General features: G+C 45.4%; 2 pseudogenes; both read left to right on the top strand.

Annotated features, from left to right (window-relative positions):
• Window positions 1–55,866: 55,866 nt before the first annotated feature.
• On the top strand, window positions 55,867–60,459 carry LOC136543898 (uncharacterized; annotated as a pseudogene).
• A 465-nt stretch (window positions 60,460–60,924) lies between these two features.
• LOC136541794 (uncharacterized) lies at window positions 60,925–87,920 on the top strand (annotated as a pseudogene).
• Window positions 87,921–144,179: the final 56,259 nt, after the last annotated feature.

Here is a 144,179-nt window from a genome sequence, read left to right as displayed (position 1 = left end):
CATATCTGATATTGAGAAAGTTTACTAGCTAGTTGAATCTGGTCTATAGCTTGCTATTATGGCTGTAATGATCCGGTCGATCCCCACTATTAGCACTTTAAATCGGAGTATGCTAGCTGGTAGATTTGCTTTCGACCAGGCGTGACCTTGACTGTTTGCTATGCCTACATCGGCTAAATAACCAATCGCCCATACTTTAACGCTTATAGTGTGTCTTTATGATTCTGTTAAATGTGAATATATATTTACTCTAAAGGTTTGATTTGTGTCTTTATCATGGCTGCCATCGATCCGGTCAAACCCCACTGTTAAGGATAACAGGTTAGGTCTGATGGGCTTATAGATCTGTTTATATTAAATAGTCGACTGTTCACATGCTATAATCCCTTTTCTGCCTGAATCGGCTGTTTTAGCTAATTTGCCTGTGCTTTCACAAATATGGCACGTTTTCATGAGTCTGTTGAAGTATGGTCGGTTTTATGGATTTTCTAGTTCTAGACAATCATCATCATCATAGCCGCATCGATCCAATCGAACCTCACTATTGGCGGTAATAGATTAGATCTAGATGGTTCGTAGATCTATCTATATCAAATAGTCAATTGTTTGCGTGGCATATCCCTTTTCACCGGATTCATTGGCACTACACCACGTATCGATCAAAATCTAATTTAGCCAGTGATGTATATTTGACGCATACATGCTAATAGCTTAAGGAAAAGGATCATTGAAACTAGGTGCATTGTATTTGTTACTATAAAATCGATCATGACCCATGAGCTTTATAGTCCTTAACAACCGATTTTTCTCATATCGGTTGTTTTAGTCGATTTTCCCATCTAGCTGCTCCCGAAGCGGCATACTTGAAACTGTCTGGGCAAAACCGGTATGTTCCACCCTAAACTACTGATAAACTTTCTCTCATTATTAATTGCAGGTCAAATTGACTGGCACGCCCTTGGAAAATTCGCAGAATCGACTGGTCCTGCATTGAAGCCAAGCAGATCTCCAGATCGTTCCGGCTTGCTGTGTGTCCACCCGATGCGGCCACCATGTTTTCGTGCCGACATGCGTTCTAGCACGCCCGATGGGACCCCACAATCATCATGGCAACTCACAATAATAGGGACATCCTTATGGTGCCTTATGAAGACCTACCTGATCAGGATAAAGATGTCATTAGCAAAGCTATAGAAGAATTCCAGAACAAGTGTTTATTGTTCTACACTAAGACACATGACAATAAAGTTATTCAGAAATATCCGCTACCAAGTGTTTTTATGCATGGATAGTCAAATACAGATGAAGTTGATGATAGGTGTTTCTTCATATATGTTGTAAACAAATCTGTTAATGATGCCATATTGAACCATAATACAACTTTCTTGAAACACCTTCCACAATACCATGAGAGAGGTGTTTCACGGATATTCAATTGATCAGGTTGGGCCGGCTTATTACAACATTCCACATCCGTCGACTTAGGGGACTAAACAAACTGGTACTAGCGATCAAGAAGCAGCACTAACTAGTAATGATGATGTCTAGCTAGTTCAGAGTTCATTTGAGCAAGTTCAAGGTACCACTACTAATCAAATATAAAATAATCATGGATCAACAGTGCAGTATGTGCAACAACCGACGGGGCAAGTTCAAAATCAAATGGTTAATTTTGGCACATCAGGCCAAATACCGTCGTTGGCTCAAAAAATAGCGCCATCAGCTCAAAGGATTCATAGAGATACAGATCTTAACATCTACATCCAGAGACTTCAAACAGCAAATCAGTAGAGGACCCAACAGATAGAGATTCCATAGAGATATCATTATGGAGCAGATTACATGTCACACCCCAAAAATTTTGATTTTGGGTTGTGCATAGAAAACACTAAATAAAATGAATTATTTTAATATTTGGATAAAATTTACCAAGTTTAGTTTGAGCTAGCACAAATTTAGTTATAGGAAAAATATGAATTTTCAAAGTTTTCTAATTTTGATGGGCTTTTGGATGATGTGATGTTGGCTTGTTGCTTCTTTGAGTGTTGAGAGTGAGCAAAGTCTTTAAAATGCGTTGGTAGGTCGATTTTCCTTCTCCGGCATGCCTTTATCTTTTTCTACAATCAAATTCTTTGTTTCTTGGCTCAAGTTTTTGTTGGGAGCTTCCTAAAATATTTTCTTTGTAATGCAAATCACTCCTTTTAGTTCCTCATCCGTTAATCAATCTCTACAAACTTTTGGGAATTTTTCTAGCTTTTTCTGGAACTTGTTCCTACTTCTCTATGAGCATAATTTAATTTTTAGATGCTCCAAATTATCTTATCATGGACTCCAAATACTTTATTTGGGTTTCTCATATTCCATAATGTCTCTGGGAATTTCCCCCCGAATTTACAGAGCTTTCGGAGTATTTATCGCGGCTTAAATAATAATTCTAGACTTTTCTAGAATTATTTTATCCACGAAATTAATTAATTCCAAAAATAATAACTCTCTTATTTTTCCTACCTCTCAAAGCTCATGTGCAATAATCCTAATAAATCCCAAAGGCCCATGCATTTATTTACTAATGGGCTTTAATGATTATTTAGGCTCATTAGTAAATGTGGAGGGTGCAACATCAATTAGTACCATATTGCTAGTTGATGTAGATATAGAGAGTTTTTCTCCCTATAAATATGTACCAACCTCTTGGGCAAAGCACACCAAAACTACCATAAAAGGAGCCCCTAGTTTGAGGAATCCCTCGTGTAGTAAATTAGATTCTTCTCCTCCTCTCATTGTCGCCATTGCGCTGCCCAGCCCGGCCATCCTCTCCTTCGTGCAATAAGTCGAGCCCACCCCTGCGCAGCTACTATTGCCATGGCCATGTGGTGGCTGTACGGGAGACAAAAGGATAAAGACAAGGTAATTATGAAATTACCACCAGTTCGTAATATCGTCATCGTATATTCGTTTTAAGTCCGTTTCGAGTCGTTCCAATTGTGTTAGATTCGTATCGATGCGATCTACATGCCAGTGTCGTTGTTTTTCATGTCAAGTGACTTATATATATATATATGCTTAAATATTAATTTGATTAATATGCATGCAACTAGTTTTTATAAATAAAAGCAACATAATTATATATAATGCTCTTTTGCAAATAAGTTTTGACATGACTAGTTGCTAAAATAAATATGTTTCTAAATTATAATATGTTTAGTCTAAACACACATATAAAATTTGATTAGATGTTCTCACATGTCAGTTTGTATTTGGAAGTTAAAGTTGAATTGGCATAAATGATATCAAAATATTTATAAATAAAATATGATAAGCTTCAACTCAGTTTTTAAGTATAAATATAATTTTTTTAATCTAAATTATTGCTACTCACATAGTTTTTCCTAATTAACATAAGTTAACCTTATAGTCTTCTCTTTTCTTTTATAATATAAAACCATGTAGTCATTTCTTTACAACCGTAGTTCCGATTAGCGTGCTTTTCGTGTTTGTGTGTTCGTAGCGACATGTAGAATATCTTTAAAACATTTTTACTTGTTGTTTCATATGTTTGGTGTACTATTCTAATTTAGTTTTATTGTTTGCTTCGTGTATGATTGCATGGATGCTTGTGTGGTGCTTTATGATTATATCCAGTCGGTGAGCTTTGCGTTGGTGATATAAAAGAAGTGGGTGATCCAGAAGAAGTCCTTTGGAGGTTACAATTCAATAGAAGAAGGATTTGAGTTTAAGGCAAGTATAGCATGGGATCTTCTTTGTTGTCCTATACACCTTTAATCATTTAATTCATACTGCATGTGTCTACCTTGACTACCACTAAGGATTTTCTAGTACTTTGTACCTTGTGACTTGATACCTATGGGGTACTGCATTGGGTAGTATGATGCTAGTGCTCAACTACAACCATGATCTTGTAACTTGACTAATGGTATATGCAATAAACACTAAAAGATGTTTTTTAGCAACATGGAACAAGAGGGCTAGAGCATTGGGTTGTTTTTATGGTACTCTAGATTCCTCTCCCTAAGGACTTATCTGTAAGCAAACATCTAAGACTTACAGTATAGCTATGAGGTCTACATGGCTCTAGCTTTAGCTCAGTATGAGGACCTTTTCTAGCTTGTTAGTGGTTACCTTTATTGGCGTAAGAATGGCTTGACAAATCAGTTATAGTGCGGCCTCTGTCCCCTTGTGTATAGGCTGTGCATCATTGTGCTATCGGGAAGTGGGGCTCTACATCTATTTGTTGAGTGAATCTAATAGCCCTAACTTGTTAGACAAACCTTTGAAAGGCTTTATAGTGAACCCTGCCGACCTTCCTTGGTAGTGGGTCGAGAGGCTGATCACCTCAGGCAAAAAGGTAAATCACGACTCACAATGAAAGTATACAACCTCTATAGTGTAAAACTGGTATATTAGACGTGCTCATGGTCATGAGCGGCCTTGGACCCTTATGGAATAGATGATGAACACTGATGATACTTATGATAAAGATGCTCACTAATGATTACTGTTTATGCTATTCATTATTCATGTTTACTTGATCATGTCTTTATATGAGCTTATGATAAACTTGTTGCTACTCAATTGCTAAAATCATGACTCATTAAAATCTAATCGCAGTTGAACTAGTGTTAGCCTTTTGAGCCTCATAAACCCCATATTATATTTATTGAGTATGACATGTACTTACACTTGCTTTACTTTTTAAATCTTAGGATAAAAATCCCGGATGGGTACCAGATTGCTAGAGTTTGGAGGAGTTAGGCTTGTGATCAACCAATCAGTTGTCCCTATGGAATTAGAGCCTTCACCTGAAGATCAGAGTTATCTTTCCACTGTTTGCTGTCTAAGGTTATATCCTTTATACTAAGTACGTTATATATTGAGCGTGGTGTTTCGATATTACCCTTATTTGTAGCTATATGTAAGATTTGAGTTCCTAGGCTCACATATGGTGTGTATCTGATTTTGTTCTTAAAACTAGGTGTGACATTATAATACCCTTCATATGATTCCAAATCTAGGGTATCAGGGTGCCCAAAATTTTAATCCACAGATGGATCAATAATTGCAAAGAAATCTAGATTCAAATGCTGACGAGTTGATGCTCAGAGTGACTGAGATGATAAAGAATCAATTCGGTTTGAAACCAAAGGGCAAACCTTTTTATACAAACGTCCATTTCCAAAGTTATATGATTTGGTCGCTCTTTCTACAAATTATAGGCTCCTGGAATTTGCTAAGTTCACTGATCAAGATTGCACAAGTATAATAGAACATGTCAGTCGGTATCTTACACAGTTGGGCGAAGCATCCATTAAAGAGGCTCATCGAGTTCGTTTCTTCTCCTTGTCCCTATCAGGACCAGCCTTCACTCGGTTTTCATCGTTGCCAGTTAATTCCATTGTCAATTGGATTGACCTAGAGAAGAAGTTTCATACATATTTCTATACTAGGGCAAAGGAAAAGAAAATCATAGATTTGATGACTATAAGGCAGAGAACTAATGAATCGGGTGCCGAGTTTCTTCAAAGGTTTTGAAAGACTATAAATTTGTGCTTCTCTTTGAATCTAACTGATGATCAGCTAGCTGCTTTAGCTATTCAAGGAATGTTGCCAACATGGAGAGAGAAACTGCTTGGGCAAGAGTTTGACAACTTAGGTCAGTTGGCTCAATGAGTGGCAGCACTCAATAGCCAATTCCAGAATATGCACAGAGACTACCCGATTCTAGAAGAGTGACGCAATTGCCGAAGCCTATAATCCATATTCAGTTGATGACGGTGATGAGGATGATGAAGAAGAAGAGATTGCTATGGCCGAATGGAATTAGGATAAGAAGACAGTGATAGTGCCAAATCCTTAGAGAAAAGGAGTTGAGGAGAGCTATGATTTCGACATCACAAAATTAGACAAGCTCTTTGATTTCTTGCTTGAGAGAGGACAGATCAAGTTGTCCGCCAATCATGTTATCTTACCTCCTGATCAGTTGAAGAATAAGAAGTTCTGCAAATTTCATAATGCTACTTCTCATTCTACTAACGAGTGCAGAATTTTCCGACAACATATACGAGGGCTATTCAGCAAGGAAAACATAAATTTGATACACCTCGAAAGATGAAAGTTGATGATAATCCTTTTCTAAGAGATCAGAATATGGTCAATGTGAAGTTGCTCAAAGGAAAGACTAAAGTCCTAACATCAACCAGGGCAAAAGAAACCAGAACCGTCGACCTGAAGATGCAAATATCGGCTAATAAATATAGAAAGATTAAAAGGTATCGTGACCAACAAAAGAGCCGATTTGAGCAGGGAGAGACGTCAAGGGACAAGGCGATAAGGCCACGTGTCACATCTTGAGTTTTGTTGAATAAATAACAATGACAAAAGGAAAATGATTATCAGCGTTGGTTAGAAGAGAAAGAATACTAGAGCCGACAAGAGAAAGAGAGGTATGAAAGAAAGGAAGCTGAATCACATTAGAATTGTCCTTTCTTCAGACATTGTTGGAATGAAGGTTTGAAATTGCCTACTAGAAATAATTGCCCAGAGTGTAGTGAGCAATATTGGGAGTTTAGGCAATCTCAAGCCAACCGTCGGTCTATCCATGCTCGAGATGAGTATCATCATAATAATATGGATCAGCGCTTAAAAAATAGGAGTGTTCATGATTGGCTCGGGAAGCAAGTTGTTGATCAAAACTGGGTTGATTATGAAGAAGAGAGTGATGAGTAAGAGTATGTTTGGTAGGAAGGGCAATGGTGTCCAGAAGGTTTGACAAGAAGCCAGAAAAGAAGGGTACAATGCCTAAGGAATAGAGAGCTAGAATAGACTTAGACATCTAGTAGACCTCAAGTGTGGCGTGCTAAACAAACAACCGATAGCGGTCAACCATCGGCTAATATTCATATGACTTTTTTGCTTGCCGTCAGAATTCAGAGCTCCAGCAGATCAAGAAGTCTATTCAGATTTTGATGAATTGGAGTATGAGGGGATAGTTGCCAAGTTGATAGTTATACAACAATCTATATTCGATAAGTCAGTCAAGCATCGGCACTTAAAAGCTTTATATGTAAAAGGTTTCGTTGATGGGAAGCCGATGAGCAAAATGTTGGTGGATAGAGGTGCTTCTATTAATCTTATGTCTTATACTACTTTTCACAAGCTTGGCAAGGGACCAGGAGATTTGATTAAGACCGATATGATACTTAAGGATTTTAGGGGTAATCCATCCAAGACCAGGGGGGCAATGAACGTCGAATTGACAATCGGAAGTTAAACTTTGCTCACCACATTCTTCGTCATTGATGGAAAAGGTTTATACAGTTTACTCCTTAGTCATGATTGGATTCATGCACATTGTTGTGTACCATTGACTATGCATCAATGCTTGATTCAGTAGCATGGAGATGATGTTGAGCTAGTTCATGCTGATGATTCTATGAGTATAGCAACAGTTGATCCAATGTATTGGGAACTAAAGACTTCAAGTGTTTTTTCTAGCAAACTATGGGAAGGACGCTTCATTAAGAACAACAATGAAAGCCAACAATCAATCCAAGCAGTTGGCTCTAAGAGTTTGTTTTAATGGATAATCCAATAGATAGTACAGATGGTAAACTAGGACATGGCTTTACGTCGGCCGATGAATTAGAAGAGATAGATATTGGTTCTAGAGATAGGCCTAGGCCGATGTATGTAAGTGCTAAGTTGGATCCTGAGTATAAGCAAGAGTTGGTGGATTTTTTGAAGGAATTTAGAGATTATTTTGCTTGGGAATACTATGAGATGCCTAGTCTAGATCGATCAATTATTGACCATCGGTTGCCAATCAAGCCTAGATATCAGCCATTTAAACAAGCTCCGAGGAGATTTAACCCAATTGTTCTTGATGATATCAAAAGGAGATTAAATGATTACTAGAAGCGAAATTTATCCGACCATGCTGATATGTAGAGTGGATATCGAATGTTGTTCCTGTGTATAAGAAAAATGGAAAGTTAAGAGTTTGCATTGATTTCAGAGATCTGAACAAGGCTACACCCATGGATGGTTATCCGATGCCGATAGCCGATATGTTGGTAGATGCAGCAGCCGAGCACAAGGTTATTAGTTTTATGGATGGCAATGCAGGATACAATCAAATTTTTATGGCTGAGGAAGACATAGCAAAAATAGCTTTTAGGTGCCCTGGCGCAATCGGTTTATTTGAATGGGTTGTGATGACCTTTGTTTTGAAAAATGTTAGTGCAACTTATCAGAGGGCGATGAATTATATTTTTCATAAGTTGATCGGTAGGGTTGTTGAAATCTACATTGATGATGTGATGGTAAAATTTAAAGGATACAAGGAACATCTAGCTGATTTGTGGGAGACTTTGGAGTGCACAAGAAAACATGGTTTAAAGATGAATCCCAATAAGTGTGCCCTTGGAGTATCAGCTGGACAATTTTTTAGTTTTATGGTCCACTAGAGAGGAATCAAAATTGGTCAAAAAAGTATGAAAGCAATTGATGAGGCAGTGCCCCTGACTACTAAAATAGAGTTACAATCTTTGCTTGGTAAGATTAATTTTATTAGGAGGTTTATTTCAAATTTGTCAGAAAAGGTTGTGACGTTTTCTCCCTTGTTGAAGTTGAAAAACGATCAAGAATTTAAATGGGGTGACATGCAATAAAATGCGTTTGAGGAGATAAAAGAATATATGAAATGTCCACCCGTGCTGGTCCCTCCTCAGCAAGGTAAGCCTTTTAAGTTGTACATGTCGGCCAATGACCAAACGATTGGATCGGCCTTAATGCAAGAGTTTGAAGGAAAAGAATGAGTTGTTTTCTATCAAAGCAGAAGGCTTTTGGATCCGAAAACAAGATATTCTCATATTGAAAAGTTGTGCTTGTGCTTATATTTCTCTTGCACTAAGTTACGATATTACTTGTTATCGGCTGAGTGTATAGTTGTTTCCAAGGCTGATGTGATCAAACACATGCTATAAATGCTGATATTAAATGAGAGAATGGGGAAGTGGATTCTTGCATTGTCAGAATTTGACTTGAGTTACAAATCGGCTAAAGTAGTCAAATGGCAAGTAATGGCTGATTTTGTCGCTCAGCATCATAAACCGAGTATTGACTATGTAGAGTTGATACCTTGGACGCTATTCTTTGATGGATCATCATGCAAGTAAGGTGGTGGCATTGGTATTGTTATTGTTTCACCTCGGGGGGCAAGTTTTGAGTTTGCTTTTCCAACTAAACCAATGACTACCAATAATCAAGCAAAATATGAAGCTATTCTTAAGGGACTTCAACTTCTTTAGGAAGTAAAGGCCGAGTCAATTGAAGTATTTAGAGATTCACAGTTAATTATTAATCAGTTGATCGGCCTATATAAATGTAAAGATGATGTTTTGAGGGGATACTATGATGAATGCCAAAGGTTACTCAAGGAGTGTCCTCATATTTCTCTTCAGCATATTTCGAGGGCACAAAATCAAGAGGCTAATTGGTTAGCTCAAAGTGCGTAAGGTTATCGAGTGTTTCAAGAGATCTTAAGTAGTGAAACCGTGACTAATGATTGAGAGTTGAAATAGCTTATTACCTTAAGAATCCATCACAGAAGTTTCCCAGGAAGCTAAGGTATAAATTAGCTAAGTATGTTTTGCTAGATGATCAGCTGTATTACAAGACAGTCGATGGGGTGTTGCTTAAATGCTTAAATCAAGAAGAAGCTAAAGTGTTGATGGGTGAAGTCCATGAACGGATATGTGGAGCTCATCAATCGGCTTATAAGATGAAACGCATTATTCGCAGGACTATATATTTCTGGCCAACAATACTAGAAGATTGTTTTGAATATTATAAGGGATGTTAGGATTGTCAATGTTTTGGTAATATTCAAAAATCACCCGCATCGGCTATGAATCCAATAATCAAACCATGGCCGTTTTGAGGTTGGGGAATTAATTTAATTGCCCTAGATTTTTCCGCCTTCAAGTAAAGGACATAAGTTTATATTGGTAGCAACAGATTACTTTACTAAAGTGGGTTGAGGCAATTCCTTTGAAGACGGTAACCTCAAAGAACAGTGGTTGATTTTGTCAAGCAGCATATTGTGTATCATTTTGGGAGTCCTCAAACCATCACTACTGATCAGGGGACAATGTTCACATCAGAAGAGTTCAAAGATTTTGCTACCAGTATGGGAATTAAGTTATAAAATTCTTCTCTTTACTATGCTCAGGCTAATGGCCTAGGCAGAGGCGTCCAATCAAATTATGATTAAGCTGATCAAGAAAAAGATCAAAGAATAGCCAAAGAAGTGGTATTCAACTCTTAATGAGGCATTATGGGCATATAGGATGGCCTGTCATGGATCGATTAAAGCGTCACCTTATGAACTTGTGTATGGTCATAATGCAATCCTTCCTTGGGAGATTCAAACCTGGATCAAGGCATGTCACATTACAAAATGATTTGTCAGCTAAAGTTTACAAAAATCTTATGATGGATGACTTAGAAGACTTAAGTTGCCATTAGGCTATGTGCTCTTGAGAATATCAAAGCCAATAATCTAAGGATTGTGAAGTATTACAATAACAAGGTCAAGAGCAAACAATTTTCTAAAGGTGACTTGGTCTGGAAGGTGAAATTACCGATCGGGTCAAGAGATAGCAAGTTTGGCAAGTGGTCCCCTAATTGGGAAGGACCTTATCGGATTAATTGTTGTGCGCCTAGCAATGCTTATATTTTGGAAACACTAGGAGGAGAGGAGGAGTTTGACAGAGCAATCAATGGAAAGTATCTGAAGAAATATTATCCTAGCATTTGGATTAATACTTGATAGCTGATTTGTTCAGTCATCGACTCTAATAGCCGGTACCAGAAGGGTATCGCCTCTAGTTCAAAAATAGACCCGAAGGGGGGGGTAAAAGCTGATATGATATGTATCGCCTATAGAGCAAAAACAAACATAGAGACAATCATGATGTATACAAAAAATGTTGTAGGAAGTTCACTAAGACGCGATCATAGAAAAATAGGGATTTCATTCATTGATCAGTTACAAGATAATCGAACACCCTGTTTACAACGTCCTAAGCTGACGTGATATCCACGATGGTCGCTGTAGCGTCTTCAAAGTCCTCGATTAGGTCCTCATGCACACTGAGGTCATCGCCCATTGGAAAGCCTAGCCCTATGGTATGGAGATCATGCCCGGTCTAGACCTACACCGCTGCTAGAGCCATTGCCGCATCGTGATGAATGCCGTGGAGGGTGATCTCCTGAATGCACGCTAGGACATCCTACAGACAGTTGTGGAGGAGAGGGCCCCAGGCATTGACAGCCATCGTAGCCGCGTTCGCCGCCAGTTGGACATTCTCCAACTACACCATCAAGGCTAGAAATCACAGAAGCAAAGGAGCCATCAAGATAAAGATAGTGGAAATTGAAACAAAGGTTTTCTTAGAGTTCCTCTTACCCACCACCATGGCGTTAGAGTCAGCCAACCATGCCCGAGCAGCATTGGCTTCTTCCTCGGTGGCAAGAGGGCGGCTTGAGAAGCCTCGAGGTGGCTATCAAGCTGATCGTTCTCCCAAGTTGCCTCGGAGTAACGGTCCTTGGCCACCCTCCACTCCTAGAGGAAACACCGGGCATCATCGCCGTTGTAAGAGTCAGAGGAGTCCAATGACGAGTCTAATGCGGTAGCAGCAGATGCGGTGGTAGAAGGTTTGTTGGTCCTGAGAGGAAGTGGCCAGAGGCTGTCATTAAGGATGAGCCTATAGATGCATTAGTAGATGATTCTCTCTATGGATGGGAGCATTCAGTCTTACCTCATGCGGCGGAGCCATTAGCTGACTAGGACCTCTTCCTCTAGGAGACCTCCCGCTGCGTGCTTGCCACAGTGATCTTCTCCTACCATGGATGCTGGCCTAGATTGTGGATGAAAAAGGAAACTGCTATGGAGTTCATGAAGGCAGAGAAGTACAGAGAGCAGAGGCAATTATAGGTGTAGATGTGCTTGAAGTCAGAGCCCTTAGCCAGTGTTTATAGCCATGGAGACGGGATGGTTGATATCTCAGAACGTGCATAGGCAAGCCCAATTAATGGAAGAGGGAGCATCGTTCTGCCAGTACCGAGGGAAAATGCGGTGATTAATGATCGGGGAGGAATTTGAAGAGTTTTACCATGAGAGCCGTTTTAGATTTAATCGAGTCAGATCGAATCACAAGTCGAAATCAGCTGATCCGAAATGGCTATTCTACTGAGCCTCGAGGAGACACACAATAGGCCAAACAACTACTTACAAATTGGTACATGGTACATGAGTACAGGGCAAAAGAGGAGTCATTTAAAATGAAGAAATTGTTTGCTAGCTTCTCCTATTACAAACTAAGGGTCAGAGGACACTTTGTTCACTATGTCTTCGGCCTAGGAAGCGAGGACTACAGAGTTGGTGGTGTTGAAGAAGTCCCTAACCAGACGCTCATGGTTCTCAGGGTGTTCGATGGCTAGGAAACCATGGGGAAGAAGTTGAAGCTTGTGGCCAAAGCAAGCTTGCGCAATAGCCAATGCCATGGCAGCACCATGACGAACACCGTGAAGGGCAACCTCTCTGATGTGGTTTGGGATGTCGTACAGGCGAACCACCAGCACAGCACCCCTAGTGTTGACGAATCCTGCCTTCCAGCTGGGCCAATAGGTCTAGAAAGATTCAAGGAAGGAATAATCAAGATCTTGAAGACAGCATTAAAAGAAATAGAGAATTATGGTAGATATCTCACCCATAATTCTGTCCTTCGGCTAGTAGCCCGCGTAGGCGCGAGCTCTCTTCTCCCCGCTTGGGCTGAAATGTCAAACCCCACTCCTCCGTAGCAGGATAGCCTAGTCCAGCCAAGCCCATGCCCTTTCCTTCTCCCTCATTGTTTTGCTAACAGTCCAGGCCTACTCGTTGGGGGCGTCTTCTTCCCCTTCATTGTGTCCAAGCCGGACATCACCGGCCGGGAGTCCACACCACCCACGTCCCCTCCGTGCCTTGTGCCCCAAGCCACCTTGCCTCATAAAAGTTGAGCCCCTACGTTGCGTTGCCTTCATCTAACCTGAAAGAGCCATCTATAGCCTCGCTAAGATGCCGAGACGCCACAGACCTAGCACCGTTGCCATTGTCAGTCTGCCTCGCTATGCGCCCCGGCGCCTCTGTCCGCTCCACGCCTTGGTAAGGTACCTGGACGAGCTTGATATGGCCCAATGAGATGAGAGTACGATCCTACCCGCTATGGGATGGGATCCACAATGAGGGCCTTGACTTATAGGCCATCCAGGCTAGTGAGAACCATGTACCCCAACAATAGGGATTGTGCCCCCCCCCCGCTCCTCAAGACAACAAGGCCATCCATGACCTAGGGGGCGGCCACCAACTCCTGTATGATGCCCTAGGAAACCAGGAGATGATGACGAAGACCACGATAGAGACCACATCCCATAGGATGGCTGGTGAACTACCATCGTGCTCATAGTGCCACCACGCTCGGCACAGTAGCACCATGCCACACCATGCCACAAGACCATTGTTGGCGATCACTAACGATCAAATTTGACCACCAAATAAAGTCCAAAATGGGAGAAATAAACAAACTTTTGACACATATGCCTTTACTATTGACCTAGTTCCACTTGTATTGGAGAAATATGTTTTGCAGGACTCATATTCAAATACAAGTGGAAAACCAAGCAAAAGGCACAAACAGAAAGCGTAAAGCATAAATGGAGAAGCCCACCTTCACGCAACAACCTGCGCCAAGCACCACCGTGGGAGGGGCCAGGCCCAGCCACCAGCCCACCTAACAAAGGTGGCGGCAAAGCGAGCCAGCCAGGGTGTGCCCGCACCCTAGGCAGTGTGGCTCGGGCCCAGTCTCCTATGACAGTTGCATGCCGCCATGCTAAGGCAGTTTTGGCCGGTTTCCAAAAATATCAGCGCCAAAACCGACCACTTAGCACTATAAGTAGAGGGGTAGTCTCACCTTTCAACACACCAACATTTAAAGCCTCTACCTCACTACCCTATTCTTATACTCTTTTAGCTTTTAGTAGTAGTTTCGTGTGCAAGGCAAGAGCTATCAAGGAGGGCTTGGCTCCTTAGAAGAAAGGATCCTTGGTATGAATAATACAATGAGTTCTTCCATAGTCATGCTCTCATACTTACAATATAGCAATGCATCTGAACTAGACTATAGTTCTCATGTTATAATCATGATATATGAACTAGCATATAGTTTTTGTGTTATGATATTAACATGTAGAACTTTATGCTTAATCATTCATATAACTTATATGAGTAGAATTAGAGCTAAGTTGAGGTGGCGGTTCATCATGCGTTTGGGTGTGCCCAATTTCTTTACCTGTTGATCTGTAGGGTCATGGACCTGGGGGAATTTGGGTAGTTTTTGTATATGCAAGCATGGTGCTAAGGTATGGAGAAATAGGTGAATACATTTCCTACTCTCCGGTTGAGGGGTAGGCGGCAGGTGGTGATAGCCCTGTCCGTCCCTTGTAATCCCCCATGTTTGGGTAGGGTGTAGGAGTCTAAATTGTTACACAAGGTTGCTGGTAGACCAGTACTCGGTGGCATCCCGACCTATCTTATGCTCAGTTCTAGCTCTAACCATGTAATTTGTTTGATTATCTCTTGTTCTTTGTACAACTATATTAGAACATGCCGGCTCCATGTAGAAACATTCTTTTATTCTTTGTTTTCATTTTATCCTTGAGGTTGGCTCAGATGTGTGTCCACTATCCTTGAAATACCATTTTTACCCCTTTCATGGCTATGGTCCACTATGCAAGTATGTAATCTTGTTCATGCTCATGCTAGACTCTTTACACCTTGCCCTCCTTTAGGAAAATATAAATAACGATACCCGGAATACTTTCAGGTGAAATGCTATAATGATAGATCAGTGCGCTTGTGGATATTTTCTGTAATCATTAAGAACTATCATAGTTGGTGTTTCTTGGCAGTGTCGCTAAGGTTTAAAACCTCCACACTTGGTGATTGTGCTAAGAAATGCCAACAACCATGATGACAGCCACGCCTAGACTTGCTCCACTAAGATGGCGTAGCTTATAAGCCTAGTTAACTAGGCCCTCCCTCAGGCTCATGATCCCTCGGCTAGGGGAACCTATTGCTTTTGTATGCTGCTCTAGCCCCAAACATTATATAAGGGCAGCCAGGGCACCCATCTCAACATCATTCTCATCCTCTACCATTTCATTCATTCTCCATAGTAGTAGAGCTCCTAGAGCTTCTCTTCAGGTAGTCCATCTCCTAGCTCTAGCTCTCCATCCTCTTCCACCATTCTTGCACCCCCCATTGTAAGAACTTCAGAGCATTCAAGCAACGAACACACACTCGATCATCTCTAAGACTAGACATAGGGCTCCTAGCCCAAACCAGTATAAATCCTCGTGTCTTTTGGATGTTACCATCGTCTTCCTAGAGCAGCGCGACAATCGTATAAATTTACTAGTCTGGTTTATGAAACACCTGACAGTTGGCACACCAGGTAGGGGACAGTTGCGCACTCTCGATTATTGAGAAGGAAGCGATGGCTCCTCATACCATCGCTAGATTCACCCATGGAATGGCCCACGGTGGCCACAACCACCACAAAAACTATGAGTTCATTGGTGCCAAAGGGTCAGTGCCCGCATCCACTTTCAGCCATGGTCCTAACCTCCGCTCTAGAGAACTAGATTCTACGGTCTATGGCGGACTCACTCTCAGAACTGCCCTCTATGGTAGCATCCTAGAGTTCACCTATGAAAGGGGGCCATTGCCGTCGCTCATCATCGGCCATGGCCAGGTCTTCCATCTAGGAAACCAGAGGTTCACGGCTTATGACAAACTCACCTAGGGAATGGCCTCGACCGGCCACATCCTTTTGGGAAACCACACGGTTAACCACACCAAAGGGCCAGTGCCCGCGTCCACCTTTAGCCATGGCCCGAACCTCCACCCTAGAGGTCTGGATCCCATGGTCCATGGTGGAAATACTCTTGGAACTTCCCTTGGGGCTCTATCCAGAGTTCACCAACATAGGAGCGCTAGCACCCTCTCTCGTCGCTGGCCATGACTAAGACTTCCACCTAGGAAGCCAGAGACCCATGGTTCATGGTGAGCTCGCCCGAGGAATAGCCTGAGGTAGCCACATCCTTCTAGGGAGTCATGAGATTGCTTGAACCAATGGAACGCACATCACTGACTTCTGCCTAGTTCAGACTCACCGTGCGGGAAGACTAGACCCTATGGTAGAGCCAACCCCCTGATAGTGTCTCTGCCGCCAATGAAACGCAACGAGCTAGGGCACATATGGGTGATGAAACTACCTACCATCGCATGGTGTCATCGCTAGTGATCAGGCAGCCAGCCGGCACCACGCCACGTAGGGCCAAGCCCAGAACCAATATCCAACCCTGCATGATGAACAAACCGCGCAACAAGTCTTCACGAATTGTTAGCTCTTACTCGAAGGCGCATGCATCTGAGGAAGTGGGCTCTCTAGCGCATCACGTGCCATGGCAAGCAGACCAAACCATGTGGCTTTCAGATCCCACTTCCATAGTGACAGGTCTCGCCAAAACCTCACCGGGAGCAGCAACCACACCCAGAGGTGGGGACACGATGGTCATGACATCATCATGCCACAAAGGCTCAAACATTAGAGTGCATAGGCCCTCTTGGCCAGAAGCAACAGTGGGATGGACACAAAGAGAGCACCCTTGGGGGCCCACTAGCCTGCCAAGGAAGTTAGGCCAGCAAGGACCGACCCAAAGCCAGCCGAGAGGTCAATCTGCATCGGCTATGTCCATTCCAAGCATTGAAGAAGCGCCCTTACCAGTTCATGACCCGAGGATTGCAAAGGCTCTGACATGAGTAGATGCTCGGGGGCTCGTCACACACCGAGCGACGACAATCAGCCCCACTATAGCTTCTGGTACATTAGTCAGTCACATCCACCTTGACCTCAGCCTCTCCACCTAAACACATCCACATACACATACAGGTCCACCAATAGTTGAAGAAACTTTGAGCTAACCCATAGAGCGAACCAGATAACATAGTGTCCATACATCTCACCCCAGTAGTACTTAACTCCTGAGTGACTCGATTCGACTCGCGCTCGCAACTAGACACGAATTACTCATGGGGACAACACGTGTAGGTACATACACATGGCCCATAGTGTAGCACTATTTGCCATCATCCCAGTGACTAATCCACTTTCAACACCTTCCGATCGCCTCAATTTCTCGCTCGCACGAGTCTGAAAGGAGATGGGGAACTCGTTCGAGCACGGCGAAAGGAGCGAAAGGAAAGAAATCTCATAATTTTGGCGCTCGATAGCCTTCTTTTCACATCATGCCAGATCTACAACCTACCCTCGACGCCTCATGGCTCCAAGGGATCTTGCCCCTATTAGCCCCATGGGCTAGCCCCTAGGTTAAAATGTGCACCTACGAGCATTGGGCGAGTGGGATGAAGCACATTCCAATTCAAATGAAAAGAAAAGCGAAAAGGTAGCACAATGGCAAAATGAATGCGCTGACCACACGCCATCCACATGAAATCCATAACACGTTCACCGCAACTAGGACACACATGCAACATAGGATCTTCACACACCGGAAGCCTAAAACCGGTGTCGTATGCAGATGACTGGCACCTCACCCACAAGAACTTCCACTCCATGAGCGGCAGCATAGCCCATGACACCACAACGTGCCATGAGCTCATATGCAACAAAGGACCTCACAAGGTCAAATCCTCATAGCCCGATCCAAGCAGGGCATCATGCCCACACGAAAGCAAGGAGAGGAAGGTGTCCGCACAATTCAAAGAAAAAGCGAGGAAAGGCATAATGCCGCCACACATATCATACAAATATTCAGGCTATGAAAATAGGGTCGTGTCAGGCCAAGCCCCATGGGACGATCCCCATGTAGGGCCACGTGGCCATGACATTCGAACGATCAGACCAACAGCGATCACGGCAAGACGGCGGCACACAAGAAAATCAAGGAACATGAGCTGAAAGGAAATGTTTTGTACTTAATATTGTTAAAGACCCCGAGAACACCTTAGGGCTCTTAGCCACTGCCGTAGAGGATCTCCTCCACATCCACGGCAGCGACAATGGCGTTCGCAGCGGTGGCAAAATCATTGACAAGCTCAGCCCGCTCTTTTGGCCGGACGCACTCTGGGAACCCAGGCACCACCCAACAGAGGTTCACGGTAACATCCTAGATGTTAAAAAGCAATTAAAAGTTTGATCATGAGCATCATGGAGCATAACCATCAAGTGTCATGCCATAAATGCATTTCATGTTGCAATAATAGTTTTTCATATGTTGTATTGTGGTGTTTCATATCTTTCTTATAATATGTTTCCCATGTTGCCTAAAATGATGTCCATGTTAGTAATTAGGGATCTTTGTGACTTTAAATATGAGAATTTGATTAAACAAATAAAATTTGGTAAATATTAACTTTATAGTTCAAAGCATGCTTTATGTTATGAAATCAAGGTTTGATAATATTTCTAAGTCAAATGTGTTCAAATTTGATCTCAAAGATTGAATTCAATAAAGGTTTCTTACACTTAGCCATTTTTTACTAAGTCTCTAAAATCAGTTATTGAGTTCAATTTTTGAGGAACTTCATAAATAAAAATTGTCCAATTTTTGCTCCATTGTTTGGTCCTATGTTTGAGCTTTGATAATGTGCAAATAGTTGAGATACTTGATTACTATTTTCTCTTAAATTAATTCCCAAAGATTGCTTAACAAATCTATTGTTGAAAACCTTAACTGAAAGCTGTCTTTCAGTTTCAAAGTGCCTCTATTCAAAATTAAAAAACTTCAAAACTAGCAATCTTTCGATATCGACCCTAAAAGCGAAGTTGGAGATCCTAGTTGGATGAGCAACTTTTGTTTTTAGAGCTGATCCAGTTTCTACACAAAATCATGAGAACAAGTGAATAGAAGTTAGGGTTTTAGTCGGTCTCTATAGGTTGGCAAGCAGCTGCCACGCAGCGGTGTGCTCAACGACGGCCGCCACCCCGTTTTTGCTGCTTCCTCGCTCATTAACATGTAGCTGCTTCCATGGATAGCTCCAAGCAGCTGTTGGCTCAACCAGGAGCTTCGCCCGTGTCATTTTAAGCCATGCCGGTCGCCATCTCCTTCTTCCCTTCTTCTGCTCTACCACCGAGCACCTCCACCTTGCAAGCCAAATTGGACAAGCCTACTCACCCTCCACCCAATTGCTCGCACGCATAGCATCATCTCATCCTTGCGCTTCGCCTAAGCCCGCTTGCACCACCTCTCTCCACCGCTACCAGTTGCACGCACCATTCTCGTTGTGATGAGCCACCATGATGGCCTGGGCACCTCACTGTGGCCAGCCCTATCCACTATAGCTCCCACCCTCATCCTTTGTGTTTTGAACTCCCTATGTTGTCAAGATGCTCACCGGCCCTTTTGTTTTATCTCTACCATGCAGATCACATCAGAACATGACCTCGCCGCCAGCCCACGCTGCCACGCAAACCATCACCACCGCCAGCCATCCCTGCTCCATCTTTGTTTCAACTGTCATGCTTGGCACGTTGAGGTGAGCACCACAAAGCCATCTCATGTAGTAGTTAGGCCGATTAGGGGCTAAAACGGCTGGTCGCCATCATGCTGCCGTGCCATGCGCCGCTAAGCCATCATGGCCACCGCTATGCATGAACCAAGGCCAATTTTGTTCAACCAATAGGGCGGATAGAAGCGTTAGGTCTTGGGGAACATGTGAGTGGTCTCCCTATTGATGGAGATCGTGTTGTGGCCATCTCCACGTGGCGGTGCGCCATCGGGCTACCATGGCCGGCATTGTACTCGCCAGGGTGCCCTTTTCAATCGATCAGTAGCATGGTTAGGTGTGGGGGTTGATGGAGATCACGTCGGTGGAGTCCGCGTCGCCGGAGATCTCACCGGTGACGAGCTCCGCCGCTTACCCGTCGGGCACTGCGCAGTCAAAGTTGGCCTAGGTCAGTTTGACCCTAGGCCCAGACTATTAGTGGCAGTGGCTTGAGGAGGGGTGGGTGAGAAAAGTTCTTGGTGCTGAAAATGCTTTTAACTTTTTCAGAAAATATAAGTATGTGTTTATTCTTGTTTAATTCACAATTAATTGCTGGAGTGTGATAAAAATGTGAAATTAATTGTGTAGCCTTGTAATGACATGTTCTACCATGGAAAATATGAACTAGTCATTTTTAGTACTTTTGGTATGCTTCAAAATTACCTCTTTTAATTAATAAATGGACCTTTCATGATTTTTGTAGACTAAAATATTAATCCTTTAATCATGAAACTTTTTGTGTATGCTTTATATGCTAATACCTACCTTCACAAAAAGTGTGGTACTATTTTGATAATTCTAAATTGGTTAATTAATTTAAGCATGTTTAAATGCCTTTTATGGATTAATAAAAATAACAAATGATTTCTATAAATCCCTAAATGACTTGGGTGTATTTTGAAGTTGATTGTGGACCTTGGAACACACAAACCCCTATTGTTAATATAATTAGCTGATTGTTATGCCTTGAATCAACTCACACATGCTAAACTTAGCATACAATTTGTGCTCTCTCAGCTTTTGTAACACAACTCTCAAGTGTTTCTCATGATCTTCTTCAGTTTTTGAATATACTAAGATATCATCCATGAAGATAATCACAAACGCATCCTATTCTTCAAAGAAGATGGAATTCAAGAGATACATGAAGTATGCCGGGGCATTAGTCAATCCAAAGGACATGATTGTGTACTCATAGGAACCGTACCACGTAGAAAATGTAGTCTTTGGTATATCCCCTTCTTGGATTCAAATTTGATGGTATCCTAACCTCAAATCGATCTTGGAGAAGAATTTGGCTTTGTTGAGTTGGTCAAACAAAATATCAATTCTCAAGAGTGGGTACTTGTTCTTAATGGTCCTCGCGTTGAGTGGCCAGTAGTCTATCACCATTCTTAGACTGTGGTCCTTCTTGGTCACAAACAAGAATGGACATCCCCACGGAAAAGAACTAGGTCTAATGTAACCCTTCTCCAGCAAACTCATCAATTGTTTCTTCATCCCTTCCAACTCAAGGGGTGCCATTTTGTAGGGAGGTTTAGACACTGGCGTGGTTCTAGGTTCTAATTGGATGAGGAACTCTACACCTCTCTTTGGGGGCATTCCCGTTAACTCTTCCGAAAACACACCAAGAAACTCACATACGACTACTACTAGCTCAACACCTTTAGACACATTGGTTTTGGTTCTCAAACTATTCAGAGCAACCTGTTGACTCTAAGAAGCATAAAGGGTAACTGACTTTACTAAAGGGTGGTGGATCTCTATGGATCTAGGTACACATCAAATGACACACTGATATTTAACCATCCACTTCATTCCCAAAATAACATCCACATCATTCCCTAGCTTAAGAACAATTAGGTTGGCTAGGAACTCCAAATCTCCTATCTTAATCCGAGCTTGGCTAACTATTTGATTAGACTCGTGCATGATTCCAGGGGCACTAATTTGAAATCCCCTCCCAAACTCCATAGTTGGAAACTTATTATTCTAGGCAAAACCCTCATGAATGAATGAATGAGATGCACTGGAATCAAACAACAGTCTAGCTGAAATGGAGTTGATGGATAACATACCAATTATCACACCATCATACACTTGAGCTTCTTCTGCGGTCACAAAGTGTAGCTGTGCATTCTTCTTGGGCACGTTGCTGGTGCACTTGGGAGCTATAGCTCGAGGTACGGCTTGTGGTTATTGCTTGGTTGGGCATTCATGAGCCACGTGGCCAAAACCACCACACTCGAAACATGCTCCGATTACTGTGGCCAATTGCTTGGCTGCCTGCTGCGGGCGCTGCTAGGGTGAACATGGTTGTATCCACATAGGATGTGATGCTACATAGCCTTGAATTCTTGGTGGGGTTTGGCCAGTCTTTTGCCTGATGGACGAACCATGTCCATAGCCGGTGTTGTACGGTCCTCTCTTGCGGCTATCCTTGTCCATTGCCTTCCTCTTGGTCTCCTCCTTGATAGCAGCATTCACCATCTCATTGAAAGTGGGAGTTGGTACATTGCATAACTTGTCCTGCATCATTGGGCAAAGACCGTGCTCATACCTCACTTTCTTAGCCTCATCAGTAGCATCCCCATTTGGAGCATATTGGGCTAGCTCATTAAACTTATGAGTGTACTCCACTACCGACATCTCTCCTTGAACCAAGTTGTGAAACTCGGTAGCATTGATGAGCATGGCTCCCTTGGGTATGAAGAACCCACGGAATGCCTCCTTGAACTGCTACCAAGTGATAGTTGTGCCACTAATTGCCAGCAACTTCCTGAAGCTAGTGTTTGGCAAAGTGGACCTTCTCATTATCATCACACTAGACAAGAGTGAACTTTTGATCCATAGTCGTCAGCTAATGATCAGCTGCCATCAGATCCTTAGCTCTAGAAAAGATGGGTGGGTTGGTCCGCACGAAACCATGATACCCACGAAGCAGTGGCAGTTGAGCTCCATGCTGATTGGCTTGCATGTTCTCCAAGAGATATGCCATTCTTCCCATCACTTCCTAAGTTGCCTGACGATGGTCTTCACCCCTTAGAAGTATATCCGCCTGTGTTGGCACTTGCCCTCCTGGTGGTGGTGGTGGATTGTGCTGGTTACCTCCACCCCCTCCTACTGTTGTTCAAGATGCGGAGCCTCGGGTGTCAACCATCCTACCCAAGACACATCGTTAGACATGTTTTAGGCAATATGAGACAAAAGGGGTTGGATAGGAAATATGCATTCATGGAGGAACAGAAATTCAACATGCTTAAATGGATCATCATATTCCACACATAGTGCATCATGACAAGGAGGGACATAGGCCAAAATTAAACACCAACTTAAGATTACCATCCAAGTCTCAACTTACACACAGACCACAAGGACATATGACATGAGTGCACATGCATATGCTTCAACATGTACTAGGAACAAGCGGTCAAAGCACACATGTTGTTTTTAGTTCTTACAAAAGTGCACTCTCAGGTCTCATAACATTACAACAAGCTAACAGTACATAAAAGTTCTGAAGATAGGGTGAGTCAAGCTCATGACAACTCATCATTACTTAGATCAAATGCTGCTCAGGTCTTCTAAAAGTGACATGTTCATTGATGGAATAGGCGAGTCATACAGTGGCCTCCAGAAGTCTATTGGGAAACAATTGGTCATGAGCTGGTATGTCGCTAGGTTACCATCACATCCTAGGGCTTTGGGGTGAAGGAGATGCACTAGGGTGTCTCCAAGTAAATCCTCTAGTGTACTAGTGGTGTGGGACATACGCTTGACTAGCAATCCCGCAGATATCCTTGAGGGTCGCATTAAGCTTTGAGGGGCCCTAACTCCTTGAGCTTCTGGGTAGCGGTAAAGATACTCAGTCACTTCATATACCATGGCATCATCCCATTGAGGATAATAAAGAATGGTAGATGGCACTATAGTCATCCTCACATACAGTTCCACTCGACGCTGCAAGTCGACAAACCTTGCGTGAGTAGTCCAAAGCTCAGCTTCCATACAATGGATCATGTGCGCCTGGCACATTACCAATTTTGTCATCCTCTTCTCATACAGAGTGTTGTTTTCAATCTACATAGAGAACTTGAAAACTCCATTCATTTCTATCCTTCCTGGGAAGTGTTGGAATGGCGGATCGCTTAGGGTAACAAGTGTCTCCCTCAACATAGCAATGCATGATAGGCTGCAACTTGAATTACCATGTCGATTGAAGTGCCCTTTCCCCAAGCAAGGTGATCAAACTCCTGTCCTAGGTCATAAAGGTGACTTGGTATACAGACCTTGCAGGTGTAGTTAATCATTCCATGACCAACTCCTAGGGCATACACTGTGTACTCTAGGCGATATGAGTAGTTGGCCCTTGTTGGTATTCTTAGCGTAAGCATAAGAATCCACAAGCGCACATATATACCATCGTAGCACTTCACCCAGAAGTATTCAAGGTATCATATTTTCCCAAAGGAATAGATGTGTAAAGCCTCGTAGCTAGTTCACCCAAGATAACAAGAAGAAGGATAGCTTGGGTCATGAGGTTTTTCTAAGGATAGAGATCCTAAGTTAAGATAGCTCTGCCACTATAGACTTGCTTTGGGCACTAGAGAACACCTGGTCTACCAGGCAATCTTGGCCTATAGCTCTATGCCAAACCCAAATGTGGGGGATTAGAAGGGACGGATAGGGCTGTCACCACCTGCCGCCTACCCCTCAACCATGGGGAACAAGGCAAATGAAGGCAGCCTCAAGCCTAGACACCATGTCTATGCTATTGACTACTACTCTAGCGCGCATGCAAGGGTTATCTGTCTTTATTAGTGTCCTTCTACTAGAGTATCCATCACAAGGATGGATGATGAACCCATAAGAAAATAATGATCCAAGATAACTTTTCTTAAGAACTCAACACCAAAGGTAAACATGAACCTTAAACTTCAAGTAGTATTCGGTACATTGAGGTACTAGTGTAGAGGGAGCCGACAACTCCAGCACTCCGTCCACTCAATGTACTAGGGTCGCCAAGCACAAGAAGTAGAGGTAGCCAACACTCCGGAACTCCTCCAACTTGTAGCTCACTCACTCAATATTCTAATTCTAGCTAAAGCCTAGATAGGAATGAAGCTCTTCTTCTCTCTTGTGTGTTGATGATGAAATGAGGAGCACCTCCCTCCCTTTTATAGTGAGTTGAGGTCGGTTTGCTTAGGTAATTTTGGAAAGCCCCACCACAACTAACCTCCCAGCCATATATGCACCGCCTCGGCGAAGGTGGGCCTGAGGGGTGCCAGTTGTGGCGCTGGCCACACCTAGTCGCACCCTAACTAGGCTACCTCAGCACCGCCTTCGCTAGGTGGTCTACTTGATGGTCCTGGATCATAGCCATGTAGGTGTTCGGCCCAAATTCATTAGGTGAGCAGGGCCTTCTCTTTATTTGTTTGTGAAGAGTCTGCATTTACACCTTATTGATTGTGCATTTTGGTATGTTTTCATGTGTTGCCCTATAGAATACTTAAACACCAAAACTTATGGAGAATGTGAGTTAAAAAAATCTATTTCTAAGTTTTGGTACTCATTATTTGTTTGTTTTGTTAAAATGTTGGTAGTAGGAATTATGAGTTAAGCACCGCCAATAAGCTCCCCCACACTTAGTCCTTTGCTCATCCTAGAGTAAAGCCTTCATGTGCTGATATGTTTTTTTTCAAAACCTTAGGACCTTCATGTGTCCCATTTTTTCTCTTTTCAATACTTTGGGACCTTCATGTGTCCCATTTTTTTCTCAATTCTCTTTTTTGCATAGCCTTTTGTCTCTTACTAGAAATACTGCTAGCGAGATCATATTTTTAGACCATGGAGTATTTATTTGTTGGTGATGGAAACATGTTTTAGCATATTCCCAGTGTAGGAATAGCTGTTTTATGTGGCGTGTACGTGAGTTTTGATCTTAGGAGCATGAAAAATCTCTCAACAAGGGTCACAAAACTTGACCAAACTCAACACAAAGTAAGAGGCATATGTGGAAGGTTTTTGTCATGTATGAACACATATGGCCTTGGTAGGTTTTTGTATATCATTCAAGGAATATGCTATTTTGAATTTTGTTTTGTAAAGATAAATCCCAAGTACTTTGCAAGAATGAGCAAGAATCATGTCATCTTACTATATCTCATTCATCAATTACTTAAATAGAATGGGGTCCCTATGATAATTGTTCACAAGTTTTTAGGAATATTAGCAAGGAATAAAGAGTATGCAAACTTTTTAATCATAGGAAGACATGGAGATGGAGCATTTCTTTTTATTTTAAAATTTGTTTAGTTGTAAATCTTTTTATTAAATATGGAGAGAGAGAGAGTGAGAGTTGCACAAACCAAGTTTTGAATTTGGCCATCTTTTGTGCAACTTGTTGGAGGTGAGTGTGGTGCCTCCCCCACACTTGTTTTCTTACCTGTCTTATTTGTAAACAAAAGAAAACACAAAAAACAAGTGTAGACAACAATTCTACTAAAATTTTTTATTGAATTTGAGATGTATCTATTTTGAGTTAGGGAATTTGTTAAAAGCAATTAATTTTATTACATCTATTTTTCCTTTGGGTTATATGAAGGCTCCAAGAAAACTTTAAATCATTGACCATTTACCTTAAAAGTATTACCTTCGCTATCCTGAATTGTGATAGCGCCATGTGATGAGGTGTTGACGACAGTGTATGGTCCTTTCCACTTACTCCAAAGTTTTCCTTCAGTGAATAGCTTGACTTTGGAATTGAATAGAAGGACTTTGTCTCCTTTGAACTCTTTTTGCTTGATTCGGTGATCGTGCCATCTTTTGGTTCTTTCTTTATAAAGCTTGGCACTATGGTAAGCCTTCTCCTTCCATTCTTCTAGATCGGCAATTTGCTTTTGTCAGTTTATGCCAGCTAGTTTTAAGTCCATGTTCTAGATCTTAATTGCCTAGTGAGCTCTATGCTCTAGCTCGACTAGTAAGTGGCAACTTTTTCCATAAACAAGCTAGTATGGTGACATGTCCGATGGGAGTTTTGTAAGCTGCCCTATATGCCCAAAGAGCATCAGGTAGCTTGTCCTTCCAGCCTTTCCCCATCTCATTGACTGTTTTTCTGTAGGATGTTTTTGATCTGCTTGTTAGATGTTTTTACCTAACCGCTTGTTTGAGGATGATAGGGTGTGGCTATGTTGTGCCTTGATCTAAGCTCCTTCAGGAAGTTTCGAAAGGTCTTATCAATGAAATGAGACCCTCCATCACTTATGACCATCTTGGGTGTTACAAAGCGAGGGAAGATCACTTCATGGAACATCCTTCGGGCATGCTTGGCATCAGCAGCTCTACATAGTCAATAGTTACTAGGATATACTCACTGTCATGGGATTTTGGGAATGGTCCCATGAAGTCAATGCCCCAAATGTCAAATATCTCTATTTGAAGGTTGTAATGTAGGGGCATTGCATTGTGAGCGGTGATGCTCCCATGCAGCTAGCATTTCTGACAGCCTTTGGATGAATTCTTTGGTGTCTTCGTACATCAGTAGGCCAGAAGAACCCGCACTGCTAGATCTTGGCTTGTGTGTGGAATACTCCATAATGGCCTCTAGTACGGTGCTGCATGGCATTTTTCTATGATTTGCATCCCTTCTGTCGTTGGTACGCACCTCCTCAATAGTCTGTCAGAACACACCCTGTACAGGTATGGGTCATCCCATGCAATGTTTTCTTGTTCTCCCTCAGTGGTACGTATCCTAGTGACCATGAAGTTCACTATGTCCGCATACCACGGGTTGGAGTCCATCACCTTTAGTAGCATGTCATCAGCGTAGGATGTCATTTATTGGTAGCTCCTGCATGTTAGTGACTTGCATACGTGACAAATGATCCGCAACAGTATTTTCTACTCTTTTTTATCTTTTATTTCAAGGTCAAATTCTTGGAGTAGAAGTACCCATCTTATTGATCTAGGTTTAGCGTCTTTCTTAGTGAGCAAGTATTTTAATGACAGCATGATTAGTGTAAATAATAACTTTTGCTCCTACTAAGTAAGACCTAAACTTATCTATAGCAAAAACAACTGCTAGCAGCTCTTTTTTGGTGGTGGCAAAGTTAAGCTTGTGCTCCAGCCAGTGTGTTGCTAGCGTAAGCGATCGCGTGATGCTTCTTATCTTTGGTTTGGCTAAGGACCACCCCGAACAACATAGTCACTAGCATCACACATGATCTCAAATGGCAGCAGCCAATCAGGGAGGTTGGATGATTGGCGCTTAGATGAGTGCTTTCTTGAGGGTATGGAAAGCATTTAAGCACTCATCGGTGAACTCGAAAGGCGCATCCTTAGCTAATAGGTTTGTGAGGGATCTAGAGATGTGCGAGAAGTCTTTGATAAAACATCTATAGAACCCTACATGACCTAGCAAGCTACGAATTCCTTTTACGTTCATAGGGGGTAGTAGTTGCTTGATAACCTCAATCTTGATCTTATCTACCTCAATTCCCCTTTCGAACATAAGGTGTCCAAGGATGAAGCCATCTTGAACCATGAAGTGGCACTTTTCCTAGTTAAGTACCAGGTCCTTCTCTTGGCATCGTTGCAAGACTTTGTCCAAGTTCACAAGACAATGATCAAAAGTTTTTCCATAGACCAAAAAATCATCCATGAAAACTTCCATGATTTCTTCAATCATGTCTAAGGAAATAGACATCATGCACCATTGGAATGATGTGGGTGCATTGCACAACCTGAACAACATTCTGCGATAGGCGTATGTTCCATATAGGCATGTAAATGTCATCTTGTTCTAATCACTGGGGTGGATGGGAATCTAATGATATCCCAAATATCCATCGAGGAAATAGAAGAAAGAATGCTTCACCAACCACTCTAACATTTCATTAATGAAAGGCAATGGGAAGTGGTCTTTCTTTGTTGACGTGTTGAGTTTCCGATAATCAATGCACATTCTCCACCCCATGATGATTCGTTGTGGGATCAATTCGTTTTTGCTATTTTCAACGACCGTCATTCCTCCTTTCTTGGGTACCACCTAGACAGCACTAACCCAATCACTATGTGGTATAGGATAAATAATCCTGGCATGAAGAAGTTTGAGGACTTCCTTCTTCACGACTTCCCTCATCACATTATTCATCCTTCGCTGAGGTTCTCTAGAGGGGTTGATTGGAATGTGATAGGTGCAAAGTGTTGGACTTATCCCCTTAAGATCCTAAAGGGAATACGTGAAAATAGACCTATGTTTCTCAAGAATAGCGATGAGTTTCGTTGTCTCCTCATCAGTAAGCTTGTCACTTATGATTACAGGAGTTTTGGTGTCAGCCATTAAGAAAAGCATAACGTAGGCCAGTGGGTAGGGGTTTAAGTTCAACCGGAGGTCATGCCAGTACTTCCTCCTTGGGAAGGTTTATGGTCTCACCTAAGTCGTCCTTCTCTTCAATGAAGAGTTTTGCATCTTTTTCTAAGGCCGACTTAGGAGATTCAAAGGGCGAAACCGACAAGACCTCCTTAGGCAGTTGTGGATTGGGGAGAGATTCTAACATCGAGTTTTTGACTCGAGTGATAGGAATGGAAAAAGTTTCTCTCCCTAGCTTTATCTCCATGTCCCCTGACATTGGTGGTTCTATGAAGAGTTTTTCTAAGGGGTGCCCTATCATGATATCAAAATCCTGGAAGTCAAAGACATGGAAGTCTAGGGCAATTTCAGCATTGTTGCAATACAATGATATGTTGTGAAGGATCCCTAGTCCTTCTAGGCTAGTACATGGGGTGACTCTTCATGATTTGATTGTCAGAGCAATAGGTTCATTACCTAAATGGGTGGATGCAAAAGATGCAAACATGAGGTTTGCTCTGATAGTTGGATTATAGAGAATATCCACCATGATTCCACAAATTTTGCATTGGATTCTTAAAGAAGGGGTGTGAATCTAAATTTCTTTAGAAGAAAGCTCCGCTTCTTCTACCCATTCACTTCTCATGATGGCTAGCAACTCCTTGACAGATTCTCTAAGGAATTCTTTGTCTAGTGGGTTAAGAGGAGTGACGAGAACTAGTGGTCAATTTTGGTATGAGTATTTCGAGGTATTTCCAAAATCTTCATGAAATTCATCCATGAAATATGGAAATTCTGAAGGTTGGAAACCTTCCTCCAGAGTTTCTGATTCGGGTGAGGGTCTCTGAATGGGAATTATGGGTTCAGCCTTGGCCAAAGAGACTTCCTCATGGCTTGACTCAGGCTCTACGTGGAGGGGTTCTAGGGGAGGAGTGTTCTCTAGAATGCGGTCTAATAATGCTTCTCCTTCCGCTATGGTTTTATGGTTGAACGAACCTCCGGCAGCGATATCAAGCTATAGGACAAATTCCTTGCTAAGACCTAACCAAAAATGCTATAACAGCACATGGTTTGGTATAGACAAGTCTAGGCCAAAGTGTGCTAGGAGTGAAAATCTGGCCTAGGCTGCACCTATGGTTTCCTTCTCTTTTTGTTGGAAATTGAGAATCTCCTGTCATAGGGAAGTGATTCGAGATATAGGGAAGAACGCGAGATAGAATCTATTCCTCAATTTTCCTAATCTCCTTTTACCTTCCCTACGTTATGGGCGTACCATTGTTTTGCCCTCTCATCAAGAGAGAAGGGAAACAACTTCCACCAAAGAGTTTCTTATGACATGCCCAAAATGGTTAGGCATGCACAGAGCTGCTCAAATTCCCGTAGGTGATGATATGGGTTTTCATGATCTAACCCTGAGAAGGTTTGTTCCCGAACCATGGCTATAAAGCCAGGGCTAGAGTTCATAGCTAGAAGCTAGTGATTGGCTTTGAGGATTGTGGTGGCTCTAAGAACTCACCCTTGGGAGCAGAAAGTTGATGAATAGTAGGTTGCTCCATTGGAAAAGAGTAAAAAGAAAAGAAAGCTAACAACAAAGGATATACTGGGCAAACTAGGTTCGGAGGTTCGAAGACTAAAATGACAACTGTTCCCCGGCAACGACGCCAGAAATGCTTATTGGTATTTGTTAGCGTAAGCAAAAGAATCCACAAGCACATGGATATACTATCGTAGCACTTCACCCTGGAAGTATTCAGGGTATCATATTTTCCCAAAGGAACAGATGTGTAAAGCCTCTTAGCTAGTTCACCCAAGATAACAAGAAGAAGGATAGCTCAGGTAGTGAGGTTTTTCTAAGGATAGAGATCCTAAGTTAAGATAGCTTTACCACTACAGACTTGCTTCAGGCACCGAAGCACACCTAGTCTACCTAGGCGATCCTAGGCCTATAGCTCTACGCCAAACCCGGACATGGGGGATTACAAGAAACGGACTAGGGCCTCAAGCCTAAACACCATGTCTATGCTATCGACAACTACTCTAGATCAGTAAGCAAGGGTTATCCTTATCAAGGCCCTTCTACTAGAGTATCTGTCATGAGGATGGACATCGAACCCACAAGAAAATAGTGATCAAAGATAACTTTTCTTAAGAACTCAACACCAAAGATAAACATGAACCTTATGCTTCAAGTAGTATTCGGTACATTGAGGTACAAGTGTAGAGGGAGCCAATAACCCCAACACTCCATCCACTCGATATACTAGGGTCGCCAAGTACAAGAAGTAGAGGACGCTGACACTCTGGTACTCCTCCAACTTGTAGCTCACTCACTCCCTATTCAAATTCTAGCTAAAGCCTAGATTGGAATGAAGCTCTTCTTCTCTCTTGCTCTCTTGTGTGTTGATGATGAAATGAGGAGCACCTCCCTCCCTTTTATAGTGAGTTGAAGTCGGTTTGCTTATGTAATTTAGGAAAGCCCCACTGCAACTGACCTCCCCAGCCATTAATGCACTACCTCGACAAAGGTGGGCCTGAGGGGTGCCAGTGGTGGTGCGGCCACACCGACCGAACCTGGCTAGGCCTCCTCAGCACCACCTTCGCCAAGTGGTCTGCTTGATGGTCCTAGATCATAGCCATGTAGGTGTTCAGCCCAAATTCGTCAGGTGAGCGTGCCTTCTCTTTATTTGTTTGTGAAGAGTCTGCATTTATGCCTTCTTGATTACACATTTTGGTATGTTTTCATGTGTTGCCCTGCAGAATACTTAAACACCAAAACTTGTGGAGAATGTGAGTTAAAAAACCTATTTCTAAGTTTTAAAATGTTGTCGGTAGGAATTATGAGTTAAGCACTGCCAACTGCTCTCCACATCACCTCATTGAGCAAGGCCGGAAAACCTTCGATGTTTTCCCCACGGGTAGCCATCACCAAGTGTCCCAACTCCATCTAGCGATTATATAATAGGGGAAGTCAGAACAATTGATTTGTAAAACTCAACTCATGTAGAAAAGGGTAGGATTAGCTCTAAGATAGAAAAGAATTGAGTAACCATATTAAGTGGCAACCTTAGCACTCAAGTTAGGTTTTATTCTAAAACTTTCTTGTTTAGTGAAGCAAAGTTTTAGTTGCTTACGATCCCCCATCCAGGCAAAGCTGTAATGACTCTCGATCATCTCAAACTGTGCTCTGATACCCTGTGTTTGTGGGTGACCGCCGCATTAATCCACCTAAATCGAGTGTCGACAACTTGACCCCTCAATTTAAGCAAATCAACAATGAGGTCCCTAGGAGCGCACATAGCAACTCCTCTTCAGGATCAGTTCAAGAGAGAGAATACATTACAATAGTGCATAGATCACATTACAAGTTCAAAGACCGCTGCATTAATCCACCTAAATCGAGTGTCGGACACTTGACCCCTCAATTTAAGCAAATCAACAACGAGGTCCCTAGGAGTGCACATAGCAACTCCTCTTTAGGATCAGTTCAAGAGAGAATACATTACAATAGTGCATAGATCACATTACAAGTTCAAAGCATTAAAGTTTACAAGTCTTGGTTCACACTCTTAGTTCATCCCACAGTCACACATTGCAATCTACATCGAAGTCTAGCGGAAGTCTTTCAACATAACATAGTTCACGATAACAGATATAGGGTGTGCCACAGCCATGTATCTACTGAAACGCAAGACCCTTCACCACTCCTGATCCGGCGAGGGGTCGAGAGCATAGAAGTATCCATGCACTAGGGACTACGGTACCTGCAAAAACTTAAGATCACACAGGGTGAGTACTTAAGTGTACTCCGCAGGACTTACCCAATATAATAAACAAGGATTATGCATTTGGGTAGTAGCAAGGAATGCGTATCTTTGCATAAAAGCATTTATATTGTAAAGTAAAGGTGATCTATGATGTAGCAGTTATTAAGCATAACATAGGTAATCAAGTTAACCATTAACAAGCAGGAACTCGATCTTCCACGAGTCCTAATCTCCAAGCCCAACTCTAGTCCATATCTAGAAGTAGAACTTATTGCTTTCAATGTTTTATACTCTGCAGAGGGGTACAAGTTAACCCCACTCGAAACAAGGGATATTGCCCTATAAGACATGTCGGTATAGAAGGGATATCTCGATGCCTCAACCTTTCCCTAACCCGGCCAAGATGTTTGACAAAAGGTTCGGCTACGATGCCTCGGTCAATGTCCCAGGACATTCCCGACCGACGCCATCCACCTTGCCAGTTTCACGGATAAGATGGTCACAATCAGTTACTTGGCCTGTCACCCCATTGGCAACAAGTGGTCTGTATAGTTTTATGTTCAGTACTCACTACCACGGATACATGGTCCTTAGCCGGTAAGCAAGCTATGTCATCCAAGAATCCCTATCTTGCCATGACCATACCCCCTACCGACCAATGTTCATACCTTTCCCAAGTGGAACTAGTGTTGATCCCTTACCAAGGTGTTGCTTAGTGGATTATCATCCTATCATCGCATGAGTAATGAGAAACCCATCATTAGCTCGACTTCTAAGATCTAAGCATACTAAGCATGGTTTGTAAAACAAGACATGTATGTTTGATTGGTGTGGCAATATATGGATAAAGCTTGACATAGGTAAGTTCCCTTCCTGGTTCACTAGTCATATGGTAACATAGCAATGCAGTAGATAGACATAGTTCATTATGCATTTGTAAAGCATAGGGATGCATAGGGGCCTACCTTGAACGTTGTTGCTAGGCTCGACTGGCTTCTTCCTCCTGAGGCTCCTCCTCAATAGGTTCTTCAGGGAATTGGGTCACCTATACATGCATGATGCTTGATGAGTGAACTACGTAAAGTACATGCTCATGCTATGCAATGATTCTTAGTTGTTTATGCTTTACTGACACATGAGTGAGTGCAGTAGTCAGACACTGATTATCTATTGACTGGTAACTATTAGGTAGTCCGGCGTGGATGTTGGACGGTTCGGTGGTTACTGGGACTCAGTGGGATATTGGCTCTCTAGAACCATCGGACTCTCAGAACTCAGATCGGACCCTTTGGTATGAAGTTTGTGCTATCAGGAATCTCTCTGTGTAAGAGGTGATCCTATCAGGAAGGTTCCGTCAACTATGACGGACCATCCATCAGATCAGGTCTATAGGGTGTTGTGGGCTACAATTGAGTTTAGGCTCCATCGGATACTCCTGTGCGAGTGATGGTTCATCCATAGGAACTAGCTACTCTCGAGTTTCTAGTTTATAATTCAGTGGACACTCAGGAATATCGAACACTTCTGCTGTCTCGTGCGTATAACTCATCGGATGGTTTGGTGTAGTGACGGACACTCCGATGGGTTATAGATGTGTTCTGTGCAGGTGAGCAGTAAGACATTTAGTACTAACGGACACTCCACTAGGTGATGTCGGACCCTCCATCGATACTGGTAGTGAACACCTCATAGTAACTTCGAGATCCAAATCTTCATACATGGTGCTTGCATGTGTAAACCATCTTTAGGGTAGACTGCTAGGGTTCTATATAACATATCTAGCTGGTTAGTTCTAACTACATTGGGTGCAAACTAACTCTAGGCCACAAATCGATGTTTCCTAGGTTTTGGCTCCAAAAGACACAATCTTAGGGTTGGCTTGGTTAGATCCTTAACAAGGGCTGCGAACACAAGGTACCAAGCTCTCCAAGAAGATGGAGCAGCTAGAGCTTCCTCCTTGGTAACTCGAAACCTTCTTCTTGCCTCCTTCTCCTAGCTCCTTATGGCAAGGGTGAGAGGGCTCCTCCCCCTTCTAACCCCTACCTCTTGTGGACTATGGCCTCTAGATGATCTCAATGGCCATCTCTTGCTACCTTGCAAGCTCCAATGCCTTCTCCTTTCTCCTCCCTTCTCCTCTTCCTTGCTTGAGTGTGTGAGAGAGTAGAGAGATGAACTAGAGAGAGAGTGGGAATGTAAGAGTGAGTGAGTGAGCTGGTGGACTCTCTGCCTTGCTGTGTCCATGAGATGGATAGCTATGGTGAAGTGTGGGACCCAGTGATTCACAAAGTGACACCTCACATTTCTGCATGGGACAATCCTATCATACAATCCGTCGTGATGGCACACTCTCTGGTAGTGTCGGGTTCACAAACCCGGGGTCCCTCAGGGACCTGGCTTCCACGCCAAGGCTCGGCCTGAGCAGACAGCACATAACTCATGGGCTAGGCCCAAGAGTCTAAAATGATAGGCTAGAAGGGCAGGTCCAGTCACTTACCAGAAGGTCTAGCCGAAGAGGAGCAGCGCCCGCTCATCGACTACTTCGGCCCACCTCTCCGACTAGAGCTCTCGCTTTGGACTCCTTGCCGCCTCCGGACAGCCTCTCCGATCGGAAGGCCTGGCCCAAGCACTACTTCTGACTATGACCCCACATCTCTAGCTAGAGTTTGCAGGAACCCTGCTCACCCCTCTTCTCCTGACCGGTGCACTCAGAGCCGACTGGAGCCATCCAACTAGGGACGCCCGCTCGGTAGGGACCAGGAGACAGTGCGGATAAAAGCAAGGTAAGGCTCACGAGTCAAAACCACTGTACCAGGGACCATGCCCTACATGGAACAGTACTCCATAACCGCCCTTGACACAAACAGCATTGTAGGCAGCCGACATTTCCCTCTACAGTGTTGTGGGCGCCATTGACTCCCATACGGTAAGGCCCCCCACATGCCCCTGGGCATCAACAGTGTTGTGGGCGCTGGGATTTACCATACCGGGTCAACGTGGTGAGACTCCTCCCATGTGCATTTGACATTCTACAGTGACCTCCCATGTGCATCAACAGTATTTGCAGGTACCAATATCTGCCATTTCCGAAGAAGGCAACGCAACCTCCCATGTGCATCTAATATTCTACAGTGACAATCGACTAGTGTTGTAGGTGCCTACCATTATCTTGTACCCACCAACATGGCCAACAAAGCCCAGTAGCATACGTATCCTCACCCTCTCACTTGTAAAGCCGTCCCTTTTATCTATAAAAGGGGATGCGCTCCCTCCAAAAAAGGGGGGCCTTTCCTTAAGTTCACAAAGACCGATCAAGTTCACTAGCTCACAACCACAGAACCGCCGGGTTCAGACCTCAAGCACACGCTTGAACACTTAACTCATAGCAGAGCTCCTGTCGCTCTCGGCCCTTCCGACCTAGAGCCGACCGGAACCTCTTGTACACCCCTTCTTTCTCCTTCTCATTTGTAACCCCACTGCAAACTTCGAGCACATGGGCTTATGAATAAAGTCACCAACCGACCCAAACTGGACGTAGGGCATGTTGCCTGAACCAGTATAAACCCTGTGTCATTGAGTGCTAGGACCACCTCCGATTACGACGTACGGTAAAACTATAAATATTCACTAGTTGGTCACTTTCTGCATCGACAGTTGGCGCCGTCCGTGGGGAAGACGCTATACGTTCGACACTTTTTGGTCATCAGGATGGTCCACTTTTCCACCACTCTCAGCCAGTGGCAGGCCCGGGCGATACGATTCGCTTCGGCTAGTTGGAGTTTCCCACACTCTCACCGGCTGGGATGTGGGCTCCACCCGTCTTCGAGCCATTCCAGGCCTTCCTCTTCTGAAGCCTGGACTTCATCACCGGAAGGCTCGGTGTACTACACCTCCATGAGGAGGCACACATCCCAGCACCCGTCGGAGGGGCGCCCTCCATCGACTCTAGGATACACGACTTCGATAGTGCGGCATCTGCGCTTCTTTCTGAGCAAACTCTCTGCTCAAACCCCACGGTGAGTAATGTACACGCTGTTATTTACTTACTATTCTCTATCTTCCGCTGATTACCCAGAGGAATCCCATTGTCCCCGATGCGACCACTGTACGACCGGTTCCCCTACGGCCTCACATCTTCCATGGACACATACGCCTAGGGGCTTCGAAGGATGCCAGCACCGCCCCCTCTCGCATCCAAATTCATGGGAATGGCAAGCTATGCTCCCACCTGTTTCCTTGACCTCATGGATGACGATGGCGAGAGTGACGGCTCCAGCATCGGCGACATGGCACCTAGCCATTGACCATCTCGGGAGTGTGCCATGGCAGACGCTCTGGGACACCCGCTGATGGAAGCAGAGTCCTCATAGACTCGCACCTCACCGGACTCTCATGTGGAGACCCCTGAGCTCACATGGGAGCATGGTGAGGCACTATGACAACAGTGGCTGCACCAGCCAGCAACTGCGCCGATGCGCTCCGTGCACCACACTGCGCCCCAGCCGCGTAGACCAGCGAGTGGCGCCCAGGGTCATGCCTGTCAGGTACGGTACAACACCATGGATAGGGGGACCGATCCCCCGTAGTTTGCTTGGGCCGGTCAGAACATCGCCGCCACAGCAATGCTTTTGCGTGGCCTATCCGAGCCAAATGACCCTCATGAACATGCAATCCACCGGAATCTCCGGGCACTAGTGGAGACCACCGCCGTTCAGCAAGCAGAGTGCTTCGTATCATGACGCCGACTCGCGGCCTCGCTCCCCGCCAGGGGAACGAGGACGTGGCAGATGGGTCGCTCCACCCGATCGCCGCTACAATCACCGAGCGCGGCATAGGAGGCCGCGTTAGCACCTCGTCTTGACTTGACAACTTCCTTACACTGACCACCTATATACGCATGGCTTAGGCCAAACTGAGACACACGCAGCAGCGACCGGAGTCCCAGCCCCGATGGCCCGAGATCGCGAACCCTTGTCCAAAACCCCCAACAAACACTGCTCCCGCCGTGCTCCGACGGAGGCCAGGGCAAGGGCAAGGCCAAGTGCTAGGATCAGGATGAGGGCCCCTCCATGCAGAGGGGGAAAAGGAATAGAAAGAATCACCACCGACTAGCCAACTCCGTGCTGGTCGCCATGACCGATCATACGGGCACGCAGCCCCAGTAGGGCCCTTCAGGCCACTTCCACAAGCTCATGGAGAGCCCGTGCACCAACCACGACTACCCTGTAAAACACCTCTACAAGGACTGCTAGCTCCTTAAGCACCTTCTGCGGTAGGCTGGCAGGCCAAAGGAAGAAAAAGGCAAAGAAGCAGCAACCGAGAAAGGGGGCGTAGCGGGCAAGGATCCGGATGACCGAAGGATGAAGTGATTCAACCAGACGCTACTGACCGAAGGACGACAATGACACCCTTCTCTCCGAACACTTGGAACAGCTATGTCATTTTTCCCCTAAGCTTCAATCTTACCATTGTTTACTTAGCGTATGCTCCTATAAAAGCACCCTGACCCAAACACTTTTTGGCCCAGGGCGCTCGGGGGCTCCACTAGGGTGCACTACTATCATTATGCTTAATGACTACCTCCCTATTTTGTTTACTACCATATGGTGAAATTCCTTCCTACCCAACCAAAGGGATAGTTTGTTCCTTTAATTTGCCTTACGTAGCTTTGCTTTAAAAACATTCCAACCGATCGCACCCCACCTATCCCTACGGTTACGAGTAGCCGAGCCTCACGGGCCATGCCCTAGGCTCCCAAGGTCACAGCCTATAGGACAAACGGGCAGGTACGAGAAAGAAAGAATAAAAAACAAAATTATGCTAAGAGAAAACTAAGGAACGAAAGGGAACAGGCTCCCCCGAACTGAAGCAACTCCATCATAGAAAACAAAATGACTGTAGTCATTAAGCACACAGGAACGTTTACACGGGGGCTCCCCTACAAACTTAAACTTTTACATTCACTAAATTACTTATATTTTACAAGCTATTGGACTGGCCCGGCAGCATCTGTTGTCGGTGCGACCGATGAGGGCGTAGGCTGCTCACTCCCTAGCAGGCACGACATTTGGCTTCGGTCAAAGTCAGGGCGACGTTCACCTATGACCTAGGCTCCACACCATCCGCAGGTTGGACAAGCATCCTCCCCACGCATGCTTCTGGCCATATCTTCATGACAGACGTCCATCACCCACTAGGTAGAGACTTGCTCTGCCACCGACCTTGCATGCGGCAGCAAGCTCTCCCCGATCGATTGGATGTCCTCCATGCTCAAGCCTTCAGCATACCCACTGTAGATGGCAGCGAAGTCCAGGTTCAGGGTGGTGCATCGCCACCGAAGTTAGCACCCTCGATGCTCCATAGAATAGCCCACTCCTAATAAGATCCTGGACCACATCTAGAACCTCCACCAGCTGGATGGTAGGCACACTAGTGCTTGGCATCGACCCGAAGACTTCCTAGACAATGAGCTGGGCAACAGTTGCGGATCTGGTCAAGATCCCCCTCGAGATCACATCGCTCTTCACGGGACTTGGCCAGCTCCTCCGCATTCTGGCTGAAGGTTGCCTTGATCGTCTCTAGGTCCCTGCTCCAGCATCTTCACCCTTCCACCAAGCCCTGAAAGAAGAGCGACAAGCTCAGAAACAGGCTGAAGAAAAAACCAACACAACAAGAAATAGGAAAGGTATGTACCGATGCAAAAGTTCTCAAGGGTGGAGAGATCCTCTGCCTGCCGGGCCACCTGCTCACGCCGCCAGGCGCTCGTGTCCTCTGTCCCCATCACCCGGCTCTAGAGCGCAAGCACTTCCTGGTCTACCTTCAACCGAGCCTTTCGATCCACCTCCAAGGCCCGCTGCTCTGCCTCCAGGGCCTTCCATGCCGACTCCAGGGCGGTCCGCTCTGACGCCAAGATGCTCCGCTCTAACTCAAGGGTCTCCAAGTATTTCTAGAGCACCACCTCGGTCTCTGCCAGGGACATCTGCAACCCCACCTCGGTCTCCGCCTAGCGAACCTTCACCGCCTCGAGCCCTTGCTCGATGGCAGTTGCCCACTTGGCTACACGCTGCCCCTCCACCCGTGCCACGGTCACCTCGGCCGCCCGATCCTAGGACTCATGATGAGCGGACGCTAGCTGACAATCAAGCTTAGTCGTTCGGGCATGCTCCGTTTGGAGAAAGCGGGACTTGCGGGACGACATCCCCTTTAGACTCTATGAAAAAACAAGCTTGCTAAGGCAACCAACAAAAGATTCAGAGGTCAAGGACAAGCATGCGAAACTCACCTCCGCGGTGAGCTGCAGGTCAACCTCAACTAACTGCTGAGCGGACTTAACCCATTCCTGGATGTCTCAGAGCTTCGCAGACAGGTTGGTGAGTTCGGACACCGTGGTGTGCCCTTACTCCCCAAGGATGTCCTAGAGCTAACACTCCTAGTAATCCTGGAGGACGAACCACACCTTTGCTAGGTCCTCAGGGTAGGGCCACTCTAGGTCACCCTCTGGTAGTGCACCGGAGGGCCCAGCCTCTGACTTGACCACCGCCAGCTCCCACGACAATGCCGACGGCACAGCCATATCATCCGCCTCATCATCAGACAGGATGTCCACCACCTTGGTTGTGCGGACCACCATCGGGTGTTCTAGCTCCATCCTGGCTATGCTTTCCCCCAGTGCCTTTGGCTCCAACCACGAGGGCGAGCCATGTGGCCCTCCGCCCGGCGAGGCAGGGAGCTCGGTCTCCCTCTCCTCTTCTATCGTGGCCGATAGAGGAGGGGCCATGAGGGTTAATTCTGACGCGACTACCACCAGAATTGCCACCAATGCCGATGCCGCCACCGTCACTATAGCAGCAACTACCCTTGGAAGGGAAGAGCTCGCTGCCGCCACCCTATTCCCCTCACCGCTCATCGCGACACGCCGCAGGGTGGGCCTCCATGCCTCTTGCATGGGAGTTGGGGTGATGCTCAACCCCGTCATCGCCCGGCCACTAACAGAGGGCGTAGGTAAGTCACACTCCAAAAAGACTCAACATCAAAAGATTGAAAAGAAATAAAGGAAAACATACCGAGTGGTGAGCGGTACGAATCTAAAGGCAAGACCCGGCGATGACGGGCCTGTAGGGCATGGGCCGCTCCCGGGCTGTGACTCATGCCCCCTCGCTTTGGCCAGGGGTGGAGTCATCCTGGTCGGCTCCTTCCCAACCTACAGGTCGCCCCATCCCTCAGCTTAGGACTCCTCGACCAAAGCAGGGGACGGGGCACCCTCCGACTGTGAATTGCACGACACGCGGGTGCTAGTCTGCTCCTCAGACCGCCCAACTTGCTCAACCATGTCTGCAGCTGGTGGGGCCACCCCCAGCTATGAGTCACATGTTGGCACCGGTCCCGATGACACATAAAAGCCAGTCTGCTCCTCAGACCGCTCGGCTTGCTCGGCCTCATCCGCCACAGGTGGCGATGGACCCAACGACGTCGCCAAAGGGCATGGTGATCGTGTCCGCTTTACCGCCCGTTCGCCGGCAGCGTCCGTGCTCGCCGCACGCTTCCTCTACATGGAAGCCACCACGCGCCGCGCGGCCTCCTGCTCATCCTCAGTAGACATTGCCATGGGGCCACGACGCTCCGCCGAGGTCACAACAACCTCCCGACTTTCCACCTCCTCAGAGAAAACCATGTCATCCACATCCGTGGGATCCTCTGACTTGAGCTCAGACTTGACGTCGCTCTTTCTCTCCTCGGCCTTCACGCACCAGGTAACCGCCTTCTCCTTCTGGTACTTTCGATGGGCCACCTCAGCCTTCTTCTTCCTCCTCGCGTCTGCCGCCTCCTTCTGAGTGGACTGCCGGGCCACGCCCTCTGGACCCTTGGGAAGGTGTGGCCGAGACTTGTAGTTTCCAAGCCCCTACAGAACGTGTGGCTCCCAATCAAGAAATAGGAAAAGTAGAGGAAGAGGTGCGGGCTAAAGAAAAGGGAGCATACCAGGTTGGACACGTTCGAGGAGTTGAAAGGCATGGGCTTCCCTTCGACCCTCTCTCTGGGCTTTAGCTACAGCACCCGGCCAAGGTGACTCCAGACCTCGTCGTCTGCCAGATCCTCCGGCGATGCGTGTTTTGAGTCCGATGGGCCGCTATACAACCACATTGGTCGTGTCCTCTCCGCCAACGGCATGACCCGATGATGGTACAGGGTGTGGAACACCTGCACCCCATCAAGGTCATGCTTCATGAGCTTCCAGAGCTCCTCCATGATGACCCCCACCTTATGCTTCTCTTTATGGGCACAAGCCCATGCCCAGCTATCCTGCTTCTCCGGCCTCCTACCGGTGAACACCAGGAATGGCGTCGCCGTCAGATTCCTAATGTAAAATCACTCCCCATGCCACCCCCAGTTGGAGTCATAGGGGAGGTACGCAAGATACGAGCCTCCCATGCTTGGCTTCCTTTGTAGGGCGAAACCCCCACTAACACGATCTCGGCAGGGTTCCCCACCATCAGGGCTCTCCCGGAGAAGAGTCGCTGGAAGAAATCCATGTGTGGCTCCATCCCAAGGAAATCCTCGCAAACAGTGATGAAACTGACAATGTGCAGCACCCCCATTGCATTAAGGTGCTGTAGCTCCAGACCCCACTCATTGAGGAGCCCGTGCAGGAACCAGTGCGTGGGGTACCCTAACCCATGCTCGTGAAAGGTAAGAAAGGAAACCACCTCGTCGAGACGAGGTTGCGGAAACTCCTCCCTCCTGGGAACCCTCCAGTGCGCCACCTCCTTTGGTGGCAGAAGTCCCTTCTCAATGAAGGCCTTCAACACCGACTCCCTCATGATGGATGACCTCCAGTCTGACATTTCATTTCGGGATCATAGAAGGATTGGTGAGTTCTCCTCTTCTCCCTCGCTCTCTCCCCTTTCTTTCCTAGAAACCACCGTGGCTCTCAGGAATGCTCACGGCAAGAAGGAAGAGGAAAGGCGGCGGTAGATGAGGAACAGACAAAAGAATAGGGCAAAAACCCTCTCCCTTCTCCTACTTAAGGAAAAGGGAACAATAGTTAGGGAAGGGCACACCGATCGAAGAAGGCAAAACGGCAGAGCGAGAAAATCTCTCTCTTTTCCATTTAATGCAGATAAGACGCACCCTAACTAATGAGACGTGCCCAGCCCAATAGAACGGCTCCTGATCGGATAGGACGTGGTCTGGGCATGTCCCACCACTACCGCATGACCAACCACTACCGCACGCCGGGCATAGGAACCAAAGCACCACCGCACGTGGACGGCTCCCTGCTTCCCCAGGCTAGACCTAGAAAAACCCAAAACGAGATCTCCGCCGGGAGAGACCATCGGGCCCCCTGAGTCGATCGAATCACTCAGGATAGACAACGTGAGACAGGTAAGGAGCAAAGGGATGCCCCATGTAGGCCATGCCAACTCCGTCATGAACGACGAGCGTGGGTCTCAGTCGAACATTTCTGACTGAAGCTCTCCGAACACCGTCACTCAAGTCATCAAGGTGAACACTACCAACCCCCTCTATTTCCTTATAATCATTTCATACATCCATATGTGCATTCATTCCATATGCCCATGCCTCTCAGACGATTCGGGCCCTGAACCGCCCATGGGCTTGGGAACTAAGCATCACACGTGCAGCGAAATGCATCACAATGCTCCATGTTGCGTCATGAAGCAGCGTTTTCCTCATTCGACATGAACAACCAACAGAGCTAGAGGAGAAAAACATAGATGAGCCCCATGTGGCCCACGCCTAGTCTGGTAGACTAGGTCATCTCAACCTTCTCGTTCGATCTTGAACCTCTCACCAAGCCCACAGAATCTCCATCGAGGGAAGGTTGTTAGGTCACCTGGGTCGGTCTCCGGAATGACCCAAGCATCTATAGGGTTGCAGGTAAAGGAGTAGTGGAATGTCATAAGAGGGCTATGCCAACCCCATAATGAACGATAGACTCAGATTCCACTCGATCACACCCGTTAGCGAACTCACCGAGCGCGTCACTCGAGCCCGAGCGATCGGGACAAGCGACAAAACTCAGCCCCTCCAGTTGTGAGGAACCGAGGACGGGGTAACGCACACAACTCAACCGACCCCTACTAAGTCCCAATAGGGCTCAGGGGCTCAAGACACAAAAAAGCCTAGGTCTACGACCCCGATCTCGCCCCATTCGGCTACGCTTCTAACTGCGCTCCAAACACCCAGGTCTGCGACCCCGATCTCACCCCATCCGGCTATGCTTCTGAATGCGCTCCAAATACCTAGGTCTACAACCCCGATCTCGCCCCATCTGGCTATGCTTCTGACTACGCTCCAAACACCTAGGTCTATGACCCCGATCTCACCCCATCCGACTATGCTTCCGACTATGCTCCAAACACCTGGGTCTACGACCCTGATCTCGCCCCACAACTCTGACTCACCCGATGCCATGGCGCGCATCGACGCAAGGATTAGTGAGCTCTGTCTCAACCAAAACTAACTGCCTCGCCCGATCCCACGACGTGCACCGACGCCAGGATCAGTGAGCTCTGTCTCGACCAAAACTAACTGACTCGCTCGATCCCACGGCGCGCACCGACGCCAGGATCCGCGAGCTTCCTCTTGCCTAAACTCTCAAAATGACTAAAACACCTCGGCTGCACAATGACGTCTTGGTTATAACAAACTCCATTTAAAAACTAAAAAACATGCACACACGCCCGCTAAATGAACATCCCCCAGACGGTTCTGCCTGGGGCTCGGGGGCAACACCCACGGGTGTGCTCGTGTGCACCCACTGACAACACAAAAAACTCTCCAGACGGTTTTGCCCGAACCACCTGGGGGCTCGGGGACTACACCCACAGGTGCGCTCGCGTGCACCCACCGACAACACAGAAAACCCCCTAGACGATTTTGCTCGAACCGCCCGGGGGCTCGAGGGCTACACCTGCGGGTGCGCTCGCGTGCACCCATCGGCAAGACAAAAATCCCCTGAACGATTCTACCCAAATCACTTGGGGGCTTGGGGGCTCCTGTTGGGTTCATAAACCCAAGGTCCCTTAGGGACTAGCTTCCACGCCAAGGCTTGGCCCGAGCAGATAGCACGTAACTCATGGGCTGGCCCAAGAGTCTGAAACGATAGGCCAAAATGGATGTCCAGTCACCGACCAGAAGGTCTGGCCAAAGAGGAGCAGCGCCCGCTCATCGACTACTTCGGCCCACCTCTCTGACTAGAGCTCTCGCTTCGGACTCCTGCCGCCTCCGAATGGCCTCTCCGATCGGAAGGCATGGCCCAAGCACTACTTCCGACTTCGACCCCGCATCTTCGGCCAGAGTTTGTAGGAACCCTGCTCATCGCTCTTCTCCGACTAGCGCACTCAGAGCTGACTAGAGCCATCCAACCGGGGACGCCTACTCGGTAGGGACCAGGAAATGTGCAGAGAAAAGCAAGGCAAGGCTCACGAGTCAAAACCACTGTACCAGGGACCATGCCCTACATGGAATAGTACCCCATAACCACCCTAACACAAACAGTATTATAGGCACCGACATTTCCCTCTATAGTATTGTGGGTGCCATTGACTCCCATACGGTAAGGCCCCCCACATGCCCCTAGGCATCAACAGTATTGTGGGCGCCAGAATTTTCCATACCAGGTGAACATGGTGAGACTCCTCACATGCCTCTAGGCATCAACAATATTTGTAGGTATCAACATCTGCCATTTCCGAAGAAGGCGACGCAACCTCCCATGTGCCTCTGACATTCTACAGTGACAATCGACAATGTTGTAGGCGCCTACCATTATCTTGTACCCGTCAGCATGGGCAATAGAGCCCAGTAGCATACGTATCCTCACCCTCTCACTTGTAAAGCCATCCCTTTTATCTATAAAAGGGGATGCGCTCCCTCCAAAAAAGGGGGGCCTTTCCTTAAGTTCACAAATACCGATCAAGTTCACTAGCTCACAACCACAGAACCACTAGGTTTGGACCTCAAGCACACGCTTGAACACTTAACACATAGCGTAGCTCCTGTCGCTCTCGGCCCTTCCGACCGGAGCCAACCGAACCTCTTATACACCCCTTCTTTCTCCTTCTCGTTTGTAACCCTACTGCAAACTTCGAGCACCTAGGCTTAGGAATAAAGTCATCAACCGACCCAAACTGGATATAGGGCACGTTGCCTGAACCAGTATAAACCCTGTGTCATTGAGTGCTAGGCCACCTCTGATCACAACATATGACAAAACTACAAATATTCACTAGTTGGTCACATTCTGCACCGATAGGTAGTGTCGGGTTACTAACTGACAGCGAGCTAGCGAACTGACGGATAACCCAGTGGTGCTGGCAAATTCTCTATCAATTCAACAGTGAGCAGTTTAATGCAGCATTCAGTTTCTAACTATTTGATTTCAAATGCAAAGATGCTCATGATGCTGATGCTCACAAGGGTGTTACGCCTAGGTCATGACAATATCAGGTCTCACTCAGATTACCCATCGACCCCGACAAGGCGCACCGCTCCGACCACATGGTTATGGTGGACATGCCTCTCCCCGTGTGGGGCGAAACCAAGCCTGCCTATAACAAGGCAACATGACCTCTCGAGGTCGGCAAGGACGTCAGGGAAGAGTGGTGTCGGGTCCCTATGACCCCATAAAAAGTTAGGTCTAGGCCTCGATCGACTCCTCCCTGCACCCTAGGTCCCAGACCTAAGGCTAGCTTTGAAAACTCATAACCCTTCAGAGGTCCATGACCTCTCTGGGAGAGATCAACAAAGCAAGTGGCCAATGTGACGCGCAGTGCAGAGCCCAAAGTGTGATCATGGCTTGGTCGTGTGGAAGAAACAAAAGGTCCAAGACCCATGAGCCAATGCACGACCATAAAAAACCTCATGACTATGCAAAAAGATGTAGAGGGGGATGATCCCTCGCATCAAAATTAAATAATCTTTTTGGCGACCCTAGACAAAGGCATAACCCCAACCACAAGAATTTAGGGTTTTGTCGCAAGGGTAGCCTAAAACTTGGGAGAAGACCTCTCCCCACTTAGCACCCTATAATACTAGAATGGGCACACTACCCACAAGGGTGCTAAGACTAAGTGTCACCACAATGGTGATACCACGAAGACGTCCAAAAGAGAATGTCACGAGCGCAAGGGGCGACGAGGAACCCCTCGCCAACCTTCTCGCCACGCCATGGCCTCTGGACCAAAGCATGCAAGAGTGGACGGGGACACCAAGCCCAAAAACCACCACCATCATGCCCTAGAAAACAAGAGGGAAACGACAAGGCACCCATGTTTTTTCAGAGAAGCTGATCGTGGCCACTAGGACCAAAGTTTCAGCAAACCCAGACCTAAAGGGCTAGGGGCCGCTGAAACCACTAAGCCTAGAAAGTGGTCTGGGCACCTTCCTTACCCCCTCATGCTCGCAAGGTTCCTCCTAGCACCAGTTGTTGAAGGGGCGCCATTAGCTTTTGGGCACTACCATCGATCCCCAAAGGGACACATAACGGGAACCACGTGGCTCTCCTTGGAATTTTCTCTTCCATTTCCTCTCTCCTCAGTAGGAAAGAAGAGAATGATTTGAAGTTATTAACCACGAGTGATTCAAATGGAAGGTAGGCCTCTATTTATAGACCCAAGGGAGGACCGAACAGCCTGAGACTCCCACGCTGTGTGGTGAACCGCGGGAGGTCACCACCTATGTCAGATGCTCATGTGAGATCAGGCAAATTGAGACTCTCACAAAGATAGGACCAGTATGATGTTGACGTGACTACTCGGTCCTGCCTGAGTCACGAACCCCGATACGCAGCACACTAACATAGCAAAACTCAGCGGTCACATACCACACATCAGGGTATCTCGACAGGGCAAAACACAACGGACACCTACCGCATTGAATGCACCAAGCCCGCAATGGGTCAAGCAACAAAGCTCTAATAGGCCACAACTATGAACCCATGCACAACACACTCGCATCTTAGTGCTTTCACTATCACTTCATGGTCGCAAAAAATGCTCGGGGGCTACTGTCGGGGTCATAACCTTAGGGTGTCTCAAGGCATCGATTAGTTAGCTAGCCATGTGGCCCACAACATAGAAGCTAGCAAAGGCCCAAATGACCTGAGGCCTAGCTATGCCAAGCAAACCTGGCCAGACGATAAGGCCAGGGGCTAGCTACAACCCCTTCCTCCTACCTTAGCCGCACGGCACTAGAAAGGCGCACGACCTCTCCCCCGTCATGACCCCTAGGAAGGAACGGGGAGAGGTCAAGCCCTAAGCATGCCTACTCTGACAAGATCAAGCACTTCACACTGACCCCGCAAGGACCAAGGGGACAATAGTCACCTCGGTTTGATCAGACGCCATCCCTGTGCCACACCACATGGACAAGACAATATCGTCCGAGGCGGTGACGACAGGTATGATGACCAATAGCTAGATATGGCTCGACAAGACAAGAGTACGATCCTACCCACTATGGGATGGGATCCACAACGAGGGCCTTGACTTAGAGGCCATCTAGGTTGGTGAGAACCATGACCCCAATGATAGGGATCGTGCCCCCCCCACTCCTCAAGACAACAAGGCAATCCATGACCTAGGGGCAGCAACCAACTCCTATACGAAGCCCTAGAAAGCTAGGAGATGATGATGAAGACCACGACAGAGACCACGTCACACAGGACGGCTGGTGAACTACCATCGTGCCCATAGTGTCGCCACGCCCATCATAGTAGCACCACACCACACCATGCCATGACATGGCCACAAGACCGTGATGACAACCATGCCTGGACGTGCTCCACAAGACAGCGTAGCTTGCAAGCCAAGTTAGCTAGGCCCTCCCTTAGGCTCATGATCCCTCAGTTGGGGGAACCTATTGCTTTGTATGCGTCCTGGCCCTGAACTCTATATAAGGGCAGCCAGGGCACCCATCTCGACATCATTCTCATCCTCAACCATTTCATTCATTCACCATAGTAGTAGGGCTCCTGGAGCTTCTCTTTAGAAAGTCAATCTCCTAGCTCTAGCTCTCCATCCTCTTCCACCATTCTTGCACCCCCATTGTAAGAACTTTAGAGCATTCAAGCAAGGAACACGCGCTCGATCATCTCTAAGACTAGATGTAGGGCTCCAGCCTAAACCAGTATAAATCCTCATGTCTTTTGGATGCTACCATCATTTTCCTAGAGTAGCATGACAATCGTATAAATTTACTAGTTTGGTTTACAAAATACCGACAAGTACCATTACCGAGAAGAGCAAGGAAGCCGAGGCCTTGAACTCATGGAATTTTGCTTGACAAAATGAGCAAATCACTGGGAGGATTGATGTTGCCCATCTCTATTGTCGAGTGGAATAGAAGGCCACATGATCTAGTGCAAGCTACCAAGTTTGCCACAGAGGTAGGTGTAGTAGTCAGGTGTCAAGTACCAATTTTGATGCATTGGAAACATTACAAGAAGCCCTCCGGCGTCATCCATTACAAAAATTTTATGGACAGGCTAAGTGTATGAATGGGTATCCCCTCTTGACATTCAACTCTGCTTTCAGCAACTTAAACATATTTACTTTTCATTCACACTACTACGTGCAGTCAAGGTTAGGGCATTAACGAGGCTCACCCACCAACACAAGAAGCTTGCTAGAATGTATTGTAGTCTAGGGGTATGGCAGGCATGCTACAGGTTGAAGAAAACCTACTTCAATGGCATCCTTGCTGATCAAATCCCTATGACCTCTCATGTCCCGTCCATGACCGATGCAAAGTGGTGTGAACTTGTCGAGATTTGGTCTAGTGCTAAAAACAAGGTGTGTGTGTGAACCCATTAATTTCCTATCTAGTCTTGCTATGGTCTACTTGTGCTGTAGTCTAACACAAATAAAGCTATAGAAAACATCTGAGAAGAACAAGCGAAACCATGCAAAAGTGAAGTACCACCAGTATACAGGATCTCGCTCCTATGTTGTCCAACTGCAAGCATTTGTAAGTGATGGTTGTGTTTCATTGTTACTCTTGCCTTTGTATAAATATAAATAGAAACTCATGTGCAATATGAATAGAAGGAGAACAAGAGGAAGGCCGCAGAACACGATCAAGGACTTGATGAACAACATGATGATCTAGGACTTGAACAACATGATGATCCAGGACTTGAACAACATGGTCGACCTGATGAAGATGTTAATGCTGTGGAAGTCTTTAAGGACTTCCATACCAGTATGAAAAAAGGGCATGAGCGATGCTGCAAGAGCAGCTGTTGTAAGTATCTTCATTTGCTTTCCTTGAAATCTATGAAGCCATTGCTATAAAAGAAGGAAACGAAGGAGGAGCCTAATGTGGCAACATCATTTAATTTTATAGTTACAATTTTACACCAATCAATATGGTACTTGTACATTGTGCTTATGTAATCTCTATCGACAATAGACAAACAAAAGACCTATGCATTGTGCTTATGTAATTTCTATCAGTAGTAGGCTAAGGAAGACCTATGCATTACTTGTTATGAATTAATCTCTTGGGTTTTCAATTGAAGTTCTCTTCCACTATCTATAACTTAATGTTTTACTGATTGAATTTCGTAGAAAGCTATGGAAACTATGCAAGCAGAACCTGTTGTTGATGGGCAGCAACCAATGACTAGTGCTGATGTTGTTTGTAAGGTCCTTTGCTTCCACCAGGGCAAGGACCCCTCCCAGGGAAGTGGCAACAATATTTTTTTGAAGAATGCTGGTATCTAGACAAGCTCCACCAGAGTAGAGACATCAGCGGAGATAATGCTTCGGGAACAACTTGCTGCTAAGGAAAGTAATGCTGCCCTCGTCGGACTAGTGGATGAATTGAAGAGGAAGATGGAAAAGGCTAGAAGGGAGTTTGAGGAATTCAAGAAACGACGGGAAGAGGAGTACAATAGGCTCTGTGAGCAAGTCATGCGCTTAAGCTCTCCTGGTAACTCTTAGTCTTCAACTCCTGTGGCTTGATGCGGTGAACATTTGTGGTTTATTGTATGGACTCATGTGATGGTTTGATGTGGTGATACTCTGTCAATGGTTCGCTGCTGACATGTGAAATGTTAATTGTTGTTGTTTGATTACTAGGTTGAATAGTTATATAGTCAATCTGTGTAGTAGTGACGATCTCGAATTACTTCTATGATGAATTGATTGTACTCCACATGGTAGAACTAGAACAGGCCACAGTGATCAAATAAAAACGCGACACGTGGACGAACCAGTGCATGACATGTGAAACAGCCAGGGCACGACACGTCGAAGGAAGTTATCAAGCCACATGGCTAAATAAAAATATGAAACGTGGACGTAGAGCACCATGACGCGTGGTTGAATAGGAAACAACCACATGGACCAATAAAAATATGACACAAGGTCCAATAAAAAAGTGACACGTGACTCAACAACAACATGACATGTGTGCTAATAGAAAACTAGCATGCAGAACAACAGGGACTCGACACGTGGTCTAGTAAGAACCTAAAATGTGCAAGAACCAGAGATGGCCATGTTGTGCAATAAGGTGACACGTACCCGAACCATCTCCAATGCAACCGGCTATAGCATATACATGTGGAAAGCATCTCCAATGGAAGCACCCACCAACGTGACATCCCCTGCCACGCATGCCAAAACAGTTCTATGATGGTATGTTTTTCATCACAGATCAAACCACTTCTATGACGAATTGCTTAGATTCATCATAGAAGTTCAAGTATGACTCGACTTCTGTGATGAACCGTTTTTCATTATAAAGTCATCATAAAACTCAAATTATGATGAATTTGGCTTCTTCAATGATGAAAGTTGTTCGTCATGAAAGTGGAAATTCCTAGTAGTGTTGTCATGCTGGCTAAGACCTCTATGGAGCCATTGTTGTCGGATGGAAGGGTGTTGTGATCTTGATACGGCAAAATCTCCACCATGTCGACTAAGCGAAAAGGATATAATGACATTGCATGAGGTTGGGTACCCGGCAAATGCACGATGCCTCCTTCGGGTGTGATGGATAAAACCAAACCCTTCTAGGCACCTGTTAAAGGAATCTCTTGTTCTGACTGCAAGAGGTGTTGGATCGACTCTTGAAAGACAGAAGCCGAGTTTCTGAATTCGAGTGGAAAACAACTCGGGTCTTCGATATGGACATCTGATGGGGTCTCCACTCGGACATATGCTCATGTCCGGGTGGGAGTCTTGGCTCTCCGTAGCCTTCGGAGTTCGAGTTAGATCAGAAATCAAAAGGTGGGAAATTTTTCGACGAGATGATCCAGCGTAGCTATTGAAGCTGCTAGGATCTTCATGAGATGACTTTGGAGCTGGCCATGGTCATGAGCCGTGTAGATCTAGGAGCCGAAGATGAAGGTGGATTCCACTAGGGAAATCATGTTGTCGAGGTTCATCGAGCTCTCGATTGTGAAGTCATCGAAAGCCCCTACTTGGCACGCTAGCTATCGGTGTTTGATGACCGGCACCTCATCATGGGTTACCCGAGACGATGATTGGTGGGCCTCGATGTACACTGAAACCTGACGGTGAACACAAAGAGATGACGAATTTATACAGGTTCAGGCCGCGATGCGCGTAACACCTTACTCCAGTGCGCGCGCGTGGCCTTTTGCATTGGATTGGTTTGTATGATTATGTGTATAAGGGGATACACCATACCTCTCTTTTTATATATGGCAGAGGGTAGGGGCACATATCTAGTCCTAGTCGGTGACAATAGAATAGTCCTAGTTCTATTACAGAATCTAACTTTCTTGGTAAGCTGACTAGGTCGATCCTTGATAGCTTGGAGTCCACGCCACCTTGCCTCACATTCTCCAGCAGACTGTGGGCCAGCCTAGGGCCCTAGCCGGGTAGTTGACCCCATTGGGAACCCCTAGGACCTTGGTCCGTCAGGTGCCATCTACGTCCCCATCTGCATCTTGATCGTCTTCATCCCCATATGTATCTGCTGGAGTTGAATTTCCTCCAGGGATGCATGAGGACCGTCCATCTACTGTATTACCATGGAACATCTCTGCAAGATGATCAATGTAAGTTGGGATGGTCCATCTGAACTTCTTGCACTCTTGATACTTTTTCTAAAATGTAGAAATGTAGACACATATTAGGTAATGCACTCTTGATACTTTTATTGAAATGAAGAAATGATGACATTCATGAACAGAAAAAATAAATGATAGTACCTCAGTGTGTTTGTTCCTCCAGTCATCATCAGCTATAATTGTTCCATTCTCATTTTGGCCTAATCCTGATTCACCTTGGGACCAATCATGCCACTGGTACATAATCTTGCATTGAGTCCATCTGTTCTTGAATTGTTTGAGTTCTTTCCTGAGGTGAGTCCTTTCAAAATATTTTTGGGCTATAACCTTGTAAGTTGTATTTTTCATATGCTCATTTGGGCAATTCCCTTCCCTAATTTGTTCGACACATAGTTCACATAATATATGTGTGTTTCCTTTGGTACAATTTGTCTTGTCAAAACGGTTCTATTACAGAAAAATAATCAGCTAAAACTAACTAATAGATTGAGGACAAAAATGTGCCACCTAATGGAGTAAATCATCAAGAGAAGAGCACAACAACATACATCTATATGCTACGAAATAGAGCACAACAACATAGCAAATGAACTCATGGACAGAGCAAAGGATGTACTAGAACATAAATCACAGATCTGGAGCTTTACCAACTAGGCGCTGTTGTCATCTTCTTGCTCCCACCGATTGTGGCGTCGAGATCCTATGAAGGAAAGGAGTTCCCGACAGAAGTGGATCCACGGCTAGGGCGGTTAGGCATCAACCTAGCACAACGTCCGTCTCCCATCCCTAGAGGAGTGAAGTGGGGTGCGGATCCCTATGGCACGTGTCCGGCTGCCGCTCTAGTGTTGTGGGACTTGGAGCGGCGACCTCCTCTGCACGCAGCCTAGCATCCTCCATGGTTGGGTCTACCCCCACCACCACCTTGACAGAGGGGGTTGGAACGGTCCATGGCCAGATCTGCCGCCACCAGTGCTGGGGGCAAGAGAAGGTAGCCGTGGCTCCCCGTGACCTCCATCCGACTGAAGGTATCCCGAGTAGTAGTCAATGAAGGGGAAGCCATCGCCTTGGGAGTTCAGATCTAGGTTCTCCATGTGAACCCTTGGAGTTGAGAGGCTAGGGACCGCTGTAGGATACAATGGCTCCTGGGAAAAGAGGTCGAAGTCCTCATCATCAGGGGCAGCGGCGGAAGAATGGAAGGAGGGAGCCGACGAAGAAGAACCCATTTGGGAGAAATAGTCCTAGTAGCCGCTCTCGTGCCCATCCATGGTGGATCCGACGTGGGAAGGAGCGAGACGTCGGTGGTGGCGTGGGGAGGAGCATGGGTGGTGGCGGCGGCGACGACGTAGGAAGCAGCGGGGGCGGCGGCGGGAAGGGCAGATGCGAGCGAGAGAGAGAGAGAGCGGGTGAGCGAGAGAGAGAATGGGGAGCGTGGGCGGAGGCATGGTCGGATGTTGAAATTATTGAGGGGTAGTCCTGTCCACTATATATTTTAGTCCCTTTAAATTTAGCAACAGGTGAAACCAAACATAAAGGCCCTAATACTTGCCTTGCAAACAGGCCCCCCAGGACCAACTCAGGCTGTCTCTCAAGGATCCACCCTCGCCTGCCACTCGTAGTTGTCGATCCGCTTCGTCACCGGAATCGTCGTCGCCCTCGGTCGCCGGATCGGGAAGGCGGTGCCTTCGGCGGCGCGGCGAGGCGGGTGCGACTGCGACGAGTGTGAAGATCGGTGGGTGCAGTGGCCCTGCGGGTGCGACGGCTGACGGGTGCTGTGGTCCTGTCGGTCTGTGGTTGTGGCGGCCGGCGGGTGACGCACGTGCGACGGCAGGCGGGTGATGCAGATGTAGCAGTGCGGCGGGTGCTGCGGCCTCTGTTCTAGCTGTCCAGCAGTCCAGGGCTCGAAGCCTACAACTTCAGTGTCCAAATGCCCAGCTTCAGACCTGCTGCTGCTCTGCTGCAATGATCCAAGCTCCACGATTTGGCTAATGCACAAACGCGCTGGTTTCCAGCAGTCACACCACAACAATGCAGATAACCAGTGGCTGACCCAGAGGGTAGTTTAGGTAGGCCAATGACTATCCTGGAATCTGGCCCAAAGTTTATTTAGGACTCAGCATTTTCAATCCTTTAGCATATAGAAAGTATGTCCCAATAAAAAACTGAAAGAAGCCCACGTTATCGTAGTCACGGAGTGTGCGCAATCAAGGCCTGTTGTGCTCTTGCGTGGTGAAACTGGGGAGCAGGCGGGGCCTCCTGCCTGAGTCATGCGGCTTTATCAGTGGCTGGGTCGTTCGACGGCTCTCTCCCACTGGGGAAGCAGATGGGGACGCGCCTGGCCAGTATCGATGCCTAGTGCATGTGCTGCATGGCGCTGTGCTGTTGGGCTCTCCTGGAGTTTGCTAAGTGGACGTTGACTTCTCTTTTAAAATTAATATCTTTTGGATCCGAGCTCCCAATATAGCAAATAATATGTCTGTTTCGATTGTCTCGACGAGCTCTTCACAATGATGTACTCCAAAACTTTGTTTGATACTATTTTTCTATAAAATAAATTTTGAATTTCTTTTATGTCCAATCTCCGCCAAGTTCATGCTTTCATGGCAATGAGAAAGCGCAAAGCAAAAGCCTTGAACTAGAACTTGTATTGTAATCTCTTATTTATGTAAGACCTTATATAAGTTTGGTTAATTTATATAAGTTTTGAGTCTTTCAATTGTATTATCTCAATTTGGTTAATTTATAGCCATTTTACCGAACTTTTTCTTTGAATTTTGTCGTGTTGCACATGAATTTTTTTTACTAAGACTACCCTGATTTCAAATCCTGAGTCCGCCACTGCAGATAACGAAGGCAGAGCAGCACAACACCAGGTTCAAGACACTCAAGGCCAAAGCAACGGTACCCAAAATCCACAAAGTACACGAGAGACCACCACGACTCTACAGGGCCACCACGACCCTACTACTCAGGCTTGGGCGCCAGCCTTCAAGGCGCCACGGGGGCCATGAGTCTACTGGCCTGGAACTGCCGAGGCTTAGGCGGGAGCCTTCGCAGTTCCAAAATGACTCACCTAGCCCGCCTACTAACTTCAACCAATGCGCAGGTATGTTTCATCTCTGAAACCAGAAACTCCACCATTAAAAGAACTGCTCTTGCCAATCGCTTTAACTACTTTGACGCGTTTGTAGTTCCAGCCCAAGGCCAGTCCGGAGGCCTTTGGCTTATTTGGAACAATGATGTAGATCTAGCTGTTGTAGAGCACTGTCACCACTATATCATGGCTATGTGCATTAATAAACAAAGCATGAAGCAGTTTGGTCTTATTTGCATCTATGGTGACCCCCATCACCGTGCCACTGATGATATCTGGAGTGGAAGTGCACAATTTCGTAGTAAATAATCAGCAACTTACCTATGTTTTGTATGGGGGATATGAACAACATCATGCATGCTAATGAAAAGTTAGGTCCTACAAGGGCTGATGTTAGACGTATTAATGCTTTTTATGCTCATGTTAAACAATGTGGTTTTATTGATCTGGGTTACAGTGGTCCTGGCTTACACCTGGACTAATAAACGTTTCAGCACTAACCCGACGTATGAAAGGCTTGATTGTTGTTTAGGGAACGCAGAATGGTGTATGGCGTTTCCAAACACGACGATCTATCACTTGCCGATGCTTCGCAGTGATCACGCTCCTATTCTTGCGGTTCTCAATTCTAAAAGATTTCGAACTAACAAACCGTTTCGCTTTGAAAATTGGTGGCTTATGGAACAGGATTACCACAAGGTTGCACAACAAAGTTGGGAGCGCTCAGCCTCTAGAACTTTTACTGAAAAAACCAGATTCCTAGCCTCCGACCTATGCAAGTGGCGCAAAACAAAGCCCAGAATTTCAGACCAGCTAGTTGCTATTGAAGACCAGCTACTCCAACAGTAATCCAACCCCCCTAACAAACAAGACTACTCTCTGCAAAAGCATCTAACCCAGCAGCACCACAACATCCTTGCTAAGGACGAAACTTACCACATCCAGCGAGCTAAGAAAGAGTGGGCTGTCAAAGGTGATCGTAACACTACCTTCTTCCACCACTCCATTATCAAAAGAAATAGGAAAAACCGAGTTACTCACCTTCAGAACCCTGATAGGCTCCCACTCCATTACCCCTGGTCAGCTACGCCAAACACTTACTTCCTACTTCCAAAGTATCTTTACCACCCAAAATCCTCACACAACTCAACAACCGATGCAGCATCAACCGCCTCAACCTCCTGAAGACAATGCGGGGAACTCAGAGACTACATCCAATTTGCCGGCTACTGATCCCTTTACTAACTCTGTTCCAGATTCACATGAATTGCATATCATTGTTAAACAGATGAGGGGCAATGCCACACTGGGACCGGATGGACTCAATGCAGCATTTTACAAGACGGCGTGGCCCTGGATTCAGCATGGTGTCCATAACTTGGTATCTGATTTCCACTCTACTGCTCAATTTCCTGAAGATCTCAACCAAACTTATATCACTCTCATTCCTAAAAAAGATCAGCCTGTTATTCCTCAGGACTTCAGACCCATTAGTCTCTGCAATGTAATCTACAAAATCATAGCCAAATCCCTAGCTGATAGGCTCAAAGAGCACCTCCCTCACTCCATCAACCTGGCGCAGGCTGCATTCATAAAAAATAGACATATCTCTTCTAATATTATTATTAGCCAGGAAATTATTCACTCTTTCAATTTAAAAACCTGAAATCAGAAGGCCTTCATTCTCAAGTTAGACCTTGCTAAAGCCTTTGACCGTCTTGAATGGGATTTTATTGAGGCTGCTCTCCGTCGTATGGGGTTTCAGGGGAATTTCATTCGCCTCATCCATGCTTGCATTTCAACGCCGACCTTTTCTGTATTGGTTAACGGTGAACCCTCTGCCACCTTTCGCTCCCAGCGCGGGATCCGCCAAGGTTGTCCGTTATCGCCGTACCTTTTTGTCATTGCTATTAATGAGCTGTCCCTTCGGCTTCAGTCCGATCTTCAGAACAGAAATCTTTCGGGGATTACTCTGGGCCCCGGCTGTCCACCTATCCATTCTCTCCTATTCGCTGACGACTTGATCCTCTGTGGTCATGCCTCTGTGGACGAGGCTGCGACCATAAAGCGTATTTTTTAGGAGTTCTCGCAACTCTCGGGCCAGGTTCCTAATTTCCATAAGTCCTCTATTCTCTTCAGCAAGAATGTTGATGACCATACCAAATCTCAGATTAAAGAGATCTTTCCTGTTCCTGATCTTCTTCCTCCTACTATGCACCTTGGCCATCCTTTGATTTTCAGTCACAGGGATAGGAACAAAGCCTACGAGTTCATCATCAATAAATTCTGGGCTAAACTAACTACTGTCAAGGCTAACAAACTCAACCATGCTGGTAGACTTACTTATATAAAATCGGTCCTTGCTTCCATCCCGGTCTATTACATGTCCACCGTTCTCTTCTTAAAGATCTTCGTGGAGAAAATCAACACTATCATTCGTAGATTCTGGTGGGCCGGTGTTCAGGATGACGATCCTTCCAATCCTATTGATTTCCGCTCTTGGGAAGACATTTGCCAGCCGAAGGAGAATGGAAGACTTGAAATCAGAGACCTCTCTACTGTTAACAAAAGCCTTATCACCCATGTTTCCTGGAATATTGCCACTAACAAAAACTACTTCCTCACTAGCATCCTGAAGGTGAAATATTTCCACGACAAATCCTTCTGGACATCCAAAGCTGAAGGTCCTCGATCTGTCTTCTGGTCTTCTATTCTGCAAGTTAAAAAGGATCATGACCCAAAACACTATCTATCAGATTCATGCAGGTAATAGCTCTATTTGGTCCTCTCCTTGGTGCCAAATTTGGGAGAATATTCACGACCACCTTATCCTGCCAGTTACCCACTCTCCCTTACCAAGTGTTCTGTCGGATCTTTGGATTCCTAACACTCACTCTTGGAACATGGATCTTTTATCCAACGTCTTTGATCAGAATGGTGTTCAGATTATATCTCAGGTGAAGACGGTTTACAGCGACCAGCATGACACTCTCAGATGGACTCCGGCAAAAAAAGGTGATTATATCAGCTAAAAATATTTACCGCCACTTAAGCACATAAATGCAGGTACATCTGCCCCAGCAAGGCTCGCGTAGCATTATTCCTTAGGCAAACAAAATCCTACAGAGAATGTGGAAGCTCAAGGATCTACCTCCTCTCATCAAAACTTTTACCTGGAGGCTCATAAGGAGGGCACTGGCAACAGGAGATAGAGTTGCTAGATATTCCCCTCACATTGACAATCACTGCAGCAATTGTGGCCTAGTAGAAAATGATACTCACTTATTCTTCCACTGCGACTTTGCTCGGACGGTTTGGTTCTCAGCTAACCCTCCTTTGAGGACTGATTCCTTGCCTCAAGAGGATGATGGTGTCCAGCTGATTCTTTCAACTTTTATTCCTGATTCGATTGAAAACTCCTTACTGCAAAAAATACTAATAACTATGTGGTACATATGGAAGGCGCGAAATGACAAGAGATTTGCAAGGAAAAATTGGACTACTTAGCAGGTACACCATGCAGTCGCTGCATTTATCATGACAGCCACCTCAGCGATGACTCCAGCAGATGAACAGGTACAGCCAGGTCACTCAAATACACACCAGGAAGGAAGTGACGGCGACGACACCAACACAACGGACAATCAACAGTTGCTGCGTCACAATAATATGAACGAGTTAAGGCAAGGTATGAACAATTTAATTACAGGAACTGCATCCTCAGCAGCCCAGGCGAACAGGTACATGGTGATTTCCACACACGGAGCATCACGTACTATGCATATGCAGCACTTTGCTCACTGTACTTTGGCAAGCCAAGGCCGTGTAGCAATGGATACCACGCACAATCTTACAACTGCAACTTCAGGTACGAATGCTTCTATTGCAGGTAGCAATCCATCACAATGCCGGACACACAGGTACACAATGACGCTGTTGGACACCTACACAGTCCAGCTACCAGCACTTCTACCTGGTTCAAGATGCTATACTGATGCATCTACTGTACCTGATTCAGTCTCCTCACTACCAAGGAGAGCTGGAATTGGAATTTTTATTATCAATATGCAGGTTCATCTGCCTCAACACATATACATCAAAGCTGCAATGTCAGACTCATCCTCAGTTCTCATGGCTGAGGCTGCAGCCTTGGCGCTGGCTGCAACTGTTACTGAACAGCTAAGTCTCCAACATACAAACTTCTTGTCAGATAATCAAGAGCTGGTCTTATTCCTCAATGCTTCAGACTACTCCAATCCTCCGGACTGGAGAATTAAGCACCTCACACAAACCTTCATCAACCACACAACGCAAAGAAGCACAGGAATTTACAAGATCCGAAGGAATCAAAATCAGACATCAGATACATTAGCTAGACAGACTATTTTAGACTCAGAGTCCTCAACTCTGAATTTATCTTCTTCCTGTTCTAACAATGCTCATGTATCTCACTGTCCACTTATGGCTGTTCTCTTTCGCAGCTGCCAGGTGGCAGCAATCTTGTAAATATACTCTATTTCTCCTTAATGTAAAGATACGCACACTCGTGCGTATTTGAGAAAAAAAACTTATGGCTGTTCTTCTTTCTGCAGCCATTGACTAACAATTTTATCAGCTAGATGTTGTTGAAATAAAATCGTTTGTTGTCAAAAAAAAAAAAAAAAACCCCTCGGCCGGCGGCCGGCGGCCGGCGGCCCTCGGTTTGTGCTGCCGTCCGTCCGCCCTGCTTCAACATTCGTGCGCCTCCAGATCCGACGCCCACAGCCGGTCGGCCCAACGAGCCAGCGATCCCGGCTCGCAACTCCCCTCCAAAGCCAGCACGAGAGCAACCTCATCGCCGCCGCTTCCCTCGCACCACCGCCCCACTACCACCTGCACATCTCCACCACCCGTCCTCCTCAGCGAGTTCTCCGCAGGACTCGACTCTTGGCCGCGGCATTCGCCCGAGGAACCGCCGCTCCCGCAAGGCCTCTCTCTCCCCGTGCCCGGATCCCCCGAGCTGCCTTCAGGGTGCAAGATCTCTTCCGTGATCCGGAGCCTCCACCGTTTTTCTCTCTCTGATCTTAGCTCGATCTCGGAGCGACTGGTCCGAGCTTCTCTTACCCCATGGGCGGCGGCGGCGGGTTCCGGGGCAGCTGCAGGGTTGGGGCCGTCCTGCTTTTCTCCGCCTGGGTCGCTGCTTGCAGCGCTCAGCCGCCTGCTGCGCCCGGTGCCCAATGGCTGCGTCATGACCTACATGTACCCGACCTACATCCCCATCGCCGCCACGCCCCGGAACATCTCCTCGGATAGGTATGGATTGTTCCTGTACCACGAGGGCTGGAAGCAGATCGACTTCGCCAAGCACATTAGGGGACTTAGGGGCGTGCCCGTGCTCTTCATTCCCGGCAATGGAGGAAGCTACAAGCAGGTGCAAGTCTCGCTTGTTTTATTACTTTTCGTTGTCCTTGGTTTAGAACTTTGTTCTGGAATCAAACGTGTTCCATTTAGTGATAACAAAATTGCATTGGTTGTGAAGTCCATATTTGAACATGACATATCATTTCTGGTGTATCTCTACTATTATGCCCATTGTGCTATCGTGGGAGGGTATGCAAATTGAATTATTACAATATGTCTGACATTATACAAGTTATGCACTTGAGTTTTAGCTTTTTTTTTTTGGTTACCAATGCTCAAACAATACTGCTGTTACTGATGATGACTGTCATATGTGGCATCTAGGTTCGGTCATTGGCTGCAGAATCTTTTCGAGCGTATCAGAATGGTCCGCTTGAGCCCACCTTTTATGGGGAAGCATCTAGCACTTTACCAGCAGATGAACTCAAAGATTTTTTGATTCCTTCACGGTATGGCCGCATGTTGGATTGGTTTGCTGTTGACCTTGAAGGAGAACACTCTGCAATGGATGGTCGGATACTTGAGGAGCATACTGAATATGTTGTCTATGCGATTCACAGGGTAACTAGTCCCAACCTTTAAGATTCAATCTTAGCTTACCTATTTGACCCTTTGCTCATTACTGTCGTAATTTAACATTCTTTTAGTCACCATCAAATAGGAAGCTTTCCACAAATTGAATTTTTAAATTGTTTAAGATGATTATGTTCACGCAAAATGTTGCTGTGCACTCAATCTAGAATTGCCACAAATTTATGGCACTGCAGCTTCCAACTTCCCATGGATATTGTAATGCCTAAGGATCTCATCAGTGTTTAAAATTTAGCATGTGATCTTGTGCTTTGTAGATCCTTGACCAATACAAAGAATCACATTTGGAGAGATCAAAGGGTGGTGCTCGATCCTCTCATGACCTGCCATCCAGTGTTATACTTGTTGGCCATTCGATGGGTGGTTTTGTGGCTCGAGCAGCTGTAGTCCACCCAAACCTGAGGAAATCAGCAGTGGAAACTATACTGACACTTTCCAGCCCACACCAGTACTCTCTGGCTCTCTTTGTTAATTTTTGTTGTAGTTTTTTCTTTTGTGAGAGTGGGGGCTTTTTTTCACCTTTGCTGTATAATTTTCACCATTGGGTGGATGATCAAGTGTTACTCAAATGTCACATAATTTTTATCCAGGTACCCTCCCATCGCACTTCAGCCATCCTTGGGTCATTTTTTCTCCCATGTCAATGAAGAATGGAGAAAGGGATACGGGACTGGTGTATCGCATGCAAGCAATTCAAAATTATCTAATGTGGTTGTTGTCTCTGTATCAGGTGGCATTCATGATTATCAGGTACTGCTTTCACTGCTATCATTAATCTTATGCAGATTCGGTTATCCATATGCTTTCTTCGAGGACAAGATTTTCCTGTGATCATTTATGATCTATGACTTCTTGCATGCCAATCTATTCTTTGATTCCACTTTTAGTTAGTGACCTGTAAACTATATATGATATGCCACCAAAGCACAAGTGTCATGACACTTCTAGTAAATATCATGTTCTCTTGTCTGTCTTGATATTCAGTATTTTGCAATGTACTGTAATAATCTATCACTCTCTATTTCAAACTTTTGAAATAAAGTTCCTTACCCTTTTTCCATATAGCAAATACTCCCTCCTTCCAAAATTAACTTTGACCAAGTTTATAGAAAAATATATCTTAACATCTACAGTACCAAATTAATGCACTATCAAGACATATATCATGGTGGATTTAATGAAACTTACTTGATGTTGTAGATGTTGGTGCATTTTTGTGTAAACATGGTCCAGTTTCCAAGCTAGAGAAGTTTGACTTAGGAGTTAGAACAAAACAAAACACCTTACATTTTGTAACAGGAGTACACAAAAATACCTTACATTTTGGAACAGGAGTACACAATACCTTACATTTTGGAACAGGAGTACACAACAGACTCATTAAAATTGTTGATTTTCGTTTCTAGTAGGCATTTTTAATTGTAATTTTGATTTTCCATTACTAGACTTCTACAAGACTAGGCTAGTGGCATTGACCTGATCAAGGTCTCAGGTAAATGGACCCACCTATTGGTCCTTAGTGTACCTAGCCACATGAATGCTGAACACAGAATGCATGTTTGGACTTGGACACTACATTTGCAAACTTCTTCATCTTTTGGTGCATGATGTTGGGCTGCTCCAATCGTTGTGATTTCGAGAAAAACTAGTGATCTGACATACTGACCTACCTTAGTGGTTCGATGGGCAGACTATTTGAATGATCCAATAGCACGACTAAGCCCATATGAGGGTCCGTTCTTCTCCGGTTGGGCTGCTGGTTTTGGTCCCAGTTCTGATCAAGGTTGTAAAAGGCGCTAGGGCACTGCCTAGAGCCTAGGGAGAGTCAACGCAGGCTAAATGCGAATAGGTGATTGTGTTACTGTTGTTATGCAAGAATGGCTTTCATGCCCCATCCACTGAGTCTAGGTTACAAAATATACTGAGTATGGGCCAAAAGGGCCATAAGGCCTACATCGGCCAGAAAGAGAAACAGAAAAGACTGTATGCCTATATATATTAACAATCTGTAACCTACTAACTGCATATGGGAAGATGTAGCTGCATAAATATGAAAGAATACAAACGGAATATGAAGAGGAATCAGGAATGTGTCAACAGCCCACTCCACCCCCTATCTAAGTTAAGCCCACTATCTGATCCAACCATCACATCTCCCATCGATGCTCTACCACCTCCGATTCTCAGCAGCGGGCAGCCATCTTCGTGCTGCTGCATCCGCATCATTTCCTTTCCTCAGCTCCTCCCCTGTCTGCTCCCCCCTCCACGACACACCATTTTTGCTCCGTCTGCATGCGCTCCCGCCCCCTCCATGGTGCACCACCTCTGCTCTGGCTACATGCAACCCCTTGGTGAAATCGAGCAGGAGGGGCGAAATCAAGTAGAGGGCAGGTGGAATCAAGCTGACATGGATACCATGAGGTAAGCATAAGATGGAATCACACCCGAAACAAAACCATTTTGCGATCCTAACCTCTGTCTCTCCTTTTGTTTTCTTCACCATCCATGGGTTGGACAGTTCACCCGGCACAGCTAAAGCTTCATTGCGTAATGAAAACGCTTCCATCCACAGCATATCACTCCTGCCACTGACGCGTGCCATCGGTCTTGCGCTGGCCATGCATCTGGCCATCGCCCATGACCTGCACGCTGGCCCTTCAACGCGTGCTCCCCAATCGCTACTATCCTCAGCCTTATGCAGTGCTTTCCACACATCCGAGGCTGAGCGGAGCACTCTTGGTCTACCATCATGGGTTCCGCCTCCCCTGGTTCTCCGTCCTCTCCCCTTGGCCTCATTTAATTGGACGCCTATGGCCGAGATGGCGTGCCAGGGCTCCATTTCATGCTTAAACGTATGCCTAGGCAAGCGTTTAGCTACATTTTTTTTTTGAACACTGGTTCTGATATCTGTAGACTAAAGTCTGGAATTTCAGATCATCTTTATTCAATTCTTGATGCAATCAAGATCTCAATATTTGGCGAGTGTGTTCTTTAGAAAGTTGAGATTGTTATTTCAAACTCATTTTTATTCAGATTAGGTCAAGGTTGGCATCATTGGATGGAATTGTGCCTTCTACTCACGGCTTTATGGTAGGAAGCTCCAGTATGAAGAATGTTTGGTTATCCATGGAGCATCAATCTATCCTATGGTGTAATCAATTAGCTGTACAGGTCCGGAACTATGTGTCAACAGCAAATTCTCTCAATGCTTTGCAGTATGCGGTAACATCAGTACTTATGTTGACTTGACATTGTCCAGGTTGCACACACTCTTCTTAGCATAATAGATCCTGTTGACAGACGTCCATTTTCAAGCACACAAAAAAGAGTTTTTGTGTTCACAAAAATGCTACAAAGTGCAGTTCCTCAGTCTTTGAGTTCAATGGCTCATGTTCCTGCTTCTCTGTCACAAACTTTACCTGCCAATGAGAACCAGGATGCTGGTGGTATAGCTCATTCTTTACCTTTAAGTCCTTTGTAGTTGGATCAGTTAGAAAGTTGTTTGCTTAGAAGATGAATTATTTATGGAATGAATGAGCACATAGTTCTTGGTCGGGATTTGAAATCTATGTAAAAAATTTTGAAGATCATATTTATCATTTTCATAAAGCTATTTCTGTTTGTAAACATTCTATTGTGTAAGCAATTTTTTGTCACCTCTTCTATTAATTTGGATTTATATCATTTATTAAGATGGCTTCTTTGCTATAGTTTATGTTATCATTTTAAGATGTTTATTAATTTGTGCAACACATTAGTGCAACACTGCTGTAACATGAGGCTCATGGAATTGGTAACTTTGTATGCTGTAGAGAGAGGATGCCAAACTGCTACTTATAGCATATTTATATTGCATAGCAAATAGATAAGATACGATTATGATAGTGTTCCAATTTTTTAGTTGATATAACTTAGCATATATCTGTAAAAACCAAGACTAGCATTTCACAATCAAATGTGTGTTTTTTTTCCACAATGGTAAACCTGAATTTCATTACCAAGGCCACGGAATTACACAGTCATAGTTCAAGACTTCACGCTCGTATGCAAAAAACAGCCATCCACCAACCATTCGTACTTCTGTTATCCCAGGGATCAAACAATCAAATGTGATGTAAACCCTAGAGGTTAATTATAGGGTCTTATCCATTTACAGTAGTACCAGAGTATCATATCATTTTTCTTATCTAAACATATTGATATATTTTTCTTGTAGAACTACACAAAAAAGGTTCACTTTCTTGCCCACCATCCACTCAATGGACTAGTGATGGCCTTGAAAAGGACCTGTATATTCAGTCAAATTCAGTTACTGTTTTAGCCATGGATGGCAGGAGAAGATGGTTAGATATTAAAAAGCTGGTAGGTTACTGGCCTTCTAGTTTCACCCCGCTATCTGTATGTGTTTTTTGCATTAAGAAACCTTATTTGAAGTTTAGATTGAATTGAAGTATTGCTGCATATGATTAATAAGCTTTGCTATTTTCTTGTGGAAGGGATCAAATGGTAGAGGACACTTTGTTTTTGTAACAAATCTTGCCCCTTGTTCTGGAGTAAGGATTCACTTGTGGCCAGAAAAACATCATTCACCTGTGCAAAATGAATTACCTGCCAGTAAAAAGATAGTGGAAGTTACATCAAAGATGGTCCAAATTCCTGCAGGACCTGCTCCAAAACAGGTAATATTTTTCAGATTGTTCACCTAATTGTTCTCATTTTCCTACATTCTATCATTAATTATGTTAGTAATGTGCTGCTTCCATTATAGATGGCTCAGCTGATAACTAAAACCGTTGTCTTCTCCTACTGTTAGCTGCAATGTCTATATCATGATTCTTGCATTTTTTATTTCCATAAAAGTATACGTTAAACATACTTATTCAAGATGTTGTACTTTATTTGTGTGCAGTGTACTTGTATGCTTACTACAAAAAATGTTGCATGGGATGTACTTTTTTATTTGTTTACTGATGTCAGTATAATACACATTACAAAATAAACCAATTCTTTGATCTGATTATTCTCTTCTGTTGCAAGTAAAATTCATTTCCATCTTCATCATTGTTGTCGTCTTAATATAAGGTTGTTATTCGGATGATACGGATTGAAGCATCCCTAGTAGCTGACATGACACAAATGGATTCTATTCTAGCGTCAAAGTCTTGCAGGATCACTTGTTGGGTTGCCTGCTTGTGTAGAACCATCTTCACCATTTGGTTGGACTTGTACTGACAATAAGCTATGTTAGCACGCAAAATATATTTTTCTATCATTATGTTCTTTTAGTTTAATATGCTATCTCTCAATATATTATTTTAAGCTGGCACATGTTATCTTTCTTACATCAAACTTTATATATGTTCAAATTAGCAAATTAAATTAGTTTATAATTGAGATAAATGTAGATACACACATCAAAATGTCATTGTTGTAGTTTTTTTTTAGTCTAATTGCTTTCTTGGAAAAAGACGTCAACTATCAAGAAAAACTTGACTTTGTAAAATTTGTACAATTTTTAAAACTTGATAGGATCATGATCCATATGATCTTATCATGTCAAACAAAATTTGCTCACAATTTTGACAACTTTCGTAATCATTTGTTATACTTTTTTACTAGGTTGAACCTGGGAGTCAAACTGAGCAACCACCTCCTTCTGCATTTACTACTACTGAGTCCAGAAGAAATGAGTGGTTTCGGCTTCATGACTATATCAGTAACACCTCGACCGGTATTCTCTTGTGCAGTTCCTGTCTTGTGCTAGAATATTTCTTTTACAATTAAATGTCTTATAAGTTTTCTAGTAAATTTTTTGGAGAATGCTATTTCCACATTGATTCCTTTATTGAAATCTTGCGGCTTCTACTGAGGAAATGCAATGAATGAATAAAATAAAGTGTAAGTTGCACCATAATTACAACATGTTGAGATGAGTGGAACATGACAGTTCTTCAATAGGACTTTGTTTTTACAGGCTATATTGGCCATTTATTTGTCTCGTTCACATAAAATTTGTGCTCAAGTGCTAAAGAAACTAAGATAAAAGTTGGACATGTAGAGAAAGTATACATATATTTTTTTATGTGCCAAAAGGCTGGTTTGTTCTGTTAATACTTAAAATAAATAAATGATCCTTACTATATCCGGATTCTCATGTCAGTGATGGATACACAGTTCTGTAATTAGGTTTTCTGATGTTTTTTTAACTATATAGGTAACCTCAAATTTAATTCATATCCCAATCCCAGCTGGCATCTTTGGCACACTCGGTGTATAACGTGGCCATTATTTTTTTACTAGTGGAAAGTGGAAAACGAATTATGAATGTTATGAACCACTGATGGAATTTTTAATGAAACTGCTTGTTCTGAACTTTGGCATCCAGACTATTTCAGGTAGGCCTCCACCAGCAGCCTCTATGGCAGTGGGGCAGTTCTTTAATCCTGAGGAAGGGGCAAGTGCACTTTCTATTGGAACAATCATCCGCTCCAGTTTTGCTCCTGAAGTTAGTAACTAGTAATTATTGAAATCTATATTATGATCTTATAATATTGGTTGGATCTTATAATTCTTGATCTTAGGAAATATTTCTGTTGGAGGATCACCCATTGGCTCTAAACTTGTCATTTTCTGCAAGCCTTGGCCTTCTACCAGTAACTTTATCACTGAAAACTGCTGGATGTGGAATAAAAAATGCTGGTGATCAAATGGAAGCTGAGAGAAATAGTGAGCTGCTACTTCTCTTGTGCTCTGTAAATATTTATTTTTGAGAGCAGTATTAGTTTTGCTAGTGTCCTAATCTTTCTGGGGATAATAATAACTGCTAATAGCAAATGTAGATTTCTATACTATTATGTGGAGTGATATCATCAATTAGTAGATGTCCAATAACATAGGATAGCATGTAATGCTCTGTACCTTGGTTGCACATTTACTACCTCAATAACCTTTTGTATGTTGTGTTTGTATCGTAGACCTTTGTAAATTGCGGTGCTTTCCGCCTGTTGCCTTGGCATGGGATTCTGTATCTGGCCTACACATCATTCCAAATATATACTCAGAGACTATAGTGGTTGATTCATCACCTGCCTTTTGGGATTCACCTGAAGGGACTGACAAAACTACAGTACTGATCCTGGTAAGGTTCTTTTTCTATGTTGTTGTGTGTATATGGAAACTGGCACTGAAAAAAAAATCAGATTATTGTATGGCACCACAGAATACAGATACATAGGATCTACTATGAGGCACTATGCTATGTGTATAGATTACCAGAGTTTGGGAAAGGCACTATGGCAGGGGCTCGAGGGCTATCATTCTTGACTGCCCTCCTCGCCTGTAGTTACAGTGTTTAGCTCAGTAGTGGTCGCCTTGTGTGGTTTTTGTCACGGGCACGAATGTAATCCTTTTATCTGTTGGGGTGTGAGTGCGTGCGTGTGGTGTTTGTGGGGTTGTTTGGGCTCTTGCCCTTTTCTCTTTTTAATATAATTAGGCGCAGCTCTCCTGCGTTTTCGAGAAAAGTTTGGGAGAGGCCAGGAGGTTGCTGGCAACCTAGGGTTAGGGGAGCACAAGGGCAGGCCGGCACCCAATTTAGAGGTGGAAGAGATGGGCTAGGTCCTTGATCTGCTTCTGATTGAGTTCCAAAGGGTATAGGAGGCCTCTATTATATATATATATAAAGGAGAGAGAGGGAGAGAGAGACTGCAACTTTGGCCCAAGCTAGATGCTGAAGAGATGGGCTAGGCCCTTGTTCTTCTTCTGCTTGAGTTCCAAAGGGGGTAGAAGGCCTCTCTCTACATAAAGGAGACTCCGACTTTGGCTAATTATAAGTATTCTAGGTTCCTAACCATTCCTATTTTAGAGGGATCCTTTCCTATCACAAGTTACAATAGGTACGACTTCCTAACAATCAACTCCAGGAGACTCTGAATTTCAAAAAAAAAAAAAAAACAACTCCAGGAGACTCCGGACTGGGCGGAGTTCAACGTGCATCAACAGTGCTAGTGAACATAACTATGAGCCTGAGTGGTCCATCGGCCTCAGCCAGGGGTCCAGGGCATACTACTGTTTTTGTACATTTTGACCTTGCTTAGTTTTTGTACTCCCTCTATTCTAAAAGTGTAGGTCGTTTTAGACTTTTAGTTTTGTCCTAAATCAAACTTCTCTAGCTTTGACCACATTTAGAGAAAAATGCACCAATATCTACAACACCTAATTAGTGTCATTAAATCCACCGTGAAATGCCTTGATGTTCATTTATTTGGCATTGTAGATGTTCATACATTTTTCTATATACTTGGTTAAAGTTAGAGAAGTTTAACTTAGAACAAAACTTAACTATTTTGGTACAGAGGGAGTACTAACTTGAAATTTTATTGATGTCATTGATCCCTATGTTTTATCACTTCTGCAAGATGCTGCATGCCCAAGTGACAGCTGTTAGGCTTTTACAAACCTCTAGCATGTTATCTGCTTCTGCTTCCGCACACCACTTGGCCGATTACCTATTGTTGCCACAAATTACTCTGCTTGAGTTACTGACTGCCTCATTATGGTTACAATCTATACTGCCTATCTGCTGCCCTCCTTACTCGCCCTTGCACTGGCCTCCATTGCTAGTTCCAACCAACACTGTTATTGAAACAACCAGCGTTCAAACCAGTAGGATCGTGGTTCATCGGTTCATTGGCCTGTCTGGCAGTTCAATTGGTTGACCGCTGTTTGTTACTCCCTCTGCCCCCCTTTTCATCATCGGATAAGGATTGGAAAAGTGTCCTTGTTTGATAAGTGTAAAACAACGTGTGGGTTGCTTCGATTCCCTCGTCAGCGCGAGTTCCATCATGGCGCTGCATTAATGCATGATTGGTCTGTTGCTTCTCCATCTTGTGCATGAGTAGATGGAAAACGAGTGCCTTCATGAGCGTCACTCTGCCACGGTGCAACTGCATGCTCATAACATTCGCCCTCCGCTCGACCACCGCACCCTCATCACTTTTATCATCCGCGAGATCACAGTAGATGGAAGACAATGAGGCAGTGGTGGACGGACTAGTCCCCCACGTCAACTGGGCATTGGGCTCTGATGGTGAGGAAGACAGAAAGGACACAGATATTACATGGTCGTTTACAGAGACTTCATGTCTTGGATCTATTGTTTCAATGAGTTCGACTGCAAGGTAATCTTCCCCAGCATCAACGATTTTGAGATGGACAGTGAGGTCATCTTGCTACAAAGGACAATTCAAATTTAGATTGGCACTCAGCTCCATTTTTTCATGGTGTGAACAGTCTGTAGCCTAGTGGTCACATGAGCCTTAGTAGCACCTTGGGTTTAAGTGGGAGTTTGTTGTTGGCCCTCGACCCCTTGCACAGGTGAGCTATCAGCTCACCAGCACCCACACACTCACTCACGGCTGTAGGGTGAAGAAAGGGTGAGCACAGAACACACACACACACAAGGAAAGTGCTGCTGCACTTTCCTGGATGTTGCTGCTGCTGCACTCAAGTGCTGGTGCTGTGAACTGAACTGAATATTACATTACCAGGGCTGCAATTATATACACAGAGGGGTAGGTTCAGTTTGTGTATGAACTGAAACCAGAGAGAGTGGGCTGCTGAACTACAGTCAAGGTCTACTGTCCTAGCTGCAGGATAAGCCTGCAATACTTATTAGCCAAGGGACACAATGGCCTACCAAAATTCTGTGTCCCCACTACTCCTAGTCAAGTGTTCCCACTACAGCTTGGCTGCTGTTCAACCTTTCAAAGTTGGTCTGCAGTTTCAGATTTCTTGTCACCAAGCTGCAAACTTGACTGAAGATTGGTCTGCAGTTACAGACTTCCGTGCAAGACCAGCAACAAATTATTCAACAATTCTTCCCCTAATCTTGCTGCTCTTGCTTGATTTCCACCATTCCAATCTTGGTCCTCAGGTCCATGAACCGAAGACGGCCGAGTGGCTTGGTGAGGGTGTCTGCGAGCTGTCATTCGGTTTCGACAAACTCCAGAACAATCTGTCCTCCATCGACACAATCACGGATGAAGTGAAAACGAGTGTCGATGTGCTTGCTACGGTCATGGTTGTGGAGGGCTGGATTCTTTGCAAGGGCGATGGCAAGCTGATTGATTGTCCACCATCAGACCTGGCAGACGAGCTTCCTCGCTGGTCAGCTCGCCCAGCAGCCGGCGCAGCCAGACCGCCTGGCACGCCGTTGTGGCTGTTGCTACGTACTCGGCCTCGCACGTAGATAGTGCCACCACCTTCTGCTTCAACGATTGCCATGAAATCGGGGCCGATCCAAGGAAGACGAGCACGCCGGAGGTGCTCCGCCGCCCATCAATGTCGCCCGCCATGTCTGCATCGCTGAAGGCTGTGAGCTACAGCCCATCTTCGTCGTCGGTCTTGGGCAGTGCCTTGCTGAAGACTGTGAGCCGCAGCCCACTTCTGCCGCCGTGCTTGGGGAGGACGATCCCCTGATCCACTGTCCCCTTGACGTAGCAGTCGCGGCGGGAGTACAACAACCTGGCGTTCCGAGACGGGGAGGCGGTGGAGGATTTCTCCCTCCGGCTGCAGTTGATCATCAGTCAGTTGGCAGCGCATGGCGTCACCATCGACGACGAGGAGGCGGTCTCCAAGTACCTACGTGTCCTGCCGCCCAAGTACATCCAGATCGCTCTCTCCATTGAGACGATGCTGGACATGTCAACCCTCACCATTGTGGACTTGACTGGGCGCTTGCGGCCGGTGGACGACCGCATTGGGGCGACTGCAGCAGCGGACAGCGGCAAGCTGCTGCTGATAGAGGAGTGGGTAGCCCGGATGAAGGAGAAGCAGTCTGGGGAAGGCTCCTCTAGTCGCGGCGGCGACGGCAAGCGCCGCGGCAAGGCCTCGAAGAATAAGAAAAAGGAGCTCGACCCCAACGCTTGCTGGCGCTGCGGGAAGACTGGCCACTGTGCCAAGGAGTGCAAGAACCCGAAGGAGAAGAAGGCTGAGGCGCACCTTCGCAGGTGGACGACTACGAGCCTACTCTCTTGATGGCGACGTTCTGTGCGCTGCACGACGTCGATCCAGAGGAGGTGGTGGCGGCTGCAGAGCAGGGGAAGGCACCGCATGCCATCCATCTCGACGAGTCGCGTGCCCAAGTCCACCAGGACGAGTGGGTGGCGGCGTGGAGCAGTGGACTCTAGCGCCAGCAACCACATGACCGGCTCCAGGGAGGCCTTCTCCGAGCTCGATGGCGGTGTGACTGGGTCGGTAAAGTTCGGTGATGGCTCGATGGTGGAGATTCGAGGCCGTGGCACCATCATCTTCCGGTGCCAGAACGGGGAGCACCGTGCATTGACGGATGTCTTACATCCCTCAGCTGCGCTCGAGCATCGTCAGCATCGGCTAGCTGGACGAGCGTGGCTGTGAAGTGCTCATCAAGAGCGGCGTGCTAAGGATTCGGGACCGGGAGGCGGGAGCAGTGTCTTCTTGCCAAAGTACAATGCTCCGTAACCGGTTGTACTTGCTCGATTTGAAAGTGGAGCAGCCGGTGTGCCTCTCGGCGTGGCACACCGAGGAACCGTGGCTGTGGCATGCGCGGTTCGGGCACTTGAGCTTCGACGCGCTCGGGCGGTTGGAGAAGATGGTGCGAGGGCTGCCCCACATCGAGCATGCGGACGAGCTGTGACAACTGCCTAGCAGGGAAGCAGAGGAGCAGCCATTTCCAAAGGCGGCCAAGTATCACGTGGGGAACGTGCTGGAGCTCGTCCACGGTGACCTCTGCGGGTCTATCGTGCCGGCCGCGCATGGCGGGCGGCGCTACTTCTTGCTGCTCATGGACGACTGCAGCCGCTACATGTGGTTGCAGCTCCTAACAAGCAAGGATGAGGTAGCGGCGGATCAAGAAGTTTCAGGCGCGGGTTGAGGCGGAGTCTGGGAAGAAGCTGCGTGTGCTAAGGACGGATCGCAGCGGCGAGTTCACGTTGGTGGAATTCTCCGCGTACTGCGCGGATCAAGGGGTGGTGCGCCACCACACCGCGCCATACTCGCCGCAACAAAACGGCATGGTGGAGTGGCGAAACCAGACGGTGGTGGGCATGGCTCGAAGCATGATGAAGGCGAAGGGCATGCCGACGGAGTTCTGGGGAGAGAGGCTGTGAGCAAAGCGGTGTTCATCCTCATCCGCGTGCCCACAAAGAGCCTAAAGGGCATGACGTTGTTCGAGGCTTGGTTCGGGAGGAAGCCTGACGTCTCCTTCCTCAGGACGTTTGGGTGCATCGGCCATGTCAAGAAGACGAAGCCGAACCTCAGCAAACTAGAGGATAGGAGCACTCCGATGGTGCTCCTGGGCTATGAGGAGGGCAGCAAGGCCTATCGGCTGTATGATCCGAGAGGAGGCAAGGTGGTGGTCTCGAGGGATGTGGTGTTCGACGAAATGGCAGCCTGGGATTGGAAGGATCCAGGCACGGGGGAAGCCAGCGGTGTCGGCGGGACGTTCGTCATCGAGCACATGGTCATCCGTGCAGGCGGAGATGTCGGAACAGAGGAGCCAGCTGTGGACGCGCCAAGTCCAGCAGCTGTGTCGGCACCGGCTGAACGGCCATGGCAGGCGCGGGCGAGCAGTCTCCACTAGCAGCCGCGCACACACCTCCACCACAGTTCCCTGTTGTGGCAGAACAGGGGATACCTCCGGTCGAGTTCTCCTCTCCTCCGAGCGACATCGATGAGTACGTGAACGCCTTCCACGACGGCGAGGAGGTGCGGTTCCGCAGGGTGGACAACCTCGGCGGCGACACAGGAGCACCGGGCCTGGCAAGTCGACTTCTCGACGATCCAGAGCTGCTCCTCATCAGCGCAGAGGAGCCGCCCACGTTTGCACAAGCCGAGCGGGACGCAACCTGGAGGCGGGCGATGCTGGAGGAGATGAAGGCGATCGAAGAGAACAGGACTTGGGAGCTCGTTGATCCACCTCCAGGCTGCCGTCCAATCGGGCTCAAATGGGTCTACAAGGTGAAGCGGGACGAGCGCGGCGCCATCGTCAAGCATAAGGCTCGCCTCGTTGCCCGCGGCATCGTTCGGCGTGAGGGCATCGACTTCGAGGAAGTCTTTGCGCCAGTGGCGCGCATGGAGTCGGTCCGCCTACTACTGGCCATGGCAGCGGCAAAGGAATGGCGTGTTCATCACCTGGACGTCAAATCGGCCTTCCTCAACAGCAAGCTGGCGGAGACGGTCTTCGTCAAGCAAGCTCCGGGCTTCGCCGTCAAGGGAGCAGAACACAAGGTGCTGCGGCTACGCAAGGCGCTCTACTGGCTGCGGCAAGCCCCACGAGCATGGAACGCCAAGCTCGACACCACGCTGCGTGCGCTTGGGTTCGCACGTTGCGCAACGGAGCACGCGCTCTACACGCAGCGACGGGGGAAGGAGGAGCTCATCGTCGGCGTGTATGTGGACGACTTGATCGTCACTGGAGCGCGCACGGAGGACATCGACGGCTTCAAGCACGAGATGGCGGCTCGGTTCCGCATGAGTGATCTCAGTGAACTCTCCTACTACATCGGCATCGAGCTAAAGCAGGGGAGTGACTCCATCTTGCTAGGACAGCGCGCCTATGCGGAGAAGCTGCTGGAGCGCGGTGGCATGGCAGACTGCAAGCCATGCGCGACTCCGATGGAGGAAAGGCTGAAGCTGTCAAAGCACAGCACCGCGACGAAGGTGGACGCGACGCACTGCCGGAGCATCGTCGGCGGGCTGTGCTATCTGACTCGTACCTGGCCGGACATCACGTTCGCAGTCGGGTTTGTCAGTCGGTTCATGGAGGATCCTCACGAGGATCATTGGATTGCGGTGAAGCGGCTGCTGCGCTACGTCAAGGGGACGGTGGGTCAGGGGATCGTCTTCCCCAAGCACGGCGGCGGAAGTGGGCTGCGGCTCACAGTCTTCAGCAAGGCACTCCCCAAGACCGACGACGAAGGTGGGCTGCAGCTCATAGCCTTCAGTGATGCAGACATGGCGGGCGACAATGATGGGCGGTGGAGCACCTCCGGCGTGCTCGTCTTCCTTGGATCGGCCCCGATTTTACTTGTTGGCTCTCGAACCCTTGCACAGGTGAGCTATCAGCTCACCCGCACCCACACTCACTCACGGCTGTAGGATGAGGAAAGGGTGAGCACAGAACACACACACACAAGGAAAGCGCTGCTGCACTTTCCTGAATGTTGCTGCTGCTGCACGCAAGTGCTGCTGCTGTGAACTGAACTGAATATATGTATACCTGTCGTTGGGGAGGGTTTGGAGAAATCCAAGCTTGACCAAACCCAAACCCAACTGGCTGATCCCTGTTCCTCACCCTCCCCAATTGCATCCTTGTTCATTCGCCCAAACCATTGGATAATGGGGAAGCCAAGGGATGAGTAGACCACCGTAAAAAAAGTCAAAACAATGGATGAGACACGCAGCTCTTCACCCACGCTGTCTGTAGCTGTAAGCCCTGCTTCCCAGGCACATTTAGTGTATTTAAGTTTTTAGTTAATCTATGTCATTAAGTCCTTGGGTAGCCCAGGAGTTGTGCGGGTACCCAGGCAGCTATTCTGTCTAGTTAAAGCTCTAGTGAGCTGTATGTAATCAATGCAGTACTTATCCTCTTTATATTGCAATGCAGTCGCCTGGGAGAGTTGCCCTGGCTGATTATTTCTCTGTTACCTCCAACAATTGGTATCAGAGCGTAGGTTAGACACCTTCTCACCTTCTCATCTTCTCCATGACGTCAACCTCCTCTGAGCGCCGGGCTAGGAAGACCAAGGGAGCCACTGAGGGCGAGCTGGGCGACTCCTCTGGCAGGGCTGCGTGCCTGAAGGCAGCAGAGGAGGCGGCGGCGCTGGCTGTCAAGGCGGCACAGCAGGCTGCAGCAGCCGCGGAGGCGGCGGCCAGGACAGCGCAGGAGCTGCGGGCGGAGATAGCAGCAGAGAAGGGAGATGAGGAGGAGGAGGAAGAAGAAGAGGAGGACCGGAGGAACCGGCGGCCGCGGACTCCGCCGCGGGACAGGCGCCGTTCGCAGTCACCACTGCGTGACCGAAGGCGTCGTGGCGGCGGTCGCTATGAGTCGCCGCAAGGCAGGGTGGTCTACCGCGATTCCGGCAGCGGCACATCATGGCCAATGCTGGACAAGACCAATTATTATGAGTGGGCCAGACGATGAAGCTCAGGATGCAGGCGCGCGACCTCTGGGAAGCTGTCGAAGGAGGCCCAGTGCAGTTTCGCGACGACAGGCGAGCTCTGGAGGTGATCGTCGCTGCTGTGCCCAAGGAGTTGGGGCTCCCGCTCCTTGACAAGGCGACGGCAAAAGAGGCATGGGATGCCATCGCTGCGACTCGTATCGGTGTGGACAGGGTCCGCCGAGCGACGTTGCAGCGACTGCGTCGGGAGTGGGAGAACATTGACGTCAAGCCTGGCGAGCCGGTGGAGGATTTTGCCCTGCGGCTGTCAACTCTGCACCAGCAGCTGGTGCTTCATGGAGACAGGGACATCGATGAGGCGCGTGTCGTGGAAAAGTTTCTGCGCACGGTGCCGACCAAGTACGCGCAGATCGTCGTCGCCATTGAGCAGTTCCTCGACTTCGAGGCGCTCACGCTTGAAGAGGTGACAGGAAGGCTCAAGGCGGTGGATGACCGTGAAGCGCAAGCTGTGACAGAGCCGGTGTCCATCAACGGCAAGCTGCTGTACACTGAGGAGCAGTGGCGTGCGCGTTTGAGGAAGGAGAAGAAAGGCGCAGAAGAAGCTGGCGGTTCTGGTTTCAAGAACCAGCGTGGCGGTGGCGGAGGACGCAGCCGCGGAGGTGGACGCGGACGGGGCAGAGGTGCTGGCCGTGGCGGCGGACGTGGAGAAGGCAATGGCGCCGGCCGTGTTGGCCCCAACACGTGCCTCAACTGCCATCAGGAAGGGCATTGGGCGCGTGAATGTCCCCAGCCGCGCCGTGATGGAACAGAGCGCGGCGGCGGGGGAGAAAATCGTGGTGGACGCGGCGGCGGAAACCGTGGAGGAGGCCGTGGCGGCGGTAACCAAGCTGGGCAGCAAGGAGGACATGAAGGGCGTGCCCAGTTTGCTGAGTGTGAGGAAGATGCAGCTTTGTTTCTGTCTCACGGCTTCATTGAGATGGAACAGAGCACGCCGGAGCTCAACTATACAGCGCAGCGCGTTGAGTTCTTTGAGCCACGTGCGCGTGCTTATCTGGGAGCAGATGATGAAGAGATGGCTGGCGGCTGGTACCTTGATTCAGGCGCAACACACCACATGACTGGGCGGCGTGACCTGTTTTCAGACCTGAACACGGACGTTCGAGGCACGGTTCGGTTCGGGGACGCGTCCAAGGTGGAAATCAAGGGCGTTGGCTCAATTGTTTTTGAAGCAAAGACTGGTGAGCATCGTGTTCTTCATGGAGTTTATTTCATTCCGGCGTTGAAGAACTCGATCATGAGCCTCGGTCAACTTGATGAGAATGGCTCAAAGGTGGTGATTGATGATGGAGTACTGCGGATTTGGGAACGCAGCAGCGGTCGCCTACTGGCCAAGGTGAGGCGTGGCGCGAACCGGCTGTATGTACTGCATATGAAGACAGCACAGCCAGTGTGTCTTGCTGCGCGCAGGGATGAGGAGGCGTGGCAATGGCATGAGCGTTTTGGGCATCTGAATTTTGAGGCCCTGCGGAGGCTTGGCAAGGAGGAAATGGCAAGAGGGATGCCAAAGATCGATCATGTTGAGCAAGTGTGTGACACTTGTGTCACCACCAAACAGAGGAGGCGATCATTTCCTGCTGCAGCAACATATCGTGCTCAGGATCACCTTGAATTGGTGCATGGTGATCTCTGTGGGCCAGTTACACCAGCAACTTCGGCAGGTAATCGCTATATTCTGCTGCTTGTAGATGATGCCACACGATTCATGTGGGCAGTGCTGCTGTCATCGAAGGATGCTGCAGCAGATGCTATCAAGAAGGTGAAGGCTGCTGCAGAGGTGGAGAGTGGGCGTAAACTGAAAGTTCTGCGCACAGATAATGGAGGAGAGTTTATTGTTGCAGAATTTGCTGCTTATTGTGCCAATGAAGGAGTCAAAAGGCATTACAGTGCTCCTCATTCACCACAGCAGAATGGCGTGGTGGAGCGTAGAAATCAAACCGTGGTGGCCATGGCACGTGCCTTACTCAAGCAGCGCCAGATGCCAGCCAAGTTTTGGGGGGAGGCAGTGATGACTGCTGTGCATATTCTGAATCGGTCACCAACCAAGGCTCTAGGTGATGTCACTCCCTATGAAGCATGGCATGGCCGAGCACCCACTGTTGGCCATCTGAAGGTGTTTGGTTGTGTGGCATATACTCGCCGTTTGTCTCAGCTCAGGAAACTTGATGATCGTGGTGAAGCTGGAGTATTTATTGGCTATGCTGAAGGAGCCAAAGCCTATCGAGTTTTTGATCCAGCATCTCAGCGTGTACGTGTCAGCCGAGATGTGGTTTTTGATGAAGGAAGAGGTTGGGATTGGACATCACCAGCAGCAGGTACGTCTGGGGCAGCTGGTAGTGATTTTGTGGTGGAATTTCCTTGGGAGGAAGAAGTCCCTGGAGCTGGGGTTCAGTGCAGTCACACTCATCTCCTCAGCCCCATTCTGCCTCACCTGAAGCTTTCCCAGCAGCAGAATCGGTGCTTGATGCAGGAGAAGAGGTGTCTGAGACATCCAGAACGCCTTCACCACCACCAGCTCCAGCCAGCCCACAAGTGGAGCACGTGACTCCCTTGGAAGATGATGAGGAACGGCTGGACACTTATCACAACGACGAGCAGCTGCGCTATCGTACCATAGATGGCATATTGGGCGGGGAACAGGAAGTTCCGCCGTCGGCGCAGCGCTTGTTCGCAGAGCTCCACCTCACCCACTCTGGGGAACCCATTTCTTATGCAGAGGCAAAAGATGATCCTGCATGGCAGGCAGCAATGAAAGAGGAGCTGCGCGCTGTTGAGCGCAATGGCACCTGGGAGCTTGTGTCTCCCCGAGCTGGCCATCGGCCAATTTCTCTAAAATGGGTCTACAAGCTGAAGAAAGATGAGAAAGGAGATGTGATCAAGCACAAGGCTCGGCTTGTTGCTCGTGGGTTTGTGCAGCAAGAGGGTGTTGATTATGAGGATGTGTTCGCTCCTGTTGCGCGCATAGAATCAGTGAGACTGCTGCTTGCTCTAGCTGCCCAGGAAGGATGGACTGTTCATCATATGGATGTCAAGTCAGCTTTTCTAAATGGAGAGCTCAAGGAAGAAGTATATGTCCAGCAGCCACCTGGGTTTGCTATTCCTGGGGAAGAAAGCAAGGTATATCGCCTGCACAAAGCTTTGTATGGGCTGAAGCAGGCACCCAGGGCGTGGAACGCTAAGTTGGACTCTACTCTGAAGGAAATGGGGTTCAAACAGAGCAAACATGAAGCAGCAATTTACAGGAAAGGTTCAGAGGGCTCAGTGTTGCTGGTTGGGGTCTATGTTGATGATCTGATCATCACTGGAGCAGTCAAAGATGAAGTAAAGGCTTTCAAGGAAAGGATGAAATCCACCTTTGAGATGAGTGACTTGGGTTTGCTCAGTTTCTACCTTGGCATTGAAGTGCAGCAAGGCAAGAATGGGACCACCATGAGGCAGACTCACTATGCCAAGAAAATCCTAGAACTGGGAGGCATGTCTGATTGCAATCCAGCAGCTACACCAATGGAAGAGCGCCTGAAGATCAGCAAGCATAGCACTGCCAAGGAGGTGGATCCAACTCAGTATAGGAGGCTGGTTGGAAGCTTGAGATACCTGGTTCATACCAGGCCTGATTTGACTTTCTCAGTGGGCTATGTGAGCAGATTCTTGGAGAAACCGACCACTGAGCACCAGCAAGCAGTCAAGAGGGTGCTGAGGTACTTGGCTGGAACATTGGACTATGGTCTGCAGTTCAAAAGAGCCCCAAATTCTGCTAGGTTTGTGGGCTACTGTGATTTAGACCTAGCCGGTGATATTGACTCCAGCAAAAGCACAACAGGTTGTCTGTTCTTCTTTGGCAACAGCTTGGTCAGCTGGCAATCTATCAAGCAGAGGGTGGTGGCTTTGTCTAGTTGTGAGGCTGAATATGTGGCTATGACTTCAGCAGCAACACAAGCCCTGTGGCTGTCAAGATTGTTGGCTGATTTGTTGGGAAGAAAGGTGGAGACTGTGGAACTGAGGGTTGACAACAAGTCTGCAATTGCACTTGCTAAGAACCCTGTCTTCCATGACAGGAGCAAATATATCAGAGTTAAGCAACATTTTATCAGGGATTGTATTGAAGAAGGCAGCATCAGGACTGAGTACATCCCTACAGCTGATCAATTGGCAGACATTCTCACTAAGGCTTTGGGCAAGGCCAAGCTTGAAGATATGAGAAGCAGAATTGGCATCAAGCAGATCAAGAAGGGTTGAAGCAGGTCTTAGGGGGAGAACTGTAGCTGTAAGCCCTGCTTCCCAGGCACATTTAGTGTATTTAAGTTTTTAGTTAATCTATGTCATTAAGTCCTTGGGTAGCCCAAGAGTTGTGCGGGTACCCAGGCAGCTATTCTGTCTAGTTAAAGCTCTAGTGAGCTGTATGTAATCAATGCAGTACTTATCCTCTTTATATTGCAATGCAGTCGCCTGGGAGAGTTGCCCTGGCTGATTATTTCTCTGTTACCTCCAACACTGTCCTCCCTCCATGACCTGCTTGCACGGGAGCGTGTGCCGCGCCTCCCGGCTGCCCCAATGCCGCGGTGTCATGGTCAAAGCTGTGCTGGCACGTGTCGCCGCTGCCATTGGCCATGAGGCTGCGGTGCTGCTAGCCGTGCTGTCCGTGTACGCCAACAGGCTGCTAGGGACACGGGCTTCAGGGAGGTGCTCCGCGACAAGCGTTGGCCAACCTCGAGCTTGGCATCGAGCGCCTCGCCGCCGCCGGCGCCACACAGAAAAATTGGAGACGGGTGCGAACATCTCTCCCTCGTCCTCGCCAAGAAAAAATTGGAGACGGATAAGACTGGGCAAATGAGTGATGCCCTCCCCATACCCTTTTATTAGTGAGTATACCCGTTCTCCTAATGGCTAAAGGATTTTCTATCCATACCCTACCCATTTGGTGTGGATATGGATTTGGGGATTGGGTATGATTATTCAGTGACAGGTATATGTGGGAGCGAATTTAAACAGGTCTGGGTTAATAAACAACCCTCGTCAGCTGTGTTCTTGAGTTGTGGGCTGTGTTACTGAGTTATATGTGTAACCACCTGAGTCGCTTTCAGTGAGATGCACGTGGCCACAGGCATGTGTCCTGGGCGCTAGGTGGCACATCCAGGGCAGCTGGCTTTGGGGGTGTTTCTCGGTCTGCACACGAGAAGTTTCTTCTTAATTCAATGCCGTGGGGGTGGTCTTTCCCCCACAGGTCAAGTTCTTTTTTTTCTCCACTTTTTCTTGGTGGCGCTGGACTTGACCCTGGTATAATCACCTGTCATTTTTTTTCTACTTATAGGCTTATAAGATAGATTTACTTTTGAGTTTTGCTAGCAACTGTACAGAACTATTTTCCTGTGAAAAGTACAAATAATTTTGTATACATTTGTTGTCAATTACAAGAATCCTAAATACATCTATTTGGGAACTGAGGGGGGTATTTATTTTTAATAATATATAATACTTCTGTTGTACTCCCTCCATTTCAAATTATAAGACGTTTTGGTTTTTCTAGATCTATTGATTTTACATTGTATCTTGACATAAGTGTATATCTAGATGCATAACAAAATCTATGTATCTAGAAATGTCAAAACGTCTTATAATTTGGAATAGAGGGTGTATTTATTATGGGTTTTACAATGCCTTAAACTTTTGTATCGTTGTTAATGTATTTAGAAGCAACATGATGCCAATAGCACAAGTTGTAGTTTGTGGCATCCACCTCTAAAAAAAACTCGACATGCGGGGGGGTAGGGGAGGGGGGGGGGGGGGGGGGGGTAAGACGGCCCTGGGCATTGCATTAAGAAAACCTTCTCATGCAGGTCGAGAAAACCCTTGAACCCTTACTGATCTTCGGAGCTGGGGGTGCAAAGGAAGCAAGAGCACTGGGAGTACGAATATCCTTAGTCCGAGGAAGGTTGCTATATCGGTGGTGCAATTCTTACACATCATTATAGCCATATTGGAAATCAAATAATCTCCTGGCCCACCCCGATTCTCGAGGATAGAAGAGCGCCGCCTATACATAACGGCACCGTAGCCTATGGGAGAACGCCCATGACCGGGGTCGGACCTTAGATCTGTGCTTTGGTGTGGGACAAATGAGGATTTTTTTAAGCCTAGTCTAAAAATTCGCTGCCACGGAGAGTCAAACCCATACTAAAGCCACCTAACCAACTCAGCTAGAGGCCCTTTCGGTGGCACCCACCTCTTAACAGATAACTTGAAGGTCAGAACCTGTTGCCTTTGAGGGGCCGATTATTTTGCAAACTTTTGCTTGGCAACAATCTGTTTCGCATTCAATTCTATCATCGCAGTTAGAGTACTTAAGAGTAAAACTGGGTGCCTATCTTTATTAATTTGGATTGCCAGAATTTACATTGTTAGTATCAGCTTCTAGCCTATATGAAATTTGCAGTCTCATAGATCAAATGTTTGGGATGTAAGTTGTGTATTATGCATTTTTCATTTGTCACAGAGCTAATTTTCTCATCCATAGTAAGAGATCAAAAGGAATGATTTCTCAAATGTGCGCTGTCTTGATGTTGTAGGCTGACCCACACTGCTCATACAAAGTCACTTCTCGTGCTTCACTAAGTGATGCGGCAAGCAGATTCTTTTTATTGTACTCATCAGAGGTAATCTTGTTGTGCCTATGTACTTTGATCCATGCATGACATCATGCTGTTAACCTTTTTCCTGTTTGCTAGATCATATTGATTGTTAAAAGCTATGTGATATGGATTGGGTTGGGTACGATTACAATAACTGACGGGTAAAGCACTCTGTCATCTAACTGTTGGCAGGATTCTTCACTGTCCATGGTATAGAGCTTCTGAAGTCTGGTTGATAAGGGATCAGTGAACTTTCGTCTATTCTTTGCTTAAATTAGATAATGAGATATACAGGCTCAACTTTATGTACTGTAGCAATGACTTACAAATCCTGAGTTACGTGACAGCTTACTGAGGCACCTGGAAAGAATGCATTCTCGTTTTCATCTTGCAGCCTTATACCGGGCCTAGCACACCAGAGACTTATGATGATCCTTTGTTTGATTCACTGATAACCATGAAGTTATGCTTGATCTTGCTCCCACGTTGTTGGTGGTTATAGCTTACTGATGATCTTCTTGTAGTACAAGCGTTTTGGTTTTTTATCTGCCCAAGGACTGTCAGTCCAAAGTTTTATATTTCCATTTGATGGTAATGGAAATGGGGCTGACCTTGCTTCAAAAAATCTGTCCAAGGACTATCTATTGATCCCAGTAGTCAATGAAGCCCCTGTTGTTGCTTATAATTCTAGGTGCTACCGTATGATATAGCATGCAGTTATAATTTTAAAAACTTGCCTATTAATTTTTATATGTTTTGATTATTTCTTTAATGGAATTAAAAATCATAGTGTTTTTTCAGTTTCAACATTCTTTTCCATTAATACACACAGCACCTCAGCCCCCCCTCCCCCACGCCCACCAAAAAAGAACTAAAACCTTCATGTTTTGTGGGCTCTAGTGTGCTAAATTTACCAGCCTGTATTCTGTATATTTTGAAGTCTTATGAAATTTCTGTTTTTTTTTTCTGTTTTTCCTTGCTATATTATTTGCAGATCTTTGCACTGGAATGTGTCTTTGATAATATCATCTTAATGGTTAATTGGTTACGTATTATTCTCATTTTGTTACCTCGTAATTGTATATTTAACTACATAAGAGATCAGCAATGTTTTGTTATATTTTTTAAAACTGTGCCCTGTTCAATTGCAGATTCTTGGCTTCATGGTGGCCATAATGTTTTTCGGCATGATGCGACAGACGTCAGCATGGGAGTGTGATTCTTCTGTGCCATCCATTTTGTCAGCCATAGAGTCTAATCTTGGACTCCCAAAGGCATTCACGTTTCTTTGCTTCATGCCAATACTTGTATTTTTTGCCTTTTTAATTTTCACGACGGAGCAAAAACCACCACTTGGGACCTTCTTATTGGTTACTATTATCTGCTACATAGTTGCTAATGGTTTCGCAATTTTGTTGATACTAAGTTCAAAATTGTTTCTGTATGCGGTTGCCATTCTACATGTCTTCATTAAAAGACGGTTAGTATACACTTTTATATCTTTTTGCCTTAGTATTTGTCTCTTTTCTTTTTTCTTAAATATGATGATACTTCAGATCTTTACTGGTTTCATGAGCTATTAGTCTTGAAATTGCTAACTGTCTTGGGATAGAGATTTTCCATTTGATTGGAGCTCTTTGCTTCTCATATAAGTAGATAACTTTCATTAGGAACATTATTTCTGAATGATAATGCTATTGGACAGTATTTTCTTGATAATATCTATAAGGAAGATGGCCAGTTAGATTTCAGAATTACCCATCCTGTATTCTATTGCAAATTAGTTAACTTAAATCATCTTTGTTGATTATTTCATTTCTAGTAATCTACAAGTTATTTTACTGTTATTACTATGTTAAACCATCTTCTACTTGAATTTACAATTCCAACTTATTCCTTGTCCAGTGTGACTTGATATTGATTTGTTTCCAAATCATTGATTGTATGAATTCTGATCTCACCATAAATCATACATCATTTTCTTTTCCTGATCTTGCAACAATGATTTACAGATGGCAATCATGGGGGAGTGGTGTTCAATCAGCATTTCTTCGCCAATTCCCCAGTTTCTCCTTCTCATTTCAGTCACTGAAGGTAAATATCCTTCTAGAGTATATGGAGACCTGCTTATTTGTCTTTCCTTTTCTTGGAGTCCCTTATATTGAGGTACTAACTGTCCTTTTGGAAAAGATTGTGCAGATGCTTAGGAACAATCCAAATATAATTGTAGCAGTTGCTACATTACCACTCGTCTGTTTGGTTCATCCGGCTATTGGCCTTGGTCTGCTACTTCTCTCTCACGCCTTCCATGCTCATTCAAATCTATGCAGGTTTGATTTTAACTTTTAAGGATAATTTTGACCTGTTTCAATTGTCGAAATATTTTTGAATTATGAAAACATACTTTTTACGTTTTTATCTCCAATAATATCCCTGTAGTTATGTGCTTGGTTTTCTTTAGACCAATATGCAAACATATGTTTCATATTTGCTATAGTAGTAGCGATGAGATCTACTGTATCTTAGCATGATGATATTGCTGCCACCATGTATATTTTACTTCATTTATTGCTGTAATTAAATATCTAAATTGAAATACTACTTTATTTGTTGCTGTAATTCAATATCTAAATTGAAATACTTGTCTCGTGACAGTTTTTTAGCAGCTTCTTTTCGTAGCATAACTCAGAAAAAGGACCTGTATAAGTCCAAGATGGGCGATGGTCCAGTTCTGTCCAAAAGTAAATCAGATGGGCTCCAGCAACTTCTGCCAATGGATGATAGCCCAACAGCTTCTAAAAGCTTTACTGACAGTCAACTAGAACTGTTTGATTATCGGCATGGTATAATGATGTTGCATCTTCTAAGCACACTCATGTTTGTGCCTTCACTTGTTGCCTGGCTACAGGTTGGTCATTTTTAGTACCTACTAAACATCATTAGGCAAATTCCTAAGTTTCCAGTTTTCTTTCTTGTTTGTCATAACCAGTGATGATTCCGTTCTGTTCCTTTGTGTGCAGAGAATTGGTATGGGACAGAATTTTCCCTGGTTCATCGATTCTGCTATTTGCGTTGGTGTTATACTGCATGGACTTTTTGGATCCCAACCAAATGTCAGCTGCTGCATATTTTTCAAGCTACCTGGGAGGAGAGGCCGTGAAGTTGGTCTGAGTTTCCTGTACCTCGTGGGTGGCTATTATTCCTTTGTCAGCTCCATGGCGTTGGCACCTTATAGGGCCTTGTATGCCATGGCTATCATTGGTTATATATGTTTCATTTCCAGAATTATTGAGAGAAGAAATATGGTAAGGGGTGACATTAGCTCTAGGAGTCGGAAGCACTCACACAGACACTGACACACACCATGGAAAGTGTAATTTTGTTGTATAGTGGAACTCGAACCCATTAGTGTATCATAGCTCATGGTTTTGGATTTACAGTTTGAAACCGCAAAGCATTGATTGGGTGCGGACTGCTGAGGCCGGTTTTGGGAGTGAAAAAAGGTGGATTCTTTGTTTGTGCAGTTTTGGCCATCTATGTGAGAATCAGATTTCGATTGTCTGGAGGCTACTTGTAACTGAAAGATGAGGTTTGACGATTAGCCTTCATAAAGTGTGAAGTGTCAGCTGCGGCTGCAACGACGGAAGAGTTTAGCTGATCTGAATGTGGAATCAGTATTGATCTTGTGGTCCATGTGGGTCCAGAGGGCAGCGTGTGTGCTGAGTGTGGTATAAGCCAGCGTGTGGAGTTGTATGAGACAAGCTAATCATTTGTAAGAAATAGAGAAATGGGGTTGAGAAACCTTTCCTCCAATCCAGTTATCCCCATCTCGATTCCTCCAATCTTGTTTACATTCATGTGATCGTCGATGGCCATGGTTGTGAAAGTTGACATCAGATACGGTTATCCTTGGTGTGGGTCAAAGGCTTCGTAAACCTTTAGGCTTGTTTGGTTGAGCTGTGAAAAAACTGCCATGGGCTGTAGGAAAGTTGTTGTGAGTTGAGAGCTGTAAAAAAAGCTGAAATGTGTTTGGTTGGAGTAGTTGTGAAACCTCACAACGTAGGTTGTGTAAGAATTACATGTTATGTCCTCAAACCACCCCGAAGATTTGAGAGACTGTTTATATGCAAATTGCTCCTAAAAACTATTTCCCTTCACTCATTCGCATGTAAATGACTTTCCAAAAGAAAAAACTTGATTTTTGTAAGTTGTGCATCTATCATGATGATATGGTCTACATGAATAGAAGGTGAAATTTGCTACGGGATCCTGAAAATGACCTACCTTTGTTGGTGGACATAGAAAATGGAGCAGTTTGCTAGTGGGACACTCAAATTTACTGGTGGACATTGGATCCAATAAAATATTCATTTTCGGTTTTCGAGGAAGAGAGAAGAGCGATGAAATGTCCTTCATGACACTGGCTCTTTCTTCTTCCTCACCCACTTTCTTTTTTTCAGGCACAGGGTGGCTGGCGAGCTAGTGGAAGGTGGTGAGGCTTGCTCATCCTGCGCTGGTAGCAAGGCCCTGCTCCTATCAGCTGGCAGTCTGCGCGGCAGCGGCCAGCCAGCTAGGTGAGATGCCAAGTGGTGGCGGTGGTGGCTAGATCCTGCGCACGCGTGTGCAGCCTGTGGTGGCGGTGCCTGAAACGATCCCGATTTCCACGAAGAAAAATCCACATATTCAAACCATAACGTGATAGTCCCAGATGATCATTCCATCAGTATTATCGAATAACAGTCGATATCACAAGTCATATATCGAATATCTATCTTACAGAATACAAATAGCAAGGTTTACTCATTATTACATCGCCACTTGGCGGAATCACTCAGAGCACACATCTAGAACAACATTAGATAAAACAGCATGGGCGCAGACTCCATCTTCCGAACCAAACTCGAGCGAAGCACATGACCTCTAATCTCCCAATCGTCTCCCTGGTAGTCGTACTCAGGACTCATGACCTGCCAAACAATTATCAGTACGATTTGTACTGGCCACTAGTCCCACCCTATGCTTTGCGTTTGCTTTATGGTAGTGGAATGCAAGGGTAGAGCAAAAGACCTATTTATGGTTGTAGTTTCCTATGCAAGCGTAGTCAAGTTTTATAATAATTCATCATGTTTTAACCCATCTCATCCACACATTCTCCCATCCCATCACACACATTTCACCGCACTCACTCTCTAGGCGGTAAGGACAACTACCTCTCGTGCCTTGCCTCAACGGCCAACGCCGGAAACCAACAACAACCCAGGGGAAAGAAGAAGAAAGGACTCCACTCTCTAATCAAGGGAAGCGTAAGTCATAGAAATGTCCAAATCCGCAGACATGGCTATACGTATAGATCGATCAACTCTGCAGAGTGTGTACACCCGGAAATCCACAAGATCATCATCATCGACGCTGATCATCGTCTAGGCTAATTCCAGCGCATCCCAACTAGTGCGATGCCACCCTACCACTCAGCCTTGAGGCACCCTGGAATCCACTGGCACACTGAGACTGTGAGACGTAGTACCAGGCCCCCTAGAGGTCACTATGGTATCTTAGGAGGGTGTGAGCCATATGCACGTACCTCCCTATACTATTTGCTATCAACCTAGTAGTAGTGGCACCGACCTAGTTGGTTGGGTTACCGTTCCCCACCTGTCAGGGACGAGTGGTGTGCATGAAGGGTCCTATGATGTGGTTCTCTCGACATACTAGTCCTTAAGGGACATGACATCTTTTCAAGTGGGGATAACCAACCCCCCATGCTTCAACAACACCTCCATCCTCAGGGACTTGCCCCATGGAGAGTTGCCTCCCCAGGATATTCTCCTCTCACATGTACCCGCCACAGGCACCTCTCTTAGGGAATGCGTAGGTCACATCCCCTGACAAGACTCATCTAATGACTCATCGTAGAATCCTGTCCGGTCGACTCGACCCTCACCACACACCCAAGACACACGCCCAGATCTCCCAAAAGTATTACCACATTATCGGCACCAAGTGCCATAGCCACTCACAAACAATCCTCCACCAACCATCACATCACAGATATAATGCGTAGTAGAAGTAAGCAGTAAGTAATAAGCGAGCATCTAGCCTATCAGCGGGTGTGCAGGGGTCAAGGTTGCAGTCATGGTAAAGGCTTCAAGCAATTCTACCATGCAACATATCACAGTTCAATTGGATAAAAGAAAGCGCTAACAACTACATTATTGCATGTCTAATAGGATTCTATGAGGTTGGGTGGGACGTGGCACCTGCTGGCAGGTAGTCTCCAAGCTCAGTCGGTGTAGTCGGGGTCGTCCTCCTCAGTCTGTTGCTCCTCCGGGTCTATCAAACGAGACATATAGCCATGATAAGCGACTCCTATAGATAATCACAAAGAAGCAATGGAAAACCAAAAGATCCAAATGCACTCAAACACAAGCCTATGGCATAGAGCTTAATTTTAGAAAAAAATTGGACACTAGTTTCATATTTTTCTGAGGTCAGATGAATCTTCTAAGTTTGAATCAATTTCTAAAAAGAAAAAGGGTTGGATTAATTCTGTGATGACATGTGGCGCATCTAGGTTGGTTGGTGGCTCGGCTGAGGTTGGCAAGTGGGGTCTAGGGTTAGCAGTGACCGACAGGTGGGGTCGGTCAATGGTCCTCTAGTCAGTGGTCAACGTTGACCGGGCTCGAACTGGGCCTAGTGGGTCGGATAACAGGGATGAGTTGGGCTGATCTGGGCTAGCCTGGCCCTGGACACATGTCAAGCAGGCAGGTGGCCATGTGGTGCTCGTGGGCTTCTACCGGGCCTCTACCTATGGACATGGCTCATGGTGGACTTCATGGTGTAGGTTTGTGGACCGCTGGCTAGGTCCATGGTAGAGTGTGTCCACCCCTTCACCTCCTTCCTTGATCCATGGTGGACTAGGCACACCAGATGGCTTCTTGACGGGGCACATAGACCGTGTAGCTCACCGGCGGCGCTCGGCAGTGTCTCGATGGGGCTCCCACGGCATCCCTGGGTACTTCCTCGACTAGACAACCACAACGGGGATAAAAAAATATGGCCCTTTAGCTTGCCGGAGCCGACTACGGTGGCGGACATGGCGGACGTGGTGGTGCTGTGGCCTTCACGGCTAGGGCCAAAAAGGTGCCCACTTTCCTACGATTGGGGTCACGGAGGGGTCATAGGTGGCGGCGCCAGCAACCAAAGTCCACGGCAGAGTCCACACCGTGATGGTGGACACAGTGGAGCTCCAGCGAGCTCTCGGCTCTAGGGAAACTAGGGCTAGGGTAGGTCCTAGGCTCAACCATCTAGGCGGCTTTGCTTACGGGGTGATGGCGGACATCATCGGCCCTTACTCACCTCGTAAGGAGGCTAAAATCATCAGGAACATCCATGACACAATGGCAACATGGGGGCGCGATGGCTCTAGCGAGGCGGACGCGACCAACTGCTCCTAGGGCTGTTCTCCCTTCTCCTTCTAGCGCATGGTGTGTCTCTCAGCGAGGCAAAGCTTGCCGAGGAAGCTTTCCTAACTCTACCAGCTCGAGGTGGCCGGAACAGGGCTGTGCCATGGCGGGGTCTGTCCATGGTGAGCACGTAGGTACAACGTGACGGTGCTGGTGTTCTCGAGCCCATGTGGCTTGGCTTCATCGTGCGGTGGCTTAGGCGGGTGCCCGTGTGCATGAGGTGCTTCGTGATGGCCAAAAGGCGTCACCTTGGGCTTCCTAGGTGGGGAAACCACATCGGTGGCCATGGTGGGTGTGCGCAAACGGTGAGCTTGGGCGATGATGAGGCTCACCGTGGTGGTGGGGATGATAGGCTGGCGGTGTAGTGGCGAGTCATGGCCGTGTCGAAGGGTAGCATTATCGTGCCGAACCATGATGGGGATGAAGACGATCGAGCATCATTCTTGTCTTCGGTGGCCACAAACAGCTCTGGCAGGGCTCGGTCCTCCTCCTCCTTCCTTCTGCCTCCTTCTTCTCTCTCTCTCTGGCTTAGCGTAGGGCATGGGTTGCCACTGAGCGGCGGCAGGGGTGAAGGAATGGTGCTAGGGCTCCGAGGGTGGCCTTTTATAGGCGGCGGACGGCGGGGAGAGATAGAGGGGCACGTGTAGGGTGGATAGGTCCTCTAGGTTAGGGTTTGGAGCTCAGTAGGGGGAATGTGGGAGGCCAGGCGCTCCCAATTTCGAATGTTGATGGTCAAGGCAAGGACAGGGTGGCGTCATTGGTGTGGCCCATGGTTGCGACGTCAGCGCAGCGCGGGTGCGAGCTAGGGAAGGACACGGACGCCGTGGATCGTGGATGTAGCGCGCATCCACGCGTGCATGGCCAACGCCCGAGCACGGACGACTGGCGTGAGCGGTGCAGCTGAGATTCCCTCATGGCGCCATTGCTCTGCTCTGCAGCAAAAGCAGACGGCGAGGGGTGGAGGATGACAGGTAGGTCTCTCGGGACCCGCGCGTCAGTGACACTGTGAGGGAAACATGGGGCATGGGGGTGATGAGGGCCTAGCTAGGGCCTACTACGCATGAGTGTAGGCATGCCAAGCTAGGTAGGCTAGGGGCGTGTGCAAGCTGGGCGGGCTGGCTGTGCTAGGCTCCTTTGCCTTTTCTATTTTCCAACTCGTTTCCCTCCTTTTCTATTTCTAGTTCTATTTTCTAAACCCCATTCTAGTGGCTCAAGCTTGTATACATGTATCCTCTACATGTATACCCCTATATGTGGGTCCTTCTAGGTCCACTAAGTCTAAGCTTGGACTAGGTCTTGATGCACCACACACACCATACACGATTAAATAAAGGTTGGTCATATTTTACTTAGAGTTTTCAAGGGTGATACTAAGCGGGTTACAAGAGTAGTTGACATTCAGATGCTAGTAGATCAGCCATGATTGGATAATATTGGACACTATATCAACTAATTATGGATGTCCTAGTAGGACACTTGAATCTCTTTAAATTAAATCCACCTGTTGGATTTGATTTCCTTGTCCCTTGTTGTAAAAGGGAACCCTTGTTGTTTGAAACTTCCCTTGCAATACTCCCCTTACTCTATGGTCTATGACCCTACCACCTTCATGGCATGTAAGTTGGTAATAGTTGCCTGGTTAAAAGCTTATGGTGCCGTGACAAAATCGAGGGCTCCCTGTGGAACAGCTGCCACATGGTGACGTTGCTCGGCACATGCTAGTATCGAGGTTGTTAACCATGTACCTTTGCCAAGTTACCCACCATACCGCTTTTGCTACAAAATATTCTCCTTGGAAATATTTAAGTGTTCAAACGGGAAATCCACAACGGGTGGATAAACTAGTGTTCTCTCTAAGTAAACAAAAAGGAGGTGGTTTTGGAGGAAGAAAGTATGACATGGTCTCAGTCTACATGAAAGACGGATGTGGTCGAGTAAAGGAAAGAAAAAGAAGAGTAGTAAGGGAAGTTAGCCTTGGATAGTCAGGGAGTAATTGTAAAAGCCTAAGTGGATGTCATATCCCCAGCCCTATGTTTAGTTGACCACACTTCGCATGCTAGGGTCATTTCAGTTCCGTGCCCTATGAACACTGTCTATATCAGGGCCCTTAGCACCCCGTTCGCGCGTGGCCATGGCATCGTGCCACACTCGCCGTCCTTGTGCACTGTGCGTTTCTCCTTTTCCTAGCATCCGGTCAGGCTCTCGACTCTCATGCCTCATCCCCGTATCAGACCCCTTCCCCTTTTTCTTTTCTCTTAGAAACATGGTCCCCCAGCAACGCCTACCTCGTCGAGCGGACCCCCTCTTCCTCTCCTCTCCTCTCCTCTCCTGCTCCCTTGTCTTCTGTCCACTCGTGTAGGAAGCACACCATGTCCGACCTTATCTCCACAACATGACCCGTCTATGTACCCTATCCATGTCGCCTCCACTTCCAGTGTGTTGTGCTCCACCTCTATTCACCACTATAAGATCCCCTTGGTCCTTGCTCTTCTTCTTCATCCCATTCCCTCACATTTGGGGCAGAGTTACGAAATCCAGTTGCCATTGTGAAGCTTGGTTCGTCAGTTGAGGTGATGGTGTAATCTGAGAAGAAGAAAAGGATCTGGATTTCCGAAGAAGTTTAAGTTCCCTTGGTTAGTTTGGTCTTAGGGTTCACAATGTTTGAGTTCTAGGAGTCCTATTTCTGGATCTGTTGGTGCTACGTCATGTTTTGGATAATCATTATCTTGTTGTTTCTCCATTGTCCTCGTCTATCTCAACTTCTGGATTAAGTCTTCGGTTGTACCAAGTTGCTCTTGACCATGTATCCCTAGATCCCATGTGTGGTTTAGTATTCGAAGTCGTGTAATCTTCGTGTAATCCCTGATCTACGTAATGTAATCGCTTGTTTCCCTCTTCTGGCTCTTGTTTCGAATCTCGGGACGAGATTCTTTTTAAGGGGTTGGTTGTAACACCCCTAGTGTTACGAGCTTGTTTAGCACCGCGATTTAGGCCTAAGTCAAATTTTTGAAACGAGTTTCATAGATTTTTATTTAAAACGTACTTGCCGTAATGAGGGAATCATGTGTGACTTAGTTTTGTGGACTCGAATCAACGCCCAAGTTAAATTGCTCAGTACGTAAAGATATTTGGGACTGTCCTGATAACGATTGTAGCAAGTAAATGGCGAGTGGTTTGTTCTACTAGATTAAGCATGAAAAGTGACTTTTATAAATAAAATAAATCCATTAATAAATAGAACGATATATATATATATACTCACATGTTTATTTTAAAAAGCACGCTCAGTTGAAAAGCCTTGGTTTAGTTATTGACTAGCAAGCGAACGGATCAACAGCGATGACAGGACGTCTCCCTGCCCTGCTCCGTCGCTTGTCATCGGTAGTGTGTTCCCCTTGTTCAAAATCAATCAACTCCTGTTTATTAGTGTTGCGCCGCCTCGTCGAGTTCCATCGTCGTGCCACTGCTCCCTCTCCATCGCGTCCTTTCTCTGACAATGCCTTAAAGGAAATTACCAGGTACGACTTTGCTTGCTTTCCCTCCCTCACTACTTGCCACAACATCTCCTCGCATTAACTCGGCCTTGTCTTTGCTAGCTAAGCATGCCATTCTGTTCCTACCCATGTTGTGTCCCTTCACGTACAGTGCGCGCGTAGGCGTCGCTTTTGGCCACATTGTGCCAGGCCGCACATGCTGCTGCTCCCTATCTCTGCTTCTTGTGGACACCCGCTAGCTCTCACGCTCACCTCTGCTCTCTCTCTGCTTGCCTCTGCGGTCTGCCTCCGTTGTCTGCCTTTGCGTCCCGTTGAGTTGAGTCATCTCATCACGGCACTTCATGACATGTTTTCTTTAAGCCGCATAGCACGAATGTCATGCCACCAACTATGGCCTTGGCCTTGTCTTCGTTCCCCGTCTCACTACATCCTGAAGCAGCGCCTTCCTCTTCTTTCCCGCAGCAGCCACAGTGCCACACCGTAGTCGCCGGCGCCCCTCCTCTTCCTCCACTGTGTGGTGCCCTAGCGTCCATTCCTTTGCCCTGCACGCCCGCGCCACCACAGTGACAATGCCGCCCTCCCTTCCCCGCTCCTTGCCACTATAGAGAATCCAGCCGAATCGCAACCAGCTACTGTCCCGCAGCACGCCTTTGCCGTGCCGTAGTCGCCCAAGCCACCGCGTCGACTGTTGTGCCTTGATGGGTCCCGTGCCGTGTCTCCATCACCAACCACTGCTGTGAAGGCGCACCCATGCCTTACCGTCGTAGCGTCCCGCACGCGACTTCCTCCTTGCTCCTCTGTCGCTGCACAGCCGCCCGAGCTGCTGCCTCGGTCGCCGGCGTACGCCATGCCTGCTGCTCCATAGAAATCGCCATGGCCACGCCCACCATCACAGTGGCTCACGCCGTCGCCTTGGCTAGCTGCTCGGCCACCGCAGCGCCTTGCCGCCAGTATGCTTTGCCACCGGTGCCAAGGACCCGTGCCTCTGTGGCCACGCCGTTGCCCTGCTCTTCATGCGTGCGCGCGAGCGCGCGTGCCATGCGGCCACACTGGACCTCTGGCTCCATGGCGTTGTTCCCTTCCATGCGCCTCCCTGGTGCGGCCATATCGGTGCTCCGCCGATGCGCCCGTGGGCACCGAGTCCACACATCTCCCCGAGCTGCTCCACCTCCAGCCGTAGCCCCACTGCGTTGTCGCGCCTTGTCCGCCGGCGGGTTTCTCCTCTGCTCCATGCGCTCTGCTCCTTGGAAGGAAGGTGAGATGGGTGAGAATCCAAGAAGAAATGTTATACAAGGTCCTTGCTGCGAAATACGTGACTCACTAGAATAGTGCCAATGTCCTGCGGGTTGATTTAAGTAAAGTACGAGGGCCTCGGTGCAAATTGGCGCCACCACTGTCTGGCCCTGGCCATGTGGGCCAGCCTGCTCGCCACGCCATGCGTTGGCTGTCGGCCTACCTGCCGCTGGTTCGGCTAGTCTTTGCCGCGCTGCTGGGCCTCCGCTCACGCTGTGTGCGCACCCCGCCCCGTCTGGGCCGCCAGGGTCGGTCCCGTGCTCACCTGGCTGGGCCACTGACTAGTCGCACCTGGGCTGCGCATGCTGCTGCCCCACCTTGGGTTGCTCTGACCGCTGGGCCGATTTGATGACTGCTGTCCCTTTAGTTTGTACATCAGGTTGCTAATTTAGTTTCGGGAAGAAACTTGTAAAATCAATATAAAATTGTGTAGTTGTCCAAAAATTATAAACCTAGTTTTGTTGGTTTTGTTGAGTTCCTAAAATCATGATCTATCTAACAGGGTATTTTATTCACATAGATTCGGTATATTTTTAGGGTTGCTATAATTATTTTAAAATGCTTAATATTGTTAAAATGTGAACTTGTAGGAACTTCCAGTGATAAATCTACGATAGGGTTGACTCTGAAAAGTTTATAGTAAATTACTAATATTATTAGCTACTCAAGGTAATTTCTATAGCACCAGAATAATTAGTTTACTAGATAGATAATGGTGCCCTATGTAGAATAATGATTAAATCGATAGAATGGAATAAAGAAACAACTTGAGTTTGTATAACTAAAAACAATTGTTGGGGAATGACGTCTCATCCGACTGACGTGTATATGTAGCCTAAGTACGGTCGTCAGTTAGAACTAGCCTGTTAACTTGAGAGGCGTGGATCGTATTTTACGAGTCACGGTTGCAGTTGATTAATTACGTCTTTGCATTGCATCGCATTGCATATCATATAGGTACGATGATGGATCAACTAGATCAATTCAAGGATGATTGGGAATCCGAAGATGGTGTAATGGTATTCTCTCTAGGAGATGATGCAATGGGCTTTCTATCCAGTTGATGGTGAATGATCTGAAGATGCAAATACTAACTTTTGGTTATGTTTTACCTAGGCAAGCCCCGGTGCATAACCCCTACTTTTCTGCTAGTTTAAATTATACTTGTGCATTAAGTTTTAAGGAGTTGAATAAAACCCACTTGCATATATATATATATATCTTTATCCCATGAGTCTTTCTAGTATGACAGGATCATGTAGATTGCTATGCTACAGGACTCTGGTAGAAGTCGAGTGATGACTGTCACTCGCGAGAGATAGGAAATATATTACTGTATTGTTATCACTTGGAAAATATAACTGGTGGAAAGGAAAAATGGTCACCGAGCAAGGATATGGTTTGGGTATTGGTGGGTGTAAGAGGTTGTGTCGCTTTGGACGCGGGGCATGGCTTGGTTACACTGCTTTCCCTGTCTGTGTCGGTTAAGGACCGACCATTGCATAATTCCCGAGGCAAGTCATAGATTTATTATCACGAGCACATACTTGTGTATGGGCGCTTAGAAGACTTGTTGCTCTCTTGTCGTGGATCCGACTCTTTCTAGACCGACTGTCTTGGTGGTTTTTGGGTTAGGAGGCCCTTGCACCGCACTGAGTCTAGGACTCAGGGGTGGGGGCTTGGAGTCCTAGTTTGGACGGGGACCTAGACACCTAGGACAGGAGGGTGATGGGTTGGTCCTGCTTGTGCCCGGGGTACAAGCGGGACATGTGTTTTTGGGGTACCCAACTGGGGGCATTGATTCGCGAATCGCCGAGCAATCCGGTACGACTTATTTTTGGGTCTGGCACTATAGTAAGAATTGGAAGATGAAAGATAGAAAAAGGAAATATGATTGCTTACCACCTGCTTGAAAGTAGCACAGGTGCTTACATAGGATGGTTAGTTAATGAACCAATGCGACTATTAATAAAAATCAAATATAAGGACACACGCTTAGGAATGCTTACTGCAAATGCAATAAACCCACCAGCCAGATAGCCTTGCATATCCTTGGAGTCTTTTCTTTCCTCCTGTCGGGTAAGTCTTGCTGAGTACAATTGAGTACTTAGGGGGTTTTCCCCCTATTGCAGGTGACAGGTGGATGCTAGAGCTGACCCTTGTGTGTAGATACCTCCTGGTGGGCTCAGCGAGGATTCCTTTATGTGCGATCATAGTTGTTATTTATAACTCTCACCAAATGCTTTTATAAATGAAAGTTTTATAATCTATTGTCCTAGTTTATTTATCAATGCTTCATCATGTCATGATTAGATAATTATTTCCGCTGTAATTCTGATCACATGTTTATATGCCGCTGTTAAATTAAATTGTTCATAACTCTGATAATATGATTTAATTCCACTATTATAATAATAAATATTATACTCTGATGTTGTATTAAAAGTGATGTAAGAAATGGTTAAGAATGATGTAAGCTTTATTATCTCATTTGTGATCCTAATGAAAAATGTGGATTTTTGGGTTCTCCCCTAGGGGTGTGCCTGACAGACCTGTGTAATTTAGTGTTCTCTCCTTAGTGCTTAGTGTCTAATGGAAGACGAGCACTCCTGGGAGGCATTAGATTAGGCCATTCTGCCACAACAGTTCCTTAACAATTTTAGATATTTATCCGTAAGCTCATGGAGCTATCATTTGTCGCAGAACCGACCAATTTATAAGAGCACAAGTATAATGGCAGCCCACAAGCGGTCGCACTGTCATACTTGAGCCCATATAAACCCTGGTAGTCCATCGAGTACCACGACGGGTCTCGATAAACGATCCACATACAACCAAGATCGTACATGATTCAACACATATGTCACATATTACATAAAGTTCATAGGTACAGTTTATTCATTAGAGTACGAATAGAGTAACAAACCAAGTTTGATAGATAGTAGCGGAAGCAAATTAAAGTTCGAAAGTAGCATTTGCCAACATAGTTCAAATATAGTGCCAACACCTAATCACAATCCACAAAAGCATATAGAAGGATTATTAAAGATGTCTGCCCAAGGCTCACACCTCATCCACGGCAGGATAGAAGCAGTTCTTGCAATAGCCGTGATAGATGGTACCATCTGCAACAATGGGAATAAAACCCTGAGTACGAGAAGGTACTCAACTAGACTTACTCATCATAAACTAGAAATAAATTGACTCCAAGGATTATGCAAGGCTTTTATAAGTGGAGGTAGCTTGACAACATTTTGCAAAAAAAGCGATTAACTCAGTTATACAATTATACTTTGGACATCAAGTTAATTATAACTATTCATCTCTAGATTAGCAACTATCATATGCCAAACATGTGGTATATCATTTAAGAGCATACAATAGTAACCATAGCCGGTGTAGTAATTCCATGCTTATACGAACCATCACATTCCATAATACAATTACTACGATATTGGAGCTAGCCAAGTTTCTCACTATCCGGGAGAGACTGGCGATTCGAATCGATTTCAGCCAGCTAGGAATTTATTCCTAACACAAACCCAGACATACCTACACTAAGGTAGTCTTAGGTCAGCTTTGGTACAACTCAGGTCCACATTTTGTGGGTTCGTCCAGCACCGCACAATCAGGGACAACCAACTGCCAGGACGATCAGGACTACCCTACCCTTGGGCTCACGTCTGGCTCCCCGCACATCCTTACTACCATCTAGAGTGCACACTTTTACAGAACGGGGCCTGGCTTGAGTTGAGCTAATCAGCTTCACGGTTGGAACAAGTTATCTGGCAAGCTAAGTGAGAGGCATGCATTCAATCTTGTTAGAAGTTCCAACAATGGTACGGTCCTTAATCGACACAGGCGAGGATAGATCCACACCCAAGACCTCCATGTCTTGTTGCTTCTCTATCGACATCCTACCCTGGTCTCCATTCATTATTAACACATGGTTATTTCCATGATAGCAAATATAGCCAACCAGTGCTTTGGTATCCATCTATATCTCATAGGTGACAGGAAATCACCCGACTTCTACTGTTCTAAGCATTGCTAAGCATACATTCGATCCTGGACCTACATAGGGTTCAAGGTATATTTCTGAACAAGGTAGTTCTATGCATCAAGTGGTTCCAATCAACTCTTATAACCTAATGTATCAAATATAAAGAACTCAAGTGATATTTGTAAAAACATAGGAGGCTTAGAATGCTCTGGGGCTTGCCTTTGAGAAAAGAGGTGGGACAGTGATCTAGGCACTCAGGGAGCTCTTTGGGAGTCTGCTCCTCTTCTCCTGGAGCTGTGGCTTGAGGAGTCTCCTACTAATCCCCTTTCTCTTCTTCGTTGAATTCCAGCAACGTTATCTCCTTGGTTGCTCCTATATGCATGATCATGGAATAAGATATCGTGAATGCATGTATGACGACACGTATAATATGATAAAACATGATGAATACATCCTCATAAGTATTTTCAACAGCATGGTGTTAAAGTAATAACAAGTGCATCCTATTCTACTAAGTAGATGCATATCTCTTCTCTATTACTTAAGTAAACACTTCTGCAATTCATTTACCGAACTACAAAATAGTAGCTACTTGTTTTAACCATAACTAGAGTTATATACATCAAAATCATATGGTTGTGGACATTATGGAAATCTTATGAAATTGTCTAGAACTTTATTTTAATACTCTTGATGTGATTCAATAGTTATCTAGGTCAAAAAAATCAGTCAATCAAATATGTCCTGAGAGCAAACAATTAGGGCAGCAAACTTCTAACAGACAAAACTCTTAAACCCTAAGGCATGTGACCATGAAAATTTAACACAAGGTACATTAGTAAGCTATCTACAACTTTGTTATTGACACAGTTTTATAGGAAAGGCCATTATCAACTATGAAATCATCCACACAACTGAAACTATACATGTAACCACTTATTTGAATTATAAGGTAATAATTAGTTAGTTACATAGAACCAATTGCTTCTAAGCCTTACTATTGACATCAACAGTTCATATGCATCACAAGCAACATAGAAAACATCATGGTCAACCACAATTTAATTATTAAATGTCTTTATTAATTTAATTATATAATTAGGGGAAATAACAAACATATACCAAATTTGCACAATAAATTCTCATAAAATTACAGGAGCTTACTAGTGCTCATAATAGGCTACTATGAAAATTTCATACCATTTGGACAAGTACAACATCCTATACAAAAATAACAAGCCAGCAAGGTCTATTTTAGTGAAAATAGTTAACCCTATAGAAAAGTATCAAACAACAGATTATATATTTTTCCTAGCTTCATATTAGGGCCATACTACTATACAAAAATTTGTATAGCAATATGTTACATATTTTTATCCCCATAATTTTCCTCAGAAAATGTCATTTATTAATAGATAAATAGAAATATCATATTTCAATCAACTTTACTGCAAGTTTAATATTTTTCCAAGCTCTGCCAATACAAGACCAGCAAAATTAGAATCAAAATTTTATCACATTCCTAGCTCAAGTTACACATTTTACAAAATTGTAAACATTCAAAAAGCATTGATCTAAATACATTTTAATCACCATGAAAAATTCTAGAAACTGTATATTTCATATTTTTATAAAACACTACACTTCATAAGGAACACAACAAAATTTGGTTCAGCAAAAATAGAGCGAGAGAGAGTAGTGGAGAGGGAGAGAGTGAGCGTGAGTGAGTGGAACTGAGGCGCGTGGGGTCTCAGATATCGAGCGCCAGCGTGCGGCGACAATGCCCGATGCCGGCCAGCGGCAGGCCACGCGGCGGCCTGTCTCTACCCATGGTCGGTCAAGACATGGCGCAACGCGGCGTTCATCAGCGTCTGATGATGAGCCTGATAGCGTGTTTTCAATCCCTTCTAAATCCTAAACGGTGCCGAGTTAGCGAGCAAATCCTTAATAAGAGTTGTAGATCTATATACCAGCTACAAACTTTATTTAGAAATCAAAGTGTAATTCCCTACGGTTGTGGAGTTAAATCATCACAAAATTGGGTACGTCGACACTATCAGTTCAAATGACAGCAAAATTTCCTAAGTGTTGTAAACGGTGAAATGTTGATTTTTGTGAGCCAAATTCAAGTATGTTAGGAGCTGAACTAGCCTATGACCCAAAAATAAAAGTTGTTGCTCTCATAAAATACTACAACTTTGCTTTAGTGCACACATCCATGCAAAGGCTCTATGACGTAGTTCAACCTAGGTCAAATATTCTACATTCAAATGATGACATACACTACAACTATGACTTAGAGACCAAACTTAATGGAAACGGGGATCCCAATCTTTCGTCAAGGTAGAGGTAACTATCAGTTGTGGTAGACAATGACACACCGAGGATCCCAATCTTCCATTAGGTAGAGGTAACTATCGTTGTGGCAGAGAATGACACACCAATTCGGCTTTCAGATCGAAAGATCGAACCCTGCAATCTTAGCTCCACAGCTCCTCTGGTTATCAACCAAGTTACAGACCTAGGTTGACCTCGCCCCCTGCCTACGCAATGAAGAACACAAGCAAGAACAAGAAAGAACATAACCAAATTGCAGATGAATGATTAATCTCACGAAGTTAGGGTCTCACAAATCGATGAACGGCGAAACTATTCTTGACAGAATAATCTAAGTAAAACCCAAACCCTAATGGAGGGGTGGTGGCTATTTATGAAGACTCTAGGGTCGTGCAAGACCCCTGGATGTGCCCCTAATGGGCCCAAACACGATACATGGTCCAACGGATCAAAAGACGGTGTCGCAGCACCCTGACACATTCTAGATGCTAACTTGTGACCATGATTACCTGTTGATTCCGAATAGCTTTTGATGTGAAACCACTTGGATTGGCTTACTTATCAAATTAGCTTTCCATCCATATGTGGATCATCAAAAACAAAGTCCGGATGCGTCCTGGGTGACCAGTTTAAGGTAGACTGGTCCTGGAGGCCGAGGCAGACTCGAAATCATGTTGGACCGGGCCTCCAGTTCCTGTTGGATGTCCTTGCTAGTCATCTTCGCCTCCACCACATCCTCTAAGTCCTTCATGACCCTCTCCAATATTCCTAAGCAAGATAACATCATTAGGTAGGAGTCTATTCTCAAAAGTATAAAAAGGATCGCTTAAGAACGAGCTCACCTCTAAATTGAGTTGACGTATTCGAGCCCGGGTCATTGGACCTTGCATGACGGTTGGAGGATCAGCGGGTACATCCAAAGGAGTGATGTCCTCATCATCCTCCCCCTCTTGAAATGGAGTCGTCCTCAACTCAAGCTTATCTTCTTCTCCCAAATAAGGTTTCAAATCTGCAATGTTAAAGGTGGGACTAACCCCGAACTCAGGGTGGCAACTCAGGTTTGTAGGCATTATCATTTATTTTCTCAATTATCTTATAAGGACCAGCTGCTCTTGGCATTAATTTAGACTTATGCAGCTCAGGAAATCTATCTTTTCTCAAATGTAACCAAACCAAATCACCCGGTTCAAGTTTAATCTCTTTTCTACCTTTACTACCAGCAATTCTATACTTTTCATTCATTCTTTCAATATTTGCTTTAGTTGTTTCGTGCAACTTACGAATAAAATCAGCATGCTCTCTAACATCACTATGTATTCTCTCAGTGGTAGGTAAAGGCAAAAGATCAATAGAAGCTATGGGGGTTAAAACCATACACTACCTGAAAAGGACTTACCTTGGTGGTGGAATGTTCCGCCGTGTTATATGCAAACTCCACATGCGGCAAACAGTCTTCCCACATCTTCAAATTGTGCTTCAAAGTTGCTCTCAACATGGTGGACAATGTTCGATTCACAACCTCAGTTTGCTCATCAGTTTGGGGATGACATGTTGTAGAAAACAACAGCTTGGTCCCCAATTTATTCCACAACGTGCGCCAAAAATGACTCAAGAATTTTGCGTCGTGATCTGAAACAATAGTAGAAGGCATACCATGCAAGTGAATGATTTCTTGAAAAAAAAGGTCAGCAATATGAACATCATCATCGCTCTTATGACAAGGAATAAAATGTGCCATCTTAGAAAAACGATCAACCACCACAAAAATGCTATCCCTCCCCCTCTTAGTCCTTGGCAAACCCAACACAAAATCCATAGATATATCTGCCTAAGGAGTAGAAGGAACAGGAAGAGGCATATACAAACCATGTGGGTTCAACCGTGACTTAGCTTTTTGACATGTGGCACATCGAGCCACTGTACCTGCTCTACATCTCACCTCATCCTTGGGCCAAAAGAAGTGTGTGGACAACACGTCCTCCGTCTTCTTGGCACCAAAATAGTCCCATCAATCTGCCTCCATGTGCCTCCTACAACAACAAAAGACAAACAGGAACCAACTAGGAATACAGAGGCTGGTTAGCTCTAAACAAAAATCTATTATTGAATCATAAACTTATTCCATGTACGTCCCTCTCTATAATTAAGCAACACATCCTTAAAATCAGGATCAAGCGCATATTGTTCTTTTATTGATTGAAGACCAAAAATCCGACAATCAAGTTGGGACAGCAATGTATATCTTCTAGACAAAGCATCAACAATCACATTATCCTTCCCTTTCTTGTATTTGATAATATAAGGAAAAGATTCAATAAATTCAACCCATTTAGCATGCCTACGATTCAGATTATTTTGAGAGCGAAGATACTTAAGCGATTCATGATCAGAATGAATAACAAATTCTGTAGACCACAAATAATGACGCCACGTCTCTAAAGAACGAACAAGTGCATACAATTCCTTATCATACGTGGAATAATTAAGAATAGGGCCATGCAATTTTTCACTAAAGTAAGCAATGGGTTTACCATCTTGCATCAAAACACCTCCAATGCCAACTCCACTAGCATCACATTCTAGCTCAAAAGTCTTACCAAAGTTTGGAAGTTGCAGCAATGGTGCGTGTGTAAGCTTGTCCTTCAAAGTGTCAAAGGACTCCTCATGTGCCTTTCCCCAATGGAACACCATTCCTTTCTTCGTCAACTCATGCAATGGGGCAGCAATATTGCTGAAATCTTTGACGAAGCGGCGGTAGAATCCTGCAAGACCAAGAAAACTCCTCACCTGTGTGACGGTTTGGGGAACCTAGCCAGCTCTTTATGGCTTCAATTTTCATCTCGTCCACCTCAATTCCCTATGGAGTTACAACATAGCCAAGAAAAGAAACTCGATCCATGCAAAAGATGCACTTCTCAAGGTTACCAAATAAACATGCATCACGTAAAGCATTAAAAACAGCACGTAAGTGATCCATATATTCATCAAAAGACTTGCTGTAAATCAATATATCATCAAAGTAAACTACCACAAAATGACCAATAAAAGCTCTTAAAACCTCATTCATTAAGCGCATGAAAGTGCTAGGTGCATTTGTCAAACCAAAAGGCATAACTAATCACTCATACAACCCGAATTTGGTTTTAAACACAGTTTTCCATTCATCTCCAAGTTTCATTCTAATCTGGTGGTAGCCACTTCGCAAGTCAATCTTAGTGAAAATTATAGAACCACACAACTCATCAAGCATGTCGTCTAGCCTAGGAATAGGATGATGATACCGAATAGTAATATTATTGATGGCTCTACAATCAACACACATACGCAAGTTCCATCTTTCTTAGGAACCAAAAGTACAGGAACGGCACAAGGACTAAGGCTTTCATGTACATACCCCGTGGTCCAAAAGGTCTTGGACTTGCCACTGAATTTCCTTAGTCTCCTTGGGATTGGTTCAATAGGCAGCACGGTTGGGCAAGGTTGCTCCCGGAATCAAATCAATTTGATGCTCTATTCCTCTCATAGGTGGCAGCCCCGGGGGTATCTCAGCTGGAAAAATGTCCTCATACTCCTGCAAAAGGTTAGTGACAGCAGGAGGCACCAAGCTAACAATATCATCAAGTGAAAACATAGCTCAGTTTGCATACCAAAGCATATCAAATATCATCATCAGAAATTTCAACAAAGTCACATTTTGTTGCAAGCATAACACCACCCTTCAATTTAATTCCCTCAGCCTTAGAAATAGGTGTAGACTTATCCTTTTTAGGTGGGAAAATAGAATTAGTAACTTGCTGATTTTTAGATTGAACATCATTCAAACTAGCAGTGCGTTCTCTATTAGCTTGTACAATTTGAGTAGGTGTCAAAGGTACCAAAGTAATTTTCTTTCCTTTATGCACAAAAGTGTATTTATTACTTCTACCATGGTGTGTAGCATCATTATCATGTTCCCAAGGATGACCCAATAAAAGTGAGCATAAGAACCAATGGAAAATGAAACTCTGCAAGTTTGTGTTACCTTTGCTTTACCAGAATCATTTAGCCACTGAATATGGTATGGACGTGGGTGTGGGCGTGTGGTCAAGCCAAGCTTCTTGACCAAATCAGAACTCACCAAATTGTTGTAGCTACCTCCATCAATAATGACACATGCTCGATGGTTGCTAATGATGAAGAAAATCTAGAACAAGTTATGGCATTGTAGCTTCTTAGGTTGCTGGACTTGTGAGCTGAGCACCCTGCTATACAATGATGCTCCTATAGGCCGTCGTGGCCTCAGTCACCAAGGACTTCATCATCATCCTCATCTGTATCTCGGTCTTCTTCATCCTCAATAGTCAGAGGTGCTGATGTAACCATCTTCTATAGCAATATATGCCTGCTGACTTGGACAGTCCTTCTGCACATGGCCAATGCCATGGCAACTATGGCACTGAAATGCCCGAAGTGTGTCCCGTTGATGCAACGGATGAGGCACTCTTGGTAGGCACCTGTAAAGAATTTTTACCTAAATCTGAAGGTCATGTGGGAGGTGCCTTAGGTGTAGTGGAAACTCCAGAGGCTGTTGGTCGCTTGCTCGCTGGTGGAGGTGCCCAAAAAGTGGTTGGCTTGGTCAGCCCCAAAGATGGTGCCGAGCGTGGCATGTATGTGGTGCTGACCTTGCTCTTGCTCTGCTGTTCACGCCCCTGCAATTCCTTTTCTGCAAGCATAGCAAACTGAAACAATTAGTTGACAATGTTAAATTCTTTATAATCAACAATGTCCTGAATCTCATGCCTCAAACCTGAATAAAAATAACAAATGGCATCTTCGTTCCCCTCCACAACACTACAACACATCAATCCCTTTTGGAGCTCACCATAGTAATCATGTACAGATTTATCTCCTTGTTCTAATCACATCAATTTCTTACGCAAATCTCTATGATAAGAAGGAGGAACAAAGCGATCATGCATAGCTACCTTAAGTTCTTCCCACATACCTAGGTAAAGCATCCTGTGCAGCTAGCCCATTCCACCAAATAATGGCAAATTCCTTAAACTCACTAGTAGCTTGTCGAACTCTATGATGCTCAGGCACTAAGGTGGGCACTAAACTTTTGTTCTACCATCATCTCCTAATTAAGATATCCCTCAACATCATAATGACCTAAAAAAGATGGTATTGTGAACTTAATCTTAGCATAAGGATCATCGGGTACATGGTGATATTACCTTGATGGTGGTGGACACTACCCATACCTATCGTGTTGCGACGAAGACGTCGTTGTAATCTTGCTTGTCGGAAGGCTACTCGATCTATGTTCCCAATGGCATCATGGACCATGTCTTTTGGCAAGAGACCATCGGTGTTGCTGCTAGAGATGTCATTATTGTTGACCACCACCAAGGTTTCCAACTCAGTAACCTTATCGATTAGCATGGAAATTCAGTTTGTCCAATCTCTCCATGCTTGTTGCCAATGTTGAGTTCAATGAGTGCATCAGTGACGGCCTTCCTGACGGCCTCATTCATCCTTTTTTGGGCATCCTCTACAATAGCTTGTAGTTGCTCTTGGCTAACACACTCGTTGAAACCCTTAGGATTGTTATCTCTAGTCTGATCACCTCCTGCCATTATAAACACAAAAATAGGAATAAACGGTGAAAGTTATCCCTACCAAATGACTACGTGGTTGTAGTGGTGTCACTTTTCATAGCAAGTGGAAGCGTCTTACCAAGCTCTTACAAAGTTCTTACCAACGCAAGTAGTGGGTGGTACAACTGGCGGCTAGTTCATGATACCTGTGAGGTAGTGGTACCAAGATTACAAGGCCCTTTTTTTGTACTGATCTGAAGAGTTTGTGGAGCTTAGAAGGCACATAAAAAGTAATATGTATATCTGGCACACAAGTCAGTAATAGAAAGTAATGCTAAATTATAGTCCAAAGTACTTGTTCTCATTGCTGGTCTAAAATGGTCCAAGTACCAGGTGTGTAACAAACAAGCAAGTATGGTGGATAGCAAGGTGACGGATGTGTGAAAAACAAGTATGGTAGATGGAAACAGCAACACAAACAAGGAACCAGATAGCACATGCTAACACAGCTCACTTTGGTCTTCTCTATGTGCTCCTCTAGATATTGTTCCTCTTTTGCCCCTCTCTTTTTCTATTTTTTGGGCTGTCGTTGTTTTTTTAGGAAATTTCAACTTTTTTATTTTATTTTTTTTGATATTTTTTCTTCACTTAGGAGCACAAAGAAGTAACCAGAAAAAATATGTGCTTAAATAAGTGAAAGACGTGGCCTGTGGAATTTTTAGAAAACTTGCTCAAAATCGATAAAAACCTTGTAACCACGAAAAGAGGATCTTGTGACCACTTTTTTACCAATTTAAAATTTTCCAACCCCGACAAGATGGGGGATGGACGGATCTAATTTTTTTTGACCGATTTTGATATATGGAACGTCAAAATCGGAGTTCATATGAGAAAACTAGACCAAGTTTTAAGAATTGACTCTAAATTAGAGGACAAAACGGGAACAATGTGCGCAAAATTGGTCACAGCAGCAAAAGATTTGATGGAAACAATAGGGGAAAACACACGAACTAGACTCTAACATGACCTAACCAGCAACAAGACCTTGACGAGGACACAAACTCAACACGACAGACTCTGAAACCGAAATATACAAAGGCTATGGCGCGGAAGGTTCTAGGATATGGAAAAAATATGGCACTGGACTATGGGACTGAAAGCAAAACACTCAAAACTAGGGGATAAATGTGAAACTGATGGTATACCTTAGCTCTGATACCACTTAATGGAAATAGGGATCCCAATCTTCCATCAGGTAGAGGTAACTATCGTTGTGGTGGAGAATGACACACCGATCCTGGCTTCAGATCGAAAGATCGAACCCTGCAATCTTAGCACCACTAGCTCCTCTGGTTATGAACCAAGTCACAGACTAGGTTAACCTCACCTAGAAGGCTAATCCCTGAAGCGACCCTGATTTCCGCAAAGGGAAATCTACAGCATCGAAGTGTAATAAGACCGTTGTAGATCATATTACCCATATTCCAGTCGAATATCACATCCATACAACGATAATATCAGAGTACAAGTAGTGCGGAATTACATAAATTATTACATCGCCGCATTGGCGGAATCAAAAGTAGCATTCATTCAGAATAGCTTGAAGAGAAGATCGCCAAACTCGAGCGTAGGCACGAACCCCTCAACCATCAAACTCCTCAGAGCTAAACTCCTCAGCAGAACCTGTGTGCCAAAACTTATCAGTACGATTTGTACTGGCCACTCCCAACCCTATGAGCATTGCTTTGTGGAAATTGGATGCAAGTTGGATATAGTCAAAAGGAACCTATAAGGCTAGGGGTTTCCTATGCATTAGCATATCAAGTATATATAAAAGTGTAGTCACGTTTTAACACCATTCCCACACACATTCCACCCCATTCCCTTCCTAGAGACAGGTTTCGATCCTAGGGATCGACATACCACCATCTCCGTATCATCTCCATACCATACCATCGCTTAGTCGACAGGCCAACTCCCTCTCGGCACTGTCTCAAGGCCCGTAGCCCTTGGCTACGACCGAACACTCACTCCCAGGGGAAGAAGAGAATGACTTGTCTCACTATCTAGTTTAAGCGAAACCCTAGGAAAGGTCCATAGCCGACAAGTCAGGCACATGTATCGATCGATCAACCATACACTCTGCAGAGGTTTTACATAACCACAAGATCCACCTTCCTTGCTGACCATCGTCAACTAGGGCTGATTCTAGCCGCTTGCTAGCCTAGGATAATGCCACTCTACCATTCAGCCCTGGTACACCCATAAGTCTAGTTTGGGGTGGCTGAAACTGTGAGTCATGAGCCGGGTCCACAAGGTCTCCATGAAGTCTCAGGAAGGGTGTGGGGGAAATCCTCCGTGCCCCATACCTCCTTACACTGTCCGCTATCAACCTAGCAGTAGTGGCAATATCCTACCAAGTAGTCCTGGCCATCCCACACCATATAGGGCGAGTGGTACATAAGGCTTCCTGGTGAATCTAAGTACTAATAAGTCCTTAGGGTTGACCAAGCCAGAATGTCTCCATCAGGGTTTCCGTTTACCATGCCACCACAGCACCTCCATCCAGGGCTCCTCCCATCATAGGTTCACACCTAGGACCACCTCGTATCCCATTTACCCACCACTAGGTATCCATTTCCTTGGGGTGCCCAGGTAGCATCCCATGGCAAGACTTGCCCTAGGCTCGTCGTATACTCCAACTTGGTTCGACACAACCCTCACCCTCCACTGCACCCAAGTCACACATGCAGCACTCTCCCCATAGTCCAGTTAACACCAGATTCCACCACGCATCAATGTAGTACAAGCAGTAGTAGAAGTAATAAGTAATATAGCAGCAAGCGTGTGTCTAGCCTAATAGCAGGGTGAGCAAGGGTAAGGTTGCAGTCAAGGTAAAGGCCATCAAGAAAGCATACTACCATGCAGGTCCTATCACTAGTGTGATTACACTATAAGGTAAAGCAATAGCAGTTCTATATTAGCCATGCGTAATAGGTGCTACGAGATTGGGTGGGATGTGGCACCTTTAGTGTAGTCGTCTCCGTTCTCCTCACGGTACTCACGATCCTCAGTCTGTCTGGTTCTCCCCCGAGTCTGCAAACGATCGCATTATGGTCGCATTAGCGACGTCTATAGAGTAGCACAAAGAAGCAATAAAAATTCAAAAGAGCCAAATGCACTCAAACATGGGTTCATTGCGTGGAGCTTGATTTTAGATGAATTTTGGTCCTGGTTTCGTATTTTTTGAGGTCATATGAATTAGTTATGAATTTCCAAAGTTTAAATCATTTCTGAAAATGGAAAAAGGCTAAATTAATCCTGGGCTGACACGTGTCACGTAGTGACTGGTCCATGTGGCATGCTGACGTCAGCATGACGTCATCGTCTCGGTTCTAAGCTGACCGATGGGGTCTAGCTGACGTCAGCATGATGTCATCAACGTCGTCAGTTCCGACAGGTGGGGCCAGAGGCTATCAGGGTCACTGATAGGTGGGTCCGGTCAAAGTCAATGTCAGTCAACTGTGGGTCAACGGTCAATGGTCAATGGTCATCGGTCAGGGTCACTGACATGTGGGGCCTGGCTACTGACGTCAGCAGCTGATGTCATCGTGACGTCAGCATGACGTCACCCTAGCTATGTGGGCTTCTGACATGTGGGTCCCGTGTGACGTCATCATGACGTCAGCATCTGACGTGTGGGCCCTAGAGTGTCGGTGTCACTGACATGTGGGCCAGGTCAATGGTCAATGGTCAACATTGATCGATCAACGGTCAATACAGGCTAGGTCCAAATTGGGCCTGGACAGGGCTGGATTTGGGCTGGGCTTGGCCCTGCCACGTGGCATGCTATGGCGCTACCACGTCATGGCCTTGGGCCTCTAATGGGCTTCATTTCCAGGCTTGTGGGCGTGGGCGTGGCTCACGATGGACCCATGTTCATGGTCCATAAACCTAAGGCAAGGTCCATGGTGGACCGAGTCCACCTTCTTTTCCCTCGGCTCGGCTCACGTGCACCGAGCGCAGGGCTATGCTGCTCACTCGCCCCTCCTCCTCTATTTCTTCCATGGTCGTGCTCCCACCGGCGGCGTGCCTCGTCGGCGAGCCTTGCCGTAGGCGCTGGTGCCTAATTGAGGAGGGGAAAAGCTCCGCCGAGCCTCGGCGTACACGGTGGTGGGATCTAAGTGGTGGCCAGGGCTTTCTAGAGCGTCGGCCACGGTGGTCGGCGGCTTGGCGTGGCGACGCTCGTCGGTGTGGCGTGGTCAGGCTGTGGTGGTGGACCAGAGCGTGTTTGGCGGGGCGCGTGAGTTTCCCGTGGCTCCAGCGAACAGGGCGAGCGAGTCAGGGAGGCGCCAGGCGCTTCCAGCGGTACTGACCACGGTGGTCGGTGGCTCTGGCCGATGGTCTAGTGCTCGAAGGTGGTCGGGCGCGCCAGCGGTGGCCACATTACGACAGTGGCGTTGCGAGCGTGGCGAGTGAGTGCTTTGCTTTGGCGTCCAGTGGGGCTTGGAGGGGTCTACAGCGTCCAAGGTCTCGGAGGTGGTCGCAGTGTGCGCGTGAGTGTGCTGTGCCTTGTGCGCCTTGAGACCGGAGATGGCCTTGGCCTACACGCTCATGGTATGGAGCGCCATGGCTGGGGTAGCAAGGTCCGGTGGTGAGCAGGGAAAGAACCGAGGGCTCACCATAGGTGTTGTGGAAGTGGGGATGGCAGTGCAGTGACGAGTTGTGGCTGTGTAGCTCCGGAAGCCGTGTAGTGCTGACCCGCGACCGTGATGACGACAACGGCGTCACCCTCGGCTCCTGGCGACTTTGGCTGCACATGGGGGCTTCGATCCTCCTCTCATGATCTCCTTCTCAGCCCTCTACTCTCGGTGCGGTGCGGCTACTGGGCCACCATGCAGCGGCGGAGGCTGAGGGAGAGGGTAAGGCGCCAGGCGTGAGCGGCATGCGGGCTGGCTTTATAGCCAAGCACCATGCCTCCCATAGCGGCTGACATCGTGCGGTGGAGGCGTGTGCACCACTCAGATGGTGGCGCGGGGTTGCGTGGGCGCGGCGTAAGGGGGATAGGGTCATGCCCCGGGCGTGACCCCCTGGCCCACCCCTGCCACCATGGTTGGCTCTTGGTCGTGCGGGCAGTTGAGCGTGGCGTGGAGAAGATGAACAGGAGGGCTGATGTGCGGGGCCCGTGTGGCAGCGGCAGCAGGCGAGCAGAGGGCGTGCAGGCTTGCTGGGCTGGCTCATGGGTCATGTGCATGTGCTGGGAAGACGGGAAGGGGGTTGGCAGGCCGGTTGGGCTGGCTGGCTGGTGTGGGCCGAGCAGGCCGAGCCTGCGAGGCCTTCTTCTTCCCTTTTTCTTTTTCTGTTTTCTTTTTCTTCTTCCTTGATTCGAATTCAAATTTGGTTTTTAAATTTGGATTCCAAATTAGTGCACCATATTCATTGGAGTTGTTAAGCATATCATAACTCAAATGGAAATTCAAATCACATTTTGAATAATCAATGTATGTAACACTTTATTTGTTAGAATTTAAATAAACACAATTAACCTAATGACATGCCATGCTTATGTGTTAACTTAGGTTGGGGTTAGACCTAATACATCTCTTAGGTTGGGTTTCTATACATGACACTCATCATCACATGGGAGTTTTAAGAAAATTTTGTAGTTGGTATTTTTGGTGTGTGGATTTTTGGGTTGTTATAATCCCTTCCTGCGCAACGAAGAACACAAGCAAGAACAAGAAAGAACACAACCAAATTGCAGATGAATGATTAATCTCATGAAGTTAGGGGTCTCACAAACCGAAGAACGACGAAACTGTTCTTGACAGAATAATCTAAGCAAAACCCAAACCCTAATGGAGGGGCAGCAGCTATTTATGAAGACTCTAAGGTCATGCAAGCACCCCTGGATATGCCCCTAATGGGCCCAAACATGATACATGGTCCAACGGACCAGAAGACGGTGTCGCAGCACCCTGAATAGATTCTGGACTGCTAACTTGTGACCACGATTCCCATTGATTTCGAATAGCTTTTGATGTGAAACCACTTGAATTGGCTTCCTTATCAAATTAGATTTCCATCCATATATGGATCATAAAAAACAGGAGTCCGAATGCATCCTGGGTGACCAGTTTAAGGCAGACTGGTCCTTGGAGGCCGAGGTAGACTCAAAATCATGTTGGACCCTGGCCTCCGGTTCCTATTGGACGTCCTTGCTAGTCATCTTCGCCTCCACCACGTCCTCTAAGTCCTTCATGACCCTCTCCAATGTTCCTAAGCAAGATAACATCATTATGTAGTAGTCTATTCTCAATAGTATAAAAAGGATCGCTTAAGAACGAGCTCACGTCTAAATTGAGTTGACGGCATTCGAGCCTGGGTCATTGGACCTTGCATGATGGTTGGAGGATCAGTGGGTACATCCGAAGGAGTGATGTCCTCATCAAAACTAGCCCTAGTCATGAATACCAAAGTTGTCCATAGTGACATTCTAAACATGTTTAAGTTATCCCTAAGGTCACACATGCATTTCATACATTGGTTACACATAATACTTCACAGGTCAACAAGCATATCATCACTTTTGGAGCTTAATTAGATAAAGTTATCTACATGAACATGGTTCCATTAGTCATCCTAAGTGTAGATAAGGTGCTTTAGTGACCAACATCAACCATTTACACTTATTCACTCATGATCATAAGCATATACAAAGGAAACATAAAATAACAAGGCATGTTTCACATGTTTCTATTGTATGTTTCATATGTAAAAGCTCATATATGAATGCTTGATGATTATGCTCATGCAATGTAAGTCAAATTATGCAAGCCTAACACCTAGGGTGTTACAACCCCTCCCCCTTACAGAAATCTTGTCTCGAGATTTGCAAGACCTACCATTCTTTGAAAAAGGCAGGATAAACCTCACGTAAGTAATCCTCTCGTTCCCACGTGGCATCTTGTTCATTGTGATTATTCCACACCACCTTGTAGACCTTAATGACCTTACTCCAGGTTACTCTTTCCATCTCTTCTAACACTCGGATTGTTTCTCTTCATAGGTCAAATCAGATTAGAGCTCAATGTTGGAGGGTGCGATGGCTTCCCAGGTATGTGAAGACATCTCTTCAACTGAGAAACATGGAAGACATCGAATATGACACTCATCTCTGGGGGAAGTTGTAACTTGTAAGCAACATTCCCCTTCCGTTCAGTAATCTTGTATGGCCCTACATATCTAGGCTGCATGCTTTCTTTTCACTCCAAATCTCTATACTCCTTTCATGGGTGACACTTTTAAGTATACATAGTCTCCCACTTCAAAAGTCAGTGGTCTTCTTCTTTTATCAGCATAACTCTTTGGTCTTGACTAAGCTGCTTTCATATGCTATTGGATAATGCACACCTGCTCTTAGCTTCAGTGACAAAGTCAATGCCAAAGTATCTTCTTTCATCGAGCTCAACCCAATTCAATGGAGTTCTACATTTTCTACCGTACAAGGCTTCAAACGGAGCCATTTTGATGCTTGCTTGATAACTGTTGTTGTAGGAGAACTCGACCAAAGGTAGCCATTTCTCCCATGAACCCATGGAAGATATAACACAAGCTCTCAACAAATCTTCTAAGATCTGGTTCACTCGCTCAGTCTATCGAGATGTTTGTGGATGGTATGCTGAGCTTCTAATTAGTTTAGTCCCCAAAGTTTGGTGCAAGTGTTCCTAGAAACAAGCTATAAACTATGGTCCTTGATCTGAGATTATAGTCCTAGGTATTCCAATGTAGTCTCACAATCTAAGAAACATATAGCTCAGCATACTTCGCCGTGTGATATGTTGTGTTACCCGGTATAAAATGTGCTGACTTGGTGAGGCGATCTACAATGACCCATATGGAATCATGACCTTGTTGTGTCCTCGAAAGGCCTATAATAAAGTCCATACTTATTTCTTCCCATTTCCACCCTAGAATAGACAATGGCTAAAGTAATCTAGCAGATTTCAAATGAACAACCTTTACTCTACTGGCAATTATGACACCTAGCGACATAGGCGGCTATCTCTTTCTTCATCTTAGTCCACCAAAAATAGGTTTTCAAATCTTGATATATTTTGCTACTGCCTGGATGGATAGACAACTTGAACGAATGTGCTTCATCTAAAATTTGATTTATAATCTCACGGTCTTTTGGTACCACAAGTCGGTCCTCAAACCATAGCACTGCCTCTTTCGTCTAATCTGAAATGCTTGGTTTCTTGTTCTTGCATCTTTCTCTTGATGTGAAATATACCCACATCTAGTCTTCTACAGTTCTATGATTGGGCTCTCAAGTGAACAACTAATAGTGATATTGTGCAGCACAACATGATGTAACAAATTAAATCCATCCTCCAACAATGCTTCCAAAGTGTTGCAATGAGATTTCTGACTAAGTGCATCTGCTACAACATTGGCTTTCTCGGGATGGTAGTGCACTTCTAAATTGTAGTCCTTGATCAGGTCTAACCATCTTCGCTATCTCATGTTCAACTCAGGTTGAGTAAAGATATATTTGAGACTTTTGTGGTCAGTATATATGTGACATACATTGCCCAACAAATAATGTCTCCATATCTTTAATGCATGAACAACTGCTGCAAGTTCTAAATCATGCGTAGGGTAATTGACTTCATAGTTTTCTTAACTGTTGAGAAGCATAGGCAATAACTCTTCCTTCTTGCATGAGTACACACCCCAAACCTATACCCAATGCATCACAGAACACATCGAAAGGCTTTTCAATGTTAGGGTTGTGCTAAAATAGGAGGTGTAGTTAACAGAGTTCTTAGGGTGTGGAAAGCTGCTTCACACTCTGGTGTCCAATAGAACTTCTCATCTTTCTGAAGTAGTCTAGTCATGGGTTTAGCTATCCTAGGAGAAATCCAGGAATGAAGCAACGATAGTAACCCTGCTAACCCTAGAAAACTCCGAACTTCATGAACCAAAGCCAAGGCCTTCCAATCCATTACATCTTGTACTTTAGATGGGTCTACCGAAATTCCATCTCTCGATAAGATGTGACCCTAAGAAAGGTACTTTGCTCAACCAAAATTCACACTTGCTAAACTTTGCATATAACTTATGTTCTCTCAATCTGGACAGAACAATTCTTAGATGCTCTGCATGCTCTACTTCATTCTCTGAATAAATCAAGATATCATTGATAAACACAACCATGAACTTGTCGAGCTCGAGCATGAATACCTGAATTCATCAAGTACATGAAGTAGGCAGGAGCATTCATCAGTCCAAAAGACATGACCAAATACTCATACAAGCCATACCTAGTGGAGAAAGTTGTTTTAGGTATATCCTCTAGCCTAATCTTTATCTGATGATAGCCTGACCTCAAGTCAATCTTGGAGAACACATTTGCTTTTGCCAACTGATCAAACAAGATATCGATATGAGGCAAAGGATACTTGTTTTTAATGGTCACAACATTAAGTGGCCTATAATCCACACACATTCTCAAGGACTTGTCCTTCTTCACAAACAAAGCTAGACATCCCCATGGAGACGAACTAGGTTGAATGAGACCTTGGTCTAGCAGTTCTTGTAACTGAATTTTAAGTTCAGCTAGCTCATTTGGTGGCATCCTATAGGGTCTCCTTGAGATATGTGTTGTACCTGGCACTAACTCAATCTTAAATTCCACATCCCTATCAGGTGGTAAACCTGGTAACTCATCTAGGAATACATCAGAAAACTCATAAACCACTGGGATATCACATAGGGTAGTGGCTTGGATACCACAAGCCAAGTGTTGGAGTTCAAAATTTTGGGAAAGTGGTACTAGGAAAGCATTACGTCCCTTGGGTTCTCTCACCATAAGGGTCCGAGTGCTAGTGTTAATGAGAACCCCATGATCGCTCATCCATTTCATGCCTAAGATCACATCAATAGATAATCTAGGCAATACTATCAAATCCATCATATACTCCCTCTCTTGTATAGAGATGAACACATTTCTGACCATCTTATTTGTAGATATAGTAGCCCCAGCTGAACTTATACTATAACCACCCTTGCTTACCTCAATTACTTTCTGATCATGTCTAGATGCAAATGATTGGCTCATAAATCAATGAGAAGCTCCAGAATCAAATAAAATGATGGTGGGATGTTTGTTAACAAGAAACATACCAGCGGTGACAACCTCTCCCGCAGGAACCTCTTCAACAGTAGTGTAGTGCACATATCCAGGACGTGCCTTAGGATTCGCCTACCTCTGATTTCTTTGGTTTTGATTGCTATTCTTCTTGGATGGGGCATTCCTTGGCCCAATGACCCACTTGATTACAGTTGAAGCAGGGTTGATTGCTCTTGGGTCCTATGGAGCTTCCTTGCCCTCCGTTCCCCTTGGGTAAGGCAATGGTGAACGCCTTACGAAACACCTTCTGAGGTTGGTTGGTCTGAGCTTTTGGTGGAGGAGGCCTGAACTTGGGCGCTGGTGGTCGAAACTATGGCCTAGCTACCACTAGAGCTCTGGACTAGGAAGACCCTGAGGCGCCTGCCTTAGCTACCCTCTTGTGGCACTTCGTTGCTGCATATAGATTATTGTGGTTCTCCTGAGTCAATGCATCACCGATGAACTCATTGTAGGTGGTGCACCTCAAGTTGGCCATAGTTTTCATCAACTTAGTGCCAAGGCCTCTCTTGAAGCATTCTATCTTATTTTCTTTCGTATCAACAAAACCTAGGGCATAACGAGATAGATTGTTGAAAGCATGCATATACTCAGTAAGGGTCTTAGTCCCTTGTGTGAGCCACATGAACTCGGCTGCCTTCATGCGCATCAGCCCTAGGAGAATGTGATGTCCCCTAAAGGCTAACTTGAATTGCTCCCATGTGACCTATGCATTGGCAGGTAAAGAGAACTAGAAATGGGTCCACCATATCCTAGCTAGTCCCTACAGCTGATGGGATGCATATTCTGCCTTCTGATGTTCTATGACCCTTAGTAGACAGAACTTTTGCTCAATAGTGTTGAGCCATTCATCCGCCTAGAGCGGTTCTTTGGCCACCTTGAAAATAGGAGGCCTGGTGTCCAGGAAATCCTTGAAAGTGTTGTACTGATTCGGCTCAGGCCCCTATTGCTATTGGCGGGCGTGAACCATGTTCTGCACAATGAGGCATAGGGTTTCCTCCATAGTTCTTTGACTTTCTAGAAATTGTGCAAAGAACTCATTAGCAGATGGTGGTGGTGGTGGTGTAAGTCACCGTCATTGCCCTCTTGGCTGCTGCCTACTCCAGCATGAGTGCGAGTCATCTGTAAAGTGGCAACAATAAGTGATCATTGGATGATGTCAAGAGATTGCAGATGAATGTTATAATCATGCCAAACTAAAATTACTGGAGAGAATCTTAAATTCATACAATAAAATAGAGGCATAAAAATTCATTCTTGCAACATGACATCACCAATTTGACCACTTATCGGGCTCGCAGCGCGTTAACATACAAGTCATAATTACTAGTAAGATGAAACTAGAATTTCATTAACGTTCAACCCAACGTGAAATAACATGCAAAGTACCAATATTACATGAAAGTCAACTCACAAATACCAAACTTCCACTACAAGTTCATTACATATTAGCGGGGATACATCTAGTGTTTCAACTAGTCACTAGGTGATGCTAATCTTCATTGTGATTGTTGTCAAGGTCAGAGATAGGATTATCCTCATTCTCTGGCTCCATTTCTTCCTCGTCCTAGCCATCATCTTCTACTAACATTTCTGGATCTTTGTCTTCCTCATTAAGGATCAGGTGTAGTTGGTTGTTCAGATAATGCACCGCATGCTAAAGATCCATCACTACATGCTATGCCTGTGCAAGCTGCTGATGCAAGTCCCTCTCAACATGGTCTTGCATGATGCTCACGGCATGGGTCCTATCTCGTTCTGCTTCTGCTGAAGTAACATGGTTGTTTGATAGGTTTCGCTGGCACATAGCTGTGAACGCCTCGACATGGGCGGCCTCCAGCTGCTCCCGTAGTCCTGCTAACATTGCTTGATCATCTGCTCTTGCCTCTTGGGCGGCAGCTCTTTGTTGATCGACTTGCTCCATTTGGGTGTGGAGATTTCCCAAAGCTATAGGCTTGATCAGTTTCCCATCGAGCCTCACTTACTGCCTTTTTGTGCTTGCGCACACGCTTCTTGAGCTTACGTTCTACAGCTTCGGCCCTCATGAGCTTATCCATGCAAGTGGTATAGGACTCCTGCCAGACATCCCTGGTGTCCTGATGAGTGTAGAACATCTTCATCACTACAAACATGGCGCTCATAGCAGGACTAGAACTATCTGCCCGCTCATCACGATCTCAGATCAACGCATTGCGATTGTGCTGTGCCCATACTGTTATGGATGGATCCATCCAAGGAAAAATACCAGCAGCACTGCCAGTAAGCTCATCACCATGTTGCTGATAGATCTAACTCAGTACCTCGAAGGCTACTACTTGGGCAGCCTCCCAAGGAGTTCTTCCTTCAGATTCCGCCTTCCATTACTGCCAGAAGGATGCATGAGTATGAGCTGGTATGGTTAGCTGCACTTCATACCATGGCTGTCCCTCCAGGTATACTTCATTCCAGTGATAGAGGGGTGGTTCATAATACCCTGCATAGTGCAAGACTCTCCAAAGCAGAGCAGGAGTTCCAAACATCAATAAGAAACTCTCACTTCTAGCCAGTGTTGCCATCTGTACCAACAACATGTGCAACTCTCGTGAGACAAGGTCATAATGGATAAGAGTTACATAACCGAGTAAGAAATCTATAAGGGGAGGAACAATGCAAGTATTGAATAATGATTTATCATGATGCATGCATGTTCCCTACGTCCTTACAAACTTAGGAAAAAATATTTCTAACGACATACACGGTGGCATACATATGTTCTCTCATATATAGCGTAGCTAGTCGGGCTACACGTTTCGTTGTTAGTTTACCTGCATAATAGTTTCATTTCAGCCCAACCCCACAATTATATATGCAGAATGTAAATCTGGGCTCTAGGTCGTAACTAAATACTTCCATATATGTATACCCATACATATATTTTTGTGTCAAAGCTACCCAATGACAATTTATTGCCCACAATTAAATACACACCATACACACATGCAAGCATGCATACACAGCCGTATCAAAGCTAGCTCTCCCCGACCGCGCGCTCACATCTTGTGGTCATGCCACTCATCAACTTACCTTCTTACCTTGGCGTAGAGGCATTTGATCCATGCATTACCACTCAAGTGAATGGCATCCATACAATAGCACGCCGTATGGACGACGAAAGTAAAAACCGCTATGTTAGTACTTAAACAACCACCTAAGACTCCTTAACTGGGCATAAAGAAAGTGATCACTGGCACACTTTAAATTTTGACTCTAGGTTTCAAATGCCTATTTATATAGCTATTAGTTGCTAGAAACTAGTTTTGGAAAACAAAAACCTTTGTTTTAAATACACATGTGGCAATTAATGCTGAATCTTGCTTTGATGCCAGCTATCGTAGAACTGACCAATTTATAAGAGCACAAGTACAATGGCAGCCCACAAGCGGTCGCACTGTCATACTTGAGCCCATATAAACCCGGTAGTCTATTGAGTACCACAATGGGTCTCGATAAACGATACACATACAACCAAGATCGTATATGATTCTACATACATGTCACATATTACATAAATTTCACAGATATAGTTCATTCAACAGAGTACGAATAGAGTTATTACAAACCAAGTTTGATAGACAGTAGCGGAAACAAATTAAAGTTCAAAAGTAGCATTTGCTAACATAGTTCAGATACAGTGCCAACACTTGATCACAATCCACAAAAGCATATAGAAGGATTATTAAAGATGCCTACCCAAGGCCCACTCCTCATCCACAGCGGGATAGAAGCAGTTCTTGCAATAGTCATGATAGATGGTATCATCTGCAACAATGGGAATAAAACCCTGAGTACAAGAAGGTACTCAGCTAGACTTACCCGTTATAAACTAGAAATAAATTGACTCCAAGAATTATGTAAGGCTTTATAAGTGGAGGTAGTTTGACAATATTTTGCATAAAAAGCGATTAACTCAGTTATACAATTATACTTTGGACATCAAGTTAATTATAGCTATTCATCTCTAGATTAGCAACTATCCTATGCCAAACATGTGGTATATCATTTAAGAGCATACAATAGTAACCCTAGCCGGTGTAGTAATTTCTTGCTTATCCGAACCATCACATTCCATAATACAATTACTACGATGTTTGAGCTAGCCAAGTTTCTCACTATCTAGGAGAGATGGCGATTCGAATTGATTTCAACTAGCTGAGAATTTATTCCTAACACAAACCCAGACATACCTGCACCAAGGTAGTCTTAGGTCACCTTTGGTACAACTTCGGTCCACATTTTGTGGGTTCGTCCAGCGCCGCACAATTAGGGACAACCAACTGCCAAGATGATCAGGACTACCATGCCCTTGGGCTCATGTCTAGCTCCCCACACATCCTTACTACCATCTAGAGTGAGCACTTTTATAGAACGAGGCTACTCGGCTTCGTGGTCGGAACGAGTTATCCGTCCAGCTAAGTGAGAGGCATGCATTCAATCTTGTCAGAAGTTCCAACAATGGTACGTTCCTTAATCGACATAGACATGGATAGATCCACACCCAAGACCTCCATGTCTTGTTGCTTCTCTATCGACATCCTGCCCGGTCCCCATTCATTATTAACACATGGTTATTTCCACGGTAGCAAATATAGCCAATCGTGCTTTGGTATCCACCTATATCTCGCAGGTGACAGGAAATCATTCGACTTCTACCAGTCTAAGCATTGCTAAGCATACATTCGATCCTGGACCTACATAGGGTTCAAGGTGAAAGCATCTAGGCCCCTAGTTGGGTTTCGGTGATTAATGATAATACGAGATTACTATGACTAAAGTGTGTTTTACAGAGGCAATTAAGTTAGGTCATGGTAATGACAATTAATTGGGCAATCATGGTTGTCATGCCCCTACGATGGATATCATTTTGGTTTTTAAAGGATGGACTAGTTCTAAGTGTCGTTTGATGTTGAAGAGACACTTAGAGTAGTTTAGGACTTTGTTTTTCCTTTGGCCATACTATTAAGGGGTGTATGGACTAGTAGCTTGACATAGGTGAGTCTAGTGGGTTAGGTGTGGTGCACACTTGTCAAATCTAGCACTAGGTAGCTCAAGAGTAGCCCTAAGATCAATTGGATCAAACTTCATTCACATATGATTTTGAGTTGGAAGTGAATGGAGGGTCAAATGACTGATCGGACGCTGGTCTGGTTATGACCGGACGCTGAAGGGTGAGTTCGGTCAGTTCATTTGATCAACTGGAGCCATCTGGTTGTGATTGGACGCTGAGTGAAAAGTGACCGGATGCTGGGTGCCAGAGTCTAGTCAACTCTAGAGAGGTTCTAGAGAGGGATATTCCTAATCGGACGCGTCCGGTCAGTGCAGACCAGACGCTGGTCAGGATCCGATTACTGACCGAACCCTAAACAATGAAGTGACCAGACTCTAGGTGCCAGTGTTCGGTCAACATCAGTAAGGTTCCAAAGAGCAGTTTTTGTGACCGAACGTGTCCGGTCAGTGCGGACCGGACATAGGTCAGAGTCTGGTCACAACTTAACGGCTCTATGGTGGGGATAACTGACTAGAGCATCTGGTCACCTTGATCAGAGTGTCCAATCACCCCGCAGAGTGCTGACTCAACCTCCTAACGATTTGTTTTGAATGAGGGAGTATAAATACTTCCTCTATTCATCCAAGGGAGGGCTCTTGCCCATTTGTTCAGCTGAGAAACACCCTTGAGAGTGCTAAGGAGAGCAAGAGCCTAGTAAGGTGGTTGAGATTTGAGAATCCAAGATTAAGGCCTCATTAGTGCAAGGAGAGTAGCAGTGTGCATCCACCCTTCTCATTAGGCTTGTTGTGGTCAAGTGAGAGTTCGTGCTTGTTACTCTTGGTGATCGCCATCACCTTGACAACTTAGTGGTGATCGGGAGTTTGGTGATCATTCGGCGAAGCTTGTGGATGACCCAACTCAAGTTGTGAGCGGTTGTGGGTGATTCACCACAATAGAGTGTCGAAGAATCAGCCCATAGAGAGCACTTGATCCTTGCGCGGATCAAGGGGGAGCTACACCCTTGCGTGGGTGCTCCAACGAGGATTAGTGGGGAGTGGCGACTCTCTGATACCTCAGCAAAACATCGTCGCGTTCCTTCTCCTCTCTTTACTTTAAGCATTTACATTTGAGCAATTCAATTTTTGTCTTTACATTCTTAGAATTGCCATGCTAGAGTAGGATGGGAACCTAGGGTGCAAAACTTTTGTGCGGTAGAACAATAGGAACACTTTCTAGGCACAAGGGGTGAAGTGGGCTAAGTATAGGGTTTAATTATTGCAAAGAATTTTAGAATTAGCCCAATTCACCCCCCCTCTTGGGCATCTTGATCCTTTCAATTGGTATTAGAGCCTCATGCTCACTAAATTAGGCTTAACCGCCTAGAGAAAGATGTCCCACGGGGATGGACCTCCTCCTATCTTTGAGGGAGATGATTTTCCGTATCGGAAAATCTGCATGGAGGCTTACTTAGAAGCTCTAGATGTTGGAATTCTTAGAGCCGCCTCAAGGTTTCACAAAACCTAAGGATCCTGCACATCTTCAAGGTGATGAGGTCAATTATGAGAAATGGAATGCAAAGGCTAGAAACACCATCTTTAGAGGCCTTTCCAAAGATGTGTTTAATTGTGTGCGGAACCACAAGGACGCCCATGCACTATGGTCGGACATTTGTGGACTCCATGAGGGAACAAAGAGTGAGCGTGAGGAACGCTATCATCTTGTTATGAAAAAGCTTAATTCATTTGAGATGCTTCCGAAAGAAAGTGCTAATAAAATGTACTCATGCTTGAATGTTCTTGTAGAGGAAGTCAATGGGCTTGGACTTACACAAATGCAACCATCTGATGTTGTAAGAAAGATCTTGAGTGTCCTCCCCATTGACAAATATGGGCATATTGTGACCGTGCTTCGTCAAGGTGATCTTTCTACCGCTACACCAACTCAAATCTTAGGAAAGATCAACGCACATGAGATGTATATGCACATCACACCATAAGATGGCTCATCTTCCACCAACAAGAAAGACATGGCATTCAAGGCTAGCTAAGAGAAGGGCAAAGCAAGATTGAATATGAGAGCTCAAGGGATGATGAAATTGATGATGCAAGTCTTGCTCTCATGGTGAGAAGAACCGCCAAGATGCTAAAGAAGCTAAACAAGAATGGTGTCAAGTTTGATGGCAAGAAAAAGAAGTTCTTCACAAGCAATAGAAGGAAGCCAATCTTGGAGATGGATTGCTATAATTGTAGAGAACTTGGTCATCTAGCTCATCAATGCCCCAAGCCAAAGAAAGACAAATACAAGAAGAAGAACAAGGGAAAGAAAGATGACTCAAGTAATGAAGATGAAGATGAGAAGAAGAAAAGCAAGCCATACAAGAAGAAGGATGGCAAGAAGAAGGATTTCCATAAGAAGAAGAAAAATGGCAAGGCATACATCGTCGGTGATTGGCTTATGGATATTGATTCATCAAGTTGCTCATCCGATGATAATAGTGAGAATGAGAAGGTGGCCGTTATTATGATTGACTCTTCACTATCTTCACCGACACCACCACCATCATCCTCTACACACCTATGCCTTATGGCCAAGGGTGAACGAAAGGTACAAAGTGATGATGAGAGTAGTGGTAATGATCATGCTAGAGATGATGATAGTGATAGTGATGATGAATTTGAATCACCTTGTTATGATGATCTTGTCAAATTGCTTAACCAATATACTAAGACCATTAGAAAGACAAGAGCTAAAAATGAAAAGCTAGAACTTAAGAATGACTCACTTTTAGCTAAATGTGACAAAGCAGAAAAGGCTAGTGTTAAGCTTAGAGAAGCAAATGAAGCTATGTCATCCAAACTCAAAGAGCTCAAATCTTCTAAGAAAGAGCTTAAAGAAAAACATGATAAACTTGAGAGGATACATAATGAGCTCATCACTAGGTACAACATGCTAAAAGAAGAATATACAAATCTCAAGATCAATCATGATAATCTTATTGTTTCTCATGAGCTATTATCCAATGAGCCACATGATGCTACTAACCATGTTGTTAAGATTGATATATCTACATCATGTGATGATTTGATTATTGAGAGCATTGAGCAAGGTTCTAGTAGCAAAGACAAGCAAGTGGTTGAGTCCAATAACCATGATGAGTATGTCAAGATCAAGAATGAGAATGAGAAGCTCAAGAAAGATCTTGAAATGCTATCAACCACCAACACCATTGTCATAGAGAACCTTGACCATGATAGTGATCTAGTTCTTGAGAATGAGATGCTCAAAGAAGAGAACAAGAGACTAAAGAAGGAGAAAAATCATGATGAACTCAAAGAAGAGAACAAGAAGATCAAGTTAGAAAAAGAACATCTCAAGACCGGCTTGAGCAAGTTTATAAGAGGTCAACATCTTCAAAGTGAGCTTCTCATGAACACCGTCATGAAGATGGATAGAAGTGGAATTGGGTATTTGGCACATCAAGAGAAGAAGGCTCAAGCTCAACACCAACAACAACACAAGTCAAAGCCAAAGCCAAAGAGGTGTTTTGAGTGTGGACAAGAAGGTCACTTTACCCATGAGTGTCAAACTCCACCACCACAACCCTTGCCCAAGCATGCTAGACCTTTTTGCTTTCAATGCTGATTACATGCTTAGAAAGGATTCTAGTGGAAAATGAAAGTCATGTTCTTAGGACCTCCCAACAAGAATAGGCCTAAGAAAATTTGGGTTGCAAAGTCACTTGTTGAGAAAGTCAAGGGCCCCCAACAAGTTTGGTTCCCTAAACAAGCTTGATCTCTTGTGTGTAGGTGAACTACAACACCAGTGGAAGTCATTGGGTAATTGATAGTGGTTGTACTCAACATATGACCAGTGATCCTCATATGTTCACCTCACTAGATGAAGAAGTTGATGGTCAAGAAAGAATTACATTAGGTGACAATTCAAAGGGCAAAGTCAAAGGATTGGGCAAAGTGGCAATATCAAATGATCATTCAATCTCAAATGTGCTATATGTTGCTTCATTGAGCTTCAACTTGCTATCCATTGGTCAATTGTGTGATCTTGGCTTCCAATGCTTGTTTACCGAGAAGGAAGTGGTTGTATCTAAGAAAGATAATGATCAAGTTATATTCAAGAGATTTAGATACAACAACCTATATCTAGTTGATTTCGCCTCCGAAGATGCCAACTTGAAGACATGCCTATTCTTCAAAACATCACTTGGGTGGCTATGGCATAGAAGACTTGCTCATGTTGGGATGAGCTCACTCAAGAAGCTTATGAAGAATGAATTGGTGAGAGGGTTGAAGGATGTGAAATTTGAGAAGGACAAGCTTTGTAATGAATGTCAAGCCGGCAAGCAAGTTGCAAACACTCATCCTACAAAAGCTTTCATGTCAACAACAAGAGTGCTAGAGCTCCTTCACATGGACTTATTTGGACCAACAACCTACAAGAGTTTGGGAGGAGATCTTTATTGTCTTGTGATTGTTGATGACTACTCTAGATATACATGGGTGTTCTTCCTTCATGACAAGACCGAAGTTGCATCATGTTTCAAGAAGTTTGCCAAGAGAGCAGAAAATGAGTTTGAAGTGAAGCTCAAGAAGATAAGGAGTGATAATGGAAAAGAGTTTGACAACACAAACATTGAAGCTTATTGTGATGAAGTTGGAATCAAGCATGAGGTCTCCGCAACATATACCCCTCAACAAAATGGTGTAGTAGAGAGAAAGAACGAGACACTTATCACACTTGCTAGAACAATGCTTGATGAGTACACCACACCCGAAGCTCTATGGGCGGAAGCTATCAACACTGCATGTTATGCATCCAACCGTCTATTCCTTCTAAAGTTTCTTGGAAAGACACCTTATGAGTTGCTCAATGGGAAGAAGCCAGATGTCTCATTCTTCTAGGTGTTTGGTTGCAAATGCTACATCTACAAGAAGTGGCAACACCTAGGGAAGTTTCAAAGATGTTGTGATATTGGTTTTCTTGTTGGTTACTCATCAAAGTCCAAAGCATATCAAGTATTTAATCATGTCACCGGCTTGGTTGAAGAAACATATGATGTGGAATTTGATGAATCTAACGGTTCCCAAGGAGCACATGAGAATCTTGATGATGTAGGTGATGAACCATTGAGGGAGGCTATGAAGAACATTTCGGTTGGAGACATCAAGCCTAAAGATGATGAAGATGATGTACAAGTGATTGATCCACCTTCTTCATCAAATGTGCCACAAGATGGTGATAAAGATGGGAGAGTAGAAAATGAAGATACTCATGTCTCTCATGATCAAATGGTGGTACAAGCACAAGATGTTGATGCTCCACAACCTCCCCCTCAAGTGATTGATAGAAGAAATTCACCTCTACTACAAGCTCATCCACAAGATCTCATCATAGGAAGTCCTTCAAAGGGTGTAATGACTTGCTCTCAAAAACTTGCTTTATTTATTGAACATCACTCTTTTGTCTCTTGTGTTGAACCTAAGAATGTAGAAAAAGCTCTTCAAGATTTGGATTGGATAAATGTCATGCATGAAGAGTTGAACAACTTCACTCGCAATGAAGTTTGGACTCTTGAAGAGCGACCACAAGGTGCAAGAGTCATTGGAACAAAGTGGGTGTTCCGTAACAAGCAAGATGATCAAGGCATTGTAGTGAGGAACAAGGCAAGACTAGTTGCAAAAGGGTTCTCTCAAGTTGAAGGGTTGGATTTTGGAGAGACCTTTGCACCGGTTGCAAGACTTGAAGCCATTTGTATCCTCCTTGCATATGCATCCCATCATGAAATGAAATTATATCAAATGGATGTTAAAAGTGCATTTTTAAATGGCTTCATAAATGAACTAGTCTATGTTGATCAACCTCCTGGGTTTGAAGACCCTAGATATCCTAATCATGTTTATAGGTTGTCCAAGGCGCTATATGGGCTTAAGCAAGCCCCAAGAGCTTGGTATGAGCGCCTTTGGGATTTCCTCATTGAGAAGGGCTTCACCATTGGGAAGGTCGACACCACACTATTCACCAAGAAGCTTGATGGAGAAATCTTCATATGTCAAGTATATGTTGATGATATCATCTTTGGATCATCAAATGAAGATTATTGCAAAGAGTTTGGTGAATTGATGTCGAAGGAGTTCGAGATGTCAATGATTGGAGAGCTTACATTCTTTCTTGGTTTTTAAGTCAAGCAAATAAGAGAAGGGATTTTCATCTCTCAAGAAAAGTATACCAAGGATCTTCTCAAGAGGTTCAATATGGATGAATGTAAACCAATCAAGACACCAATGCCATCTAATGGACATCTCGACCTAGATGAGGGAGGTAAAATGGTTGATCAAACTCTCTACCACTCTATGATTGGTAGCTTGTTATATTTAACCGCATCGAGTCCCAACATCATGTTTAGTGTGTGTATGTGTGCTAGATTTCAAGCTAATCCTAAGGAAGCTCATTTGGTAGCCATTAAAAGAATCCTTAGGTACCTTAAGCACACGCCAAGCATTGGTCTTTGGTATCCCAAAGGAGCTAGATTTCAATTAGTTGGCTATTCCGATTCAGATTATGTCGGTTGCAAAGTTGATAGGTGAAAGGTCCTTGTGTGGTTTTGGTAATTGAGTGACAACTTAGGTGGACTAATTGTGTTTATGTGAGATACACAGGTGATTAGTCCACAGGTACATATGTGTGAGCAACATATGCCATTAAGGTGAAAATGGCTTGGAGATGTTGCAAAGCTCACACATGTGATGATGAAGGAGCTTATTGCACATGAGACATGACATTGAGTCATGTGATCAAGGTGGAGAAGATCAAGACAAGACTTGGCTTGATGGACCGGTTGCAAGTGTGAAGGGCAAGTCAAAGGCTTTGGAGCGATGGACCGCATGGCGGTGAAGCTTGAGCAAGACTTGGCGCCGATGGACGAAGGCAACGGTGAAAAGCAAGTGAAGTCAAGATCGATGAACCAATATGATCATGTGATGATATGAAGTGGATCATATCATTGTTGATCATGTTGGTGCATGTGTTGCATCGACATTGGAGGAGATGAAATGGAATGTGCAAGGCAAAGGTATAACCTAGGGCATTTCATTTCACCAGTCATAGATGTGTAGAGAAGTTGATGACCGGATTTAGGATAGATGGCTGTACTATCACGAGGGGCAAACTTGTTTGCATATCGGTCATCTAAGTGCCACTCGAGTGATCTAACTTTGCATCGTTGCTAGGATTGAGTGGCGTGTCAAGTTGAGTGGCTAATCCTTTGAAAAATGATTATGAAAATGCTAACACACATACACATGGTGGTGTTGGCACATTTACAAAGGAGATGGAGTTAGAGTTGATGTGGATCCACTCGGTGATGAAACGGAGGTGAGAAAGGTCCCACAGAGTGGACCGGACTCTGGTCATGCAGTGACCGGATGCTGGGTTCCAGCGTCCGGACAGTAGTGGCAGTCAGCGGGCTAGCATCGGTCATCGATTGGATGTTGGCGCTGGAAATGACCGGACGCTGGCCATATCCGTCTGGTCAAGGTGACATGTGGTGATGCAGGTAGAGCAGAGAAGCTGGAAGTGATCGGACGTTGGTTCTGCATCTGATCACGATCGACCGGACGCGTCTGGTCATGTCTGGTACCTTACTAGAAATGACCGGACGCTGGGGTTGCTGAGTCCGGTCAGTTCAAGCTGCTGCGTCCGGTCAACATATGACCGTTGAGATTGGGCAAACAGTATTTGAAGCAGGGGACACATGGCGTGCATCGCATGATCGGACACTGAGGTCCAGCGTCCGGTCACTCGGACCAGAGCGTCCGGTCGTCCTGACTTTTGCCCAGTGAAGGGGTAACGGCTCTATTTGTTCATGGGGTTATAAATAGGAGCTGTGGTCGGCCTTTGGCTGAGAGCTTAGACAAGCTAAGCACACTAGAGCCTTGGTGGCTTGTGTAGTAGTTCTTGGGAGCCCTTCATCTCACATATGCTTGATAGTGATCATCCGATTGTGTGAGAGAGTGATTCTAGTGTGATTGCATCATGAGGTTGCATCAAGTGACACTAGGTGATCGAGTTGCAAGCTGGTGGTGCTTGTTACTCTTGGAGGTTGTCACCTCCTAGACAGCTTGGTGGTGGTCTCCGTCGAAGCCCGCAAGAAGCTTGTGCGGTGCTCCAAAGAAGAGCTTTGTGAGGGGCATTGTGCTTGCCCCGCAGGAGCCACGAAGAGCAACTCTAGTTGAGCATGTCATTGAGCTATCCTCACTTTCGGGGTAGGTTCTTGTAGTGCCCGATGTGCGGGCTTGGCGGGTGATGCTAATTAGCCGCTGAACCACTAAGTGAGCGGACGACACAACGGGGACTAGCGTGTTGGCAAACACGTGAACCTCAGGAGAAAAATCACCGTGTAAACCTTGTTCTTCCTGTTGGTTTGCATCCTCGTTACACAAGCTTGTGATTACTTTCATATACATTGTGCTTGTGTAGTTGCTCTTGTAATTAGTTAGCTTGTGTAGCTTACTAGTTACCTTCTTGCTTGTGTAGCATAGAAGTAGCTCCCTTGCGTGGTTAATTAGGTTTGTGTAACCTTGTTAGTCACTTTGCTTAGTTTGTGTAGCTAAGTATTTGCGCTCTCTAATTTGGCATTGGTTGCCTTGTTATTGAGCATTGTTAGTGAGCATTAGGTGGCTTTGTGCTTTTGCTTACTAGCATGTGTAGGAGCTCCCTTGTTGCTTAAAGTACTAGTGGCACAGGTTTGTGTGACCTTGCTCCTAGAATTGGTTAGGTGAGCTCTAGCTAGCCTGGCACCTTTGTTGCTTAATTAGTATCTTTGGAAGGTGCTAGAGAACATAGATAGTGGGGTGTAGTCTTGGCTAGACTGATAGTTTTAATTCTGCACTTGTTTTGGTTAGCCGACGCGATTAATTTTAGAAAGGACTATTCACCCCCCCTCTAGTCCACCATCTCGACCCTACAAGTGGTATTAGAGCTAGGTCTCTCGTTTGTGGTCTTCACCGACCCGAGAGGATGGCGACTTATGGGCTAGATGTTGACTGTCCACATATTTTTTATGGCACACACTTTACACGATGGAAAAATGGGATGATATGCAATTTTAAGTTTATTTGCCCTCAAATGTGGTGGATGGTAGATGTAGGCTTTTCTCATGTGTTGGATGAAGATAATCTAACTCAAGCACAAGAGAAATGCCTAGATCTCGACATCCAAGCTACTAACATTATGTATAGATCTTTGCATGATTGCATATTTGGAGAGATCATTGACATGAAGACCGCCCATGAGATTTAGAGTTATCTCAATGAGAAATATGGGACGGTCTCCGATGATGATGATGAGCCCAAGATAGAAGCACATGAGTGTGTTGAGCATAACCACAATTTGGTGATTGTGAAAGATTGCTCCACCTCATGGTCAAGTGATGATGATAATGATCATATCACAGATCGCTTGACAAGATTGATGATGATGCCACAAGTGATGCCAATGATGATGCTACTCCATGCACAATTGATGGTGATAATGATGGATCATGCTCGGGGTATGAGAGTGGTGTTTCTTCAAGCTCTCCAACAACATCACATTGCTTCATGTCACAAGGTGACACTAAGGTATCTAATGCAAATGTGATTGATCATGTTGATTCATATGATGAGCTTGTTAGTAGACTTGCTAGCATGACCATGTCTTTAGAAAATGAGAAAGCTAAAACATTGAAATTAGAAAATAAAAACTCATTTCTAAAGAACTCTTGTGAAGAACATAAAAAATTACTTGATGCTTATAAATCTTCACATGATGAGCTAAAATTGAATCATGAGACACTACTTACATCTCATGATGAATTATTAGAACAACATGCTTCTCTCATTAAAATATTTACAAAGAAACTTAAAAATAATCATCAAATGATAAATTGCAAAATGTTGCTAACCCTTGTGATGTAGGCAAGAAGCATGTATCCACCTCTTGTGATGATTTATTAGATATGCCATGCTCTTCACAAACAGATGCTTGTTCTACTTCTATGTCTTGTGAGACTAACCTTTTGAAGGAGAACAATGAGCTCAAAAATGAAGTGAAGAAATTGAGCAACAAGCTAGAGAGGTGCTACAACTCAAAAGTCACCTCTAAGCACATGTTGAAGACTCAAAGAGACTATGGTGACAAGTGTGGCCTTGGCTTCAAGAAGAAGATGACAAAGGGTGAAATAAAGAGAGAAAGAAAGATGAAGAAGATACAACAAAGAAAGCTCTCTCATACCATGTGCTACCGGTGTCATGAAGCGGGACACCTTGCAAATGGTTGCCCTAACATTGAGAAGCTCAAGAAGACAAAAGAAGAAGAGAGGCTCAAGCATGTGAAGTGCTTCAAGTGCCGCACTTGGGGTCATCTTACCTCAATGTGCCCAACCAAGCAATTGGTGAAGCAACAAGTGAAGCCTCAACCAAAGCCACAAGTTGAGCAAGAGAAGACACCCCAAGTTCAAATCAAGATCAACCATGAAGATGGTGGTGATTTGATGATAAAGAAGAAGAAAACAAGAAGGGGTGGAAAGGCAAGGCATCCAATGCAAACTCAAGATGCCAAGATGATGAGCAAGAATGAAGATGAGAAGAAAGATTATGCTCACATCAAGTGCTTCAAGTGTGGAAGTGTGGGACACTTTGCCTCTAAGTGTCCTACCAAGCTTGAGAAGAAGGCTCAAGCAATCCATGAGAGGCAAGGCAATGAGAAGCACCACATGAGCAAAGAAGAGAAGGCTCAAGCAAAGAGAAAGTGCTACTCATGCTGGAAAAGGGGACACATGGCACATTCATGTCCCCTAGGTGACATTTCTAAGCCTATTTCAATTATTGATAATAATATGCTTAGAAAGGATGGTAATGGTACCTCTATGGTTGCTATTGCAAAACATCCCGCTATTCATACTAAGGCTATGCCTAAGTATGTTGCTCCTAACTTGAGAGGACCCAAACTTATGTGGGTACCATCAAAAAGTGGATGATTGTTTGTAGGTACCATCAGCATTGAAGACTTGGTTCAAATGATATTCACCTTGTTGATCATATAGTTGAGCCAAGTATTGCTAAGAGATGATCATTGTCCCAATGCCATGACAAATTGAGTGAAGTCCAAATGTGCTACAACATATAAGTGTCAAATTCAAGTTGTTGGTGATTCATCGGATATACTTGATGACCTGCAAATAATTGAGTTAAAGCTTGCTAATTGGATGATCATGAGCTAACTAAGGTATATCTCTTGTTGATCATTTCATTTGGGTGCATATGAGTTGATTGAATTGGATAAATATGCAAAGTTGCTTGCTATAAGTTGATTGAATGGATAATTGATTAGTAATTAAGGTTGGATTGATTTGTGTTGGATAAATTCATAAGATGACTTTTAGTAAGTGTTTTGAATGGATATATGTCTTATGGAAGTATTCAAACAAGTTAGTTTCAAGTTTGATTCATATTTGATGAAGTATAGCTCAATTGTTGAAATATGTCCTACAATTGAGAATCTGAGCTAGCTGTGATCTTAGCCATGTTTGAGTAAACAACACTTATTGGATTGACATAAAAATTGGTGTACATACTCTAGACTTATGGTATAAGATGTTGTACAATTTTCTTGAGAATTGGATAAGAAATGCTTCGGTTTTGGAGTGGATCTTGTCAGCTATAGTGCAGCAGTTTTCAGCATGTAGCAGTGGTGGAAGAATTGAAATCTGGTAGCAATCTAGAAGTCAAATGAATCTCAAATTTTTACAGCTACTAGATAACTTAGTAATGCACACCTCCACCAAATTTCGTGGTATTTAGATTTGTACTTTGGGAAATATGCTTATTCCTTTGAAGGGTACAAAATCTGTCAGAAAAGTGACAGATGTTGGATTGATCTAGAGTCACTTTGATTGAAAGGTCCTCAAGTTGGAAACATGTTTATGAGTATTTGAGGTACCTAAGTTTGGTTTTGAGATAATCTTTAAGCATGACAATAAAAGAGTACAAGGCCATTTGATTGTGGAGTGTACTTTGCACACATTTGGTACTTAAATTGGAAGATCAAGATCAAACTTAAGATAAAGATGAAGTTTAAGTTCTAGTGATGATTAGAGATCATTTGGTAGAAAGAAAAGGACTTAAACAAGTAGAAAGAAAATGACTTAAAGAAGGAATCAAGGTTACTCATCAAGTTAAGTCCATCACTTGGATCAATCAATCAAGTTATTTCAAGTGAGTGTCAAGAATGGTTCTTAGAGAGAGGTCACTTCTCCCTAGTGTAGGGGCTTACCGCCTATGTGTAGGTGAACCAAGTGTGGTACTTGAAAGGCTAACATGGAAATGGTGATCCGAGGAATATTTGAGATGCTTAATTGAAGCAATCAAAAGGGTTGATCAAGAAAAGCAAGCAACACCCAAAAAGAGAGCTAGTCATGATATTTCAAGTATTATTCTCAAATTGATGCTCTCATGCAAGCAAAGATCAAAAGATAAAGCAAGCCAACCACAACAAGAAAGTGCACTTGATCATAAGTGGTATTCATTTCATATGGGTGAAGAATGGAATTCAACAAGGTATCTATTGGTCTTCACCAAGCTTATAATTGAACTTCACATTGCTATTGGAGTAATGAATTGGAATCTATGTGACTATCCTCTACTCCAACATAGCAAAGGTATCATTGTGTGCACAATCATTTCATCCCTTACTAGTATGTGGTTAGTGCATATAGTATATGCTTCATAGGATCATGCATAATAAATAAAATGTTTAAATTCATAACCTACCACTATTGCTTGGATTATTACTTGATCTAGTGGTTAGTATATGAATTTGTTCATGAGCTAGTGATCCCAAGTACTTGATCTAATTTGGATTGCTAACAAGTGACAAGTACAACATTGGCAAGATAACCCTTGCAAGAGGTGTGAAGAAGCTTGTCATTGGTTCCAACCGGACTTGAAAGCTTAGGAAAATCAATTTAGTTCAAGTTAACCATAGAAGCTCATGATAGTGATAAAAGTACAAGCACAAGACAACAATGCAAATGGATATCTAGTTTGTTTGTTTCAAGTGGTATCTAGACTCAAGCATGTCATCAAGTATCTACAAATGATGTCTAGATCAAGTTATAGGTGATATCCTATAAGTGGTACTCATGAAGATAGCAAATGTTCAAGAAATGGTTTTATTGATAAATCCAACAAGTGGTTCCAAATTAGAAAATTCTTTCTAGTAGTATTCACTTCACACAAGTGGTATCATATCTATGCATGGTATCAATCATGCAAGACGATGGTTCCACAAGTGATCCTCAACTTTAAGTGATCATCAAATGAAGAATGCATCCCTCAAGAAGCGCGAGCTCAAATGTATCAAATGGAAGACCCATGATATCACATAGGGGGAGGTGTCACACAAATTGATATCAATATCTAAGATTCTATGTGTGGTATCTCAAGAAGCCCTACACAAGATACAAGTAGTACAAGTTACAAGTGGTATCTACAAGTGGTGTCATTCCAACAATCAAGTGATGTCCATAAAAAATGAAAGATTCAAGCCTCAACCATCTACCCCAAAATGCATACCTTTGCATCAATGAGAAGCACACATTTTATGGAAATTGATGACAAAGGGGGAGAGATTGTACAAAGATATGAAAGCTTTGTGATTGAGATTGTACAAGGGGGAGAGATAAGATATAAAAGCTCAAAGAAGTAGAGGTTGGACATGGACATGGACAAAGAGGGAGCAACATTAAAGAAAAGAGATGGATCAAAATTCTTGGACAAGAGAAACACACAAGTAGGGGGAGCAAGCTCATAAACTTTGATTGATTGCATTTGATATGTGCATATTCATGTGCTTGCTTGCATTGCATAAGCCTTCAAATCCAATATGCATGCTTGTGTGGTGTATGCTAGTTGTAGAACTTGAATGATGATTTGATAACTAGCATGCATAGGATGATAGCTAGACACTTGGTATGCTTTTCAAGTAATGCTAGTACCTTGCTTTTAATGTTGATCTCACAAGGTATCTAGTGCTTTTATTTCCAAGTGATATCTAGCTAACCATGGTGCTAAGGATGAACTTAAAGGTGCAACTCCGATTGGTACACGCTTCAAAGGTTTATTCTATACACCTTAGCATCATTTAGTAGTAATTACTCTCCCACAATTTCAATCTATGCATATGTGCGAACTTCAAACCAAACACTCTAGCACATATGTAGTGGGAGCTAATACTACCATCTCGGGTTTGTGGTACTGGTCCAAAATAATTTTCACATGGTAAAATTGCTTGGGCAAGCAACATGAATCCAAAAGAGCTTAATTTCCATATCTTTGTAGAGTTGTCATCAATTACCAAAAAGGGGGAGATTGAAAGGTCCTTGTGTGGTTTTGGTAATTGAGTGACCACCTAGGTGGACTAATTGTGTTTATGTGAGATACATAGGTGATTAGTCCATAGGTACATGTGTGTGAGCAACATATGCCATGAAGGTGAAAATGACTTGGAGATGTTGTAAAGCTCACACATGTGATGATGAAGGAGCTTATTGCACATGAGACATGACATTGAGTCATGTGATCAAGGTGGAGAAGATCAAGACAAGACTTGGCTTGATGGACCGGTTGCAAGCGTGAAGGGCAAGTCAAAGGCATTGGAGCGATGGACCATGTGGCGGTGAAGCTTGATCAAGACTTGGCGCCGATGGACGAAGGCAACGGTGAAAAGCAAATGAAGTCAAGATCGATGAACCATTATGATCACGTGATGATATGAAGTGGATCATATCATTGTTGATCATGTTGGTGCATGTGTTGCATCGACATTGGAGGAGATGAAATGGAATGCGCAAGGCAAAGGTATAACCTAGGGCATTTCATTTCACCGGTCATAGATGTGTAGAGAAGTTGATGACCGGATTTAGGATAGATGGCCATACTATCAAGAGGGGCAAACTTGTTTGCATATCAGTCATCTAAGTTCCACTCGAGTGATCTAACTTTGCATCGTTGCTAGGATTGAGTGGCGTGGCAAGTTGAGTGGCTAATCCTTTGAAAAATGATTGTGAAAATGCTAACACACATACACATGGTGGTGTACACTTGGTGGTGTTGGCACATTTACAAAGGAGATGGAGTTGGAGTTGATGTGGATTAACTCGGCCATGAAACGGAGGTGAGTAAGATCCCACAGAGTGGATCGGACTCTGGTCACGTAGTGACTGAATGCTGGGTTCCAGCGTCCGATCAATAGAGGCAGTCAGCGGGCTGGCGTCGGTCATCGACCAGATGCTGGCGCTGCAAGTGACCGGATGCTGGCCGTATGCATCTGGTCAAGGTGACGTGTGGTGACACAGGTAGAGCAGAGAAGCTGGAAGTGACCGGACGCTGGTTCTGCGTCCGATCATGACCGACCGGACGTGTCCGGTCATGTCTGGTACCTTACTGGAAATGACTAGACTCTAGGGTTGCTGAGTCTGGTCAGTTCAAGATGCTACGTCTGGTCAACATATGACCATTGAGATCAAGCGAATAGTATTTGAAGCAGGGGACATGTGGCATGCATCGCACGATCGGACACTGAGGTCCAATGTCCGGTCGATCGGACCAGAGCATCCAGTCGTCCCGACGTTTGCCCAGTGAAGGGGTAACGACTCTATTTGTTCGTGGGGTTATAAATAGGAGCTGTGGTCGGCCTTTGGCTGAGAGCTTAGACAAGCTGAGCACACTAGAGCCTTGGTGGCTTGTGTAGTAGTGCTTGGGAGCCCTCCATCTCACATATGCTTGATAGTGATCATCCGATTGTGTGAGAGAGCGATTCTAGTGCGATTGCATCGTGAGGTTGCATCGAGTGGCACTAGGTGATCGAGTTGCAAGCCGGTGGTGCTTGTTACTCTTGGAGGTTGCCACCTCCTAGACAGCTTGGTGGTGGTCTCCGTCGAAGCCCGCAAGAAGCTTGTGCGGTGCTCTGGAGAAGAGCTTTGTGAGGGGCATTGTGCTCGCCCCACGGGAGCTACGAAGAGCAACTCTAGTTGAGCGTGTCATTGAGCTACCCTCACTTTTGGGGTAGGTTCTTGCGGTGCTCGACGTGCGGGCTTGGTAGGTGATGCCAATTAGCCGCCGAACCACCAAGTGAGCGGTCGACACAACGGGGACTAGCGTGTTGGGAAACACATGAACCTCGGGAGAAAAATCACCGTGTCAACCTTGTTCTTCCCGTTGGTTTACATCCTCATTACACAAACTTGTGATTACTTTCATATACATTGTGCTTGTGTAGTTGCTCTTGTAATTAGTTAGCTTGTGTAGCTTACTAGTTACCTTCTTGCTTGTGTAGCATAGAAGTAGCTCCCTTGCGTGGCTAATTAGGTTTGTGTAACCTTGTTAGTCACTTTGCTTAGTTTGTGTAGCTAAGTATTTGCGCTCTCTAATTTGGCATTGGTTGCCTTGTTATTGAGCATTGTTAGTGAGCATTAGGTGGCTTTGTGCTTTTGCTTACTAGCATATGTAGGAGCTCCCTTGTTGCTTAAAGTACTAGTGGCATAGGTTTATGTGACCTTGCTCCTAGAATTGGTTAGGTGAGCTCTAGCTAACCCGGCACCTTTGTTGCTCAATTTGTATCATTGGAAGGTGCTAGAGAACATAGATACAGGGGTGTAGTCTTGGCTAGACCGATAGTTTTAATTCCACGCTTGTTTCGGTTAGCCGACGCGATTAATTTTAGAAAAGGACTATTCACCCCCCCTCTAGTCCGCCATCTCGACCCTACAATAGGAAAAGCACATCCAAAGGGTGCCATTTGCTTGGTAGATCACTTGTGTCTTGGTCCTCCCAGAAGCAAAATAGTGTGGCTTTGTCCACCGCCGAAGCAGAATACATTGCCACGGGTGCTTGTTGTGCATAAATACTTTACATGAAGCAAACTTTGCTAGACTATAGTGTAGTTCTAGAAAAGGTACCTCTTTTGTGTGACAATGAGAGTGTGGTAAAGCTTGCTAATAATCTGGTTCAACACTCTCGCACAAAGCACATAGATATCCGCCATCACTTTCTTAGAGGTCATGTTGTTAAAAATGATATATCACTAGAAGGTGTAAGGACCGAGGATCAATTGGCGGATATCTTCACTAAACTGCTAGATGAGGCTACTTTTTGTCGGTTGAGGAATGAGCTCAATGTGCTTGATTTTAGTAACTTCACTAGAAAATGAGCTTGTGTTGTCCCTTGCATTGCATTGTAATATACAACATGTTTAATTTTTGGTAATGCATTTAGGGCTTGTCTAACAAGGTTAGGATAACCATCAAAAAGCGTGTGAAGAAGCTTAACCTTGGATCAAACTTGACAAGCAACTAGAATTACTTTGAAGTATTGCATTGCATATGCATGTGTGTTGTTTTGTCGTTTCCTTTCGATTACCCTTTTATTGCCTATTTTCTTAAAAAGAAGTATAGCCTAAGGTAAAATATTTTGAAACATTTGAGGGTTTGAGAGAGGTCACTCACATCAGTCCCAATTGGTGTTTATTTGGGTCTTATTGAAGTTGGGACTTGATTGGGAACAGGCAGTGCGAAGGAACATTGAAAATTTGCTGAAAAAGGGTGACCGGACGCTGCACCAGACTCTGGATTCCAGCGCCTGGTCAGTTCATAGGAGGTGAACAAAAGCATAAAGGAGTGATCGAACGCTGAAACAGTGATCTTCCTGCATCCGGTCAGATGGTGTCCTTGCGTTCGGTCAAGCAAAGAAGATGTACACTGGATCGACTGGACTCTGGCTACGTCCGGTCAAGGGTAACCGGACACGTCCGATCAAGACTCGAGGGGATTTGGACCTCTCTGTAGTCAACCAGACTCTAGGTGGTAGCGTCCAGTCATTGCCACCAGAGCGTCCGGTCAGTAGAAATCGTGCGGATCCAGAACTCTTTCTCCTTTCCTTATCTGTCACATGGGGGCCACCATATAACCGCGCCGCTGTTTGACCTAAGCCCGCATCCACCATGCCCACGCCGTCAAGCCGCCACGTAGAGCCCTAGCCGCGTAGCAGCGCCGCCGCGCTCTGCTTCATGCCACCATGCTTCGCACCTACCTTGCGCCACCTGATCATGCCCGAGCCGCCTGCCAGTGTCGCGCGCCCATGCCCTAGCACTGACTTCGCCCGCGCCCATGCCCGAGCCACCAAAATCCACTGCGCCTGCAGCATACCAGTGCCGTGCAACACCACCGCCGTCGTGCTCCATGCTATGCCCTAGCTTGTGCTTGCACCGCTCTTCACTACCTTCATCGTCGTGTCATCATGCTTGCGTCCACACAGCGCTGGAACCCTAACCCTAGCCTTTGCTGATTCTGGTGGTGCCCCACGGTTCTTTCCTCTGCTGATTCATCGTTGGGTCATCTGATTTCATCAGGTAGCAAGCCTTTGCCTCTAATTTTGTATCTACTGCTTGCTTCTTAGGGTTTCGTATCTCTAGATGTATATTATAATTATTCATATATCCGATCAATTCTATCATGCAATGAGTCGGTGTTTTTGAGGTTGCTTTGGCAATTGTTAGTTAACTCAGGGTGAAGCTTGCGAGTACAGATTGAGGCCAAGCATCGGAAGTGTCAATTGGCAGTCAGTTCTTGTTAGTGGCAATAATTCTCTATAGCTCTAGCAATGGCATGTGTTAAGAATGCCAGAGGTGGTCTAGGTGATGAGGATCCAAGGCCTCTGCCTTGCTTGACTGCTCAGGAGAAAGGCAAGGCCAAGAAGACTACAACAAAGAAGTGGAAGCTCATCGATGTAAAGGCTAAGAGAGCAGCAGTAGTGGTAGCCGCCGCTGAGCGTGTAGAGAGAGGAGGGCCTCAGAGTGGTGTTCGTATTGTAGCTCAGCTTTCACCAGCTCAAAGGGCCACCGTTGAGAGGGTTGAGAGTCTTCATGGTAGTCTAGCTAGGACTGTCATACTTGGAGGACGGCGTGTCACCTTAGAGGAGAGTCAGCCTTAGGTGGAGCTAGAGCAGCAGACACAGCCACCAGTGCAGTCAGAGGATACTCAGCAAGCTAAGCAGACTGAGCAGGCAGAGTAGACCGAGGAGATAGAGCAGGCACCTCTGCCATAGCTATGACGCTCTAGTCGTACTCATGCTCAGGTGACATCGAGGCTTGAGACACAGAGGAGGGGTTCTCGTCCGCCTCCTAGACCATAGGGTCCACCTTCGGTGACTCATCTTGACTTGAGGGTAGCCACAGCTAAGCAAGTGTAGCAACTCCGCTTTGTGTAGTTCGAGGACTGGTTTCCATCGAGGCGGGATGAGTGTGCTTCAGAGCACTTCTACACACCACTGTAGGATGATTTCTATCAGGCATATCTTAATAGTGGAGTTGCTTTTAGATCACAGAGAGTGTGTTCTATTGAGTCACTTGTAGCAGCAGTAGGCGAGCAGATCCACCCTCACCTCTCATATCTACCAGGGTTGACAGACCTACTTGGATGGACTGGCCGATATGTTCCATCATGGGTCCGTGAGTTCTACTCTTCACTTTGGATTGACCCAGGCCACAGATTCATACACTTCACATTCAGAGGCCATGACTAAAGGCTACAGAGCTTAAGGGTCAAAGAGATCCTCAAGATTCCAAAGTCACCCATTTGCCTGCATGAGGTTTGCTATGGTCAGACAGAGCCTCCCAGATGCCCTCACGGTGGTCTTGTGCCTCCTACAGATCTGGTCCAACCATGCTTCATGGAGCCTTTTGGTGAGGGGTCAAGCAGGACACCTAGAGACCTTACTCCTATAGCTCGGATTCTCGATGCTATCATGAGGAGGACCCTGCTCCTAAGGATGGGTTATCGTGAGGGTTTAACTCGCATTCAGTTATGGTTGGTGAACTCTCTGGTGCAGTAGACAATATTTGATATTTGGGATGTTATTCTTTTAGAGATGGAGGATACATTTGCAGAGGGGTTTAGAGGTCACAGACAGCTGCCTTATGCTCACTGGATCACATTCTTGATTCGCAAGGCAGTTATAGTGAAGTCTCCAGAGACGATGGCAGAGTATACTGGTGCTACTACTGAGTTTCCTCCATACAACATGACCCAGATGCTCCGTCATAGCAGTGTGAGGACACCTAGCCATCCGCATCGTCACCCAGAGGTGCCATAGACTGTAGCCTAGTAGTATGAGATTATCAGGGGAGTTGCAACGACAGAGGAGGTAGAGCTAGATGCTCAGTAGGTGGGTGTGGTCAAGTGCGACCCTAGTGATAGTTCAGATGATGATTATCAAGCCATTCCTCATATTCCTCCTCAACCACATGATAGAGAGGTCAGTGGCTCGATCTCAGCTCCACAGCCATCGTAGACAGACCTTGCTCTTCTAGGTATTCTTGAGCGGATGAGGCAGGATCATGCACGCTAGGCCCATGAGACTGCAGTTGCCCTTGCACAGGTTCAGGCTAGACAGGACGAGTTCTAAAGACAGCAGCAGGCCATATAGCAACTATAGTAGGCCATGCAGCAGCAACAGCAGTTACTTAGATTTATGTAGCATGTTCTCACTGCTATTGGGGTTGCCCCACCACTATCTACACCTCAGCTCAGCCAGCTTGCCACCACTTTAGTGACTCCAATTATACAGCCTAGTGGGCTTCAGAGTCAGGGACAGCCAACTACATAGTTTGCTTCACTGATAGAGCAGGTGTCTTAGTGGTTTGCTTCGCTAGTGATAGCCTAGGGTCCTCACTTCACACCTATCATTATGGGCTTCACACCAGCTCAGAGTTCCTTAGTGCTTATGACTGACACCCTAGTTTCAAGGAGCCTTGGTGCCACTTTCAACGAGCTTACAGGGCAGCCTACACTGCTAGAGTTGTGAGTCCCTGTACCTACCACCATTGCTCCAGTTACTGGGACTACAGAGATGCTCCTATCATCAGAGCCACATGCTATAGTGATACCTGTAGAGTCATAGGC

Source organism: Miscanthus floridulus, chromosome 3 (assembly GCF_019320115.1).
Source record: "Miscanthus floridulus cultivar M001 chromosome 3, ASM1932011v1, whole genome shotgun sequence".
Taxonomy (NCBI): domain Eukaryota; kingdom Viridiplantae; phylum Streptophyta; class Magnoliopsida; order Poales; family Poaceae; genus Miscanthus; species Miscanthus floridulus.
Note: the sequence above shows the minus strand (reverse complement) of the source record. Positions and strands in the feature narration are given on the sequence as shown.